The sequence below is a fragment of the Acomys russatus genome, chromosome 1 (genome assembly GCF_903995435.1).
Source record: "Acomys russatus chromosome 1, mAcoRus1.1, whole genome shotgun sequence".
NCBI classification, from domain to species: Eukaryota; Metazoa; Chordata; class Mammalia; order Rodentia; family Muridae; genus Acomys; species Acomys russatus.
The window spans coordinates 56882512-57026690 of record NC_067137.1 but is presented as its reverse complement, the minus strand read 5'-3'; the positions used below and the strand labels follow the sequence as shown (position 1 = coordinate 57026690).

Sequence of the window (144179 nt, the reverse complement as noted above, 5' to 3'; positions counted from 1 at the left end):
AGAGAGTGCTGGGAGAGGTGAATGGAATTAGGGAGGCATTTCGGGGGTGAGGTAGAAACCTAGTGCAATGTAAACTTCTAGAAATCTATGAGTATGAGATTAGTGATGACTCCTAGTACTGTGGCTATGGGGCCTGAACCCACCATCTTCCATAACCAGTCAAGGCTTCCAGTGGAAAGATTCGGGCACCAACACGGCTAAAAAACTTCAGTCTACAGTTTGTCCTGCCTATGAGATGTGCTGAGCTAATGGGAGCACAGAACTTGTGGAAGTGGGCAGCCAATGGCTTGTCCAACTTGGAGACCTATGCTATGAGAGGGAGCCCATGCCTGATACTGCCTGCAAGGGGCGGGGGGTGGTAGGAAACAGGCTGGAAAGACCAGAGATCTAGGACAGAACTAAGTACAACTTCCACTCCCCCAAAACAGTCAATGAAATGATTAATAATGATACTCTGCTGTCCTGGTAGACTGAAGACTAGCATAATCATCATCAAAAAGGCCTTTTCAAGTAGCTGATGGGAGCAGATGCAGAGACACCCAAGCATTAGACAGAACTCAGAAAATACTGCAGAGTAGGAGGAGGAAGGATTTTAGGAGTCAGAGGGATCAAGAATACTGTGAGAAAACAGCCCAGAGAATTAACTAGCCAGGGCTTTTAATAGCTCACAGTGACTGAACCAACAATCAGAGTACTTTCATGAGTCCTCTGCATATATGTTATTGTTGTGTAGCTTGGTATTCTTGTGAGACTCCTAATGGTGGGAGCAGGGGCTGTCCCTGACTCTGACCTGCCCATGGAACGCTTTTCCTCCAACTGAGTTGCCTTGCCAAATCTTAATATGAGGATATGTGCCTATCTTATTGCAAGTTGATATGCCATGTTTGGTTGTTATTTCTGGGAAGACCACTGTTTTCTGAATGGTAAAACAGGAGAAATGGATCTAAGGAAGAGGGAAGTTGGGGGAGGGACTGAGAGAGGAGGAGGGAGGAGAAACTACAGTCAGGATATAATGTATGAGAGAAGAATAAATAAATAAATAAGTTGTTGGTCACTCCTTTACGTTCATGACACTATTGTACCAACAGGCATATCTTGTCAAGCTTGTCATTATTTGTAGCTCATAGGGTTCACAACTGGATAAGTCTATTCATAATTTTTGTCCTTAGCATCTGCAAAGCAGCTTGCTGCACCATTAAATGTGTCTAACAGGGAGGAAGCCTCCAGATCAGAAACAATGCTCTTCCTCTCTTGTGATCAAAGTATATGGTGTCTTCAGCAATAGTGTCTTAGCATAAAATTCTAAGGGGTAGGAAAGAGCAATAGTAATAACATACTATTGCTTTGGAGTCTCTGCATACACACACCCATGCCCAGCAAGTTCACTTCGGCTACGTCCATCTGACACTAGGCTTTTTGTTCTTAGTTGATAACCTATGGCTTCTGGAAAAAGCATTAGTCTTCTGTGTCAAGTAACTAATTAAATGTTTTATTTTTTTCCTTGCAGCTTTTACACTTTTCACTGACTTTCAACATCACCGCCCTGTAGACTGAGTCTTTCTGGAATGCTCAGCCATATTCAAACTATACAAATCACTGTATAATATCCCTGTGTACTCCTAGTAACAATTCTGGTTGGATTTTTTAATATTATAAGAACAAGTTATGTGGTTTCTGGCTCTTCCTTTTCTGGGCACATCATTTTAAAGTTATAACTTCATACATAAATTACTTGTAAAAACACAATATATGTGACATCTTTCTCTTTTTCAGGTCTGGGACTATAGATTCAGTCAAACAATAAAAAAATTGTTCCACCTTCTGTACTTCAAAAACTGTCTTTAGAGCATTGTCTAGGTGACAGTGGATAAAGTCACTTGCCACCTACTCATGCAAGCACCATGCTGTTAGTTAGAATCCTGGAAATCACACAAATGTGAAAGGTAAAAAATTGACTTCACAAAATTGTCCTCTGACCTTCAGAGGAGAACTAAGGCATATACTTGACATAGAAACATCATACATGCATGCGCACACACACACACACACACACACATGCTCACACACATATAATAATAATAATAATAATAATAATAATAATAATAATAATAACAACAACAACAACAACAATTTTTGATTTCCCCTCTCGTTGAAACGTTACCTCAGCTTTCTCTGTTTAATGAGACCAGTGTAGTTCTTGATCGTTTATAAGGCTGTTAATTAATGATGTGTCTGTCTAAGAAAACTACTACTTCATCTTGGATAAAGTTACCAAGGTAAAAGTCACTTTGGACTCCGCTTACAAACATCCAAAGTCAGTACTGCCAGTGAAGTTTACACCAGCCAAAACCTAATTGCACATCTGTTAAGACCAGCCATGTGGCAAACTAAATCCTTAGGAGTCCTCAAAATCATATATATATATATATATATATATATATGTATGTATGTATATATGTATCATGCTTACTTTTCTATGGTTTAAAGCTGTTCATCCAATACCTTAAAGGTACTCTCAAGGTTCTTGGGTAGTCTTCTAAATTCTGGCAAATGAGTAATGCTCATTAATGCATTCAAATTTCATAACCCTCCTGTGCTGAAACCAACCAAATGTGTAATAAGGCTTACTTGTCTTGTATTCAACCCCACAACAGGTCTCCTTTTTGGGAAAAGAACGTTTATACTCCCTACCTTTCTCTAAATCAATAAATACCCTGCTCAGTTTTATAGTAGAAGAGACTGGCAGCATCTTCAGATGATGACACAGTTGGGAATTGTCCCACAGTGGACACCTCAGGTGGAGAACCTGTGGCTGTCTCTCTTTTGTCATGGAGCAGGTAGTAAGCAGGAAGTGTAGGCTCTATTGTGCCCATCTTTCTCAAAAGTAGCCACTTTTATTTGTGGGTCCCCCTCCCCCCTCCTTTCTTTTCTCTGTCTATGTCTGTCTCATCTGCTTCCTGTCATTCATTCTAAGTGACCCCTGCAGTCTGCCCTAAGAAGGAAGGTACATCCATCAGCCTCTCACATATTAGTCTTTATGGTGGCATACAATAGGTTCTGTAGTCCTCAAGGTTAGCCTGTTCAATTCTGAGGAAACTTCTTTAGGAGTCAAACATAAGGAAAAATGTAAATATTGAATATTTCTTTCTTTTCCATTTGTATTTCTGACCAACTGTTCAGACATATGGGAAGGTATGAGAACAGAGAGATTAGTATTTCAGGATGTTAGAAGACACTATATTTGAAGAGGTTAAGCAACATGTCAAGACATACTCCTTGCTAGAATTATTACCTGGGGTGATGTAATAGGAATGGTTATGAGATGGCCCAGAACAAGAATAGAGCCCAGGATGGAGGCCAATTAATGTAGGGTGATTGCTTCTGAAATGAACCTACATAAAGGAAGAGGAGAGAGGAAGAGAAGGATTAAGATGACTTTAGATTTCATTCTGTGTTGGTGATACCTTTTCCCCAAAGAAACCACTTCCTATGAGACTCTTAATGTGAAGCTCTTGGACGATTAGAGAGAACACCTTTGAAAGGACTTTTGGGACTGCTTCTCATTGAAGGCGTTTGCCAAGACCAAGAATTTTTCCCTACATTCATAAGTAGGATATACATGTATTAATAAATCCTAAATGAGACTAGCTTAAGGCAGTATATACTAAATACCAGCCACCATTATTAGACCCTTTCTGAGCCCTTGCTTAGTTTGCTGTGATAATAGAATGTTTACACTATTGTTCAAATCAGCAGGCAGGGCGCTCTGTTGAAAGGACTCTGTGGTAAATCCTTAAGTGAATGAGTCACAGATACAAAGCAGAGGGGAATCACTGGTGCCTGAAACATTTGAAACATTGGCATCGCACTTACAATTCCAGAGAAAAATCAATGCTTCCTGGTGTTTTCAATGCTGATACAGGAACAAGATTATTTGCCTTTTTGTTTTCTTTGTTTCTTATTTCTTGCTGACTTTTAAAATAAAAGCAGTTTGGTTCCTCTTCTTTCCTCCGCGTTTGTGCACCATAGGCCTAACTCTACTTCTCACAAGACTTTTAGCATCAAGTGATTCCTGCCGTCCTATTCCTCAGTGGATTCAGATGAAAACTGCCAACAAAATCAGGTGCAGTGCTGAGAGGAGACACTGGATGAGAACGAAGCTGTGACGGTACGGATTCACATAATGGCAAGACCGAAGGTTTATACTGAATCGTGGTCATCGAGTGATCCTACCAGATGGAGTTCCACATTTTTAACCTAGAGACTTGGTCACCTCTAAATTGAAGATGTGGTTTGTCTAGTAATAAAATGTAGAATCCCTCAAAAAACAGAGACATTTACCTAGTCTTGACAAGTATAACTACCATTGGCTCCTAACTTGTACCCTGAATTCGTTTTACGTACAGGATCAGCTTCAGTAACTCTGACTGTCCTAAAATGTTCTTTATCTAGCAACTGAGGTTGGGTCTACAGACTTCAAAGGAGGGCTGAGATTCTGTCACTCTCTATTTGCAGCTCAGACACATCTGAACCTCATCTTAGTCCCGGGCTTTGCATTCATGTTGTGTGGTGCTGGGGTTGAACTCAGAGCCTCACACACTCATTGCAAGTACATTAGATCCCCAGCCATATCCCCAGTCCCACACTGGTCTTCTTGGTGCTGCTCGGGCACTCCAAGGTTGTTTGTACCTTGGAGCAATCTTCATGTTTCTCTGCATAGGATCCTCTTGTCCAGATCTGTGTACAGCTGGCATTTTTCCATCATGCAGGCTGATGCTCAGAGAGAGGCCTCCCTGGCACCAAACTATATACCAGGCCCTTTCCCTCTCATCTTCATGTTTTACTGTAGTTATAACAAGTATTTTTTACTCTCCTTACCCCACTTGAATGTGTATCTTAGAGTCCTTAGTTTCACTATCCAGTTCTGTGTCCCCAGTACCCACATAATGCCTGGTATATAGGAAAGAAATCACGGTGGGTGAAGTTCCAGCACTGCCCTGCTCATCTAGCCAGAAGCACAAATGGATGAGTATCCTCTAAGTCTCTGGAAAGCATCTTGGCATTGGCACAATTAGTCTCTTTGCTAGGGCTACAGTGTTTGGGCCTCCAGTTGAAAGAAATAATTACAGGGCGGTGCTGATTGCTATGTATCATGTACCAGCTGTTTTTTAAGATAGTGAGGGAGGGCAGAAGGCTTTCTCATTTTAGATACAACAATTGTCTCCTAACTCATTTCCCTCAGGAATGACCCATTTTTAATAACTAAAATCTCCTTCCTTTTCATTGAAACATTACACATAGCCTGTGGCCTATCTTGTTTTTAAGAATGAAGAGATAGATCTGGAAAAGTTGAGCTGTCTGAGAGATTAAATCCTGGTTGGGTTTTTTTTTTTTTTTTTTTTTTTTTCATTTTTAACATCTTTCATTTCATGTATGTAGTCTCTCTCTCTCTCTCTCTCTCTCTCTCTCTCTCTCTCTCTCTCTCTCTCTTTCTCTCTCTCTCTCTGTGTGTGTGTGTGTGTGTGTGTGTGTGTGTGTGTGTGTGTGTGTACCCACACATGCATGAGGCATGCATGTGTGGAGGCCAAAGAAAAGCTTCTGTGAGTCAACTTACTCCTTCCACCATGTGGGCCCCAGGGACTGAAATTATGTCTTCAGGCTTGTCAGCAGTAGCACTGAGTTCTCTCACATCTTTTGTAATTTTTAAAGAAGGCAGTGGGGTATGGAGAGATTGCTTAGTGGTCACCTGAGTTTGGTTCCTAGGATCTGCCTTTAACTCTTGTTCCAAGGATATGCAATACCTCTGGCCTTCTCCACAGGTACATATGCACATTCTCATACATAGACACACTTATAATAAGGCATAAATTTAAAAATAATACAAGACAGATCTTAAAGATAGCAACCATACCTCAACTAGAAATTCATCTGTGCCAAATTTCAACAGTGTCTTAAGTGTTTTTAAAATATTTCATCAAACTTTGAGAAGTTGATACAATGTATTTTGATTATATTCACCCTCCCCATGTCTCCTTCTTATCTCCTCCAGACCCAGCCTCATTTCTCCATTCATCTAACTTCATTTCCCCCTTCTTTAATAACCTATGATTCTCAATTTGTGCTGCCCATATACTCATGGATGTGGGGTCACCCACTGGAGCATAGTGGTCCTACCAGGGGATATATCCATAAAAATAGCACTGGTTAGTTACAAAATGACCTAGTGGGCTTTATTAAGAGGAAAGGCAAGCACCATTTGTGTGATTCATTGACAGGAATTTTAGACTTGATCTAACCTTCCATGGTCACTTAGTTCAATATTCCTGCAAGAACACTTTCCCAATACATATACAGCTAATAAGCAATTGTCCAGCCTTGGTTCAAGTAGACTAAACTCTACCAGTTATCAGTATTTTACTCACTGGAAGGCAATGCATTTCTGAAGATATTTTGCAATAAAATTGATCATTTTGTTTTAACACCATTCTCTGTAGACAGTTGGTAAACACTGTTAAATTTTGAATTTGGACCATACAGAGTGAAATATTCATTTTGTCCCTTGTGAAAATAACCTAAGAGAAAACATAACACCATTGGCTTTCCCATTCATAAACACATTCTGCTTGGCACTTCTATGACACTTTGTGAGGTGGAAGAGGCTGGAGCTTAAATTCATTGGCATGTTATCCTACTGTGATCAGAAATTATTTCTCCTTAGTCAGCTCTTATCATGCAGATTGCTCTGAAATCAGATTACAGCTGCTTGTTCTGATTGATTGGTTCATTCTGACTTTAAAAATCATTTCTGGCTCTTCTCCGGGAGAATAAAGATAAGAAGATAATTATGACACTCATTTGCAAGTTTCTGTAAGTGTTTCAACATAAAGCTGGGCAGAAACCACTCCGGTATAAAAGTGAGGCAGCCGGGAGATAGCTTGAGTGCCCGAGAGATGCCCTCCTGCCACCTTGTTTCTCACCACCTGCAGGCAGGAGAGCTGGCTCTGCACCCTGCTGGCTGCAGCATTGGGTGAGCTAGTACAGTAGTGCTGGGAAGCCTGCCCTGGTAGTGAGTGTTGGGCTCACTAGCTCAGCTACCATGCAGGCTTAGATCCAGGGCTTTGAGTTGGCCCACCCCAACATCTACCAACTGCAGACTGTATAAAGAGGCTGGTTCTGCAGAATCAAGGCTACAGGATCTCCATAACACAGGGCAACAACAGAAGATCCAGAAGGTACACTAGTGAGAATCCAGTATTGATAGGGTAACAGAAGCCAGAGGCCTTGAGCCAGACCAATGACTCATTACAATGAACACTTGTAAGATGTGTGGACAAACAGATACACAGCAAGATACACTATGATCTGTGACACATTGCAGCTTCTACAATGAGATGTGGGTTTTCTGTTTTGTTTTTGTTCTTGTTTGTTTGATTTGTTTTTTATTTTCTTTTGCAAGGCCAATGGACAGAAATGGAAGGATGGGGAGCTGAGTGGGATGAGGGTTCATGGTGTGAATTTCTCAAATAATCAATAAAAGATTTTAAAAGAAAGTTTTTTTTTAATTGATATTGTTATAAAAAAATGAAAAGCTCTAATGTTTGATTTTACCAGTAAAGATTTCTGAGACACATGTTGGGGTGAAAAACCTGCCAGCTCAGAGAGGCAGAAAAAGCTCCCAGCTGGTCTTCCCACTTAGCTCACATCACAGAGGAAAAAGCCCAAAAAGCTCATGAGCTCAGCTGACAGACTATAAAGAAAAGCCCCCAAAAAAACCAAACAAAGAAACAAACAAAACAAAAACCCAAACAAAAGCCAAAGAGCTTGCTAGCTCAAAGCTCAAAGAGTCCCTTCTTATCCACGCTGTCTTAAATACCCTTCAACTCAAAGTCCCTCCTACTCTTCAATACTTGTCAGCTGGTTTCTTGCTCTGCCCCTTGACTTAGGGTTAACTATATCAAATCCTGTGTACAGAAAGCTCTTGGATTGAGGGTGTATGCTAGTGCTGGCTGAACCATACCATAATCATCTGTTTACAATAAACAGAAAGTTCTTGATTTAAAGGGGTGTGTTAGGGCTGAACCATACCAAACATGAATCAAGGTTTTACAGATCACAATGGGATCTATCCTGCAACAAGGTGAGGCAGAAGCAGACTTTTGTTGTTGTTTTTTTCTTGTTGTTCAGACTTTTTATTTTTACAATGAATGTTCAGAATACGTCAGATAACTCTAGGAGTCACAGAATCATTAGACAGCTTTAAGTTGATCTCTGCAATGCTAAGACCACGTCATTCTAGGAGCAGCAAGGACTAGAGAATGAGTAGAATTTCAGTTTCCATCAATGCACATAAGAAGCCTGTCCCCAGCTTCCAGCCCAAACTCCCACTCAGAAAAATTAACATGTTGACAGGCATTCTGGACAAGTGTCCTGAGCCACATGCTTCCATAAAGGATGTAGACTTGAGCTTTATGAAAATGGCATTTATATGCCAAACTTGGACTGTACTTTCTGGTGTCTCAATTTTACACTTTTAATTCCATGACCTTGAGCACAGTTTTAAGCATTATCTGTTTGTTTCCTCATTTGCAAAAATAGTAGTACTATTTTTTTTTTTTTGCAAGGTTTTGGGGAACATTAGAGATTACATAAGTAAAGTGCCTAGATAAATGTGCTGCCCATTGTAGGCCACCAAGATGCGGCAGCTTTCAGAATGGAGTTTGTTTTTCCCTTCAGTGATCCCTCTGTCCAGCAGCAAATGAGCTGGCTGGATACACAATTTCCAACGTCTCACAGGTTTATCCTGCTGGAAGGTGACCTTGGAGAATCTGTGCCATGACAAGCTGCCGTGGCCTTTTCTGGTCCTTGGTTCTTCAGCATAGAGGATGATTTAAGGCATGGGACCAAACTCATGCAGCAGACAGAAGCTCTGCAAAAGCATGTGAAAGGAGACTAGGAATGAAAATCCTGGATAATGCATTTAATTTGATCTGTTCCCTGGAGTCATTAAAATGCATCCTTCCCTGGACTCTAAAATTCTTCAGTTGAAATAATCAGTTCAACAAGATTTTCCCCCCTTAGAAAACAGTGGAAGCATACTTCATGATGCTTTCAAAATCCAAGGCCTGTTGAAATACTGCCCCCTTGTGTTACAGGATGGGAGCAACCTCTGTGGGAAACAGCTCATTTCTTTCTTTCTTTCTTTCTTTCTTTCTTTCTTTCTTTCTTTCTTCCTTCCTTCCTTCCTTCCTTCCTTCCTTCCTTCCTTCTTTCCTTCCTTTCTTTCTTTTTAAAAAGGTTTAAACTTTAATAACTTTAAAGCCTGAATCCCACCCCTCCCATTCTCCTCCCAATCCTCCCTCATGCCCCCTCCTCCCATTCTCCCCTGTCCTTCTTCTCAGAGAAGGAAAGGCCCCCAAGGGGCATCAATCCACCTGGCACCTCAAGTTGCAGCAGGACTAAGTGATTCTCTCCTACTGAGGCCTGACAAGACAGCCCAGCTAGGGGCAAGGCAACAGAGTCAGAGACAGCCCCTACTACCATCATTAGGGGACCCACATGTGGACCACACTGCACATCTGCTACATATGTGTAGAAGGTTTAGGCTCATTCCATGTGTGGTTTTTGGTTCGTAGTTCAGTCTCTGTGAGCTCCCATGGGTCCAGGTTAGTTGACTCTGAAGAAAATATGGTACATTTACACAATGGAATACTACTCAGCTATTATAAACAAAGACACCATGCAATTTGCAAATGGATAGAACTAGAAAATATTATCCTGAGTGAGATAATCCAGACCCAAAAAGACATGCATGGTATGTACTCACTTATAAGTCTTTAGCTATAAAGATCAGTATAATTATGCTACAATGCACAGACCCAAAGAAGCCAAGGAGGGTCCAAGGGAAGATGCTTGTATCTCACTCAGAACAGGAAATAAAATAGACATATGAAGTAGATGGAGGGAAGGAACTGGGTAAGAGAGGGTACAGAGTGGGTAACAGGGTAGGGATCAGGTTGTGGAGAGCTGAAGAGAGACAAGAAATCTGTGGGAGGATATCTGTGGGACAGAGGAAGCTCCCTGAAGCCAATGGGGGTGACCCTAGCTGAGACTCCTAGCTGCAAAGGGTTATGGAGGCTGAATTGCCAGGTGGACACCCAGTGGAGGACAACAACCCACCCATAAGACTTTTGACACAAAATTTGTCTTGCCTACAAGAGGTGTGGGGGTAGAGATGGAGCAGAGATTGAGGGAATGACAATGCCTGGTCCAAAGTGAGACCCACCGCATGAAAGAGAGCCTACCCCTGTTACCATTAATGACACTCTGCTGTGCTTGCAGACAGGAGCCTAGCCTAGCTGTCTTCTGAATGGCTTCATTCAGAACCTGATGGAAATAGATGCAGAGACCCACAGTCAAAGAATAGGCTGCTCTCAGGGAGTTCTGTGGAAGAGTGGGAGGAAGGACAGAGGGAGCTGGATGGGTCAACGGCACCACAAGAAACAGCTCATTTCTAAGCTGAATACACAGCGGAATCCAGATGACACAGCTAATGTGAAAGGTTAAGATATGGGTACCACTGTACAAGTTTCACATATGTGAACAACACAGATAGATAGATAGATAGATAGATAGATAGATAGATAGATACCCGTTTCCAATGGACTGCCAAGTGAATTCAGAGAGAGTGATTGGCCACTTACAAAGAAGGAAAAGCGAAAGAATATTTAAGACAAATGACTAGGTTTCCTCCTATTTCTTTATTTCTCCCTCCATTGATTGAGCAACTGCTATAGCAGAGCAGTTAGAATACAGACCCTCGAACCTGGCACTCTGGACTTACCACCTCGTTTCACAAGTGGTCATTTGTGAAAAGTTGGGTGAACTATTTAATGCCTCTGGGCCTCCACTTTTTAAGTCTGTAAGATAGTGGTAAAGCAGACCTGTTCAAGGTCCTGTTCTGAGGCTGCCTGTGATTCTTAGAGTAGAGTTTGGTACTTAGAACAAGGCCTGCTACTCTGTAAGCATTGAATAATGATTGATATTATTCACCATTACTGTGTATTTTTCTTTTCGGGATTTGTTCTAGAGTGTGGATGATGTGCAGAGTGTGAGATATCGTAGAGAACTCAGCCCTGAATGTGTTGGTTTTATCAATAACCTGGCTCCAAGGTTTGAGGCTTTATATGGGAGGAGGAAAGCAGTAAAAACCATAGTTGGTGCATAACTCCCAAGAGACAGTGTCTTCCAGGCAGAACAAGGCTGGTGGACCTACAAATCCATAAAAATAGTTGCAATAGGCACAAAACCTGCACAGGTTCAAAATAGACAAAGTCCTAACTCTATCTAACAAGCTATTTGTAATTGATACCTACTGGGGAAAAAATAACAAATTTCTCCAATAGAGTGACACTGCGTATGTCAAACACACTCTAACACAGGCCTCATGCTCAGGAAGAGTTGGACAACACAAAATTGAATCTCTCTCTATCTCTCTCTCTCTCTATCTCTCTCTCTCTCTCTCTCTCTCTCTCTCTCTCTCTCTCTCTCTCTCTCTCTCTCTCTCTCTCTCTCTCTCTGTGTGTGTGTGTGTGTGTGTGTGTGTGTGTGTCTGGTGTGTCTGTTGTTGTGGTTGTTGTTGTTTTGGTTTGGATGGTTGGTTTGGTTTGGTTATTTTTGTCTTTTTGAGTGTTTTGCTTATTTATTTTGATTTTGGAGAAATAAAAAGAATGTCAAATTTAGTGGGTTGGAGGATTTAGGAGTTTGGGAAGGAGAAAAATGTGATCAAGATATATCGTATGAAAAAATGTTTAGATTAATAAATGAAAAGGAAAGATAAAATGAAAAAAGAATAAAGGGTTGGCGGGCAGAAGATCAAAATGGTCCATGGCCCTATGAGCTTTACAGTATATCACAGATCTGGGGTCCCAAACTATTTGGGATTTTGCCCTTACAACTGAAGGGAAAAGAAAAATAAAGCTTTCAACTATTAAAAAAAAAAAAAAAAAAAAAACTCCAAGAGAAAAGAATCATTCATGATCCTTCAATATCCCACTAGGAAACTCTAATGCCAACTGCCCCAAATACAGCCATAATTACCACAGTGAGTCTGGGCAAGCTTAATGGCATCCACATTTCTCAGACTTCATCAGTGAGATGCAGTTAGGCCCCTAGGTCAAGGATTATCTGTGTTTTTAAGCTAAAAGGCAGATACTGTTCAGCAGACTGACCTGACTCATGCTTTCTTCCTCTTATTAATATTATACCCATTTATCTTGTAGGATTATTATCTTCAGGAATTTTCTGCTAAAACGTAAATGTGTCTTCACCCATTTTGCACAATTATTCATTATATATTAACACTAGGTGTGAGGTTGATATAGGAAATTCTTCCTAACTTCATTGCTAAAGCTAAGAAGGCTCTGAATAACTATATATTTTTAAATGTAATATTTCTCATCTTAAAAATAATGCTTATAAATCAAAACAACTCTGAGATTCCATCTTACACCCATCAGAATGGCTAAGATCAAAAACTCAAGCGACACCACATGCTGGCGAGGATGTGGGGAGAGAGGAACACTCCTTCATTGCTGGTGGGAATGCAAACTAGTACAGCCACTTTGGAAGTCTATCTGGTGCTATCTCAGAAAAATGGGAATAGGGCTTCCTCAAGACCCAGCTATTCCACCCCTTGGAATATACCCAGAAGATGCTCCAGCACACAACAAGAAAATTTGCTCAACCATGTTCATAGCAGCCTTATTCATAATAGCCAGAACATGGAAACAGCCTAAGTGTCCCTCAGTAGAAGAGTGGATAAAGAAACTGTGGTACATATACACTATGGAATACTACTCAGCTATTAAAAACAAGGAATTCCCGAAATTTGTGGATAAATGGATTGAGCTAGAAATGATCATAATGAGTGAGTTAACCCAGAAGCAGAAAGAATCAAATGGTATATACTCACTTATATCTGCATCCTAGCCCAAGGGGCATGTCCCCCAAAAGCCTTCACTTACCAGGAAACTGGGACAGAGGGGAAGGCATCCTATTGGGACTCTAAATGAGAGACACATGGGAGAATAGCAAAATAAAAGGATACAGAGGGTCCTAGAAACCTACAAGTAGAACAATATGATAGGCAGATTTGGGCCCAGGGGTCCCGCTCAAACTAAGGCACCAGCCAAGGACAATACAGTAGGTAAACTTTAAACCCCTACCCAGATCTAGCCAATGGTCAGAATATTCTCCACAGTTGAGTGGAGAGTGTGATATGACTTTCTCACGTACTATGGTGCCTCACATTTGACCATGTCCCCTGGAGGGGGAGACCTGGTGGCACTCAGAGGAAGGACAGCAGGTAGCCAAGAAGAGACTTGATACCCTATGAGAATATATAGGGGGACGTAATCCCCCTCAGGAACAGTCATAGGGGAGGGGAATAATGGGAAAATGGGGGCGGGGGGAGGAATGGGAGGATACAAGGGATGGGATAAACATTGAGATGTAACAAGAATAAATTAATAAATTTTAAAAAAAGAAAAAAATAATGCTTATTACAGAAGGCATGAGTAATATACAAATCACTGAATAAAAAATTATCCTCAGCACCACACAATAAATAATCTTAACTTTGGAAACTTTCTACCAGATACATAGCTGTGACCTGTGCAGTCAGGTGACATTACAGAGCTCACGAGACACAGCATATTCCTCTCCTGGTTGAGGCCCAGTGCTTTCCTCCAGTGTCTGTTGGTTGGTAAGGTTCTCATAGTGCTTTCTGTCATCTTTGCTCCTGACTGGATCTTTTCCCTCTTGAAACAAAGGCACTTGTACCCGTGTGAATGCATGTGAATATATACACATCCATACACACAAAGAGAGATAATGCACTAGCATTTGTTACTGTGGTAAACTGAGGACCAGGGAGAAGTGTTTGTTGCAACAAAATATCAAACAAAACATTGGTCAGGTTTCCTGAACATTCTTTGCTGTCCCCACTGTGAAAAGACTCCCACCACCAATTGCATGCACTGTGTCCATCCCAGGAACACTTCTGGGGTCTCCCTGTTCCTGGTTTATGTAGAGAAGTATAAGCATTGTCTACAGCCCATGTCCCCATGGTGCATTAGCATAGGTACTACCTTTTCTAACTCTAGAATTACTATCACCAATTTAAAGCAAAATCAGTTCCTTTCAATAGTTCCAATTTTCCACTTCTATTATATTTTAATAGTAGTGATATATTACTTTGTATTCTTTCAAAAACTAAATTATATTGTGAACTAAATATACTAAATATTTAATGTTGTATAGTATTTTATTATCACAATGAGTCTTTGAGGAAAATCTGGCTCAGAAAAATGAGGGACATGAGAGTAGACATGTGAAGAATTAGTTTAGTTATTAGGGGAGGCGAAGGACAGAATGTAATAAAGACAGTTGCAAAGTTGGGAAAAGCTCTTTGTGCACTCCAGAATTATCTTAGGTTTGCTTATGCTACACAATGAAGCAATTATTTCCAGCACACTAGTAAGTTAGAATGTTCTGGATGTCACTAGAGCAAGGGATCTCAAGAGGTTAGAGATACCAGATCTGTGGGACACTTGCCAAGGAAGCCTGCTAACAGGGAGAAGAGCAAGCCCAAGAGAAAGAAGTATGCTACAGTCAACAAAACTTGAAGGAGTTGGAGATCTGAAAAATGTTTTGACATAAGACTTGGAGATACAAATATTGGAGTTTGCCTAGCTGGATTTTGCCCTTGCTTTGGTGCAGCATTTCCTCACTACGCTCCATTTTGGAATATCCTATGCCATTATATATTGGGAGTATGTGATCTGTTTTTTTTATAGGGGATAACGGTTAAGAGATTGCATGCATCTCAGAAGAGAATTTTAACTTTGGACTTTTAATCACATTTAAGATTGCTATAGTCCATGGGAACTTTTGAAGTTGGACATGAATGCATTTTTTTGTATTATGTTATGGCTATAAGCCTATGGGGGCCAGGGAGGACAATGTGGTGGTTTGAAGATGTATACCCCCCCATAGACTCATGTGTTTGAATGTTTGGCCATAGCAAGTGGCATTATTAGGAGGTGGGGCCTTGTTGGAGTAGGTATAGTGTTGGTGGAAGAAGTGTATCACTGTGGGAGCTGGCTCTGAGGTCTTTTATGCTTAAGCTCTGCCTAGTGTAGCACATACTTTCCTTCTGCTGCCTGTGGATCAAGATGTAGAACTCTCAGTTCCTTCTCCAAGACTATGTCTGCCTGCATGCTGCCATTCTTCCCACCATAATGATAATGGAATCAACCTCTGAAACTGTAAGTCAGCCCCAATTAAATGTTTTTCTTTATAAGAGTTGCCTTGGTCATGCTGTCTCTTCACAGCAAAAAAGAACCCAAACTAAGACAGCAACACTGCTTATTTATTATTCTGACATTTAGGCAAGCCTCAAAGATAGTTTACCTCTTTGACTGTATTGTCTGTCACACCAGGACAGCTTGGTTGGAGTTGGAGAATCCAGTAAGAAGATCTTACTTCCGTGGTGACATGTTGATACTGGCTGGCAGCTGGCCCCCAGCTGGGGCAGTTGGTAGGCACTTAAGTTCTCCTTCCCAAGCCTATCCAATTGACAAACTTGGGCTTCTTGTGTGAAGCCTTTTCCACATAGCTAGTATTATTACCCAGAAGCTGCAGTCTACCAGAACACAAAAGTAGAAGCTGCCAGATTTTCTTTGGTCCTAGGTTTAGAAATCCCGAAATTCTTCCATCCCATTTTGTCAGTGGAAGGAGACACAACAGCAATGTAAATTTTTTTTGTTTTTAATTTTATTTATTTATTGGTATTTTATATTATTACACTTAAGTAGAAAAATTATATACAGCAAGAAGAACCAGGAAACAATCAAGGATCATATGAATGTTACATTCAAGGTGTTTTGGCTAATTGCATTTGGCAACCTTGTAGAAAACATCTTTCTTATCTTGGTGAATCTAAAATTCTGAATGAGACTCAATATATATCCTCTCTCATCTTTGTGAACTCAAAACCTCTATCTATACCTAAAAACATCTTAATCCCTAAACAGCTTAGGTTAATTGTAAGACAAAGCTATCAGGTCATCAACCCAATCAGAGACTTGAGAAGGAATGAAAGTTAATTACTTGAATGAACCAGAAGTGCAGGTTAGAAGCTTCTAGAATGAGAAGGAAAAAAAGAAAAAAGAAAAAAGTGACATAGACAGTTTACTGCCTGAACAGTCACCCAAAATTCTCTGTAATGTTGGAGCATTGAAAATCACATACACTCTCCTCAGCTGCATTCTGAAAGTTACTAGAAAGTTATAGGCCAGGTTAGAGTCAAAAGAGTTAATAAAGCAACACCTCTTTCCTAGGGCATGATAAGAATGCACGTGGTGGAAAGAGAGAACTAAATCTTGCAACTTGCCCTCTAACCTCCATATACATGCTGTGTCACATACATGCGACACATAAATAAGTGTAATTTCAAGTATTTTTCTAAAAGGCGAGTGCATGAGACATGTAACTTTGTTGTACCTGCCCTTGGAACATGCTCTCTGTCATAGGGGCTTGGATCTCAACAGGCATCAAGTTAGACACACTTGCCTCATCTCTGCTCCAATGCTACATACCTTACATTCCACCACAGTCTCCGGGACCTTCCCCAGTCCTACATCCCATCTCACATTGCCCACGTTTGTTTCCTTATGGAATGTACCTATTTTATGTCTCATTTCCTCTGGAGGCAGCACTTTGTGCTGAGAAAAGCATTGAACTGAAAAGCCATGTTCTATTGCCTCTGCTAATGAGCTGTGTTATCTTGAGCACTCAAAGTGACTGTGGTTTCCTCATTTATATAACGCTGGGAAAGTGAGTTTGGGAAACAGTTTGTAGCATCAACTCTAAGCATTTCAAAATCTAAGGTAAGTTAAGAAATAATAGACAGCAACAACAGATCACAGTTTAACCTTATTTAAAATATTTACTCGGTGTCTACCTTCAATAATTCTGGGATAGCAAAAGAGATAAGAAAAAAGTGTAACTAGTGCAAGGGGCATGTCCCATGAAAGTCTTCACTTACCAGGAAAGTGAGATAGATGGGAGGACATCCTATTGGGAATCTAGGTGAGAGAAGTATGGAAGAATGGGGAAATAGAAGGATGCAGAGGGACCTAGAAACCTACAAGAAGAACATTTTGATGGGTAGATCTGGGTCCAGGGATTCTGCTCAAACTATGGCACCAGCCAAGGACAGTACACACAGTAAACCTTGAACTCCTACCCAGATCTAGCCAATGGACTGGACATTCTCTACAGTTGAGTGGAGAGTGGGGGCTGACTTTCACACGAACTCTGGTGCCCCATATTTGACCATGTCCCCTTGATGAGGAGGCCTGGTGGCACTCAGAGAAAAGATAGCAGGCTACTAAGAAGAGACATGATACCCTATAATAATAAACAGGGGTAGGAGGTCCCCTCAGTCACAGTCATAGGAGAGGGGAATAGGGTGAAAGCAGGAGGGAGGGAGGAATGGGACTTCTAGTCTTCTTTGTTAATCTTGCTGCTACTATATCGTATTGTATCCTAACTAAGATGCCACTTCTTATTTTTTTAATTTATTTAATTTTAATGTATTCACTTTACATCCTGATTCTATCCCCCGCACTCATCTTCCCAGTCCCACCTTCCCTTAATGATGAGTGGTATTAAGTACTTTAACATTGACCTATGCATCATCTGTCCTCTGGAGAAATGTTTACTAAACTATCTTCCCTATCTTTGTATGTGTCATATATGCATGTGCGTGCCCATGTATGTGTGTGTGTTCATGCTTACGTTTGTGAGGGTGTGAAGACTAGGAGTCATTGTCAAGTGTCTTCTTCAATAACATTTCACCTTACTTTTTGATATTGGATCTTCTAGTGGTTGATCACTAATTAAAGCTCACTGCTTTAATTAGGCTACCTTCCAGGAGACCGTAGGATTTTCCTGCCATCAACGCGAGTACTGGGATTACAGGCACATACAATAGTTCAGCCTTTACATGTGTGTTAGAGATTTGAACTAATATCCTCATGTTTGCCCAGCAAGCATATTACTAATTGAGCTATTGTCTCAGACTCCTCTTTCTCCATTTTTATGATTGTTTATGGTTATATTATCTCTGTTGAGTTATAGGAATGCTTTATTTATTTTGGATATTAGCCCCTTTTCAGATATATGACTTGCAAATAATTCCTGACATCTCACAGGTTATCTTTTCATTCTGCCAACTGCTTCTGTTGCTGTGTGGAAGCTTTGTGATTCGATGCAGTCCCATTTGTCTGTTTTCACTTTTGTTGTCTGTGCTTTTGATGCCAGATCCAAAAAATCACTGCTATAGACAAGGTAGGTATAGCCAAGGTCATAAAACTTTTTCCTAGTTTATTTTTCAAAGATTTTTTTACCACTTCTAGACTTATGTTTAAGTCTTTAATCCATCTTGAACTGCTTTTTTATATATATAATATAAGACAAAAGTTCAATTCATTTTATTGAATGTAGACACCCAGTTTTCCCAGCACTATCCTCTTTCCACTGTGTATTTTTTAACACATTGACTGATAATATCAAAATATCCTGAGAGGCATCGCTATGACTGCTGTCATCTTTAATGTGAACATTCTTTATTCCTCTAAGGCACTTTTTCCATTCAACAGCATATAACCAATGACATTTGCTTGTAACAACTAAACATGTAGCTACTCTTGGTCCTAAAATCAGAATACCACTTTGGGAGGTATATTAAAAATCTCTCAGGTGTCTGTGTCTTTTGTTGATGTGATAGCAGGTTAAATAATTAACAGCTGTAATCTTTATATGCATTAATAGTAAACATTAATAGCCAACATTTTTATACAACACAATGGTGCCCACCTTTATGGCAATTAAAAACCCAAGTTTAAAGCCAAAAACAAAACAAAAAAAAACAAAAAAAACAAAAAACCTCCCAGGTCAAAGATAACCTTATTTCTGTATCAATATACATAATTCTATACCAATGAATTTTTAAAAATGAGAATGACAATAGTTTTACAGCTGAAGAGCAGATTCAATCCTTTCTCCTGCTTTTCTATGTTTTTTCTATATGACATTCCTATATTCCCCAGTTTTTAAAATTATATTGATGTTTTTATTTTTTCACTTTATATCCTGATCCCAGAACCTTTCTCCTCTCCTCTCTGTCAAGCTCTTCCACTCTCTTCTTTCTCTACCCCTCCCCTTCTCCTTAGAGAAGCCCCCGCCCCACCAGCCCACCCTGGCACATCAAGCCACAATCAGGACCAAGTGTATCCTCCTCTACTGAGGCAAGGCAAAGCAGCCTAGGCAGGGGAAAGTGATCCAAAAGCAGGCAATCCAGACTATGTCACAGACAGCCCCACTCCCCTTGTGAAGGAACCCACATGAAGGCCAAGCTGCAAGTTCCTGATATTTCCTGCTTCACACTTATGTCTACTAGACATACTGGCCCAGAGGGCTGAAGAAGATGCTCCAACGTATAGAGAGAGAATGGGTGACTAACTAGGCAGTAAACTGTTTCTGTCATCTCATAGTTTTAGAAACTAAGTGGTGGTAGTGGATGTAAATATGTTTTTGCTTTGATCCCAAATGTGGGATGGGAAACAGACTTGGGAAAGAACAGGTGATGTTTGTCCACTGGAGGAGAAACCGCCCCTTTTGGGCATAGTCTTTGCCAACTGATAAACAGAGTATGGACTCTGAGAACATGTATATATTTTCCAAAACAATAGGTGGGGCTTTTGTGGTCTTGGCATAGTTTCCTATTATTTGGCTGTTTATTGCTCCACTTTGAGATGCTCCTAGAGAGAAACGCTCCAGCGAATGCTTTGAGGTTTCAGGTTCCAGCTGCTGCTCTAGGTTCTGGCTACTGAGGTTGCAGTCACCTTAGCTGAATTCTGGTTTGCTCTTCAACAGGTCTGCTAAAATTCTAACTATGAAGAGTGGAATCGCTCCAGGAACTGAGTCTAAGAAGGTCTACTTCTGTTCCCATTAAGCTCTTATCTCTCCTATCTAGGTTAGGTAGCTTGGAAGGGAGGTGTAAGCATTAAAAATCCCCAAATAAAGTAGGGTTGAAAACATTGAAAGCCTACAGGAAGCTGGTTGCCTGCACTTCCTACTTAAGTAATAATGTTATTCCTTTTCAAGTCTCTGATAGGGTTGAAAAATAGATAGTTATAGTTTCACAGTTAAGCTTAAGTTGTTTAGGATTTTAAAAAATGTTTTAATATATAAAATGATTATTTTTTAGTTGATAAAGTCAAGATATGATAGAGAATTATTTAGATAGAAAACTTTAGACTTACTTAGATAAAATAGATAGTATTTTTTTCAAGGTTGCCAAATACAAATGAAGTTACATATTGAATGTAACTTTTATATACAGCTTTCCTGATTATTTCCTAACTGTTTTTACTATGTGTAGTTTATTATAAATAAATAAAGTTCATATGCATTTGGAAAAATATAATGCAAACAAAAACAAAATCCTCCTGGGTCACAAACAGTCTCTTAGCCATATTTTTAAATTATTTATTTATTTATTTATTCAATTTACACACTAGGCAAAGCCCCAACCCTCCTCCTCCCAGTCTAACCCTCCCTCCTTCTCTCCCACCCACCTTCCCTATTCCTCAGAAAAAGGGAACCCCACTTCCTATCCACCCCAGCTCATCAAGTCATATCAAGACTAAGCATGTCCTCTTACCCTGTGGCCTGTCTGGATAGTCCTGCCAGGGAGAAGTGATCAAAAAGCTGACAACAGAGTCCATGTTAGAGACAGTCCCTAACCGCCCCCCATCCTACCACTCTCCTTAGGAAAGGACCCACATGAAGCCTGAGCTGCCCATCAGCTATATCTTTGTAGGGGATTGGCTATAAGTTATTAATGTTTTTTTTTTTCAGAGAGATAACAGGGTATAAAAATTTAGACTCATGGATTTCTCTCTTTCCTTTTCTTTTTCTGTATCTTCATTTTTTTCTTAGGTAAGGAAAGAGAGGTTGAAAAGAAAGATGGAGGAATATAGAGATGTCTTACAGGGATATAAGACAAAAGTTAGATTATTGAATCTACATTTGAATTTAGAACCTCAATTGTTATTCTCCCATAACATTATTTTTGTTTACATTGTTATGAACTTTTGTATATTGATACAAATTTAAGGTTACTTTTGATACACATATATACTTATATGCTTCAACTCTGGTATGAGGTAGTGGGCATACATAACTCATAATGAATACAAATTTTACTTCCAGAGCTTTTAAAGCTGCAATTACAAACTGATTAGGAGAGTTAAAAAAAAAATACAAGTTAAAAGCTAGTCAATCAGATTCATGATACTATCAGATGCTAGTCTAGTTTATGACAGAAATATGCATCCTAGGTTAAACAGATAGGAAATAGCTAGAAACAAGCAATGTTTGCCTGTTCAAATTTACTGTAGATAGACAGAATGATAGATATGTAAACGTGAATAGGTAGATAGATAGTCTTTGAAAACTTCAAAGACCTACAGAATATGACATTTAAATATGTTTTTATTATTTTAAGGATTCTTTGGAACAAGACGAGGCAACTCCTTGCAGCACCCAGCCTACCTCAAAGAAGATATGAACATCAGGAATCCTCCATATGGAGCTACTTCTTAATGTGGCAAGCTACCCACTGGGCAAAAGTAATGTCCTTACTCTCTCTGTAGACAATATGCTGTCTAAAAATGGACAAGACTTGAACACAGGCAGAGTTGATGGCCAAGCTCTGCCAAGACAGGGTAAACAAGTCCTTCATAGTTCTTTCTTCACAAATATGTCTGTAATATATACTGGCCCAGAAGGCTGAAGATAATACTTCAATGTATGGAGAGATGTTTGATGACTGTCCAGGCAGCAAACTGTCTCTGTTGTTTTTGTTTATTTTGGAAGCTGCTTGTCTGCACATCCTGCTTATTCATGTAATAATTTTATTTCTTCTCAAGTCTCTGATGGGGCTGAAGACAATATAGCTATAGTTTTGCAATTAAACTTAGTTGTTTAGGAGATAAGATGTTTTAAGGACTAAATGGATGTCTGGTACTTTGCCAGATGTAATTGCTTGTGCCTCCCCCCATTCTTACTACTCTATGAGAAAACCCTCGCATATATCAAAATGATGCTGTGTACCTTTGCCTTCCAAATCATCCCTGATTGGCTAAATAAAGCTGCCTACATACCTAGGTTGGGCAGAAGTGAGGTAGGCAGCGTTAAGTTTCATGGGCATGGAAGACAGAGGAACAGGAGAGGGAGAAGAGAGAGGAAGAGCAGGAGAGGGGAAGTGGAAGGCAGAGTCACCATGGGTTAGTGTGGAGAGAGGCATGTGGCTGGGAGGAGGAGCTTGCTCTGAGGATTGGCATGGCCAGAGAAGCAACCCAGATGGAAAGCATGAGCAAGTATTCACAGGATTTTGGGTGGGAAGTAGTCCAGCTATCAATGATTAGCACAAATGACACCAATGAGAGACTGGAAGATAAAGGGTAGTTTAGGAAGCTAGTTTCTTCCCAGTTCCCACATATAGGTATATTGCAAATCTATCAGGCAGCCAGGCAGTGGTAGTGAATGCCTTTAATTCCAGCACTTGGGAGGCAGAGACAGGTGGATCACTGAGAGTTTGAAGCCAGCCTGGTCTACAAAGTGAGTCCAGGATAGCCCAGACCACACAGAAAAACCCTGTCTCAAAAAACAAAAAAACAAAACAAAACAAAACAAAAAAATCTATCAGGTGTCTGTGTCTTTTATTGATATACTAGTAGGGTAAAGAATGACTGCCATAATAATAATCTATGGATTAATAATAAACATTAATAAATATTTTTCTATAAGAGGATCCCCAGTATCCACACAAAAATCCAGACATGTCAATGCATCCTAGTAATCCTAGAGCTGGGGACACAGCGATGAAACTATCTTTGGAGTTTGATGGCCAGTTGTTCTTATTGAATTGGTGATCTCCAGGTCCAGTGACAGAGCTAGGATAAAAAAAACTAAGTAGAGAACAATATAAGACACTGACCATCAACCTCTGCCATGCACACAAATATGTACACATGTGTTCACACACCCAAATTCACATTATGCATGAACATACAAGAAGCGCACACACACACACACACACACACACACACACAGAGAGAGAGAGAGAGAGAGAGAGAGAGAGAGAGAGAGAGGAGAGAGAGAGAGAGAGGAGAGAAAAACTAGCTAACTTCTAACAACAACTGGCATAACACTTCAATAAATGTACCTGTGATTCCTATTATGATACCAATTTTTTTGTTTTACAGCAACCAATTTGACTATATAATACATATATGTCCTTGATGGTTAGACCAACAAGAACTGGTATACAGAAACATGAATACACATAAACATGCAAACAGGTAATTCCTCCACCTCCATTTTCCCTCCTAGCATCTATGCTAATAGCACTGTTGATCTTACAAATAACTGATCTTTTAATAGATTTTGTTCTATCAAAAAAGATACATATTTTATTTCCATGAATTATCTCATTCTATCTTCAAAAATTATATGGAACATGTGTTAGCTATTATTCTCATTTTACAGATGAGGAAATTAACTAAAGGAATTTCCTTATAGTTAGACAACAAAGCAGCAGGGCTGTGAGGCTCATCCAAGTACATCTAGCTCTAGAACTTGTGATGTTGGCTTCCATAATATAGTCACCTGATGCTTGGGAAAAATATCAGAATGTGGACAAAGAAAATTGCATGGAGCTAGAAATGTTGTTGTCCTTCTCAACCTTCTGTCTTGGTGGGTCCAGGCTGATTTTCTGATCTGCAGCCTGAGGCTCCCCTCTGAGGTATTCTCAACAGTGTGGCCAACACATGACCTACACAGATACCACATAGGAACTACTTTTATGTTATACAATGGTTACTTCATTTTTCCAACCAGCACATGGACTCATCCTCACACTCAACATGGCTATAAAGCTCACTGCTACTTATCACCTAGGTCTCGTTTGATCATTCTTTTTTATTATTAATTTATTCAGATTACAACTCAATTGTTACCCCATCACTTGTATCCTCTCGTTGCTCCCTCCCTCCCACTTTCACCCTATTCCCCTCCCCTAGGTCTATGACCAAGGGACACCTTCTCCCCCACTATATGGTCATAGGTTATGAAGTCTCATCTTGGTAGCCTGCTTATTCTTTCTTTGAGTGCCACCAGGCCTCCCATCAAGAGGTGATCATTCTTTATATATTGCCATGAACTGTCTTTAAATATTTTTGTATGCTTGATTTATTAAACTCAGGAAGAAACCAAAGTTTGCCTCAGGATTTATTGAAGTACCTGCCTGTGGAAGTATCCAAAGAACTAGTGTTGGCTGTAGGGTACAGCTTCCTAGCATGTGTAACATTGTTGTCCCCTCGATTTCTCAGCGACCCCTAAGGTGATTTCACTGCTAAGGAGACTTTTCTGGGCATGAGCAGGTTTACACATCCTGATAATTTGTGTAGAATATTGCTCAGCCCAGAAGACTTGAGACAGGTACTCAGGCTTTTACAGGACTTGCTGAGCCTAAATGAAGCTAAAGTTTCAATGCCCAACAGAGCCTACTCAGGATGCCAAAGCCCTGGAAAGACCAATGAGTGGAGGCTGCCTACATAGACTCCTCACACAGTGGGGATGTAGAAGATGGTCTCTGACAGCAACCATATCAGTTGGATTCACCACTGGCTTCTCCAGTGAATAACGTTCCAAATTCCTCCCTGTAACAAAGGAGGATCATGACAGCCATGCAGCCCAGGCTAGAGGCTGTCCTGTACCACCACACCTCAGAATTTGTCTCAGACTGCCCCAGTTAAAGTGACAGAAGTAGATGGACATTTAAGGGAAGGCAGGGCATTCAGGTTCACCCATTTATTTTTATAATTCTCATAATAATTTAAAAAATGAATCTCAATATTTGTAGAAAGCACTTAAATGTACTAAAATTTTATGTTGGTGATGCACGATAAAGCTGTATTGTTTCTTTATTCTTTTTTTTTTTCTCCTTTCCTTTTCCAGTATTCCCCATCTCCTCTTCTGCTTTATTTTTCTTATTCCACATCATACATTTAGCATCCTTAAGTATTTAACTGGATAAATGGCACTGTGATTGCTTCCTGTCACTAAATTGTCTGCATACAAAGGGAGGCTCAGCTCAACCTGCATTGTCTGTACCACTGGCTCTCAACCTTCCTGAAGCTCCTACTCTCTGACACAGCTCCATCATGTTGTCGTGACCCCCAACCAGAAGATTATTTTTGTTGATACTTCATAACTGTAATTTTGCTAGTATTATGATTTGTAATATAAAGTCATGTGCTTTCAGATGGTCTTAGGTGACCCCCTATGAAAGGGTCATTTGACTCCAAAACGGGCCATGACTCACAGGCTTGTCTATATGGAAGAGGCAGGGTTCATTTATTGTGAAGAGGCCCTTCTGCCCAGAAAGTCCCAATACTTATAAGGCCTTTCTAGAAGTTTGTTCAGTTGACTTCTTTGATGCCACTAGACTCTTAGCATCACCTCTGGGAACTTTCTCTAATTCTTCACACAGGTCTGCACAACACTCTTATGTATTTGCAAAGGCAGAACCAACTGATCCTTCTCTCTTTATCCCTCCATGTCTGCTTGTAAATTGTCTACATGACTGGGTCTCAGCTGCTCTGCATTCTCAGGCACTTAGTATTAGCTTAGTGAATTCTCTCCTCCTGGGTAACAGGAGTATCTACACTTCACAGCATTCTGCACCAGTATTAAATAATTAACTACCAACTGAGTAGCATAATAAAATGACAAACCACAGTATTTCTTTTAATTTCCCAGCAATAAAATGGCACAGCAAGCAATCAGTGGGGTAGAACTAGTGATCAGCCTATTGGGATTGACAGGAGGGACTGCCTGGAGAAGGTGGAATCTGTGCACAACCCTTCCTAAACTCTTAGAAAATCTAGCCATTGCCACTGATGTCTCAACTTGAGCAGGGAACAGGCAAGTCACACAGCTTCTGGAAGTTCTCCTCACATTGCTTTCCATGGATTCACTTCTCCACAGGTTCCAGGCCCTTCCAGACTGTCTTTCCATCTTCACTATTCTCAGGTTTTCTTGCTTTGTTCTTCTTCCCATAGTAAAGAATGTTGGCTTCACTGCCATGGCATCCTGTGCTGAGCACTGTTTGAGCTACATTCTGTCCAGAGCACAATTCTGTTGTTTCTGGTGACTCTGAATGTTCACTCCCAGAAGGCACTGTTAGAAAAGCCAACGGGTTGTGTTTAGTAATCAATATGAATATAGGTATAGCTAAGAGAAGGAAATTAATATGGATACAGGCACAGCTAAGAGAAGGAAATTTGGTAAAGAACAGGATTTTCAAAACTCTACTGTGTGTGTGTGTGTGTGTGTGTGTGTGTGTGTGTGTGTGTGTGTGTGTGTGTGTTTAGGCCACAGGACATTTTGTGTGTAATTCTTTCACTCTTCCACAGACACTGCTCACCGTGTTTTTTGAGATAAGGTCTTCCTCTAGCTTGGGGCTTGCTCATTAGGCAAGCTGGCTAGCCAGTGAGCCACAGAAATCCATGTCTTCACCTCTCCCTGCATTAGGATTACAGTGTGTGTTACCATGCCCAATCTTTGTATGTAGGCTGTGGTGACTAACCTCTGTTACTCAAGCTTGCATAGCAAGCACTTTTGTGACTGAGCTACCCCTAGGCCCAGCTTTAAGCATACCTGCATGATTCAAATATCCCCTTACTGCATGAACTCCTTTCTGTACATGTGGGCTCTCTTCCTTGGTCTTCAGGGTTGACTCTGGCCTCTTCCTGCTCCATGATTTGTCATTACTGGGATGATGTAGGAATTGTGTACTCAGACCAGAGAGCACATGCCACCTGATAGAACCTCTACCACCGTAGTCTTGGGTACAGATTCCAGTCGCTCAAAAGCAGCCACAGTCTCTCTGGCCTATATCACTATAGTGATATAGTGGATATGAGTACAGGAAGAGTCTGCAGCCCCCTGACTAAACTCTCATGTACCCGTGTAGTATGTATTGAGTTGTGTTCCTCATTGAAGTCCTAGGCCCCTTGAACCTCACAATGTGACCTTCTTTGGGGTGGGGCATTGTCCTGTCTAGCATTGCTTCTTGCTGTCCTCTTCCTTTTCAAGTTCCTTTTCAAGTTCTATTTCTTTTGCCAACCTCTCCTTGGACTTCTCTACTTAAGACCACAGTGGCACCTGTTGTAGGACCCATAGGCTAGGAACTACCACAGCACTTGGGCCTAGGCTTGTGATTATTGGGCATGAAGTCACCTAGTTCTCTAATTTCCCCCAGAGTGAAAATGCAGCAGGCTCAGAGACCATCGTTTTTGCTCTTGCTGCTCTTCTGATGCTGGATCAGCCATGAGTCCTAGTGGTGTAAACATCATTCCATGAAGTACCTGTTCTCTCATGGAGAAGTTGAATGCTTAGCAGCTAAGCCCAGACTCCAGGTGTGCACACTCAACTTCCTTTCATTGTCCCTATGGTGCAGAGGTAAGGCTGTGCTTAGCTGAGCAAGTAGAGACTGAAGTCTGCATCTGCCGAAGAGCATCCTTCCCCAGCAAAGCTGGTGAGGTATGGTGTCCACATTCTCATATGTCCTTCCATTGAGATGGAAAGTAGTAATCCACACACACACAACTTCTGACATCCTCTACAATAAATACTGTATTAGACAACTGGAAACCCTGCAAGAGGACAAGGAAGCTTGGATCTACCTCTGTACCATATGCTAACCTCTTGACTATCAGAACTGGAGGATCTTGAAAACTCATGTTGTTTGCTACACACAGTAATCTGAAGAGAGAGAGAGATGGGAGGCTCTGCCATCTGGGTCTTGGCACAGCTTGCTATAATACAGGGTTTCTCTGAGCCCATTTATGCAAACATAGTCCTGTCTTGTCTTGAATAGCCTTCAGACTGAGATGCTATTGGCCTTTACACATGGCAGGCTTTCATTTATAAATACTGTTCTCTCATAACTGGACAGAAATGAGGCCAACTCTCTTTCCATTTTGAACATCATGCTTTTATTTTGTGTAGCTTAGATTTCATGATGAACAACTTAAAGGGAGAAAGAACTTGTACTGAGGCATCTGACCTAGCTGAGTTCATGAGATAGAACTCTTCTACAGGTGTGTGATTTGGGGGAAGAAAAATGCTGTTATCTCAAGGCTGCTAAGAGAATGAAATAGAAATAGTATACATATTAGCTAGCATGGTGCTTGACATTGAACACGCACTGAAGGCATGTCTGCTATTTTCTTCTTCCTTTCTGTTCTACCACAGCAATTTCCTGCTAAATAAAAAGGACAGAAAGCTCAAAATGTAAAGCAGGCAAATACTGCAAGGCTGTTTGCATTTGTAAATAAATGTGAAAGATTGTAATTTGGAAGATTATTTTAAATAAGATTATTATAGATAAATGTGGAAGATTATTTCTTGTTATTCAATAATAAAACACCAGCCATCAGTCTAGATGTCTTAAACCACAAACAACTATTTTCTCAGGATGCAATTTCTTTTTTGAAGGCTCAAAGCGTCAGATCAAGGAGCTAGCCAGCTGTTGCCATTGAGGGCGCACCTCTTGGTCTGTAGAAAGCCTCATTCTCTCTGTGCCTTCACATAGCAAATGGCTAGAGACAGAGAGAAAATAAAGGAAAGAGAAGGGAGGGAGGGAGAGGGGGAGGGAGAGAGAGGGAGAGACTAGAGTGAGGCACACAAGTGAGAGACGGAGAGAGGAAACACAAGAGAGCAGAGGAGGAGAGGGGAGAGGACAGAGAGAGAAGAGGGAAGAAGAGAGAGGAAGAAAAGGAGAGGTAAGAGAGGGGAAGGGAGGGGAGAGGAAGGGAGGATAGGATGATGAGCGAGTATATTCTAAAGGAGTGATTCTTCTCCCTATCCTTCTTGATACACAATCTTTGTGTAGCCTGGAAAATGAGGAGTGAGCCACGCAAAGACACAAAAAAGAACATCCAGGAAGAAGGAAAAACAAATGTAAACTACTTTTGCAATGTCAGTCAAATTTTACTTAGACGGGAAAACTGAAAGGTAGGAGACAGGATTCTGCCAGGGTGATTTCAGGAAGTTGTAAGGATAATGATAAAAAGTCCAACTTCAGAAAAGCTCCAAAGGTGACCTGTCACAGAGCCTGAACTGAGAAGGTGCTTCTGTTCCAGGACCAGCTGCTCATACCCCCAGTGTGAAGAGTGACCTGGGAGTGACTCTGGTTAAACTTGGAGACCGAGTTGGTGGTTGACTTGGGAACACAAATGTAACAATTTCATGAATGGAAATCAAACATTACTTCATTTCTAACATGAGCTGTAGAGCTTGGATTTGATTGCCATGAATATGTGGGTTCTCAAATACCACCTCATTTGGGTCCTTGAGGCCACCCAACCAGGAAAGTCTACATATGTTCTGTAGTCTTGGCCTGGCCTACATTACACACAACTGAGCAGATATGGGAGAGACGGCCACCACAGACTTCTCAAAAGGCAGGCATGGTCCCTCACATGAAGATAAGGCAGAATCAGGAGACCACCCTACCCCATCTTGGGGTAAGAAGACCAAAGAAAGAAAGAGAAGGGGAGGAATCACTTGTGTCGAGTTTATTTTTTCCTTTCAAAACCAACTTTATTGAGATACAACATATATAACAAAGCACAGTTACTTCAAGCATATAGTTTTGTATCCTGGTGAATGAATACCCCTATAGGTATCCTCACAATTGAAATATGGACTTCTTCCATCATCTCTGTACGTACTCTCTGCCTCTCGGAGCTAAATCCCTCTGCAAACTCTATCCCCCACAGTCACATGTCTGTTTTCTGTCCTTGTAGGGTAGTTCTACCTGCTCCAATGTTTCATATGAACAAAATTTTCTCCTTTCACTCAGTGGCATGAGACACTTATACCTGGATTTTGTACTTACTGTTGATTGACTCATGGTCTGAAAGTGGTACATATTTTAAAATTTGTTTAGCCACTTACTTATTATCCGCATTTGAACTATTTGAATATTTTTGTTGTTGTTGTTCTGTCATGAAGAGTATCTGGTTTCTTCCTTTAATGCCAAAGCTAATTTGTTCCTATTCCTCCAAATGGGGCAGCCCAGGAATGAGATTCTAACCAATGATGGTGCTGTTCTGGGGGAACACTTGGGGTTGATGGCCTTACAGCATCCTTGAGGACACAGGAGGTGATGTGTCTACAGTGTGTGGCTGTACTCATCCCAAATCTCATTCATACACAGCTCTCTTCACCCTTCAGCCAAATATAAGCTTTACTCAGATGTCACCTGAGACCATAATTCATTTGTTTTAACTGTAAAACTGAGGACTTTTTAGTACCTTTGGAAGAGCCCTCACATCAATTTGAAATTAATCCTTGCCCCTGTTTCCTTCAGCCCCAGACACCAATTACCTCAGGTTTTCACAGGTTTGACTTTTTTTGGACATCTCAAGTAACTTAGAATAGTGGGCTTTGTGCCTGAGTTTTAAAATGTGATGCTTTGGGGGATGCCTCACATTAATGTATCCATCAGTCCTTTATGTAACTTGCCAACGAGTATTTCATCTGACGGTGTGGCTATACCATGCATTCCTATGATATGCTCGTTTTGTTCAGCCGTTCATCCACTCACTGCCACTGGGGTCATATTCTAGCTGTTATGATTGATGCTTTCTGAACGTGCATGTGCAAGCCTGTGGCTAGATGTAGGTTTTCATTTTTCTTGGGTCTAGACTTAGGGGTTGAATTATGGTCCTATAGTAAATTGTTATTCAATATTTAAAGAAATTGCTAAATTCTTCTCCAAAGTGGCCACAGCATTTTATATTTTCACAAGCGATGTATGAGGGGTCTACTCCCTCTAGACTCATTTTATGTGGGAAATTTAATAAGAGAATTTGAGATCTATCCTGGGACGTTCTTGTCTATTTAAAATACTGTTCCATGACTACTGACACAGTAGCACAGGATAAGCTTGTCAACAGCAATTTTCACTTTGGCTACATATTAGAGTCATCTGGGACCGTTTCTAGTGATGGTCAAGCCACAGTTCAGATAATTAAAATAGTGGCTTCGTGGGCCAGGGTGAGTAGGCATTAGACTTGTAATACTATCAGGTGACTCCAACGAGCCAGCTGATAACCTCTGATGAAAAAAAAAATTATCTTTTGCTGTTGAGTCATCTGCTGAGATCATGAGCCACACACTTAGAGCTGAAGAGAGACATGGTTTATAGGACACACTGAGCGGGTCTGGGGACATTTCCAGCCACAAAAGGAACAAAGGATGTGCTGTCTGGCCAATGGTGGCTTTTACATTTATCCTCATATACTTCTGCTGTTATTATTTCAACCATTTTAACCATAAAGTGGAGGATGGCTGATAACTGAAGGTGTGTGGGATGGAGGCTGATGCAGAAGTCTGTCGGTTTCTGAGACATTTGAGCTGTTTGAACGTCAGTAGATAGCCAGGCACACAAGGGAGGGATGACAGATGGGTGGGAGAAGGTGTGCAGACCCAAGGAGAAACATCCTACTTTCAGTCTTGCAATGGTCTTTCACTCTCTTTCACCTCAATATTGTCTCCTGCTTTGCAGTGATAACTGGCTTCTGTTAACTGGTCTCCAGAGAGGGCCATTCTCCTGTCCTGTGCATGACATTGGGGGCTTTTGCATCCTGTGTCATCCTCAGCCCTTGAGATCATGTTCTTCATCCTTGGCAATTTCCTCCTAGCCACATGGCTTAAACTGCTGCTCTCAATCTTAGGAGTTCCTTGACCTTTTGGTGACCCCTCAATTGCCACCGCTTCTTGATAACTATGGATGTTTGTCACCTGTTTCTCAGACTCCACATAGCCAGGCTTCTGCACCTAGGCAAGCATGCTGACCTTGCTGTCACCAGTTTTGCCCCCACCCCTAGCTTTTCTATGGTTTTTCCTTACCTCTCAGCTTTCAGCTCACATCTTTGTCCTCAAGGCCACTTTCCTAACCACCATGTCCAAGCTGGATGGCACTATCATTCGATGCTTTCTCTTCTGAGCTCTTACCTAAGGGAGGACATGCACCCATCCAGGTGGTCACCTGGTTATACCCGTCTTCACACACTAGGCTCCAGGCTCCACAGGAGCAGGACTCACACCTGGCTTTGTTTGTCTTTCTTCCTGGCTTTAACAAGTGCTCAGATGGTTTTATGTCACTGCTAGGGCCCACAGGATTAAAGTAAAAAGGTATATTAGGTGCTATCTGCTGCAGCATTGTCTCACTGAGGAAACAGGTGTAGAATGGTGAGAGGAGGGGTTCCTGCAGGGCCACACAGCTGGGTTATAGAAGAGTTGAAATATGGTCCTTACTTCTCTTTGGGCCACTGATCTTTCCACGCCACTGAACCACTATCCAGTACAAATACTGCAGTCATATTCTCTGCTTTCCTCTCTCCTTCTCTTAAGTGAACCATAAGAGTGGTGTTTAAACTAATTTTCTGTGGGTTCTATTGAATAACAAAATATCAAACCATTTGTGGCAGACAAAAATAGTATCTTTAAAGAAAGTAGGTGGTGCTACTTTAAGGACTCCTTTCCCTTATCAGACACACACATATCTCTGACAAACATGGCCAGTGGTCTGGGGGAAACTCTCACCCTGACTCACCTAGGCCCCATCAAGAGAAAACTATGCAAAAGGCTCACACACCACCCCCTGGAAGCTGGAAGCTCACTAGGGAGAGCTATAACCCCATTTCCCTAGTTTGGAGGAGGTGGTCATTTTCTGTACCATCAGGTCACCATTTAATTATCCAAACAGACTCTGCTGTTGTCCCTAGGCCCATGTCCTAGCATGTTTCTTCTGTGCAGAATAAAGCACAGATGCCCTCTGGTGGCCAGTTGTAGAAATGTCTCAAGTGGGAGCGATTGAGTCTGTGGGTGAGAATCCCTGAGTTAAAAGACTCCCCACACTTCAAAAGTCATGAAGCCGGGCATGAAAACCAACAGAACAAGATGGTTTACACTGGTTTATGAATCCCAAACCTTTCTGAGGTCATGCTTTTGGTTTCACAGCCCCTGTTGCCACAGCGGTTTGTGCCATGATGTAGAGTGAGGCTGAGGGTTGTTAATCTGGCCCACAGTGAGGAGGGAGAGAAGGATCAGCCAATATGTCCTCTGCGGGAGGAATCCTGAGCTCTCTGTGGCATCTCCAGTTCACTTTTATAATGTGTTATCTAAATAACTCTGACAGGGCAAAGCAGGTAGGTCTCCTGGGTGTAGTACTGGGACCAGCAACAGGTGACAGGATGTGGCTAATTGATAGCCTTGGGCTGCTTGCATGGCTACACAGCTTGGAGACAGAGGAATGAGGTAGAGAGGAAGACGTGGATTACACATTTGTAAAATGTATGAGTGTTCAAACTCTCTCATCAATGAGCCATGTTAAGAAATACAAATTGACCATGGCTGAGGAGGAAGGAGGTCCACACTGGTGGGATGGATGGTCATTACTGTCAAGGCATCAGCAATCAGTTGTTTTGGAGGATGGACACAAAACCTTGGGGTTTTTTTTTCTCCTGTTTTCAAAAGACTGCTGTTATCTCTTTATGCTTAACTAGCCCCTAACCTTTCATCAGAAAGCTCTTATTAATTCTTATGTTTAGTTTTGTGATAAGGTCCTACGCCTTTTAAAAATGAATCAAAAAGTCAAAATTTTCTGAAACCATATGAAAGCACAGGTTCAAAGAAGCTAATCTCCCAGGATCTGGAAGTGTACTAGTCACTCTTCAGATGGAAATGCTGATAATGCCTGCTATACAGATCATGACACCTGTGATGCCTGGACATTCATACTCCACTAGGAAGGTGATCAAGTACAAGAGGGAGGGGCTTTAAGACCACATTTAATTTTTAATTTTTAGTACAAAATCTGTAATAATCTACAGAAATGACTTCTTCATGCACACAGAAACTCAGCATCCACAGTTAAGGAAGAGCAGAAACTGCACATTTTTATTTATTTTCTTCTGAAAACTTTGACAAATTGAGAGTAACTTTTGCCTTTGTGCTTTCTGATGTCAAGGCAAGCCTGGCTTACTATTTTGTACTTCCAATAAATAGGCTGGTTTGTGGAGAGTAAATACGAAGACATGATAGTATTTAGGGCCACTCATTTGGGGATCACTTTAAAACAAGCTTTACCTGTACACATCAAAGATGCGCCAGGTGACAGGTCCAAATGAACTCCATTGGCAAAACACTGAGGATTTCAGCCAGAAACAGGTTGAAATAGTATGCAGAAAGTTCACTACTTCAGTTTCACAACAAAAAGTAGGGTGAAAAAAAAAAAAACACAAAAGGCATTTGGATGTTTTCTGGTCCCACACACTGCATTAACTACTGCACTTACTTCTCACACACAGAACATAAACATTGCTTGCGTGGTTATTTGCATGTAACACCTGTAAGCATATAGCTTCTACACTTCAAGTATATTTACAAATTCAACAGAATATCTACATATAAAAAGCTTTACTTAAAATTAAACTTGATGCAAGTTATGAGAAACCAATTTATTGGCAAATGAAGCTGAGCATCCCTTCAACCATAGGTTGTCATAGATTTTTATATTGGAGCTAAGCCACTTCATACACATTGCTTATGGCTCTGACAGGATATATGTATTTATTCTTTAGAGTGCAGGTGTAATCCCTTTGACTGTTGGCCTAATGAAGCGCTTGTCAGACTTATCAGATCCTGGAGTATGCCTGTTGAAATTTGAATACACATTGCTGAATGCTGCAGAGTTTGAAAGCTCATATAGGTGTAGTGAATACTACTGGCATGCTGTTGTATACTTATACTTCTGAAACCATCTGCTTTTCTATCCTTTTCCAGCCATACCATTTTTCTTTTTTCCAGCATGATTTATTTGGCTAGAAACCACAAAAACCTCACAAAACCACCATGTGCTCCAGCCAATGACAAAGCTTTGCTTTTGATATTTATGGGGAAAGCCCCTTCAAATAAACTTGGTTCTTATTTTCACTGTTTTCAGCATTTTGGTTCTCATTATCTCTGCCTTTGAAAAGTTATTCTCCAACAACAGTGTCATAGAATAGAATTGCCCACACTGCCCGTTACAGAGTGCAGGAGTCGGGGAACGCTTAGTGTCTGAAGGCACTGTGTGTGTCTTGCCCTGCATTTTTGGACTAAAATCTGAAACTTCACTTAAGAGCTTTGTCTTCAATTCTTTCAGTATGGCACACATGCCAGAAGGTGTCACAATATGCAATGTTTATGCCCCCAAAGGACTGAACACAGAGATAGTGTAAGAAGTGGAACACTGCTGCTGCAACACCTAGTTAGGCCTAGGAAGTAACGGGAGCAAAGAACGGGTACCAGAGTCTCAGTGAGCATTAGCGGAGGCAGCTGTCATCACTAACTCATGTAGCAAGTATATACTGTACACACTGTTCCTAACAGTCTCCCAAAAAGACTAACAACAGCTAGACAGAGTCACGAGTCCCACAACAATGTCCACAGAGACGCTGACGCTCTAGAGAACACTACAGTAACACTCTCCACAATGACAACGGATTTCATATTTAGGGTTCAGCTGAGGATAGTGTCAACAAAGTGCCCATCCATGTTGCAATCACATACACAGGTGTGTCCTCTGTGCAGCACGTTTCATGCATCTTATTGAACTGTATCCCACACCGGGAATAATGTGATCTATTGGTGATGTTGTTGTTGTTTTTTTTTTTAATCAGTTCCAAGAAAATTGAGAAAACCCACTCTGAACAAAAAAGTATGCACTTTGCAACCCAGTTCATATTAATTATCATTCGACTGAGTTATGGTCTTGCTCTGTCCTCATAATACTCACACACAGCATAAATCCTTCTTTCTAACCATATGTCCATAGTATGAGAGGGATGACAAGTGCTCAGGAAGAACATTTCAGAGAAATGGGACACTGGAACAGAGCTTAACGACTTAAACAAAGGAGTTCATGGCGTTGACAGGAGAAGGGGCCTCTGAGCTCTCATTTCCCTCTGCTGGCTCTTTCTCTTTCTTACCACTGTATTGTCCAATAAAGGAGCCATCCTCATTGAACTGGCCATTCACCCCCTCTCCATAGTCAACCAGGCTGTCATCACTGTCTTCTTTTTTCACAGTCCTGTCTGAAGGTGTTCGACTTCCTTTTTTCAAAGGCTTGTGATCTTCTGCGTCACTGGGGGGGGGGTGAAAAAGTGGGGGAAACATTCTGGTAAGACGGGAGTTTAGGTAAAGTGCCTTTGTCTTTACAGATCATGCATGCAAATTATGAAGAAGCATATGGAGTCCTGAGCTGCTGCAGCCAAATCTAACTGCCAGGTGGACTCCAGTGACCATGGTGGTGCTGGAATGGAAATCAGAAAAGCAGAAATGGTTGGATCATGGTCCGCATCGCAGCGGATGACTTTCCGATTGTGCATGCTAAGTTAGATGAGAGCTTCTGAAGCCTGATTGGAAGGCGATCCAGGAACAAGCATTAAAGGGGAAGGATTGAGAGCAGCTGAAAACCATCATTGATTCAATTCAAATGGGGCAGGGTGCTCAGGACAGCGGAGAGTTAGTGTGTTAAAGTGTGGACAGTCTCTGATTCCTTGGATGTGAATGCAGCATGGTCATGGTTACAAATGAAATATGGATTGGTTTTCCTGAGCCAGAAGAGAAGCCAAATCCTGCAGTTCAAATAATTTTGTTATTGAGTGCAGGCCAGATTCGTGAACATCTGCCTTACCTTTCAAAAGACCTAGAAATCCGTTAAAAGGAGGCAGAGGAAACAAATGAGAACAGCCTAAGAAGAAAAGCACAGTGCTTACAGTGATAGGTCAGAGGGTTACTTCTTTCCTGAAGAAGTTTTGGTCAATAAGTAAAGATTTACTAATCTAGAAAGAGAAACCTCGTAACTTAAAAGCACTACAGCTGAACCATTAACGGCATACCCACAAGCTCTAAAGGGTGTGAATGCTTCCAAACTCACAAAAGCAAATCTTTTCTGTCTTCTGCTTAACTTGTTTTTTGCCTCTTCTTTGTGCTATACACACACTGAGGGGTTCAAGACATGTACTTAGGCAAAGCATTATAGAAGTCTACTATTATTTTGTTTAGTTCTCTGGTGAATCCTTAAACACAACTTCTGGAAGCAACCGAGTATTCATTGTGTTTAAGAATGTGCTCTAACATTGTCACATATGTCACTGAATTTAAGATCATCCACTAACATGGGCACCGGCATCAGTTAACTGACTGACTGCTGAACAGGTAAGATTTAGGGGGAAATTGCAAAAAATAATATTTAGCAGTAATAACCCCAAGTCAAGTATGAATGACATACAATATTTGAACAAAAATCCTTGATGTACTTGTGACAAAGGTCCCAACATAAGAGCAATGTTTTAATAGCAATTGGTGCTAAGATCACTGTTAACAATACTGGGTTTTGTTTGTTTATTTGTTTTTGTTTGTTTGTTTGTTTGTTTGTTTTCAGTCAAGCTACAAAGATTTAAAGAAAAATAAGTCTGTCTCCTTCAGTGATGTTTTCTACTAGAGATCTCTTATTTTTCTCTCTAAGAAGAATCTGTCAAAACTTGCATGTGCTATCAAACCTTACCTGTTCAGATAATATAAAAGTATACACTGCAATTTGAGCTATCTAGAGAACTTGGTGAAATCAGAGATCATTAGGGTGGTCTGTAGGGGGAGCATTTCAGAGTACATAACACCCAAAAAACCCAACTTATTACAAAACCAGCTTATAAAACAGCCTTGAGATTTAGGTGTGAACTTTTACACTTTGCTTGAAGGCCTCTAATGTTTATGCCCATGAAGAGTTCAATGATAAGCAGAATTTTCCACCTGGATTCCACTTATTATATTATTGGATATATTCATTATGCTGTCTCTTTGATGCAGTCATCTACCCAGTCTTCCCTTCATGTAATGTTTAGTGAGTGCCTGCTCTAAGGCAGATGGCATTCAAGGCACAGGGAACATAGCAAGAAGCAACACAGACTAAAATGCCAATCTCATATCCACTGGGGGTAAAATCAGTTAACAACCAACATGGCACAGAAAATTAGTTCCATTGGGTGGTTGGTGTTGCAGAGAATCTAGAGTTGAAGAGAAGAAAGAAGGAGCTTTGTAGGAGGGTAGAATAAGATGTCCAGGGAAGGACGTGTTTAAAAGTAGCATCTCTCTGATCAAAGAGCTAAAAGCTAAGCAAGTATGAGGATGAGCAGAGCAAGAGCAATCATTGCAAAAGCAACAAGCAGCACAAATGCCCCGAGGCAGGGGCAGGCCTGGAATGTTCTAGAAACAGCTAGGTGCTTGCTGTGGTGGGAATTGAAGGAATGAGTAAGAAACCGAATAATCAGAGGTGGCAATGATATGCCAGGGATCCATGGCCATTGAAAAGCCTCAGCTTAAGAGATAGAAGCTCTGGCAGTATTTCCGCGGGTGAGCACTGTGGCCTAACCTACAGTACCCTAAAAACACAACTCGGCTATTAAGTACTGACAGTAGCCTGCCCTCAGGAAGAGGGATTTGTAAACTCGGGCAAAGTTGCAACACTCCCATTTGTAATATCTTTATTGCCTATGGCTCATTTTCTGTGACATCAGCAGAATTACAGAGTTCCTGCTAAGATGATGTGGGCTGCAAAGTCTAAAACATTTACAGAGTGTTCTTTACAAGTGTGAGTCTGCAAAGCTCTGCACTAGAGTCAGAAGATTACTTCCATCATCCAGGGGAGAGATGGCTATGGTTTGGACCAGAATGGAATGTTGAAGAAGTTTATACAAAATACTCAGATTATAGTCATAGTCCTGAAAATAGAGCAGGAAAGACTTCCAAGGGAGGATAAACAGGGAGGATGACAGCACCAGGATACCGGATATAAATAAAAAGCTTGGCATTACCCCTTTGCACCCAGCAGCAGAGCGTGTCGTGTGAAGACCTGAAGTCAGGTTTGGGCATATTAAAGTTTGTACATGTCAGAAGCATCACTTCTGTAATAATATTATGAGACTTTATGACAATTACATGTAAAACAAGCACAATGCCACTAAAAGGCAAAGCCATAGGCTGATACAACTCATGAACATAGACAAGGAGACCTGAGCCCAGAGCAAGTGAACATAGCCAACTACTGAAGAGATAATACATCATACCCAAGTGGGGTCAGGTCTAGGAATGCAAGTTTGTTGTAGTATGAAAATACAACTCATAATTTTATCGTTTGTACTCTTGTAGACAGAGAAAACTATGATCATCACAGTAGATTTAGAAAAAAGTATATGACAGTTAATATTGATTCATGAGGAAAACTTTAATATGCCAGAAAAAAAAAAGCATTTTTCATAATCTGGTTAAGGATGTCTTCATGAAAACTACAGTGAACAGAATCTTTGATGGCCAATGTTGATCTGTTCTGTTTAGAATCAGTAGTAATGGTAAGAATGGCTACTGTTTGTTCTGCCTCCTTCTCATCCTCTCCCTCCTCCTCTTCTGTTTTTAGAGATAGAGTCCTATAGAGTCCACATTTGGTTAATACTCTCCAATTTTCTACATAGCTGAGGATGACCTGAAACTTGTTATCTTCCTGTCTTTGTTTCCCAAGTGCTAGGAGTAGACGCGAGCTACCACACTTGGCTGCTTTCATCACTCCTAATGAAAACTCCCTGAAGTATCAAGCAATGCGATGAGAAAAAGAAATGATGCTTTTTCACACACCCACCAAGTTGTTGTTACTTCTTTATATTCCTCACTAGATTATAAACTCCCAGTGAAGGACTAAGGCCTATTTCTTTTTTCCAAAGGTCTGGCATACAGTAGGCACTCAGTAAACATCTGTTGCATAAATTCATGATAAATTGCAATAGAAGAGAGGTTAAAAAATATTCATTCTTTCTTAATTTGATAATGTCAGACAAAGCATCGGCATCTATTTTTCTTTTGTTCACATTGAGAATACATTTTAGGGAGCTCATTCATTTCTTTCCCAGCAGTACTTGGTTCACACCCATGAAATTGTTATTAAAATAAAAATCAGCAACAGCAAATAAATCTGATAATTACATCTGATTTCCCTGCAGCAACCATCCTACCAAGATCTAACCACACAACAGTATTATTAACAACCATGAACCCAGACTTTATGCTGGCACACTGTAAAAGCTCATCACTATTTATTTTGCTTATAACCAGCTCATATTTGTGAGCACAATAAGCCTGAAGTATGTAACAAAAGCAACACAGCTTTGCATCAGCCGAGCTTTGAACAAAGGATAGCAAGCTGGCAACAGGGCTGTGGCCACATGAATGACTAGGTTCCCATGGCAAAATCCTCTATTTGGGCAGTAAATCACAGTTCACATAGCACAGGCATATGATTCACAACCTAGGCTCACTCTTGTTTTAAAGAGAATGCATCTAAAGAATAAGGAAATACTTACATAGTTGGCTGCACTGTTTCTTTGATTTTTCTATATGCTAGTAAGGAGGCAGATCCTACTGTCTGTATAATTAAAGAGACAAACAAAGAAAGCTGCAGGCTTCTGGGTGAGCGTAGCTGCTTAAGGGTGGGTGTTGGCGTGAGGGTATAGGGATATAGCATATGATAAAAAATCAGATTTGGCCACTATGGAAGTTCCATCCCTCTTTGCACTGTGATATTTTGTCTGGCTTGGAGCCAACAAGGTAGAATTGTTCCACCCTCAGGCTGGAGAATGTGCAAATCACAAATGGAATTAATTTACATTTCCACAATAGTCCTAATTGTGTGTCAGTGTGAGATCAGCATGATAGTTCATTTTCCAGAATGCAGGAGACAGAATCAGTATGTAATACAGAGCTCAAAACTTCTACAAGGTGCAAAGTAGAGAAAGGACCCCAGTGATTTAGGGAAGAGACTAACACTCAAATGAACCATTAAAACAAAAAAAAAGTCTCCATAAATAGTTGGAACCATTTTCATTTGTTATGACTCTCAGATTAAAAAGTCCTAAATAGAAAGAACCAAAGGGAATAATCCTGAGGGAAGTGTCTGGAAGCCTAAGGACAAGGTCACATCGACAACAACAAAGTCCAGGAATTTGGGAGATGTGATCACATGTGAAGGACCATCCTCTCAAACTTTAGACTTCACTCAAAATACTGCATAGAACTGTGCTTTGAGTAAAAGACACCCATCAGAACTTTATTTCCTTTGGCCCTTCCAGGATCAATGTCATTACATGTGTGACAAGTATTTTTGTCTTTGTGCCAATTGGGCTTGTGTTCAATAGGGCCAAACGGAAAGTCTCTATCCTGAGAAACTTTGGCAAAAGCCAAAGACGGCCATCTGAAAAAGCTTCACAGACACAGCACACACATGAATTGATGCTGAGACAAAGAAATGTGAGCTGGTAGATGTAAACCAAATAGTGAATATGAAGCTAGGAGCCAGACGCTTGCTATGTACTGCTCTGCAAAAAGAATCAAAGTAGGAAATTGTTGGGGAACTCACACAGCACAGAACTAGGACAGAAACTTCCGATGTTTGAAAATCTGTCCTGATGATGAAAATTGAGACTTATACAAATTAAGCATCATAAAGGAATCGGAGGTAATGGCTGAGCTAAAAAAATTAATAGCCTTTTGATTCCAAGTTAGTTCATAAAACAAAACCTTGACTTGAGACAAGGTTTAGTGGCATTGTTAGCATAGTTACCCAAAGTCACATTGTCCTAGGCCTTGGCCCCAAATCAATATAATAATAAACTGAAATTGAGGGTCTTGACCTGAGCAGTACATTGCCATATTTGTTTAGGCATGATAAGAATATGAATCCATCACAATGTGGAGAATGTATGAAGTGCAACAGCTTATTTCTAATTCATGCAAATATATTTCTCCAGGCTATATTGAAGATGTAGCTTCATATCAATAAACAAGGGGGTGGTGTGCGTATCCTGCATGAGGTCATAGCCACAAGAACTTTACAAGGATGTCCTTTAATTAGTATCAGCTCACCTGTGTTTGGGAGAAACAGGTAGAAAAGTGAGTTATACCAGTGAAGATTTCGACTCCTCCAGGGTGAGATGCAGCTGCCCATGGCTGCTCTCATGTGCTATGGAAAACTGATCATAATGGCTGGGTGCTGCCTAAGGTTCTCAAGCACACTTCCAGCCCAGAACCAATGTCTGACATCAAGGTAATATAAGACATTGTTCGGGTACCGTGGCCTACAGAAATTCAGAGAGCTTTTAGAAAGCATGGCTCTTTCTGTTGAAGAGGGGAACAGCTTCTGGCGCTGAGACATTTGAGGCCAGGCATGCTCACACCTGCGTGGGCACTGCTACAAAACCCCCTACTGAAATATACAGTTTTTATAAATCCGTTTTACATTTTCTGCATTGGCATTGGTTGTCCCCTCATGGTACTGACATGGAAATACCAAAAATGAGCTGCAGAGGAAGGTAGGACCTCATGTAAACATATGTGTACAAAGGTACCTGGAAATCACAGTAGTGAGTCTTTTATCTCATCCAAAAGTATTTTCTTCTATCAAAAATAAAACCACAGCATGAAGCCATAACAAGAAGCTAAGTTATAAAAGGAAATGTATAAAGAGTTATCTTAGGGCATTAAATACATGATTTACGCTGCTTTTAATAATGTCTAAAATATTCATTTCTCTCTGTGAAAGACCTGTGGTATCCAGGTAATAATAGTTTCATTTAAAGAGACTTTAAAAATGATATAGATTATACTAAATATTTCTCTTGATGTGAAGTTAAATTAGTAATGTATTTTTAACATTCTATGTGTTAATATGTTGTTGGTGTTTTGTTTTGTTTTGTTTGGTTTGGTTTGGTTTTACTTGGTTTTTTTGAGATAGGGTTTCTCTGTGTGGCCTTGGCTGTCCTGGACTCATTTGTAGACTAGGTTCACCTCAAATTCAGAGAGATCTACCTGCCTCTGCCTCCCTGAGTGCTGGGATTAGAAGTGTGTGCCACCGTGCCTGGCTGTGATAGTTCTTAATAATTATAACCTTCTAAAACAACCTCCTAAAGGACTTTTGGCTAAAAGTCAGGGGACAGGTATTGTTTGAGAAAAAGCATTTTATAAATCTGAGATTTAAAAGTCTTGGAGCTGAGGAGGTAGTTCAGTAGTACAGTGCTTGCCTAGTTTGTTCAAAGCTCTTTTTGTATTCTCTCTCTCTCTCTCTCTCTCTCTCTCTCTCTCTCTCTCTCTCTCTCTCTCTGTGTGTGTGTGTGTGTGTGTGTGTGTGGGTGTGTGTGTCTCTGTCTATGTGTCTGTCTGTGTGTCTGTGTGTGTATGACTCTGTCTCTCTCTGTGTGTCTCTGTCTGTGTGTGTGTGTTTGTGTCTGTCTGTCTCTCTCTCTCTCTTTCTGTGTGTGTGTGTATCTGACTCTCTGTCCTCTCTGTCTCTGTTTCTGTCTCTTTGTCTCACTGCCTGTCTCCTCTATGTCTCTGTCTCTCTGTGTGTCTCTGTCTGTGTGTCTGTCTGTCTGTGTGTCTGTCTGTGTGTCTCTGTCTGTCTCTCTGTCTGTCTGCCTGTCTGTCTGTCTCTCTCTCTCTCTCTCCACCACAGCCCCCACCATGGTAGCTAATGACTATGACCTCAGCATTTGCAAGACTGAGGTAGGAGTATTACTAATTTGGAGCCAGCCTGGTCTATGTAACAAATTCCAGGCCAGCCTGTACTACATAATGAGATTCTATCTCAAAAATAAAATAAGAGAAAAACAGAGAGCAGTCTTGCTAATGCTGGTTTTCTAAATGCATGTTTCCCTCAAACTGTAGGCTCTTCAGAGTCCTTATAATTCTTACTACAACACAATGACACTGCTAGGCTGAACAACACAGCTTGTGTCTCTGGGAAAGAGCACAGAATGGAAGATATTCTGACTCTAAACCTATGACTACAGTGGAATTTTTTAATGAGGATTTTTATTTTTAAATGGAATATTTTTACTAAGAATGTGTCAATCAAGAAGGATGGGTATATTTTGACATGGATATGTTTCTAAAGTGATAACTGCCAGGCAGAGTTTGGCTTACTGGGTTCTGTCCTGAGAACCCACAGAGTATGTGAGGGTAGTGTTCAGTGGGGCAGGGAAGGCAAGGCTGGATGCAACAAGGGCTCACCTGTATTCTCCAAATGTTCCATCATCTTCCTTCATGGGCTGGATTTCAGGGTCTGCATGGGCATCTTCCTTTTCTTTAACTGAAAAGTTTGAAGTGACGTCATTATCCATCAACCTCAAACTTCCTTGTTCAAAGTTTGCAGCAGTGATCGGAGACATAGCAGAACAAAGATAACCTCTATGCAAGCAGATGCAGTGTCATTTTTTATCTAACGTCACCATGAACATGCCTTGACAGTTACCAGATCAATGCTAATTAAGACACCAGACTACTTCAGCTTTTTTCCCAGAGGAAGAAATGATTTTTAAGTTTCTTACATTTCTTCTTTATTTTCCAATCTATTTATTAGCATATTGATTATAACAAATCATTTTTGTAAATATATTCTTTGGTAGTGTTTTAAGAGACACTTTTTTATTTTTTTTCTAATCAAAGGATAGATGGTCAGGTAAGGAAGATATAAACTCATCAACCATACAGGGACCATACTGTAATGTTGCACAAGTTCTTGTTTTCCCTCTAGAATATTGTACACGATCCCCTCTTCTTGTCCTGTATACTGGCTTTAGGTACTACTTTTGCAGCCTAAAAAAGCAGATTTTCTCAGAGAATGACTGATGTATTTATCCACATATGCTATGATCCACGACAGTCTGTATGATGTAACGAGGGGTCAAATTCAATAGTATGCCTCTAAGAAGAAAGACTGTTTTGATTCCTATCTCCCTTATTTATTTTAAGTATAGCAGATAATTCTGCAGCATTAGAAAGCATAAGAATCCCTCTTACCTGGATATTTACCACCCTTGTTTCTTCTGATGAAGCAAACGATGAGCAAAATTAAGATGAGGAGGGCAACAGCACACATTAGACCTATGAACCAGCCCTGGGTCGCAATATCCACTTGCCGGCTTGCCATTGCTACAAAAGAAATCGGTGGCATCAGTGGGAATAGGTTAATATTAAGATGAGACCTGTTTTGGTCTCTTCATTTAAAAAATTGCCACAGTATATGAGACTTTGTGTACTTTTCACAGGACTCAAAATTGGAATCTGCCAATCATCAATAAGAAATTACATACTCAACTTTGAAATACCTTCATTATGTAAAAATTTCAAGTAGAGAAATCTTAATGTTAATAAGATTAAGTGCTACTGTACCCTAATAAACACCAGGTTCACATTTACTTCAAATATATATTCTCAACAGAAATGCATTTCCAAAGCAAGTAAAATCTATTATTTTGGAGGATAAAATGAATATGAAGTATGAATATAAAACTGAATTTTAAAGAGAACAGAATGTATACATCTAAAGAAATATTTTCCCTTCAAAAGAAACTACCTTGGAAGGGGAAAATGTCACTGGAATGCTGAAGCTATTCTTTCAGTGTTTTGGAAATCTGTTAAGAAAAGAAAATAGCCCAAGCAAGAAACCTAGCGACAGATGAATCCCAACATTATTATTTTATACAACACCTAGATTCTGAATGGAAATTCTGAGAATATCAAGTCTACCTTCAAAGGACCAGTGTTTGCTTTTGTTTGGGCTCTATTCAAAGAACTGTAAAATATATTTTGAGCAACAGAACCATTATTTGGAATAAATGAAGAGTTTGAAGAGAAATTACTCATTTACAGGTATACATTCTTTATGTCTCTATCTACTCCATTTGAGTAAATGATGTGAAATTCTTTATTCACCTATTCACCGTAGGCAAAGCTCCTAAGAAAAGTTTAGGTATTATGAAAAAGTGTCAACCACATGGGACAAAGTGCAGCATCAGTGGCTATTCAGATATGCCCACACCTATCTGTTTAAATAAGTTTGCACAAATTCTTTATTAAAGGCCTTTGCTTTTTCTTTTCTAACCATAAGCAACATAAACGGTTTTCTCCTTTTGCTTTCATGCACATGCCTATATTGTGTTTTTAATCTGAGTTTCCTCTGAAAGCGCGTCACCATAGGGTTAGATGTGTGTAATCTCTGGATGCAGAAATGCACATAGCTATATGTATCCCAGCTGTCCCATGTGCAGTGAAAGTAGCATTTCACTGTGTCCTTTCACCAGAGAAAATCCAAGGAAAGATTAAATAAATCAAGAGTAAAGTAGAATGTAAAAAAATGTCTGGAAATATATTTAAGAAATAAAATTGGAGGTAAAAATATATTATTTGGAACATAAAATGGAGGCCAATAGCCTTTTTACAAACAGCCGCCTGTGCCTCATTAATTAGAAGGGTTGTGAGCTGTAATGTAACCAGGAACATGTAGAACTTGAGTACAGCAGCTCTAGCCTTCATACACATGCCGTAGTGCTGGTGGTGATGGTGACAGTGATGGATGATGCCAGATAACAACTTATTCCTCTATGCTATGAATTGTCCTGAAGGCAGGATCTCACTTAACCCTCACAGCAGTCCTCTCAGGTAGGCATTATAATAATCGTAACGCCAGGGAGGGAGAAAAGAAGAGCTTTCTCATAAGCTAGAAGGGACCTGTGCCTGTCTGTCTGCCTTTATGTATGTCTTGTCTGGTTTTTGTTAGTGAATTTGCCACTAGGCTATTTAATTGTCCTTCAAACATGTCCAGACACTAAACCCACAAATGTCTGAGCATATTATAAAATTCTTTGGCGGTTTTCCATTCCAGAACAGGTAAAGGGCTTGAAAAACTCATTACATTCTCTTTAGCAATGTTGTCTTAACACTTCACAGATGGCCTTTGCATGCTTTTCTTCAAAACTGGGCCTCAAATTACATGACAAAAGTTATTTTAATCATAGTAATCCTTGATTTTGGTTTGCTTAATTAGTTAATTATGGCATTGTTATAAATAATTTCAGCATTTACGTCAGATCAAATGAGGCTGATGGGATAAAATGCAAGATGCTCAAGTGTCAGTGCTGACACTGTGTTCCACAAATGGAGACTTTCAGAACTGAATTGCATGGCAGGAGCTACCACTGGGTAGCTGTGCAAAACCAGTTGCTCCCTGGACAGCTGACCAAAGGTGTCCACATTAACTATGAATTATTGCTTCTATATCAGAGAAAAAAGTATTTGTTATTTCTTTAAACCACTATATAATAATAGCTAATCATAAGTGAGCAAGTATATACATACATACATACATACATACATACATACATACATACATACATACACACATACACACATACACACATACACACATACCTACACACAAAGACAGAGACTGACAGACACAGATGAAACTATGGGCTCTTTCCTTCTTGGATCTGAGCTTCAAAGAGTTTGACTGTGAAGTGGATCCCATAAGCTCGTGTGACTGAACACATGGTCCCCACCTGGTGGTGTTGTTTTGAGAGGCTGTCATACTTTTGGGAGGTGAAGGAATTCACCTCATTCAAGGAATTTGTTCAATGGATATTGGTCGTGTACTCTTATTTCCTGGTCTCCCCCAATACTGTGTGCCTGATTCATGCTCTGTCAAAATGTGAACAAGCAGCCTCAGGCTCCTGCTGCAGTGGCTACTTGCTACTCTTACCACCACCTTTCCCATCATGGTGAATTTTAAATCAATGGCCAAAATAAATCCTTCCTCCCTTAACTTATGTCTCAACAGGTCACAGCAAAGAAAAAAAAAGAGGCTAATATATGTGGATATTAGTTGGAAAATGAAAGTGGATTTCCTTCTCATCTGGAATTTCAGTAGTTAAATCATACGCATTTGTTGTGTGAATTATCCACTAGGTGATAAATTAACTAATACATAAAGGAGCATGTGAACTCAAAATAAGGCAGAGGAGTGAGAACTCTGAATAACAGTCACAAAACTTCACACACAAGAGACAGGCAATTTTTTTTTCAATAAAGTGCAATACAGGATTAATAGAATTTCTTTTGCACCAACTGAATAACACTATATCAACCATCTAACCAAATTGCAGGGTTCTGCTGGGTTGTAGTTCATTTTCATGTAAATAATTCTGACTCTCTTAGGTGTAATTCCAACCTAAAAAGAATTTCAGACATTAACTCATAGAAATTTTTAATACGGAACTTATTAAAAATTGAATTATCTAAATAATGTAAGTTAAAATTATATTTAGGTCTTTAAAAATGGTCTGGGGCAATAATGTAGTTGAAAGAGGATTTGTTCTATTTTGTAACTCAGATAATACATATAACACAAGCAGCCAAACATAATTAAAACGCAAACTCACAACCCAACAGAACCCACGGATAGACATCCACAACCCTGAGAGCTCCACCCATGCCAGCCTCTAACTAGAGTGTCTGGTGGCCTCTACTTAGCACGAACCAGAACTGATGTGGTGTGTGCCTCACCTGGTCCTGTCTCAAACACATCCTCTGAACTCACAAAACCAGAGTCCCCCTCAGTACCAACTCGAACTTTGTATGCTGTTCCTGGCATTAGACCCTTCAACCCAAAGAAGCTCCGAGAACCATTTACAATTTCTTTCCTCCATTCTTCTTTTCCTATGGAAATTTTGCAAAACAAAAAACAAATAACAAATTTGAATACTTCAAGGGATCAGAAGTTACTTAATACTTCAAGAAAGGAAAATTCTTTTTGAGGTAAAAATAAAAATATCTAGGGTGATTGAAGGTAACATTTTAGATTATTACAGATCTAATTATATCAAATAAGTCAGTTAAAGGAGAAACCTACTGGATACAGCATGCACATAAATGCACATATCCCATTTTGGTCATTATTCTTTTTAATACAAAGGACACAGCCTTATCTGCTCCTTGGCCCATGAAATGGCTGAGTTTCTCCCAAGATGTTTACATTAAGAACTATTATACATTAAGTAGCTCCCGTGAAATACAATAAGAATTGTTTATAAAGGCTCATAAGATGAATCTTTTGGTAAATTTAAATGTTTTTAATTGTATCCAGCTTATAAATTTAATATTTCTCAAGTATTGTTTTTTTCTTAAAAGATTGCTATTTGCAAAAATATGCATTTGCTTGACAAAGGACTAAAAAGGAAGTTGGATGGAGTTCAAGATTTTGTCAGCCATTTGTGCGAACACTCACTGGTCATTCAGCCTGTGATATGTGGGGCACACTGCATTGAGCAAGAGATGGGTTTTCATGAGTCACTGAAACCTCCAGCTGCCTGCACCTTCCAAGAGACAAGGCTGTGACGTGAGCAGAGAGCTGCCTTGGGAATATGTAAGACACCAAGACAAAAAGGATGCTCCCTCTGTTTTAATTTTCTTCAGTTGGTTGCAAAATTTTGCTGGGTTAATTTGGGCAAAGTGAATTATTTCATATCAGTTTGATTTCTACTACTAGAAATTTCAAATTGAAAAAAAGTTGTCTTATCTGTACTTAAAGGATAGTATTTTTGTTTACATGTTGTATAAACAGAACCAATTTAAAGTGCTCTGTTATGAAAACAATACACAGTGAGCTTATGCCCCTTGCTAATAGCAGAGTATTTCTATTTATATATGGAATATGTGGGCTTGTCGTTTACTGTGATTTTATTAAAATGACTCTGATTCTCTTGATGGAATCAAGTTATTTTTCAATGGGGTCCATAGTAAATTGTAAACATTATTCTTAGTCTCTTAAAATGTGTCCCCCAAACTGAAAGCAGGGTAATAAACATGTCTTACTGCCTGCTACACCATATTCAACATAAAACTTCGCATGCTCTGGTCCCTCATACTCCCAACTGATATTGGCACACGTCTCAGCAGCTGCGGCCGTGAGATTGCTGATCCTGGGCTTTACTGCTCGGACTAAATACACGACAGAAAGACAAAACAAACAGACAGTCATATTGCAGCACCATACACACTGATTGGAAGATAAAATAATTTGAAATTGTGCAAATAAAATGTTAGCACCTATTGTAAAAAAAAAGAAAAAATAGAGTACATGCATCTTCACTCTTGTGTCCCCAGCTACTAAAACATTATAATAATCAGGAGTAGCAGTATGTGATATTACAGCTATGACTGCTAGTACTTGGGTTCTGAGTAATGTAAACTGCTTTACATTATATCCACTCATGGTAAACAACACCATCCTCTTTTACTAATGGACAGTGGTGATGGATGCACTGCTACAGCCCAGCCTGGTGTTGGTTACATGGCATTTCCTGAAGAGCATATGACAGCCTAACCAGCTTCTAAAAATCCAAATTATGAAGGCCACATGATGCTCTCCATATCCTTACGGATGAGTTTGGGACTTAGTTGGTAGAGTGTCCATCTAATGTGCAGGAAGCACTAGGTTTGATCCCAGCGTTGCAAAAAAGCGGGTATGATGACACATTCCTGCAACGCCAGAACTCAGAGATAGAAGCAGGAGTGTGGTGGCAAGGATCCTTTCCAGAAGAGCCATCCAGCCCTAAAACAGCAGTGTCTTTGAATACTCTTTCCTGTTTGTTTCCTAATGTTTCATCTCTGGATTAGTTTGACAGTGAATTTTTTTATTTCCAACTTTATTGAAATTAAATTAGTGTCCTGAAGATTTGCCAGTTCCTGTGTGTTCTTGGTTCACGGGGAAGCTAAGGACGTGTCCACTAACAGATCAGGAGGCAATGACAAGTGCCATACACATGAAGGAATGCTCCTCAGCCTCACACATGAAGAAAGCCCGATTTACAACCTAGCCAACTCAGAGTTTGTTATGCTATGTGAAATAAGCCAGATGCAGAAAGAAAAGTATAATTATATGTGGAATCTAAAGCATTCAAACAGAAATTTGGGGCAGAAAGGTGACTGCTAGAAACTAGAGTCGAGTGGGAAAACTGGAAGATGCTGGTCAAAGTATACAAACTTCCAATTTTAAGATAGACATATTTTAGGTATCTAATGTATTGCTAACTGTACTTAAAACATCTTTACTAGAAACTTTTGTTTAGTTTTCTCTTCAGTGCAACCATTTAAGATCACAGTTTCTTCGGGTTATATTATTTAGCCAGTTTTACAATGGGGAATTCTAACCTTTTTCCTTCAGCTGCCTTTTGTTCCACTTTCTTGCTCCCTGAGCACCTGGTCACCCAGGGAGGGAGTCAGCAAGGGGCTCTCAGTGCTATCTCTGATTTTGGCTTCCCCTGCCTACCTCTTACTACAGTAAACCTTTCTTTGTGGACATCCTAAACTGCAAAACTTCCCTGTTAAAACTCAGACTCACCTCTGACTACAGGCTTTTGTAGCTGCTAAGAGCTATTCGCCATTGGCCTCCAACTGCTCTAGACACAACTCAATGGTGTCTCTTTTCCACATAGTACATTGCTAGCTATAACACAACATCTTGTGTGTTTTTCAGATCCTGGCCTTTGTTTGTGTTTCTGACTAAGAATTCAACCTTGATTCACCTGCCAGAGAAAACTGACATTCAAGATCCAATACTACGGTATGTTCCCAGTGAGGCTTTCCCTGCATCTTCCCTGACCCTGCTGGGCCAAATACATGACCCCCTTCTTTATGCTCATGTAATATTCCGTTCACACTGCTGGCTTCACATTGTGCTGCTACAGTTTAAGCATGTGAAAGGCAAAGTCTTATTTTATGTTCTTGATGCACATAAAAAAGATCCATATGAAAAGTTGTCATGCTGTCTGTGCCAAGGGGACACCATTAGTGCTACACTGAGTGTTCAAATGCATTGGTGTGGGGTTTTGCTCCTGTTGTTCAGGTCAAATAAAGGCATGAACTTTAAACTTGAGTTTTTCACTTTTTGGATCGTTACTCTGGTAAAAATCGTCTAATGAGAGTCATATCCCAGGGAGGACCCAGCATTGGCTGGTGGCTTCTCTGCTCAGGCCTGAGATGACCATGGTTGCTGCAAATTTATCAGAATGTAGACTTGTTCCTTACTAATTTCTCCACATTCCTGTATCAGCTAGTTACTCTACAAATTTATTCTGGTGGCTGGTGTCAAAAGCCTAAGTGTCAAAGTGTAAAGACAAGGGGACACGGATCTGCCAGCAGTGGGCTGGGGGACAAAGCCCACATTCACTTTGCTAAGGTCTCGTTTGTTTCACAGGTAAACTTTCACAAGGCTAGCTCCCAGAATCTCAGACCCTGAGATCATCTCAGGAGTCATAGAAATGGAACAAAATCTGAAAACAAGGCAATTCCTATGCAACACTGATGGTTTGAGTCAGACAAGGGAATGGCTCAGTATAAACTCCTGAAGATCTATCCTCAACTTAATTGTACTCAGGAGAATGGCAAGAAAACACTAAGCATGTGTTGCTCTGGGCTCAATGTCAAGCACCACAGAAGAAGTGATAGCTGGCCACTGTAATTCATCATTGTTAGATTGAAAAAAGAAAGAAAGAAAGAAATACCTTGGAGATTATAATCAGGATTGTGAATTATACTTGACTTTAAATATCAATATGGTAAAATGTCATTATTTTATGTAAGCAGCATTTAATTATTACTCTATTAAAATATTTAAAATAGGGTCATATTTATATTTTTTCTTATTCAAATGTTATTTCTCTTATTGTCTAAGGCCCATTAGATTTTATATTGAGGACTTAAATTAGTTTTAGGTATTCTACCTTTGTTTTTATATTCATAAGTTGTCCAGAGTTGAATTTGGTAACACCAAGTGAAAAACAAATGTGTTTTAAAACAGATTTATTTCAGTTTGCATTTACTTAAAATAGAATCTATTGTGTTGTAATATGACCAGGCAATCAGGAACTCAGACGCTCACTGGCAGTCCCAGGGAAACACAAGTTGTTGGGTGCCTGTGGCCACAGGGACATGCTTGCCACGTAGGAAAGGCAGCCAGGCTTTCAGTGGAATTCTTGAGTCAAAGCTGCATAGCATAGCTTGTTGTAAAACTGCCCGTCGTTTTAGTTGGTAATTATGCCAGAAAAGAGCGAGGCATAAAGAACAGAATGAATCTGCATAGTGTAGAACTGCTACAATGTTGTCCTTTTAAGTCTAGAACAACAAATATAATTTTTTTTTCATTTTTTTGGTTTTTCGAGACAGGGTCTCTCTGTGTAGCCTTGGCTATCCTGGACTCACTTTGTAGACCAGGCTGGCCTCGAACTCACAGCGATCCGCCTGCCTCTGCCTCCCGAGTGCTGGGATTAAAGGCGTGCGCCACCACGCCCGGCTAACAACAAATATAATTTAAGATGACAGAAAATGACTATAGTTTTGGGTCATTTACTGTAAAATTAATCTTATATATATTTTGTAATTCACCAAGGCTCTGGATATGAGCAGATTTTCTAAGAAAATACACATCAAGTCGAAGCTCATAATAGTGGACACACTTAAGACTCCAGCTCTCTTGTTCTTTTCCTTCCCTCCTATTCACACTCATGTGTTCTCTTACAGTCCAGGACAAGCCCTGCCTGTGGGAACTTCACTACTTCACTTGGAAACAGTTCAGCGAGGCAGGCACATAGCTGTTCTCTGAACGCAGACTCTGGTGGACCAACACCCATGGGTTAAAGATGGGGGATGGGGCGCTCTGGTATTGCCACAGGTGGAAGGAATATTACAAGTTATCAAACACCATTCTCTCAAAAAGTGTTTAGGGCACAGAGGGCTGTTGAAAGTGAAGGAAAATAGATGCCACCCATTAAGGACACTGACTACAGCTCAGGAAGGGAAGACTTCAGCTGGGACAGGGTGCAGCGAGGCAGCTGAGCAGAATCACGCACAGAGACTCTGTCCCAGATATACGGTATCACTAAACAAAAGCTCAAAAGGATAGTGTGCTGTAATGCTATCGAGTCTATGTACAGTGTCATCCAGGAGTGAGGCCAGGTCAAACAGCTACAGGAAGCTCAGCTGATCTATTTTTGGTAGGCTGTTTTCATCTGGGATTCAAATGCCTGATATGTGGCATGGCCATATAAAAGATCTGTACAAATCCTCAGTTTTGGTTCCATCTCATCAAACTGAAATCATACCAGGGATAAGTCTTCAGAAAAAAAAATTTGGAAGAATTAAACTACTTATAAAACTATGTAGAAATTAATTTCAAAGCCACAGTCAACCCATATCTTCTCCTTTGTTGGCTCTGAACTTATTTTATTTTCTCATTTATACCCATGCTGCACTTCCCCACATTTAACATTGCAAAGTTCACACAGGTATAAAGTCATGCAGATTAATTATTTTACCTTTGCCTGCACCTACATCAGGTGGAAGAATACCAGCTTAATGAAGGGAAACAGAAACAGGACACTATATAGTTAGATGTAACACACCCATGAGCATGTACAGCCATATTAAAAAAGCACTTTTTAAGATGCTAAGGCATGCAAGAAGAATGAAGCCTATTACATCAGGCACAGGGACAAAAAAATGTATTGCTGTCCCCAAACTTATCCAATATTCAAATATAGACATTATTTAAGGTACATTATTCTAAGAAGGCTAAAGATGTTTTGACGCATCTTTAGATAAAAATTTTAATTTCATATGCTATAGAAGCTACTAAAGATAACCAATAGCCAGATTAATAGTCCTTACACAATTTTATAATTTAGAGACATGCAAAACGAGAAAATCTTTCACAATACTTAAAATACTTTAACAATGTATTTTATTTTGTATGTGTGAAGGTTTTTCCTACGGGTGTACATGTGCACTGTATGCATGTATGGTTCCCATGGAGATCAGAAAAGGGCATCAGATATCCTGGAACTGTATTTACTGATGGTTGTGAGCCATCATGTGGGTGTTTGGAACTGAGCCTGGGTCCTCTGTAAGACAACAAGTGCTCTGAATCACTGAGCTATCTCTTCAGCCTCATTTTACACTCTTCTTGATCCTTTTCACTGAACCAAAAATTTTCTGAATAACTTTTAAAACTATTCAATTTAATGTGACATTTTTGCTTCCTCTGCAGATGACATACCAAAATACAATGCTTCTTTGTTAAGCATAAAATAAGTATACTATTTAATAATTGTTTTTAGTTTTTTGCTAGAAAGTCTAAATCAATATGTAGACCAGCAAATTATTTCCAGTGACTCAGAACTAGAGCTAGAATTATATATATGCACATATGTGCACATGTGTACCAGCAAAAACTTTGAACTCAAGTGTGATCAATATTGTTACTTCTTATTTCCGCTCCAATATTTTTCAAAAGACTTGTTTAATTATTTGCACGTGTGTCTGTTTGCATGCATTTATGTGCACCATATGCATATCAGGCGCCTGTAGAGTCCAGAAGAGAGAATCAGGTCCCCTGGAACTGGTTTTCTAAACACTTGTGAGCTACCATGTGGGTCCTGGAAACTGGACCAGGGTCTTAGCAAGAGCAGTAAGTGCTCTTAAGCACCGAACCACCTGTTTAGCCCAACATTTTAAGGTAAGTTTACAAGCCTCATATAGGCTGAAAAAGTAAATACCCAAATACCTGAACAAAATAACTGATTTTTACCATACATTGAGATGATCAATTACAAATAAGTATGTTATTAGGTAAGATGGATAAATTTTCAATGTTTTTTACTCCCTGATATTTGTAATTACTTAGATTGTATACATACCCATCTTACCTTCGTCCACAGTCGTTATTGCTTCCTCTGTAATCTGACTGCCTGATCCCACTGATGTTTGTGCATAGAAATAAAACTTGTACCGAGTGCTGAAATTTAAATTTTTTAAAGTCCAACGCGTCTTGTTGGCGGGGATTTTTAGATCTACCAGAGGGCCTAGTTCGTGGCTGCTGTTAACTGTCAATGAGAAGCGACAAACAAGCACATTCCCCATGAGTCATTTTGGACATACTACTGTAAATCATCGCTTCAACCAAAAATGTCGGTCCCAGTATACAAGGCTTTCACAATCTTTCTCCTGCATTGGCTAACATACTAAATACTGGTATGTAAACTGTAACCAATGGTGTAATATAAACGAAAGGACTCTTTCCCCTGTTGTCTTACACACTAGGGAAATTTTACAGTTGGATTACAATAGCGGTTTTCATTCTGTCTTTGCTGATGGAGTTCAGTATTGTTAATAACTTCAAACACTTCCCCTGGCATCCTATGGCCAAAGAACTTCCTCTTCATTTTTTGTCATCACATAATGGTCTCCTAATCTTAACGATAGGACCCTCTCTTCAGGCCTACACTTAACAACCTGTATTGTTATGAAGACAACTTAATTTTCAATAGCATGTACTTTATTTTTTTATAACAGGTATGCTCTGACGCGTTTTCTGGAATGGTACTTGAAGTTATATATACATATTAAAAAATAACCAGAAGCTCCTTATCACCGTGACTTACTTGGCTGATATTTTAAGACATACTCAGTCAGGATGCCATTTGGGTGGCTTGGCGGATCCCATTCCAAAGTGAGAGAATCCAGTGTAGGATTGACAATTTTCAAAGATGAGGGAGCACTAGGGACTTTTAATGAGAACAAAGAGTCAACACATTTTTAAAAACATTTCCAAACAAACACTTGTCCTATTTATAAAATTCATCAAGGTTTTGGTTTTCAGTTTGGTTTTTGCTGCAGCAGAAAATACATTAAAACAAATCTGTGGCAGAAATGTGTTTCTTTTCTTATCTTAAAAAAAAAAAACACTTTCATTTAAATTCATTAAAATCGTCTTCTCAAAATACATAATGACTGTCTTTTATAGGGACTCAAATAATCTATTTTGAAGCAGGCAGCACTGAATTTGTAAAAGCAAAGTGGTTGCTAAGGGAGACATCCTAAGCAGGCCTTTCAACAGCAGCAGCTGTGTTCTGGCCCAGTAAATACTGTTTACTCCAACAATCCAGGTGTCTCCACATAGTCCCAGCACCCTGCCTGATGGGCTCTGGGCCTAGACCAGGTTGCTCAAGTGCTGAGCTGTGCTGATCCCAAGTTCTTACAGCTTCCCAGGATCTGAAAGTAAAAAGGAAGAGCCCCATATGTTGGCCACTTCCTTCCCCAGGATGGAGAAGGCTCAAGGGCTTCAGGTCTCCTCAGCACAGGCTGGCAAATTATCCGAGGAACTAGCCTAAGCCTTCCACTCCCATCTTTCAGAGGCTCAGGCTGACTCCCACCAAGGTGCTGCCTGTCTGCCATATTCCCTAAAAACCCACTACTGACGCCACTATCCCTCCTTCACTCTAACCGGAAACAGGAGAGTCAATTTTTTTCAACAAACCTTTTCCTCAACCATATCCATTTCTTTATCCTTGGCTTCTTTTCTCCTTCTGTCCTTTGCTTACCCCTGCAATCATGCCTGCTGCAGGCTTCTAAGCTTCAACCTGATTGGTTCTTAACTTTTGGAAGTCATAGGTCTCTTCTCTCTAGAAAAATATGTTGACGTGCTGCATTGTGTTGCTGCCGGAAGTTCATGGTAGTCCCTAAATGTCTCAGCAGATCCCAAAGGAACTACACAGTTTGCAGAATGAGAGCGTCTGTCCCACACTTTCGTATTCATGGCATCCAAGATCATGCATAATATGGGTCCTTTCCTGCTGCCATATGTTTTCTCTCACCCTGGCTCTACAATTTGCATTTGGTAGAAGCTTTTTAATAGGTTTGTGACCTCAGACAACCCATTCTTTCCCCACCTCCTTTCAGTCTTTAATCCCATTTATCTTTTCTATGACCCCCTGCGCCATCAAAGGAACAACATGGGGCCTCAAAGTGACAGATGACAAGGGAAAGAGCCCTTCTGCTTGAGCATCTTGAGTGCTGGCATTGCAGGCACCTGAACCTGGTGCAAGATTTCGAGCATCTAAGTCAGCACAGCTTTATAAGATACAAGAAATCATGAAAAGAGATGAGTCAACTCCAACTCACAGAAATATCTTCCTTTTGGGTAGTTTTCTTACATCTTCCTTCCAGCACTCACACTATCCAGAAAAGGGGGGGCGTGGCTACTGAAACTTAGAGAAGTTACAGAATGGGACTCAGCCCAGAAAGCTAATGACTTAAATGCTACATTAGCGATGTTTCAGGAGAGAGATTTTTTAAGGAAAAGAATACATTTGGGGACAGCATTCTGGATTCTGAAGCTTTGTGTGTGGCCACTGGTCATATGTGAGTGACATTTTGCCAGTTTTGTGTGCTCTGATTATTTGTAGCCATGCTATGCCACATGTTCCTTGATCCCAGGGGCACACGCACTCCGTACCTCCCTCTGGAGTATGGAAGCCTCTGTCCGCGCTGGCTGGGCCCTCCCCTTTCCCATTGACCACTCGGACATTGAGCGCATAGTGACTGTATGGTTGCAGCCCTGGCAGCATGCCATGAGTCTTGCTGCCTTGGAAGGTAAGGATCTTCTTCTCGATGTGGCGTCGGTGTCTTTTCGATGAGCTCTGAGTTTTCCAGTAGTAAATCTGAAGTGGTGAGAACCAAAGTCAGCGATTCACAGGAAGTCAATATAATCGTGCTTACAAAATGGAAAGATGGGGCTGGCAAGGAGGCCCAGCTGGTAATGGTCCTCACTGTGAAAGCCCGTCAAGCCTCCTTAGATCCCTGAGATGCACGTACAGGAAGGAGGAGATAACCAACCCTACAAAGTTATGCTCTGCCCTCCAGACATTCCCTGTTCCATGTGTATCTCCCTTCTCACTCATCCTATGTACTTGTAGGAGTGTGCGCGCACGCAACACACACACACACACACACACACACACACACACACACACGTTTTACTTTTTAAAAAGGCTGATATTTCCCAGAAAAAAAAAATATCTTGGTGCATTTTACATGAGTGTTAGTAAAAGTAGTGGATACTAGAAGAACAGAAGCCCCAAGGTAATGAGGAAACGTAAGTCTACATAATGAAGCTGTGATTTACTGTTTTGTTGGAGTGATATAAATGAGTGAAAATATAAATGAAATGAATGACACAATGGGACTCACTTGGTTCTTTCCACGATGAGAAAAATGACCATCATGACGATTTAACGTGTGTACATTTTACTGTCCGCTGTTTATATACTCTAGTAGAGTTACACACCTGCGGCACATCACTTAATTTAGTCCTTGCCCTAGCCAGGCTCTTATTTTTACTGTTTGTTGTACCACTGAGGGATTCTTCCAAAGCCCAATGACCCTATACCCCAAGTTTATTAAGCCAACACTATCATCTAATTAAAAGTACTTTTAAATTGCAGGCACAAGATTTGGAAAGATAACTAAATGCTGCCTAACTTTGGTCAAAAGTCGAAAACTTTGGTATTTTACTTTTTTTTTTTTTTTTTTTTTTTTTTTTTTTTTTTTTTTTTTTTTTTTAGGCTTCTTAGGAATTTAAAGGCATTTTTCAAGATAAATTAACATATGCAGAATCTGGTCACCATGGTGGGGGGGGGGCCCGAAGAATACAGTGCAGTACAAAAAGTATCCTCTAGGGGTCAGTATCAAATCAAAATAGTGATGTAAGTATGTGGGGGTTCTTTGCCTGTATATGAATAAAAACATCTCTAGAAATCAATGTTTTTGTTTTTTGAAAGATAATGTTCATAAGAATTACTCAGTTATGAACTACTGAGTCTTAAAGTATAACCTGGTTTATCAGTGCTTTCCATAAAAGTGTAAAGCTAGGTACAATTTGTTACATTCTGATACTTTAAAAAAAAACAGTTTGCCTTATTTCACATGTACTGTTCAGTTGGCAGAATTGTGTCAAAAAGGTGGGAAACCTGAGAATTATTGAGAAAGTATCATTTTATCACCCTAGATAAGTGAGATTTCCAGTCAGCTGGAACTGGGTTCTGTACGTGTGGCTGGAGACAGTGAGCAAAGGAGCTGTGAATTCACAGGTCCATGAACACATGAAGCAGCCAACGTCAAGCGGTGTGCATGACAGGAGACCTGCTGCTGGGCAAAAAACACAAATAGCTTCCCTTCACCTACCCGGTAGCCCTGTAAGTGGCCTCGGATGCTCTTCAGGGGTACAGGGTCCCAGTGGACCTCTGCCAAGGTGCTGTTCACCACACCGACACGCACATTTCCAGGAGCCGCCATTGGAACTAGGAACAGGACAAGAAAGAGTGATGGCAGTGCAAAGAGCTGTTATGTTGTATTTCGTGCAAAAATGTCACTCATTCAAAAACTTTGGCTTGAAACACACTCCACAGTATACTATAGAATCCTGTTGTATGGATTGTTGACAGTTAAAAGTAAGCATCTTGAATAGCTGAGTTTATGCCTAGATTTACAGAACTTCAGTGACAGATTGTAACTGGATTTAAGCCCCAAACCTTTTACCTCGTAAGTTGATTTTCCTCAGGGTATTGTCACAATAACAGAAATGAAACTAGATTGAGTTACAGTTGTCTTGTTTTGGCAATGATCATCAGACACTCTTGAACTCTAGGGATTCATAATATATTGGACATTGTTCACCTAAGGAATCGTCTATAAACAAGTATCTAATGCCCAGAATAGTTGTCTTGGAGACTTTTCTCTTTCTGTGTGTGTATAAAGCTTTATATTTGTTTTTTATTAAAATTCTGCAGAAGTAAAAAAGAAAGTAAGCATCTTGTTATTCATTCACTGACTCTGTGAAAGCAACTTTAACACTGTGAAAGTTCATTCCCCCACCCACAAGCTCTGGGTTTGGAATCCAGAGCTCTCCTCATGTCAGGAAATCATTCTATCCCTGGCACTGAATAGATCCCATAGTAGGCCATACAACTATGGAGAGATACACAAAATGATTGCCACTCTTCCCTTGCTAACCTAGGTACCTCTGGAAATAGACTCAGTTTGCATCAGGTCTGCCCATCTGGGCAGGAGCAGGACAGAATGAGCAGGGGACACTTACGGTCTTCTCCAGAATGCCCCATGACCGCAGCTGGCTCTGGAGCAAACCCCACATCATTCAGGGCTTGAACTTTTATCAGGTATGGGACAAAGGTTGGTGTGCCAGAGACAATGTATTTAGATACATTGGCCACAACCACAGACGTCCATTCATCATCACCATCTTTCTGGCGCCAGCTCACTTTGTACTGGAGGCCGGGCCCATTCGATTCAAAACCATTCAAGGGCTATGGAAAAAGCCAAACACAGTGACTGTGCAGCCATTTATAGGAATAGCAAACACAATTCCTATAAAAAAGGTGAATGCTGAAACACTAAAATGTAAGCTATTAAATACCCACTCTCCAGGGACTCTTCTCCTTTTTCACTTGTGATTAGATGAAAAGTTTGTTTGGAACAAAATTCTAAAGGTTGTAAGTTGTAATTTCAAAACAGTAAATAATACATGAATTCCAAAGACTGGCTCCATAGGTATGTACCACTGAGTCTTAAGCATTTATTTATCTAGATTTATTTTATATATTCATATTTGCTCATCTTTGTCCAGCTGGAAATGGAAACTTATGAACTGTTTCTCTATTAAAAATTTAGGCCTGTCTATTCTATCATACGTGCATATAAATACGCACATGAGTATATTGTGTGTACATGCATAAATCTAAGATTTGACATTATATAAATAAATATTTTTATTTTAATTATTAATTTCTCAGATCCAGAACACACAGATAAGGTAAATAAGAATGATTAAGATTTGAATACTGGGAAGAGCTTGATGCAGGTCTTCCAAATGGTCTTTCTGATGATAGTACCAGCTAGCATATTTTGGAGCACATGTGTGTGCGAGGCATTGTGCTCAGTGTTTCACATGCATTAGCTCCTTCAGTCTTGTGTAGCTGTGTCATTTATTCCCATCATACAGATGGCTGACAGATACTTGGTAACTGGCTACAAGTCCCAAAGCTGGGACTCTCACCTGCCCATTTTGGCCCCAGTGACAGAACTTGTTTTCCTTTCCCAGGGGGCAGAGGCAGGGCAATGGTCACCATTGTTGGAGGACCACTTGGGGGCAGGTTGAAGTAGTTGGCAGATGCCTCCTCTTCTGCTGCATGTGGGGGCTGGGAATTGAACCAGGGTCCTCTGGAAGAGTAACCAGTGCTCTTCACCTCTGACTAACTTCTGATTCATTTCTCCAGCCCCAAGGCTTTGTTGTTGTTGTTGTTTTGGTTTTGGTTTTTCATGACAGGAGTTCTCTTTGTAACAGCCCTGGCTGTCCTGGAAGTCACTATGTAGACCAGGCTGTCCTTAAACTCATAGATCCACCTGCTTTTGCCTCCTGAGTGCTGGGACTAAAGGTATGCGCCACCACCCCCGACTTTGAGATAGAATGTTTTAATTTACTATCCAATATTTCCTCCTAAATGAATATAAGTGGGTTTTGTCCACAATGGGTAAAAATCTTATGTAAACACAGATATTATTCTAGAATGACCTTTCTGTTCAGTCTAAAGATGGTAGAAGCAAACAGAAGGCTTCGTGGCTCACCTTCCACGTAATCACCAAGTTGTCAGGCTCTGTCCCTAGTCCTTCCACAGCTGTGGGGTTCAGATCTGGTTCTAGAAACGAAGCAGTCCGCAGGAGTTAGCTTCAGCTCTCTGGGAGGCATGGAAAGCCCTTCCGTTTTATGTCAGGTCCCTGTGTTCTAGCCTTACCTGCGGCTTTCGTAAGGTACTGCTCTGATGCCTCGCTGGGCACACTCCTCCCGATTCTGTTCTCCGCCATGACTCGGAAGGAGTAGTTCACATACGGAGACAGCTTCAGTTGGGCTGTGGTCTGCGTTCCGGAAACTTCAGCCTGGTGGTGCCATAGCCCTGCCTCGTGCATGGCGTCTTCATATTCAATGATGAATTCTGGCCACAACACCACACATACCACACACCCAAGACAATGAGTTCAGTCAGCTTAAGGACAGGTTCCCAGAGATAATTTGTGGCAAGCCACAGTAGCCAGACACAAGTGATTTTTCAGGAAAAAAAAAATCCTGTTAGGATATTTTGAGTTCAATACTTATGTACATGCAATATTTGGCACTTTCCCCCCATCATGCCAAGCCTAGCTGAGTTAAAACTGTTTTGATCTGACACATATGTTCTAATGGGAAGTTTAAGTATATGAAAAAGTGCCCAATAATTGTCATAAAAAGGAGTAACTACAGTAAACACAGTTAAAGAACAGTTTTTTCACTAACAGGATTGACAGTAATAAAATGTTAAACGTATTTTGTTGAGTGTGACACATTTTCAGACCTCCTGGGAAGTGTAAGTTGACACACTTCAATACAGGACAATCGAGAATATCTAACAATTTTTAACATACATAGTCTTTGAGGAATTATACTTCTAGCAATTGATTTTGAGTAAATGTGCTTACCCATCTGGTGTAAAGATACATGTAAAAGAATCCATATTGCTGCATGATTTGCAGTTGAAGCAACCTAGTTACAAACAAGCCAAATGCCTGCCAGTAAGGCATATGTAGCCAAATATGGTCCACACACACTGTGCAATGCTCTGCATCTGTTATACACGAGGATGCTCTGTGTGTGTGGAAATGGCATGTGTCTACGTGTAGCGTTACATGAAACTGAGCAGGGTACAGGAGAGTACAAGGTTGGTGCTACATCTGTTTCACAGTACAAAGACCTGCTAGATCATACACGCTTGGACGTACATGGATTTCCTGTCAGAAGGTTCACACTGATTAATAGTAGTGTGGCCAGAGGAGCTTGCAGACATGAGTGGGAGGAAGACATACCTTCCAGCTACTTTCTGTACTGCTAGAATGTTGTGGTCTGCCATGCTTTATTTTTGTAAAAAATTAGGAATCCCACCTGGCATGAAAAGGGCTTGAGGTACTTGACATATTCTACATTATGTCACTGTGTCATGGTATGATAATGTCAAGCCTCTGCAAAGTATTTCTGTGTGTGTGTGTGTGTGTGTGTGTGTGTGTGTGTGTGTGTGTGTGTGTGTGTAGTGCTGTGGTTCTGTCCACAACTCAAAATGCACTTTGGAAAAAAAACCCTGCCCTGCTCAAACATTAGCCATCAGAGGGCTGCAAGAAGTCTTGGGTGGGTGGAAGAACCTGTCCAGTCCATAGACTGCAGGACTAAGTTTGGCAGGAAAGGCTTCTGGTATGCCATGAAAAGCAGCTATTATAATTAAGACTGCTGGGCCTGCCATTAGATGCTTATGTACCGAGGCTCAGCGCTAGCATAAACCATAGGAATGACAAGTGTCCATAGGCTCACACTCCCTCCCCTGTGTGTACTCTCATGCTCACATTCCCTCCCCTGTATGTACTCTCATGCTCACATTCCCTCCCCTGTATGTACTCTCATGCTCACACTCCCTCCCCTGTGTGTACTCTCATGTTCACATTCCCTCCCCTGTGTGTACTCTCATGTTCACATTCCCTCCCCTGTGTGTACTCTCATGCTCACATTCCCTCCCCTGTGTGTACTCTCATGCTCACATTCCCTCCCCTGTGTGTACTCTCATGTTCACACTCCCTCCCCTGTGTGTACTCTCATGTTCACACTCCCTCCCCTGTGTGTACTCTCATGCTCACATTCCCTCCCCTGTGTGTACTCTCATGCTCACATTCCCTCCCCTGTGTGTACTCTCATGTTCACACTCTCTCCCCTGTGTGTACTCTCATGCTCACACTCCCGCCTCTGTGTGTACTCTCATGTTCACACTCCCTCCTTTGTGTGTACTCTCATGCTCACACTCCCTCCCCTGTGTGTACTCTCATGCTCACGCTCCCTCCCCTGTGTGTACTCTCATGCTCACTTTTCCCCCACTAGCCACCAGAGACAAGCATGACTCCAGCATCAGGTGACCAGCAGAAAGCTGCGACCATGCTGCATATTTTCTAGTTTTCTTTTTCATCCTTTGTTCATTTCTTTTTTCTTTCTTACTTTTTTATTTCATTATATTAAATTTTATTTATTCCACTTTGTGTTCTCTGATTTTATTTTCAAATTTTCTTTTTATTGAAAAATATTTTTTTCTTTCCAATTTCTCATTGTTCCCTTTATAGTGTACTTTTCCATTTTCCTTTCTTTTACTCTATTTTTCTCCTACCATTCTTTTCTTCTTAATCTCGTTCATTTGCCACTCTCACTTTTACCCTAAATAACTCCTAAGTTCACAAAGCACTGTGCATTTGTTTGACCAGTTTTCTCTTTTTACTGAGTTTTAATCATCTTAAGTGTGTTTCCTGTAAATTTTGATGCTGGTACTATAGCAGTCTATTGTCTCCTCTCTGAACGGTAGTGGCTGTTCATATGAAATCAAAACAGATGTTCTCCATCAACAGATGTACCAGTTGCAGCAGAGAGTACTCCACTCTGCTGGAGGGGCAACAAATCAACAGAGCTGTCATTATGGAATAATCTAGAAGGCAGTTGGTCTTCCTGAGGCCCGCACTTGAAGGTAATGATGTATATCAGGCTCATGACCGTGTCTACACTCTTGGGTATCTCTTTAGCTTTGCAATTAAGCCTTGAGGCCTGTCATATTCTGATTTAATACATGTTTTTGTATCCAAACGTCTTGGACTCTCATCTGATTTTATTCCCTTTGTTGATGTCATCAAAGTGAGAAGCTAACACTATTGAATGTATCACCTTGTAGCAAAGGGCAGTGGGAAGAAAAACACTTATGTTGGAAGTTAAGGACCTCTTGTTCAGATCTAGCCAATGGAGAGTTCATTCTACACATTTGGGGAGGGAGCAGGGACTGCATCTGACAGGAACTCTGGTGCTACAATTTGATCATTTCTCCCTGGTAGGGAGGCCCTGTGGGAATGCAGAGGAAGGGGATGCAGACTATCCAGATGAGACGTGATAGGCTGTGGTCAGATGGTGGGGGAGGAAGAACACCCCCCCGCCCCTGTCAGAGGTCTAGGGGAGGGGAATAGGGTGGAAGACCGGAGGGTAGGTGGGAAAGGGAAGATATAAGTGAGGGAATAACAATCGGGATGTAATGTGAATACAGTATTACAAACTGTGGGTCTGTAATAGAGCACCAAGGCCAGTTTCTCAATGTTTAGACTGCCCTTTCAGCACCTGCCAGAAACAGTGGAGTAAATGAATGACTTACAAGATACATCTTTCTATTGTGTCTATACTGAGTAGTTTTATGTCAACTTGATAGCAGCTAGGGTTGTGGAAGAGAAGGGACCCTTAGTTGAGCAAAGGCCTCCATAAGATCAGACAGTAGGCATGGCTTCAGGGAATTTTCTTAACTAGTGACTAATATGGGATGGCCCAGCCCATTGTGGGTGGTGCCATCCTGGGATGGTGGTCCTGGGTTCTACAAGAAAGCCAGTTGAGCAAGCCGCGAGGAGCAAGCCAGCAAACAGCATCCCTCCATGGCCTCTGTATCAACATGTGTCTTTGGGTTCATGCCCTGCTTGAGTTTCTGTCCTGCCTTGCTCCAGTAATAAACAGTGATGTAAAAATGTAAGCCAAGAAACCCTTTCTTCTCCAAGTTGCTTTTGGTTATGGTGTTTCATCACAGCAATAGTAATCTGAACTAGGACAGTGGCAGATATGTAAGGTGATTCTTATAGATCTTAAACACAAATGATAGTGTACTTGCTTAGTTAACATTTTCAGGAATTAATTAGTTGTGCCAGAAGCTATAACCAGGAATGGCTCCATCTCTGAAGAGCATCATACTTTGGTTCTAACAGGAGTGATGAAGAGAATACCAGTAAACGCATTTGCAAGGAATTGTAGAAATGCATCATAAAATTGTTATAAGTACTGCCTTAGGAATGGCCACTAGGTTTACCAGTCATACAGCAAAAACACCACATACTTGTAATAGGGCTATTGTTGTCATCCCCTGGGGTCCATGTCAGCTGAACACTTTTGTCAAGTTGATTGGTTAATTCTAAATCAAAGGGAGGATTCGGGACATCTGTGGAGCAAGCACACACAAATGGTTAACTGTCTTTTTGAAAGACAGTTGTATTGTATTTGTAACACCTTAGAGGCACAACACTCTTAGTGGTCAGTGATCATGCAATGGAAATGTAACAGACACAACTGAGGTTGCTGAGAACACTCCACACCCAAGCCAACCCATCACAGTTGCTTTTAAGAGACACAAAACCAGAGCTTGTTCAATCCGCTGAGGCAGAGCGTGAGGGTCCTCAGCATGCTCAGTACATGTCCTCTCATGAGCAGAAATGAACACAGACAGAAAGAACATCAAAGCTTCCAACAATACAAGGAAAACAGAACAGTCAAGGCTGGGAGACAAACACAGGCAAATGACATGCGCTGTTTAGACGATTTTCAGGGTTCTGAAACATGGTGACCAATGCATCGGGAGGCTGATGAGGACTGTGCTTAAGGGCAGAGGGCTCTCCACACACATAGCCATGCTTATTCTCAGACAGCTGCTGAAAAACGAAAGTCACTGAGAAGCAGGACTGCCTCCTGGAATGGTGCTTTTGAAGTTAACTCTCATCTCTGAGACTTTTTTTTTTAACTTTGCTTCTGAAGGTATCTCTAATTCCTGGGGAACCAAAGGACTCTGGTCCCTTTTTCTCATCAGTAAAGCAGTGTTTAATGTCCACAGAGGACAGGTTTTATAAAGAATGATTAGCAATTCTATGCAAAATCTCACTGTGATTATGCCACAAAATCATGTTTTATATTTGCATGCCGAATAAAGATGAGTTTTCTAAACAAAAATGTTTTTGGAGTTAATTTCTGATTATTTTCCAGACTCAGAAAAATAACAGGACATTGTCAGGTCCCTCTTGCATTCATTCTCTGGTGACTTTTTCTTTTAACACAAAATGAGTAGGTTACTCACACATAAAAGTCAAATGTTCTGAACATCAATGTTTTTCCCTAGATGTACAGTGCTTGGAAATGGAATCTCAAAATAAAGTAATATTTCTTTGTTTTTATTACTATCAGCAGTGTGTTATATTCATATGTGTGTGTGTGTGTGTGTGTGCGCACGCACATGTGGGGGAATGCACACACTCATGTGTGAGAACATAGATGGTAGAGGTTGACTTCTGCTAGGTGGCAGGCTAGTGGGGACCCAGGTGCTGTTTGTATCTGACCCAAACACTGAGTTACAGGCATTTACTGCCATGTTCTCCTTATGCACAGGTACTAGAGATTTGAACTCATGTCCTCTTGCTTTCATAGCAAGCACTCTTATCGACTGAGTCATCTATCCAGTTCCTAAACAAATCTTAGCAGACAAGTAACAACCCAACTTGCAGAATGATTCTAAGAAACATTTTTTCATTCTGTAAAATATGGATGATAAATTGTGATAAATAATTTATGCTACCATACAATGAAACTATCAAAGAGGGATTTTTATATTATGAAATAATTTTATAATAGCAAATAAAATATTTAGAAACAACTGGAAATACAATGAGCAAAACAATCTAACATTACAGTGTACTGTAAGGTTATAAGAAATATTTGACTATGGTAAATGAAGCCCATGATAACTGGCAGCCATTTTCTTTAAAGGAATGCAATGATGTGACAGAGATGAGAAAGCAATGTCTGCAAATGTGAAATTATTTGACAGAAGATGGAAAAAGCTCATTAGTTTACCGTAAATGGGGGCTGGAGTTGGAGTAGGAGCTAGAAAGGACATTAATATAAAGGATTTTAATCAGAATTAGTCATGAAAACATAGAAGACAAAAGCAACACAATATTACTATTTTTTAAATTACGCCCTCTATTTAGCTGTGCAGTGTGGCATTGGCAAGCAGGTAGTGACAATTTAGGAATGCAAAGTAACCTCTGATTCTAGATCAGAGGTAACTTTTCTTCTTCTTCTTCTTCTTCTTCTTCTTCTTCTTCTTCTTCTTCTTCTTCTTCTTCTTCTTCTTCTCCTTCTTCTTCTTCTTCTTTTTAATAAATGTCATCTATATGTGCATCCACCATTTTGTCACAGCCTGTATATCTACACAGAGCATATTTATATGGAAATTGTCCCCAAAGATGCATTTCTAGAAGAACAAATCCACTCGCCCTTGTAGCTAGAAAACTTGAATAAATATCCAATATCTACACTTTTCTTTCCCACCTAATACAGAGAACTTACCGACAACCCTGAGCACAGCGCTGGCAGAAACGCTGTCCAGTGTGGTGTTGGCTGCACATGTGTAGGTGCCACCGTCATCATCACTTACGTCGGTTACCACCAGGTGATCCTTGTCAATGGAGAACCTGTAAAGAGAACAGAGGCAGAGAGGCTGAATGACAACCAGGCACGGCTGCTGACTGCCTTCCCAGCATGCAAGAGTCTCTGTGAATTTGATAAAAGAGAAAGATAAACACATGAACAATCAGAGTGAACCCTTATATATCACTTTAGTAATTATGGAATCTGAAAATTTGGGGGGTTAGGAAGGATATTAACTCTAATAGTTTTCAGTCAGGCATATGGAGTCTTAGGAGATTCTGCAGCAGCCCTCCTGGGACAGGGTGAAAACCACATGGTATATCATAAATATGTACAATTCCTGCATCCCAATTTAACTATTTTCATTGAGGAAAGTGACTACTGTCATCCTGAGGCAAGAGAGATGGCTCCATACTTATCCCCAGTAGACTGCTTGACTGGGGCTTCTGTGCTCATTTTGTTCAGCTCAATTTCCATCAGAGTATAAATTGTAAAAAGAAGTTACTATTTGCTGCAGAAATTTTATGCTGTTTCCCCCCCTACATGTATAAAGCCTCACAGAAGAAACTATGTAAAAAGTATTCCTAGTGATGAGAAATATCCCAATACTTATTTCTCATCACTAGGTCATCAATCTCCACTCAGGGGTTTCTAGAAGTTCCTTGCACAATGCATGCAGGACCATGTATGGTTCCAATGAGGCTGTGTGCATTGTAAGCTGTCTTCTAAGTCACTTCAAGTCAAACCTCAGCTCATCTAACCTGATGGTTAGGTATTTCTTCCTGTTCTCTTTACCACCTCAGATTTCACATGTAAAATTGACCAGTTGAAGCCTTACCTGGAACGGAGCTTTGGACACATAAAGAGAACTGATATAAAGCTGTTGTGGGTCATTAGCAAGCAATAGGGTATCATTTAGTCATCCCAGGCTTAGGTCAGCAGTAAGCACACTACAGAAACCATCTTTATCAGAACACAACAGTCCTAGCATTGATATCCCTTGCTGCTGCTGGAATGGCTAACGTCACACATACAGGTGTCTTTACCAGGCAAGCCTGAGGGTCTCGGGTAGAACATGCCACAATTTTCCTTCTATTCCGAGCTATGGGACCGAATATGCCCCTTTAAATGCTTCACATGAATTAGGTTTTCTTTTCCTTCTGCAGGTATTAAGTTAAAAATTAAAAAGACATTCAATTACCAAGTTCAAAACTAGGACTCCTTAAAATACTGGCATAGAGTCGGGGGAATTCCTGATTACGGATATTGGATCTCTGCTTATTTGTTGAGCAAAGAAGAAAACATCTGTTGAGACTTCACCATTCAAATTATGCAGTGATAGGTGTTGTCCAACTCTGGAGGGCTTTTTGCATACCAAATTTTGTAGGAGATCAATACACAAAGACCAACATTCTCATGTTCCTATTTCAAGCCCCTTTGGTTCTAAGGATTTTCCAGTAAGTAGAAAATGCTTATCTTGTAATTTTGCAGACAGCTGACTTCTTCAGACACTGAAAACGTGGTGACAGTAACCCTTTAACACAACAGCAGTACACAGTGTGCAGAGAGAAGGAAGAGGGAGAAAAGCATCTCGAAATACCTTTCATCATTGGGCAGCTCTCCATTGTCCTTCAGCCACATGATGGTGGGGATTAAGGTTTGATCATGTTTCACTTTGCATTCAAAGGACACTTTGCTCCCCCTCTGCACGACCGCGTATTCGGGCTGTTTAATGATCCTGGTAGGATCTAAAATTCAAAGCTATTGTTACCCATTTGGGCAAAGCTGAAAAATTTGCTCTGTGTCATATAATACTTGAAAAGGGCTCATCAACTCTGTCTTACCTTTGATTTCCAAGTGAACTTCATTCTTCGCCATCCCTAGTTTATTCCTTGCAACACATGTATAGGTCCCTGTACTATCCTTCTGGGCCACAGGAATTTCTAGAGTTCCATTGTCATGTAAAACATAAATGTCTTCATGAAGAGCGCTTCCTTTCGTCCCTTTAAACCTTCATTACAAAAGTTACCAGAGTGAGAATAAAACACGACACAATGTGGGCTGCAGCAAGGGCCAAGGTTGAAGACATTTTGAATGACTACAGAGATTAGATTTCTGCTTATTTTTAAACTGGGGATGAAAATATCTGTTGCAATTTCACTTTTCAAGTTATAAAAGCACAAACACTATCCAAAATTTGAAGGGTTTCCATGAGTACTCTGACACATCAGAGGAAGATGCAAAGAAAGCACATGAGAAGGGAAAATGCAAAATTACATGGAGTTTACAGAATTAGAGCAACAAAACAGAATGGGTTGTAGTTTTTGTGAGTCACATAGTTGAATAAAGATACTACCTATTTTATTCTTAAGTAGATGACAAAATCGGTAAAAAAAAAAAAAAGTGTCTTTTTGTTAAAATTTTCTCCCATTTGTAAGATGAAGTCTTAAGATATTTTGATTTCTGGGCTCAGGATAATACTCTCAGAGTAAAGCTAGCAAATGTTCAGGAGTGGGAAGAAAACACATATGTGAAGTGGGAGCGGTGGACGCAGGTGAGAAGGGAGAGCCAGAGCCAACCTGAGCCAAGCGCTGATTGTACCACCTTCACTGGAATGCTCGTGCTCTCTGCAGTTAAGGTTGGGCCTGGAGAGACTGACCCCCCTTTAATCCTATGCCAGCTGTCTCTCTCATCGAAGTAGCTGATCATTAGCACATATCTGTTCCAGCTGTTTCTAACATATTCTCAGCAGCTGCTCATCCTCCCCTTGCTCTGGCTAGCTCTTCTCCAGCAAGCAAACTAGCAGCAACTGCTGGATTCTGATATGGAATGGTATGTGAAAATGGAGAGTCCAAGAGAAGTAAGAGGACACACACCTCTACTCCAGCTCTGTGCCATTGCATTGTAGATTTATTTTGTTATTTTATGTTAATGGCCATTTTGCCTGCTTATATGTATGTATGTGTATGTTACGCATGCCTGGTACTGGAGGAGGTCAGAAATGGGCATAGAATCCCCTGGGATTGGAGTTAACAAGAGTTGAGAGACGATGTCAGTGTTGGAAGTCAAACCTAGGTCCTCTGCAAGAGCAACTAGTGTTTTTAACCACTGAGCCACCTCTTCATCCTCGACCCCATGCTTTTTTATTATCAAGAACATGTTTCCTAACCAGTCCTTTAGACACTATTCAGAAAGTTCCATGCGATTGTCTGTGGCATTGTAAAATATGGCAGCCCTAAATCTTAAAAGTAATTTATACACAATTTTGTACTTCATGGAGCATTCTAGCAGTATACATGTTACCTACGTGAAAGTATTTATTAAAGCCACAGAGTTAGTAGTTAATAAATATTTGAGAAAGAGTAAATAAGTTCAGTAGTTAGTAATATAATAGATTGTGTATTGTGTACTGTTTGTATGAAAAAGCAAATAGAGCCATTACTTACCACTCAATGGTGGGCAGAGGAGACCCAAAGAAGGCACAATCTAACAACGCAGCCCTGTTTGCAATGACCTGGTACAGTGTGTTTGCAGATGTGAGAATCCGAGGTGGTTCAGCTAAAACATTTTTAAAAAGTACAGTAAATACTAGACATGTTTCAGGTTTACAGTGTACTTACAACACTTTGGTTTTTTGTTTGTTTGTTTGTTTGTTTACAACACTTTGCTTTAAGGTCATTAAAGTTTGTGATAAAGTATACGCAACATGACTTTTCCCCTATGTTCTGTGTCTGTGGCATCAGTATAGTCACTCAACATAGAAGAAGCAACCTCCTACTTCACGCTCAACATGGTACTTGTTATAATAATTGAACAGTTATTCAATTACTGATTTACTCATCTGATTTTCTATGCTGTTTAATTATTGGTTTGGTTATTTTTATCTCTCATGACACTGAGTATCCTGTAGTGACAAAACGCAACTGTTTAGTCATTTTAGAAACAGCACAGTGTCCGACAGGAACACATGCCACTGCTAAATGACCGACCCATGACCACTCTAGTGGGTGTGAATGTTGGAGACGCATAAAGAAGGCAGACAAAAAGCAGAGTGGGGAGTATGGTTTCTGAAAAGTGGAAGAGACTAAAAATCCCTTTACAACCAAGGAAGCAACAGCATGAAAAGACAAAGCATAGACCTGGAGAAGATATTTGCTTATGAAATGCCTGATATAATACTAATACACAGGATATATAAGAAGCTCAAAGAGCTCAATAGTCCCAGAAAACAAACTGATTTTTAAAATGGACAAAGGATCCAGATACACATTTCTCAAAATAAGACACACAAATGGCCAACAGAGATGTGGAGGGAACATGATCACTATCACTAATTATAAAGAGAGACACGAACTTTAACCACAGTGATGTGTCACTTGATGCCTGTTAGAATGTCTGTTTTCAAACAGACAAATAATGATCTTTTTCTGCCTCAAAAGGGAAGAGGAAGAGGGGCTTAAGAGATAGCTCAGCAGTTAGGAGCACTTGCTTTTCTTCTGGAGGATACAAATTCAGTTCCCAGCACCCATGTCAGGGGGCTCAGAGTTCCAGATGCAGGTGAGCAGCTGCCTTCTTCTGGACTCTGCAGACTCTCCCGTACATATGCCAGGCACCCACATAAATACATAGACAAAACTATAAGTAAAAATTCTAAAGAACAGAAGAAGGATCCTGTATTTCTTACACTGATGAATCTGAAAGACAAGTGTGAAATGAAACAAGCCAGACTCAGAGTAACACATTGGATTGATTTTTGAAGTCCAGATCAGAAATCAAAGCTGCTTCTTCAACAGCTACCAAATACCTCAACTGTTTCTAGAGGATGAATGGCCTTTGCTTCATATGTGAAGGGCAAAGCCAAGTCTTGGTTGGCTTCCTTACGTTAGGTTATTGTTTTGTTTGCTTTTTGAAAAGAAACACACTATTTGAAATAATTCAAGTATAATTTCTGCTTACCACAAGAAAAGTTCTTACATAAAATTTTAAAATGTAGCTGGTGGTAATTTTACCTGATAAAAGAGATACAGTGTTCACATAGCCCACCATTTCATAGTATGTTTGAGTACTTCATAGCTTTCTACAGTTCTTTATACATTCTCTTACAGATGAAATAATGTGGACAGGAGCCAAGCATTGTACTTAATCATTTAGGGTTTTTTTTTCTTTTTTTATGTTGCAATCATGAAGTTGTTTTTGAACCTGTCAGTTTCTGCAGTGCTAAATGAGAATGGCTCCATAGGCTTCTATCTTTGAATGCTTGGTCTGCAGTTGGTAAAATTGTTTGGGAAGGATTAGGAGGTACGGCCTTGTTGGAGACAGTGTATCACTAGGGGTAGTCTTTGGGGTTTCAACATACCACACCATGCCTGTGTGTTCTCTCTCTCTCTCTCTCTCTCTCTCTCTCTCTCTCTCTCTCTCTCTCTCTCTCTCTCTCTCTCTCTCTCTCTCCCTCTCCCCCCCCCCTCTCTCTCAGCTACTGTTCCAGCACCACGCCTACCTACCTGCTGCCATGCTCCCTACCATTATAGTCATGGACTTCACTACTCTCTGGAACTGTGAATCCCAAACTGAAATCTTCCTGAGTTTCCTTGGCCATCATGTTTTGTCGCAACAATAGAATAGTAACTAAGACGTGTCTAAGGATAGAAGAGCAGGCAGACTCTTTGCTAATAAGAGCAAACACTGTTTTCCTTTAGAAGGGTTTAACAGTCTAACCACCAGTGAACAGAACAGCCTATTGGATTATTTCTGCAGCAAAGAATCTGCCATATAAAAAATGTATGAAGAAACTGCAAGAACAGACAAAAATGCCCCTTAAGGCAAGATTTGTATCATATCTACAATTGTATATTCTTTGTAGCTTGAAACACTATGCATTGCAGGCAACCAAGGCATAATACATTTTTGCTGAACAAGTAGAAAGCAACAGCAGCCATTGATTTAGCTTTCCATGTTTTTAATAAAGGGAGAGCTTACCGAGCACATTTACAAATGCATTTGCTAGTAAATATCCATATTCGTTAGAAGCATTGCACTGATAAACCGCACTTGATCTTTCTTGAACATTTGAAAAAATAATGGTATCGCCATCTATTTTTCTGCTGGGGTCATCGGGAGCAACTGTTTGGATGTAAAAATAGAAAATATATGTTTCTTGCTGGTTAAAAGATATATATTCAATGTGCAAATTTGAGATCTATATTATAAATGAGAGGAAATACAGACTGATGTAGGTGTAGCCATCAGTAGAAGGAGAAGAATCCAGGCAGGGTTTAGTTATCACACACAATCAAGCAAAGACACATAATGTTCATTTAGCCTTGACTTGATAGGTTGCTCTTTAACAGTGGGGACTGCTTAGAGAGATGCAGAAAAGGAAGCTCAAGGTGGGCAAGAATAGCAAATTTTGGGAAATTAAAAAAAAAAAAAGTCCAGCTTTTTAAAAGGAGGTTTATTAAAAAAAAAAAAAAAAAAAAAAAAAAAGTCCACCTATTTAAAAGGAGGTAAGTTAATTATCCCAAGGAGGGAGGAACAACTCATCAACAAATGTGGAAATTTGCTGGCTTGCTTGATCCTGCCCCCTCTGAGGACCTAGTTGTAAAACAGATGAATAAATAAAGGTATGCAAAGGGAACATTCTAGCCAGAAACATGAGGATATCTGCTTTCCTGTTGTGCACACATCTGGGGCTGATGGAGAAATCAGTTGTATAAAATTTCTCTTAAAGACCTTAAAGGCCTTTTCCAGCTAAATCCTTCAAGTACTTAAAACGTGTTAAGACCAGGATTGAGCCATGCTGAAGTTGGATGAAACTGGCTTGGTAATACAGTAAGTATGTGAGGGTTTAGTCCAACGCTAGGCAAACACTGTGGACGTGCTGTGCCGTGGCGCACACATTTCTTTTTCTCAACACTGAACCCTAAACCATGACGCTACATTATTTTTTTAAGAGTACTTTGCCTTAGCATGCTCATCAAAATCAAAGTAAATAACAGTACCCCTCTCTCCACAACGACTCGTGGCAACCTTAAAATTACTTGACTTCCATTCTAGATGCATTTCTTTTTTTATGGTAACCAGAAAAGGTTTATCAAAGGCATATCCATCACTGTATTGAGACTCTATTATCACTTTGAAGTAAAAGTATCTGGCTCACCTCTGATTTATTAACTCACATAATAAAAATGCATACAGCTACAGTTACTCACCTCTGTTCTACATATCCAAGTGACACGCTCGTCCATCTGTAATACTTTCTTACTGCTACAATTTATGACAAATCTAGTATCTTCAAACAACATGAAATTCACTACCTCTTGTTTCTTCAGATTCTTGACAAGAATCTCACTGAGTTAAAGTCAAAGTCCCAGAACAGCCATGCTACAGAGGAACCCACTTCTTCATCCCTCTGCTTTCTAGAGGGTTCTTAATTCCTTAGCACATACTTCCTTTCTTTTTTCCTCTGTCACCATCAGAGCTATCAGCGAAATTTGTGCGTGCATGTTCATTCTTTCGGTTACATTTCTCCCTGACCACAGCCAGGATAGGCTTCACACTTTTGAGGGTTCATGTGATGAAACTGGGTCCCAAGCAGATACTTCAGAATTGGAAAGCTCCAAACTTCATGTACAAAGTCCTCCTTTGCTACCTCAGGTGCTATGTTTACAAGGTCCTGGGATTAGGACGCAGACATCTTCACAAGCCATTATTTTAACTATTGCACATTCTGACCATTACACTTATAGCCCAACAATCCTTTAGATGTTTCGGGAGGGAATATTCTAACAATGCATCATAAGTTGAACTAGAGCACAAATTCTTATCCTCCAAGGATTATTAAAACTTCAACTTGTGAGCCAGCTCCTAGGGAATCATCAATGTCCTTGTTCCCGAGGAAGCATAATAGCTAGTTTTAGAAAACTAGTGGCCAAAAGTCTGGTCACAATCAGTGGCTAATGTGTAGATCATATTAGGTATATTTTTGTTCTTCTAGTGATAGGGTATATCCAGATGCTTTGAATTGACCCCTTAGCTCCCATCTGTAATTTCTCATTAAAATTTATTCAAAGTACTTTAATGAAAGAATTCTTTTAAACATAATACAAAAAGAAGTCATAATTCCTTCAATAGGGTATGGATTGCATCAGTAAATAACAGCAGAGGACAAATGTTACATCATCCCCGGAAATGACCAACAGCTATAGCTATAGCATAGATCTGAGAGTGTGTTACACTTAAGGAAGACAGAGTTCCTTGTCCTGGGTCCCAAGCCTTGCATCTCTAGAGCTTCCTAATGGACACACTTGCAGGGGGGTTTGTTTACTGGCTTGACAAGCCATGCTGGAACACACAGCAGGACCCCTGGCCTCTCTTGCTCTGTGGGGTATTCTCAGTACATGGGCCTAGTACTTGGACACTCAGTGTTAGGGCTGCCCAGGAGGCTTGTGTTGCCCACTGTGCACTGACTGCATCTCTGACGGCATGTGAGACAGTAATGAGTAGGACATACAGGCAGAGCACAGTGCCTGAACTCTTAGCATAGCTAACAGACCACAGGGCAAGAGTGCCTCATATTTTTTAACATACGAACTCTTAAAATCACACAGCCTTATTCTGGGTAATAGTTTACAGTTCAATTCTTATGAGATGAAAAGCTTCTGGAGATTTGTTGCACAACAATGTGAATGAATTCAATATAATTCTATTGGGTATTCAAAGGTTAAGTTAGCAATGGTGATCCCAGGGCCTTTAATATACTAGGCAAGCACTCAACCACTGGGCTACATTCCTATCCCTAAGATAGTAAATTTTATGCTGTGTGTGGATTGTACCTTTATGGCCTGGCCTACTGTTTTGTATTTAATTAATTGTTTGGCCCCTGAGCCCCAAGCTTCTTACTGTTCTACAAGCAAACCCTCACATATACCAAGTGATGCTGTGTAACCTTGCCTCTAAATTATCTCTGATTGGCCAATAAATGCCTACATCTGGGCAAGGCAGAAGTGAGATAGGCAGAGCTAAGGTTTGCAGGCTTGGAGGACAGAGAATCACAGGAAGGAGAAGAGAGGAAGGCAGAGAGAGAAGAAGAGAGAAGAAGCGGAGAACACCATGGCTTAGCATTAAAAATAACCACATGGCTGGGAGGAGCTTGCTCTGACGGTCGGTGATGGAGGAAAGAAGCATAGATGAAAAGAACGTGCAAGTCTTTATGTGAATTGCAGATGGAAAGTATCCCAGATAGGAATAACTAAAGCAAGGGGCATGGGATATGGGGCTAGGAGGTAAAAGATAGGTAGCGGGGTTATATCTGCCCTTCCCCAGTGGTTTAAGGCCATTAAAATATTAACAGGTGTATTTGTCTTTTATTTATATGATAGCAGGTTAAATAATAACCACCATAAATTGTATGGATTAATAGCAAACATTAATGCCAAATTTTCTACAACACTGTACCATAATAATAACAATAAAAGTTATACTACCATAACACTTGAGCTCAGTTGGCAAAGTAGAAGGACAATTTTGCCAAGTAGAGATGCATTATCCACAAATGTTGTTATTATCTGGCTAAACTATTTCATGAAGCTCTTTTTATGTAAATTTATGTAAGTTGATATAAAAATATTTTAGAGAGTGGCAGTACTAAATATTTATCAGACAATATTTTTTATTTATTGTCATTATTTGCAGCTGCAGGTTCCACTTTTCTTTAGTACCAAAAGAATCTGACCATAGCTATCTCATTTGTGCTAAATGGAGCAGTTTTCAGTTACTTCTTTCTGGCATAGCATTTAGGAATAAAACAAACTTGGACTTAGGTATTGCAAGCAACTCTCTCTATATAAATGTCTGCATTGTTTTCCTTGTGCAGTTATTCAAGAGAAGCGAATATGCCTAGGAATCGCAGTGACATATGGCGGCTCAGTTGGTGGCTGGGCACAGAATGCAGTCACTGCCACATAGCCATTGGAAACCTGTGGATGCTCTGTGCTGGCTACTGGGGTGGCTACAATTCACCAACTTGCAGACTCAAATCATCTGAAAGAATAATTAATTATAGGAACAACGAAGTGCTGTAAATGAACATTGAAGAAAGAAATGTAAGAGTATAGCATCCCTGTCTATAACTTTAAGCTCCAAGGGTGAGGACCAAAAGTGGGTGACAGCCTTTGTAAAACCTAAAAAGATATTAACTCTCCTGACAGGGATGGTTAAAACTATAAATGTTGTTAATATTTTGAATATGAAACTAATGATAATAAGTAAAACTGCTGTCTTATAAGTACTTAGCACTGTTCATCTCTAAAATATTTTATATCAATTACATAATTTTACTTAAAAAGAACTTCATAAAATAGTTTAACCAGATAATAATAAATACATTTTATATATGAAGATTATAGGCAGGAGTGCTTAATATATTATTTAAATGAAATTAATGTTCCAGATCTCTGTTTTAGTCAGTTTATATATATATTTCCTGGACTATGAACAATTGGACATGACAGGAAACCAAGCTTTGGGGAAGACCTGATTTTCCCATCTCCTGTCTGCTCTCTCCTAACAAGGCCTTTGGGGACAGAGATGTTTACCTCTGAGAAAAGAGGGAAAAGTGGAGGCTTTGATGGGACCTTGAAAATATTCTGAATGAAGTCTCCATTCCCCTGGCTGGTTTCATGTGCTACTCAAACAAAATGTGTAATTGTGTCAGATCTACTTTTCCTTACCAAATTGGGTCTTTTCTTTTTAGAGATCTGTGGGCCTTTTAATGAAGAGTGAGATGGTATGTGTTCCATAGCAGAAGCAAGGAATAGGCTCACACAGCCTCCCGGGACAGAAACGGGATTGTAGTATTCACGACCTTGGCTTTGGAAACCACGAACTAGGGTCGCACAGGCTCTGATAGAGAAGGCAAAGAACCGCAAAGGACACTCACTTCCTAGGACAATGGGAAATGCTCTTGGCCTTTCTCTTTATGTTCTCAGGATCAGCTCACTCTCTTCAGAGCATATCTGAGGCCTCTTGCAGAACTCTTGGAACTACATAATGTTTGACCACTGTAGACTTGTTTCAATTACCTCTGGTGTTTCAGGGGGAAATGTTGTACTTAACATATTTGTTTGTGTTGGGGAAGTGTTAAGTACCTGGCTAGATGAGACATAGCTTTAGCAGTCAGTGAGATAAGCACGTGGTGCTTTGGAGTTAATCCTAAAAATTCTGTAAAACAGTAGGTTCCATGTCTGAAGACAAGCTCAGAATCAACACCACACTTTGCAAGCAGAACCTGGTCTTACCACCACCTCACTCTGATAGTCCTAATTTTGTAGTTTGATGCTGAAGAAGCAGTCAGAGTCCTTGGATGACTGCCCACAAATCAGGAGAGGGAGGCTGGGTCGTGTGGGTCGCTGGCTGTGTCTCTGTTGATTGACACAGGAGACAGATCTGAGGCCCCTGGCAGGGATGACGGCTGATTTCCTGAATGGCACTACTGCAGAAGCACATCTGTTCTCCAACCCTTCACCTCAGCAGTTGGTCCATCTACAGTTTCTGAAGTCTTTTGGGTGGAAGGTGGTGCCAACTAGCCAGCTTGGGTCACAGGCCAACTTCTAGAGCCCATGTTGGGCTCTGCTGAAAGTAATCCTTAGAGCTCACTCAATACCATTATACTGCACAGTTTGCTTTTCCTACCTTTGCATCTCTGTTAGCTGCCATGGCCTGGTACTGCTGGATGCAGGACTCAAAAAACTACAGATTAGAGGCAAGCATCCAGCCTGCCTCTAGAACAGACCTCAAGTCCCAAAGGCAGTCATGTTCAAGTTCACGGTCAACTACCACGTGGAAAGGAGAAAGCTACATACTTCTTCAAGCCTCTAGTGAAGTTTATGCTTTGTTTTCATGCGTTGTTTCCTTACCTAACTCTTTATTGGGAATTAGTGGAAGCCAGTATACATTGGAACATATCTCTTTGTACATAGCTGTTTATGACTTGGTTTCCATTCAAAGAAAACACTCATCAGAAGCTTCCTAGATACCAGCTGCTGAGGGCCAGAGGTGGAGCACAGCTAAGGAGCCATGCAGGGTTCCTGACAGCCCATCGTCCTCAGTTATGAGATATCCATATAACAGACTTTGCACTTCCAGCTTGGACACTCAAAGCAGCATCACATCTCTGTGAGAGAGACAGCAGATGCCTGCAGCTCCCTAGAGCAGCGACTCACCACGCTGTCCCGCTTGTTCCCCTTATTGAATGCCCACCAGAAAGGCTGCTCTGAGCTGCACACATCTGAGGTGGGGCACCCTGGATCTAAAAAAGCTGTGCAAGTCCTATCATATCTGCTTGGCTTCCTTGCTTCTTTTCCAAGGGCACATACTTTGGGGGATGGAAAAAAAATGAGCTGATTTAGAATCTTCGCTGAGGGATTCTGTCCTAACTCTTTGTGTTTGGGACCTAAGTGGACGGTTTGGGGTTACAGTGGAAGAGTTTACCCTTTCTCCCTGAGCCATTTGCCCTCTCCAAACATCCCATCCTCTAACTTTCACCATAAAGAGGAGTATGTGTGAAAGCATATTCAAAGCTCTCAGTATGACTACTAATAGAGATCCAGGTTCCCCAGATACAGCTATGCTGTTGCTGTCCTCCAAAGGTCTGTAGACCCCACAAGTTCATATGTTGAAGCCCAAGCCCCAAGATGGTCTTAAGCCAAAGGCCAAGGCTTTTGGCAGGTGATGACGTCATGAGGGCTCTCCTCTCATAAATACTGTCAGTGCCCTTTTTACAAAGACTCTAAGGACAGTGTCCCTGCGTCCCTGCATCCCTGTACATACACAGAGCCCCAGAAGCCAATATGTAGGTGCCTTTGACTTGAATTTTCCAGCCTCCAGTACAGGGAGCAATAATTTTCTGTTGCTTATAAACTACCCAGCCCCTGGCACTTTGTTATGGCAGCAGAAGCAGAGTGAGTCAGCCAATTTGGAAGGAGCCTAAACAGATTAGGAGGAACGATCAATCTCATTCCTTAATTTCTCACACAGGGCTCAATTTTCCCTGCTTAGCACGGTATGCTGACTGCCAAGCCCAAGAGTTTATCTCTTCCACAGCCCCTGGCTCTCCCAGTTTCCATGCTGAGTGCTTAGATGGATGTTCCCTCCCCCTTGTCTGTTTTTGCTGAGTCTAAATCTCAGGAGCGCACTTAACCTTCCATAAATCACAAAGAATCTCCAGGCTGGAAAAACACAAGCTCTTTGGTGGAAAGTGCTGAGTATTCAATATGGATATATATATATATATATGCATTATATATTGTTCATATGCATTATATATTATATATAAATGCATTATATATTATATATATGCATTCCTAATAAAATCATACCAATGTTTTTTAGTTCTGGATTTTCTTTCACTCTTTCTCTAAGTTGTCACAGACAATCCCCTGAGAGTGACAGTAGCTCCTTGATATATGACCATGGGGTAAGATTTGTGGCATTTTCCTGCTCTGATAATAATTAAATTGGAGCATAAATATCAGTACCAATTACTGGCCTTATTAGACTCAGTTTTCTTCCAAGAGCATATTTCCTTTTGCAGTAAACACAAGCTGTTTCTGTCCAGGTATTTGATAACTACTGTGCGTTGTGACACAAGCAAACTCTCAGTAAATACTCCAGAAGACACTCTCGGCGCAGGGTGCAATTACTTAGACTAATGTGGCTGTTGTGCCTGGTGATTAGGAACAGGTCTTCTTTCAACAGTCAATCTCTTGGCCATCCTCAGCTCTGGCATGGACTTAGAGGAGGACTCAGGTAAAAGACCTCTTCTTCTGTGGAAAGGGAAGCGATATATGGTTTCCAGTTGGTGACTATCACCAGCCAGATTGTTCTCTAAGTATAAAAGTGTCTTTATTAAGCAAAGAGTACCTTTACATCTGATCAGGATAATGACTGTGAGGTGAGCCCAAATCAATATTGTCTGTTTACATCCACCCCACTTCTTTATCTATGAGGAATTCTGAATTCCAAAAAGTGAGAAGTGTTAAAGGTCTTCCACTATGTCAAGGTGAGGAGGTAAGGGAAGAAGGCAGCTGGCTGCTCCTTTCTGCATTGCCCTGGCTTAGGAGTTCAGAAGTAGTGAAGTGTGATTTGAATTCCTTTTTTTTTTTTTCCTTTGCTGTAATTCCCTTCTAATACACCCAACTCCTGTAACAAGGTTTTATAAAATGAGACTTTCCTATAATTTGGAGGATTCACAAAAAGCCCCTGGCCACTGAGCCACTGTGGCCAGCATAGTGGTAGTCTGGGAAGACAGCTAATGAAAATGACCCAGGAGTGGACTCACAGAACAGGGGTAGATGGTTACAAAGATAACCAATGTCTTAATGCCTTCATTAAGGATCTCTGAAGGAAGACCTCACACTATTCAGTGAGTGAATAAATAAAGACCATGTCCTTCAGGAGGTATCCAATGGAACATTGACCTCTGAAGACAGGAAAACCTGGGGAACACTGGGCTTTCCCAGGACTGAAAACTCAAGTCAGACAGATGTTTCTGACTCTTGTCATCCACTGACTTAGCCCTAGTCATCCTGTCAGGCTCTATGAACTCTGATGTTTCCAAAGAAAGCTAATTTGAACTGTTAGTGATTTCTGACCTTGTCATTCTCAGAGAGAGAGAGAGAGAGAGAGAGAGAGAGAGAGAGAGAGAGAGAGAGAATATCTTAAGTTCCATTTAATACAAGAATTACTTTTTAAATCACAAGTTCTTCTTAAACTTTATTTCAATGAACTCTTTAAAGCCTAAATACATAACCAAAGGTGATACAAAACTTGAAAGGTGATTTGGTACCCTTGTCAAATTTCAATTCAGCTTCTATCCTAAACAGAAATTATTTCATTACCATGCATTATTGCTGAGAGACAGGTGTATTTTGAAAATAGCCTTCAGTTAGAGACAATGAAAGACACTTACTTTCTATTGGGACCCCATTTGTTAGCCAGCCAATTCTGGGTTTGGGGTTACCATTAGCTCTGCAGATGAGGGTTCCATTCTCTCCTGGGGATAGCACAAGGTTTTTGGGTGCCACAATCCAGTATGGAGCAGCTTTGTTGAGAGAAGAAAAACAGATTTTAAAAATGTGACACAAAAAAAGTATTGTAGCAAAAGAATACAATGGATAGTTACAATTGATTATAAAGTTTTTGTAAAAAGACTTGCTAGTATTGCTTTTTAGAATGAAAACATCATAAGAATTACTTTAAATAATGTTTTAGACTTCACATGCATTTGAACTCTGAGATATGTAATTTTTTTTCTTTTTTTATTTATTTAATTTATTCAGATTACATCTCAATTGTTATCCCATCCCTTGTATCCTCCCATTCCTCCCTCCCTCCCACTTTCACCCTATTCCCCGTCCTATGTCTGTGACCAAGGGGGACTTCCTCCCCCACTAAATGATCATAGATTATCAAGTCTCATTTTGCTAGCCTGCTTATTCTTCCTGAGCTATGTAATTATAAAACAGAGTACCAATTTTAAAACTTTTCACTTTTGAAAAGTTGCACACACAGAATATAGTATCCTATACCTCCACTCAGATCCCTCTCTATCCAAATTTTATACAGCTGGAGTGTGGCTATATCCAAGACAGAAAATGACCATTGTCGGGTTCTGCATACCACTCCATATCACTCGTTGAATCTACTAGCCAAGGAGTTTCTTCGTCTCTCCTTTTCTTTCATGATTTTGACACATTTGAAAAACATCACTCAGCTTTGATAGAATGCCCTCAGTGGTGAGCCTTCCTGATGTTTTCTCACAATTAACTCAAGGTTTGGGGTTGCATATGACTACCACAGTGATGGTACCACAGTGATCTTTTATTATCACCCCACTCCAAGGAAGACACAAGACTACAATGACTTATTATTTGTGATGTTCAGCTTCATCACTTGATTAAAGCGGTATCTGCCAGTTATTCCTACTGCAAAATTACTATATTACTGTGCTCTGTGGCCTGTTCATTGGCAGCTGGTCACTAGTATAGCCCACTCTCAATGAGGACATGACCTCCATCTTTTCCAGGAAGGAGTATTATTAGTGGACATACACTAAAATTTGTCCCAGCCACTAGTTTTGTTTTGTTTTTGTTTTTTGTTTGTTTTTTTAGTGGAGAGAACACTTTGAAGCTATGCAAATCTTCTTCTCCCTAAAGTGTTTCCACCCACCAAGTTTAGAATTCCTCCCTGGATCTTCCCTGTAGCAGTTATCACTGTCAGACTATCATGATGACTTTTGTATTTATACCATTCCTTCTGCATTTATTAATTGTAGTTCTGTGAGGGAGATTTGAATGAGTGGCTTTTTAATCTGACCTGAATGCAATTACAATAGAAATGAGAAAAGATTCATGACACTATGAACGTAGATATAAATTTAAACTTCTCATTACTGAAGAACATGATCAAAGGTATATGAAACTAACAGTTCAGAGCCTCCACAAGATCAAGGGGAGTGCATTTGAGATGGAGGTATACCTTTAACTGTGACAGAAATGGTATGATGGATGGCTCCTAAGGTGTTTTTTGCTATGCACTGATAATTTCCAGAGTCTGCTTCTGAAACATGAGTGATCTGCAAGGTTTTCTTAAAGTTCCGATAAAACGTCCGGTTAATGGGAAGCGTTCCATCTTCTTTGATCCAGTAAATGACTGGAGTAGGTCTGGAAGGATAAATAAGTAATGATGTCACAAAGGAAGAGGAGCTCGTCTGTGACTGTTTGGCAAAATGAATTTTCATGGATATTTGTAATCAATTCTTTACAGAATGATAATGACAAACATACAGACCTTTTAGTTAACATCACGTTTGTATAAATAATGCTCAAAACCTGTACTTAAACAATTTCCATTTTCAAATAATTAGAACTATACTAATTTTTGGCATACTCTAAAGTTTGGCTTCAGTGATGCCGTACTGCAAGCATGGATTGCTTTAATGAAGGGATCTAACAGTTTCTTCAAAGTTCTGTTCAGTGAGGATCCTCTAGAGATGTAGAGATTTGCTACATCAATAAAGGGAATTATTATTAAATTAATCATATTGGAATATAATTCCCCATCAGCTGGACTTAAAGATATATAGTGAATGAACTCACATGTTCATCAGTGCCTCTGGACTTTTATAAACTTATGCAAATCAAAATGATAAAGCTTACTGTTTTATGACACACTGATGATATGAACTAAACAATGATTAGACTTATTTTCTTCACCTTACTATTGGTAAAAATTTAAAATACCATTCTGCTAATTGATAAGAATAGATCAGATTGATGTTATTCCAGTTCTCACTCAATTTTATTTATTTAAATCAGGAAAATCCAAACAAATTGCTTAATAATGAAAGCCAGAATAATGCATGGAGTTAGACTTTTTTACAGAGGCTCAGATCTTCCCTTACATTCTTCTCTGACCTTGGTTCCCTGACCTCTTTGTGCTATGGCATCGCCAGTTGTCTTAACGAGAATGGTTGGCTTGTATAACATCTTTAGAAGCTTTACGTGGGTATAATTTAAAAATTGTTCAACCTAAACATATATAGTATACGTATGTATATGTATGCACATGCATGTATATGCATATATTTTATGTGTGTATATTATATGCGCATAAGCATATCATACACATACATATATGTATATATTACATATGCACTTAGTCATAAATATATTATATATACACATATGTATATGTGTACACATGTATTTTATGTATGTGTACATGTATATTACACATAAACACTTATACATGTATATATATATATATATGCTATGGCAGGGGTGGGAAGATAGCAAAGAAGAAAGGCTGATCCAGATCCTCAGGACATCACTATATTTGTTATCAGAGCTGCAGGAGGGATTTAATGACAGGCTTTTTGGTTTGGATGAGCAAAAGTATAGCATATAAGCTTGATGAAGTGGTTTCTAAAATTAAAACATGCCATGAACATGCAAAGCCGCAGAAGATGTGAGATCAGTTTTGAAGTACTTGTCATGTATGGAGTCTGACAACATATGATGTTTCCTTATATTTAAACTGACTCATGTTTCAGATGAGTAGAGAGAGGGGTGGGGACAGACACACAGTGTTATGCTTTAACTGAGCAAATCCATCAGTTGTAATGAAAGACTCCGACTCTTAGAGATTTATGAATGTTTTAATGCTGAGCCTAAAGGTCCCTGCTTTGCAAAAGTAGAGTCCCACTCATGGTTTCATGAGATTTCAACATTTTAAAAGTTCTTTTTCATTTCCAAACTACAACCACATTTTTTTAATTCGATGTTCCTATTCTGAAAACATGAAATGTGTTAAGATATGAAACTTATTAAATCTCATGTTGGTGTTTGACTATAAAAGTGATAAAAATTGGAAGTTGAAAAAATTCTGTTAGGAAAGATTGATTGGGGGGAGTGTTGGGGGGATGTCGTATCTTTTAGAGTTTGGTTTTTAAGCTGAAGCACAGTCATGTTGAGTGTGATTTCTGGAGTTGGCCAGCAGAGGCCTCCATGCTCATCCTGAAGTAATTATTCCTGATTAAGGAAAGAGTATATATGATCATGGATGTCCAGGTCAGAGACAACACAAATCTGAAAACATGAAGGAAGTGTGCTCTTGGGATCCCGCTCACGGCTGCAGTATCATGTAAGATCACGTAAAGGCACTCATGGCAGGCCTGACGGAAGGACGATCTAGAAACCTGCCTGTCATGTGGACCTAACTTCACAGTCACTCTTGTATCTGTCCAAGGACTCCCTGAAATGCCTGCCAAAGGCACACGGGCTCTGAGATATGCACAGATGAGCACCATGGCTTTACAGTCTGCCCACAGGAAGGAACAGACGGGACAATGACACGGTTCTGGTGCTCTGAGATGCACTGGGAGCTTTTGATGACAGACCATAAGAGAGAGTGACATTGCCAACATGTCAGGTGCTCCGTGTGGCAGGCCTTGAGAGTCATGAACCCCCAGTTATTCCACCTTCAGATCCCTGCCCCTCCCCCCAGCCCAGGAGCTCTAGACATATGATTAAGGGTAAGTAACTGGGTTTTTTAAAGCCACCAAATTCTGGGGTTGTTATTAGAAAGCAGAAATCATAAGATGATTACAGATAATGTACCATAATATAAACACTGTTACATCAAAATATTTTAGCAATAACATGGAATTCAAAGTTTACTCAGAAAGTATTTTTTCACTTTTTAATTTTGGTCAAATTAGAAACATAAAACAATGGCTCTTTCTGGGATAGAAATGCCTATCAATCTTGTATATATTGATAAAAAGTAAGCATTGGGACAGAATGTGTTTACTCACAGGCCTTCTGCAATGCACTCCAGTGAAAGTGTGTTTCCTCTTAATTCCTCCTTGAGGCTTTCACTGCCCTCTGGAGTTAGAAATGTTGGTGGCCTCTCTTTACTAGATTTAGCTGCAAACAAGAAAATCAATATACATTAAAGTTATAAACATGTGTTTCTAGGAACACAGTCGCTGTCAAAAGCTGCCTAAAATTCTACTCCCAAATCCAGTCAATGCTTATTTTGAAATTTGTTAAGTTATGCATACACACTTGCCCCTTACACTTACTCAGTGTGCCAGGAAAAGAAACAATTTTGATTGCATGAGCAAAACAGTGACAAGGACTCCTTTTGTATATGTCTTTAATTGGGTTAGGTTTTTAATCAAGTTTCTGTGGGCTGGTAAATTTTCACAATGTCAACACAGAAAAGTCAGCTCATCAACCTGCACATTCCTTAAGACTAGTGCTCAGGTCAAAGCAAAAAGTGTGACTTTTGAAAGTTGTTAGATTTTTTTTTCCAGCAGCAAATCATTATGGATAAAATGTTTTTATTTATTCTGGAAATAATTTTATAGCCAATTCCACTGACTTATATCTCAAAATTCTTACACTGCAAGATTTGTAAAAATAAATAAATAAATAAAACAAAGCTAGAGAATTACTAACAAAGGCCTGTCAAATTATATGATATGAATGAAGATTAAAAGTAGAACAGCTGAAGGCGTGGTTCCTAGGCAGAGTGTTTGCTTCACATGGGTAAGATCCTGGGTTTCTCCCCTAGCTTTGGGGGGAAAAGAAAAGGAAGACTTGCAAAGCTAAACACATGGAAATCATTTTGTTCTATGATAAAATAAAGAAGGTCTAAATCAAAGACCTTAGAAATATTTACACAAAACACCTTCTTTGATAGCCTGTTAAAAACTGTGGCCTTGTCTATTGAAAGCCTTGGGAAATTTTCAAGTGGAAATGTCATAAGACACTGTAGCTTTTCACTGTTTTCTTAATGAATTTAGAGCTTGATGGGGATCTTCATCCTCTAAAATCACCCTGAGAAGGGTCTTGAGGCCCACATTTGGGGAGACTATATTAAATAAAAGGGAGAGTTATATCCTGCCATGTTCTGCAGTGTTATATCTGCAATGTTCATTTCTCAAAGGTAAAATTTAATGTAGCAGAAACTCTATCTATGGGAAATTAGGAAGCCCTTATGTCCAAAGCCTTTTTTTTTTTCATTTTATTATTTTTAGTGATAGATTTTATGCTTCACAGCCACATTTTCCTTAAGGAAGTCAAATTCGTTTCTTTTTAAAATGATGAAGCTGAATGTTGTACTTTTAAAAGTTTACTCCCACAGAAGACAGTGACTGGGTTTCTACCAAATAATGTCATGTAAAGTATATGGAATATACTTCATGTTAGTTACTAAGGGTTCTCATGAGTCAACATTCTAGGGGGGTAATCTGACCAGTCAGTTCATATGTAGGTCATGCAAAAAGCTTACAGACAGCACAAAATACGGAAAATACAATTCTGAACACATATGACAGATTTTTTTTTCTAAAGCATACGAAATGGTTTACACGAAATTTTATAACAAGTTTAATTATACATACATAATGGAAATGGTTTAGTGACATGCTTGAAAGTTTATAGCTAAATTTCTTAAGAAGCACACATTGATACAGTGATATTAAACATGTAACTAGAAATTTCATAAAGAAACAAGGTTAAATAGCCATGGAGGTGAAGTTAGTGTACTAAAGTCTACAATGAAGGAGAGAATATCAGTTACAACCACTGTAACTCACCACCATAAAACTCAGTGTCACTCAAATTAGCAGCTATAGTGTCATTCAATTCATCCACTGAAATAAACAGAATATCGTGAAGAGGGCACAAAAGTAGGGGAGAAGGGTTCAAAAGCCATTGGGCAACAAAAGCAAATGTATACAGCCACGCTAAGCGCTACTCCTTCCAGGTAAATCTAGTGCTTGGCATCATACTGGCTAACTCATTAATTCACTCCACCACCCCCAACTACAACTTGAACTACAGGGTGAATGCCAATAAAAGGCATCGTGGGGCATAATGCATATACCAATGCTCAGAACACCACAGAGTCAAGAGGTTGCCAGAAAAACAGGAATGGCAATCAGTGAAAAAGGTAAAATACAATATTTAGGGTTTGCATGCTTTTTTCTAATACTAGTGCCTTAGTGATCCCTTGCAGGAATTTTCCTGATCGTTGGATTGGTTTACCTCTGAGTCAGAACTGTGTTTAATTGTTACTAATTTGATTCACATAATATAAACACCATTAAAGGAGACCCAGGAGGCTGAGCTCTTACCTGAAATCACCTTCAAAGAAATAGGTTGTTTCTGTTGTATGGTTTGAGTGTGATTAAATCTGGCATAGCAGATATAGTCTTCACGGGTGTCCTCTGGGAGGACATTGGAGAAATAAAGGTCTCCATTCAGGCCTTGGGAAACCCGCTCACTCTGTGGAAGTCTTTGAAAGGCTGGAGGAAGACAGACAGATACTCAGATCATTCCATCATAGTTATCATTCTCCACATTAGCAGGACAACAAGCTACTACCTCTGTGAACTTCGCCTGAAAGAAACACATATAATATTTTGTTGCTGTGGTTGTTGTTGGTGGTGGTGGTGGTTTGTTTTGTTTTAAGATGTGAGATACACTGATACACCACGGGACCCATTCAATCCTAATTTCTGGAAGCTTGAAGCATAAATGGGACTAGAGCCATGAAGTGAAATGTTTTATTACGAAAATAGAAACAAATAAAAGTGCTTGCATATGCACACAGGTTTGCATATTTCCTAGTATCTAAATTGGTCTAAGAGTGCATACACCTTAGAAAGTGTACCAGTTACATGTTATCACAAATTGGGCTATCAGCAGGAACACAAGGACAAGAGCCCCACCCAAAGATTGAGCACTGGTCCATAGTTTCAATAGTAAACAAAGAGTGTGTCCTTTCTCCAGGAGCTCTCATTGTAGTACAATGAGATGGCCACTATGTATACACACAATGAGTAAAAGATGGGCTGTGTCACAAGATGAGGTGTTCATGAGGTGCAGGAAACCAGTTTCCAACATAACTGTGTCCCTTCAGGACCAGGTAAGGAGCTAGCCTTAGGCACAGAGAGGGCATTTCTCATATGGCTGAGGGATGCAGAGGGGGGAGCCACTGATCTGTGTATGGTGTTACACTTGACCATCAGAAAACTCCCTGAAGCTCCTGACTCTGTTCCCAGAAGCTGAAGTGTAATTTCTTCAACTCCCAAGTGAGAGGGACTTGTAAAAGTAGCACACCCTTGCAACATCAACCTGGGTTTTCTTTAGTCTGAGTCAAGGATATGTGTTCTTCCTGCAGAGGGTACCTGACCTAATGTTTCACAAAACGCAAAATTGTAGTTAAAACCCATGGAGTCAGAGTTGAAAGCACACCACTGGTTAATTGTGCTACTCAAGTTCCCATCAAGGAGGTTTATAACTTTATGATGTTAGGACGTTAATCCTCTTGGACAGGAATGTTGAAGAAAAGAACATACATTGAGAACCAGGCAAGGTGATGCATGCCTGAAATCCAAGCTATCTGGAAGGCTGAGGGGGCAGGACTACAAGTCAAGGCAAGTCTGTGCTATATATCAAGTTCAGCTATATATCAGCTTGGGCTACACAGTGAGACCCTGTTTCAGAAAAACACACATTTATTAAATGAACCCGAGGCGCCAAAGACGTGTATTTACTGTCTTTTGTTTCTCCTCTTGGATTGAATGACTAATGAATGCAGGTATCTCAAGTGTAAGACGACAAAACGTTAATAGTGGGGTGTGAGTTTTCCCTTAGGCTTTCTTTGTATTACGACTGAAGAAAAGATATATAGAGAGAATATTTTTTATGAGGAATAAAGCAAGAGTGCTACAAGGATTCAGCTTTTGTTGTTTGTTTGCTTTTTGAGACAGGGTTTCTCTGTGTTGTCTTGGCTGTCCTGAACTTGCTTTGTAGACCGAGATGTGCTCAAACTCAGAGGTCTGCCTTACCTCTACCTCCCAGAGTGCTAGAATTACAGGCATGTGCCACCAGGCCCAGCTTAAGGATTCAGTTTTTCCTCATATTTCAGATGCAAGCCCATTTGAAAGGTGATGGTTTACTGCCATTAAAAAAAATGTATGAAATCATACGTATTGCCAGCTGGATCATGCAGAAATGATTGGTTATGTACTCCGATTATTTGGAGAGTTTATATGTGACATATTTCTTTATTAAGCAGACAAGAAATCATTTCTGAATAAGAACAATTAGTGCATCTAATTTTGAAGGTGATATTTGAAGAATGTTTTTCTCAAAGCTATAAATCACTCCTTCATATTGGATTTGTTGCTTATCCCTCAAAATTCATAACAGCTGCCACATTAATAAAGGAAGCGTATATTTGCACATTTATTTGTTTTTCACTTCTTGCGACACTTTCTGGAGAGGTTTTATAAGTCAATAATGAACATTAAATATTTAGAGTCCAATTTTCTCTCCAGGGAGTTCTGCAGCCTGTGATTGAGGAAGAAGTCAGGTCTCTGAGAGTAGGGTATCTTGTGCAAATCTTTTACTTGCAGTCCTACCATTCTCTTTCAAGGTCACAGTGGTATCCTTGTTGCCAGGCCTAATGGTATCTCTTAGCTGCACTCCACAGCCATCACCATTTCTATAACCTGTGTTCCCCAAGTGGTCCACAGAACACAATCAATCAATCTCTCTCTCTCTCTCTCTCTCTCTCTCTCTCTCTCTCTCTCTCTCTCTCTCTCTCTCTCTCTCTCTCTCCCTTCTATTCTCTTCTTCATAACTTTTCTTCCTTGCTTTTGAGGTTTCAGGAGAGAATACTCCTATTTTTAAATCAGTTTTCAGTCTCTAAACTTTGTATTCATTCCCCTCATCCCTCCCTCTCCTCATTTTCCTTCCTCTTTCACCCCACCCTACCCACCCCCATGGAGGCTGTACCCTTAGAATACATCCAGAGTCTGAATACCCTACTGCAGCCTCCCACGTTCAAGTCACCGTTAACCATGGCCAGGATCACAACAATGGATACCTAATTGGTTTCTGCCCCCTTCTCTTTTTCAGGTGCTGACGATTGAACCTACAGCCTCACAGATTCTAGACAAGTGACCTACCAGTGAGCTACATGCTATGCTACATCCTGGCCCCTCTCTACTTTTCTTTTGCCCTCCCTACTCTCTACACATGAGTGGAAATTTTACTAATTATTTTTTATTTTTCACTAATTACTTTACTTCAGATAAATATACTCCCCCAAGATTTTAGTATTTCATTCAAAGGGAATAAAAGTCTTTCTATTAAGTCCCTGATACTGCTCACATCCTCCTTCCTCTTGGTTCTTTCAATATGGCTGCTTTTTCTGTTGTTTTTAACCCTGTGGATACACGTCCCTAGGGCTTACACCGGTGCTCCCTTTCCACACAGATATGCAGGCCACTGCTTTTCCCTCTTACTCCAACCCATTAGCACTTGGCCTACATCTCTGGTTTCTTTTCTTCCATAAAATTTACTGTTGACTGATACAGATTTTCAAAATACATCTATTTTCTGCCTCCTTTTCCTTCTCAGCTCTCCTCTGCTGTCTAGAAGGCAAGCCCAGTGATGCAAGTGTTTCCTGGTGCTGTTGATATATAGCAGTGCATGACACGGTTAATGAAGTGACATGGCACTTGTTCCAGAAGCCGCTACTTCTCTGAGCATCTGTGGACCATCTACAAGCACTTTATGATTCATAAGAGGAGGTAAATTGTTATGACAAGTAACTACAAGATAAATGAAGAAAACTCTTAGTGTTAAGACTTACAATTATCCATCCAAAATATTATGGCTGGTGGTAATCCAATTGGAGGTCTACAGGGAAGTACCAGTGACTGACCATTTCGAAGTATTATTGGTTCAAGTCTTTCTTTGGTCCACAAGGGCGACCCTGTTAAGCAAAAAAACCAAAAACCTTCTGAGTTATTTCTTTACATAAAAATACAAAGAAGACAACAAAACAAAGAAAGGCATCCAAAGATTTTGAAAACTGGTAATTTAGAATTTATATATGTTAATGAGAGAATTACTTTTAAATTAACTATTAGAGGTTTTTAAAAATACACTATAGTGGGAGAAGGAGAGGAAATTTTCCTTTATTATCACTGGGAGTGTGACTCAAGCCACTACTCCATTGTTTAATAATTTACACTGATACATCAATAAGATATCATCTCTAATACAACCGAGCCCCCCCAAAAAGAATGGGAAAAATTAAGTGTCATCAGATTTGTTAAGTAAGTAACTATATATATATACATTTGAATTTCATACAGTACTATATATGCATGCTTACCTAAAAGACTGATAAATGAAAATATATAATATATTGATGTCAAAAGGTTATAAAATAGCATTTCAGAATAAGATGGTTTTATATAATATAACAAAAGAAAAATACTGACTCAAAGTTATTTCTATGAGTGAAAAGATTCATTATCTATTTTAATTTATTTATGTATAATTTTAAATATGTAATTTTAAATGTCTTCAAAATAACCACAACTACAAATGGCCACTGTTTTTTAAATACAATTTGTCTATTGAGAGGATTTTAGTACCGACAACCTCAAAAAAGGCCATCGGATTCCAGTGAAAATTTGAAACAAATGTTAAAAGAAGTCACATAGTAGTTTGTGACCCATAGCATAAGAACATATTTTCATTTTATAATACGCTACACTAGAAATAAATAGCTAATTCAATTTAGGGAATAAACACCTTTTTTAGCTTTAGTCTTTCATTCAGGACTTGGCTAAAGAACACAATGGATTGGCAAACACTGGGCTGAGGAGCTTGCTAGATAGTAAGTGGAAAATAGAGGAGAGACAAGACTTTCATGCTAGCCAAAGTGAGAATATTGGAAGAGATGCTCTTGCTTTCTTGTGGTCATATTTGGATAATGTGACAGATGATAAGTTTGGGAGCAGTCCTTTAAAGTGTCATGATTGGCTGACAGGTCGCACTTACTAGATGGGCGGACAACAATGTTATTAGAGATAGCAGCCCCACGTTCGTTCCTTGCTGTGCACTGATAAACTCCCTCGTAGGTCTCTGCTTTCCCTTCAGCCATGATGTTGATGATGAGCGTTCCTGAGCCATGCTTCATGGTGACCAGAGGGTCTTTGTCGATGTCAAAATGAGTTCCATTACGAGTCCAGGAAAAGCTGTCCAACACATCAAAGATTAAGCTCATTAAAGGTGTAGAAGAATGGATTTTAAAAAAAGAATAGGATTATGCACCCCTTTAAAATGCTAGGTTTTATGGAGTTCCAGGAATAATTGTTAGATTTCAATATTTAGCGAAAGGTCCCCAGGCTTAAAAGATTATGCCAAATCACAACTCAGAATAAAGCGCTTTTTCTACATTTTGAGGCATATACTTTTTTAAAATCAGTGCAAATCTAACACAAATTGCCTGCCAGCTTTTCTCTAAGGGAAAAATGTTTTCAAGGCCCAATCTCTTACCCTTGTTAACATTTTTATTGTAAACCCCATTGTCCACACAGTTAAGCTGTCTATACTGAACTGTGACAAGAAAGGCCCCCGTAAGTATTGTATTATCTTTGAGTGGGAAGCTGATCATGTCTGTTTCAAGTTACAAAAATACAAACCGGAGGCTGGGAGGAGAGTTAAAACTTTGAGGGGTTTCAAATCTTGGTTTTTACAAGTAGTAAATTCTACATAAGGTATACCTCACAATTTTTAAGTTCTAGAAATAATTATATAACTTTTAGAAGACATACCAAATTGTCAAACCAAGATTCATTTTTCTCAGTTTAGTTATATAAAAGATGCCCTACTATGACGCCACCATTGCTCATGTGATTAAATACTTCCTGATCAGTCACACCTGGTGCCAGTGAGGTGCTGCAGAGGCATACATGTCAAACTTCCCTGTGGCTTCCCACTTGGCTTTCGTTCTTTACTGCTTATGCTTACAGTAGTGCTTGCAAAAGATAGGGCAGGAAGTGGTAGCGGCAGGCTACGCACATCTTGTGGACAGAAGACAAGGACACTGGAAAACATCCCATAGTGCACAGGACAGCTTCATTCTCACAGCAAAAATTCATCACCACTAATTACTGAGAAGTCCTGCCATACAAGTATGGCAGGCATTATTTAAGAATGGAGCTCAAGGGCACATTGAGGCCTGTTTGAAGATGGTTTTCAGCAATTTGGTGAGGTTACTGTTCTAGAGTAAAGCTTTGATAGAAATGTTGGAATATATAGGTATCTAGAACCAGGCAGGTTTTTCTTGGGTGCCAGTTCAATAAAAAGCTTATAATATATAAACTTGCAAATGAAATATCTAAAACATTCATCCTTTGATTATTTATAAATTATTATGCCTACATACAATTTGACAGACATGAAATTTAATTGTTATAATGTAATAGTTATTATGTTTTAACATATCACTTGAGAAACTGAGGGCCATCCAGCCGCACTATATATCCAGGTCCCTACTTAGAATAGGCAGCCCCAGCCAGCCTGCCTCTGGGTTGCTTAGCAACCTCTGAGATCATCACCTCCCACTGTCAGGTGTGTGCCAGCCATGCTTCAGCTGTGCACCAGATAAAAAGGACCAGACATGTCACTGCACGCTCTCTCTCTCTGCCGCCCAGTGTCTGGGGCACCCACTCGCTTCTTCCCCATCTCTCTCTCTCACTGTCTCTCTGTCTCTGTCTCTCTCTACCTTCATGGTCCACTCAGGCCCTAACTCCTCCCCCTTTTCCTTCCCCTCAAGTAAATCTCTTCATATCAGATCGTTTGCATGGCATCTCTCTGTATTTTTAAATATAACAGACCCGTTAAGCACCTTTGAGTTCCTGAAATGAGCCAGGGAGTTGGTTAGATAAGCAAAAAACAAAACAGGAGCTGGCGTGGTGCACGCCTTTAATCCCAGCACTCGGAAGGCAAAGGCAGGTGGATCTCTGAGAGTTCGAGGCCAGCCTGGTCTATAAAGCAAGTCCAGGACAGCCAGGGCACACAGAGAAACCCTGTCTCGGGGAAAAACAAACTCTCAACAACAGGATGCAAGCTTACCTTGGAGGAGGTTTCCCTTTGGCCTCACACTGGATTACAATGTTCTCCCGAGGATCAATAATGTAGTCCTTTGGTGACTGTTGAGTGATGGTTGGAGGTTGTACCACTTAATTGCAAAAAAGAAAAGAATAATGTAAAGAAATAAATGACTTATTACCATGAAAGCAACCACTTTTTCTATATTAATATCACTTGTCTTAGATTAAATGTGTCACAGTTATTCGTAGTTATCGGTTGTAGCAGCAAATTCTCTTTAAGTTTTCAACTAAAACTCAGGTAAAGTTGGGAAGTCAGGATACATCTTCCCTTTGGCAACATCACACACACTTACAAAGTCCATTTTTCCAGGAAGCCTGGGAAAATAGTTACTAACACAAATCTACTATCCAAACATTGTTTTTCTGATGTAACAATGAGAAATTCATGGTTCTTTCATTTCAAATGATGTCTGTTAATATGTAATGAGGTAGATTTGAATTTTTTTAGGATAGAGTCACCGACATAGTGCTCTTTACGATGTTAGTGGTGTAAATTAGTCTATCTTGGGGAAACATACTTTTGACAAACTCATATTTAAAAGATTGTTAAATTGGTGCCTTGACAGGCCAATCAGACCCTGGAGGTAGCTGGATTAGGGATGAAGAGAAAACACCACTTTTTGGGTGAGTAATAAGATTGAAATTCTCTTTTCTAGAGGACAATGTTTCTGTGTGCTCTTCAAAATGCTACCTGGTCCTTCAGTGTGAAATTGTAAAGATAACTGTTTTGACTGAGAACAATTTAATCTGAGGAAAATCAGTCTAGAGACCTTAAGCATGCTCCAAGTTGCTCAAAAACAGCCATAGGGCCTTTCCTGTGAGATCAGGATTCTTTCCTCTTAGATTAGGATTCTTATTTGAATGGGAGGGCACTTTAGAGACTATAGATTTTAACCTGTTTGTTATTCAGAGAGGCAAATGTTTGACCAGGAAGGCACCAAGCGGAGACTAATTGTTGCCCAGCTTCTGCTTGGCCTGTGCTAAGCACAGCTTCAAGGGGAGCTACTGATGGTTTGTAACAAGGAACAATTTGCCCTTGCACTTCCAGATACCTTCCCATGGCCACACTTTGGGTTGGGGTGGAACTGTTACCTGTAGTATGTAGAGGCCAAACGTGTCTCTATATATCTTACAATGTATAGGGCAGTTTCCCAGACAGAGGCTTACCTGATCCCCAGTGCAAACATGCTAGGGCACCTTTGGGACTGTGTAATGAAGTGACTCTGCTCTCAATTGTTTTCCCCTACACTCTGGACCCTCCTGTCTTTACCTTTAGTAATTTCCAATGCTAGCCAGCAGCTTTGTCTAAAGGTTAATGACTCTATTTGTTGGGAGACTTGAGCCTCAACTCCTGTAAGCCCTCAGAGGGAAAGGAGGGTCAGAAGTTGACATGTCCTCCAAGTGTGGCTAGAAGCATTAGTAACACACTTTGCCAACACTGGTGGTGCTTCAAGCCTTCTAATTAGGGCCAGCTTCATTTTGGAGTGCTCAAACTTCACATACAGCATTTGGGATGATAAAAGGAATTCTTGAGGTTTTACATTGTCAAAATGGTGAACAGAGACATTGATAGAAAGGATCCTTAGGAGTGATTTAGTCCAGTGTTTTGGGGGTGGTAGGGGGTGGGTGATGTGGACTAATACAGTGCCAGACATGCAAATTTGGGGGTTTCAAATCCAAGTCTTCCTCCCTGTGCCTGCAGCTGTACCAGGAGTTTGCCATCTGGAGGTACCTTTTTGAATAATGCTTAGGTCCTATGGCAATTAACAAAAAGCCTTGTAGCAGTAAGTGACTTACCAAGATTTCTGTTTTAGTCAACATCAAAGGAAAATGTCTGAAAATGGACCATCTTTTCACTGGATGATAAATGCTACCCAGCAGTCAGAAAAGGCAGAAATGTTTGCTAAAGGAAGCCTCCCAGGAACGAAGGGACTGAAGAGGTCTGTCTTCTGTGTATTTCAAGACAATCTTCTAACTTGCAGGGCTTTTCTACTTGAAACACCTAGGAACACTGTCCCACCCAGTTCTGAAGGCTAAAGCCATAGAAGAGGGAGTTGAATGAGGCTTCTGTATACACCCAAAAGAACTGTGCCTGTTCTAGTTGATGGCGTTTAAAACAAAATAATTGTTCTCCCCCAAATATGTTTGAATTTTCTCATTGAGTTACATCAGATAGGAATACAGCTTGGATGTTAGTAGAATAGCAGGTTGGCAAAAGTAATATCAGAGTCTCTGTAATTCATGCAGGTTATACATTACATTTGTGCCTTAGCATTCAAATGAGGTGTTTGGCTATAGTAAGTCACATGCTTAAAAAGCACTAATCACAAACGATGATGGTGTTTGTTTGATTCACACTATTAACTCAAGAAACAAAGCCATGGTCACACTGTCACACCGCCTAGTAGTTTGTAGAGAGACACTTACAGTCATCAAGAAGCTTTGCTTTTTCCCCATCAGTATCAGCAGGTGAGTGGGCAAGAAGATTAAAGAAAATCAGATGTTAGTAGTGAAAGTGTTATCGTCCTAAGGATTAAAAAAAAAGGGGGGATGGGGGAAGACGGAGCATTTTGTCTACTCATTTTGACCTAGGGGAAAAAACCCATATTGTGAAAATTAAAATTATGACAATACAAGTGAAGTGAAGTGGTACTCATGGTTTAGTCTGCCCCTGCAGAAGCTTCTCACATCAGCATACGGAAAAACAAAGGCTATGCTGCAGGGACAGGGCGGGAGAGGGGGGGTATGGGGGGGGAGGGGGGGAGAGAAAGACTCTTCCAGGGTAGAAATGGCTAATTCCATCCTATACACATGGTGCTGCATTGATAACTTGCTCAGTTTGAAAAGTAGATAAAATCCACAATTATTCTGAGTTGTCACATTCTGTGTAGTGTCCGATCTTATTATCCTAGACATGGAGATGCACATGATAATCTTACCTCACAATGGGATATTGTTACAATGCTCCACGTCAAATCCAACACGGATGTAAGATTTGCACATTTCTATGGTTACTCTGCAAGATGGCTTTATGCTATTAGCATATTTCTGCTTCGGATTTCTCAGTCACCCAGATTGCTGGGTCCTATACATAGACAGGATCATTGTGTGCGCTGAAGAAAGGGTGTGTGGCACAAAGATGTGTTTGCACGCAATTTCAATCATTCTGCCGGGCTGCCTGTCATTACTATTTGCAAAGGTTAATGCAGGAGAGCCTAAGCTACCCGTGACTTTATTTTCATCATGGCTGTGCCTCTTCTCCATTAGCTGCCATAATTAAGTTAGCCCTAGGTGCCTGTTTCCCCTGATAGTTAGATTGAGGAGTCAGATTAAGGAGGAATACATTTAACACAAGAGAGAACAAAGCATCTCTCTCGTTGATTTTCCCTCTTTCCAGTGCATCTATCAGAGCAAAAGCTTACTTAAATATTCCTGCTCCAAGCAAGCAACTGCATATTTCAATTAAATATATAGCTACATATTTTAAATTAAAATCGTTGGGTGAAAAACTTTTAAAATGCAAATGCTGTGTTTTGTGGCCCTTTACTGGAGAGAAGCATGGCCCAGGAAGCGTGCTGAGTGTGCAAGAAACCCGTCTCTTCTTCCCACTGACAGTGGCAACCTCCACAGCAGCAATTGGCTGATCCCAGGAAACAGCTATCTTCCTCGCACCTTGGAAAGCATGCCAAACTGATGTTCTACTTGTGAAGCTAATGGCTCTAAAGAGGTCATGTAGATTGGGAATAAAGTGTAAATCAATTGTGAAGTAGAGTCATTGTTCAGATTTGAAATTCTGTTTTCCGCTACAGGAACGTATGTAGCTGGAAACCAGTATTGTCTTTATCTCTATAAACAAAGCACTCAGGCTAGGGAGAATGTAACGTCAATTTTACTTTGGGGGAAATAAGGGAGGGAAATGCAGTAGTCCCTGTTTGCCATTTCATTTCAGTGACTTTGCAGGTCTTGTCTCAGCATCAAAATGTTGCACCTTTGGTGTTGATCAAATAGTTTAAGCCAAAAAGCACTATTTGCTAGGCTTGTAGATGACACGCTTGCTCCTCCATCCTGATCACGTTTAGGATGCAAAATTAGAGAGTAAAATGAGTGTGTCTGTCTGAAGCAGGATAAACAAAGTATGGAGTATGGGTGGTTTGCAGATTCAAAGGATCTGGAGTTGACTAGACTTTCCTCTAGTTTTTTGTTGTTGTTGTTTGTTTTGTTTTGTTTTTCAGAGATGCCTTAGCAATGAGGGAAGAGGTGACACAATGAGGACAATAAGTGGGGGTTTGCACCATCCGTGTAAAGTGGTTCACATGGTCCTTCCACCAAGCTTTGCCCACTGGGAAGATTAGGGCAGCCTGTACCAGTTCCTTCTCAGACCACTCCCACCCCTGTGAACAAAAGACACCTGAGGCAAAAAAGATAATAAAAGAGAGAACAGCCCGGCCAGACAGTCCCATGGCCTTTCTCCAGTGCCTTTGTAAACACCAGGTGCTGAAGGTAAAAGCCAAATTAATTTTGATTAGCTTTTCGGTGTCACGCAGACACTTTCTTCATCAACACAGCTCAGGGTGATGGTAAATGCTGGGCGGTTTGGCCTCCTGGCCTAAGAGCTTTAAAGTGCTAATACTCACGATCAAGAGGTACCTCCAGAGCGCTAATCATCCTGCACAGGAAGAGGAGCAGGGGCACCCTCCCTGCAGATAACTGCTTCTTTTTCAGCATTATTTTAAGTGGCATCAGCTCTATTCCTGCTGAGAACCACACACGGAATTTCCTTTTCTTCTTTCACAGGAGATTTGTGTGCGACGTTTAAATAATTTCACATGCAGGGAACTGAAAAAAGATGGGATAAGAAGAATAATTATAATGTATTAAAAGATGGAAATGAAGAGCGAAATGTGCAGCTCAGAAAAATCAGCCTTCTATTATACATGAATTCTAAAAAGGAGCTGAGTTTTAAATATTTAACCCAGAGACTGGGATTAATCATTTATTCATAAATCTAAAATCAGTTCAGAAATATTTGTGGTGATGTCAAGCAAAATCTGCCCTGTTTCCTCTTATTATGACTTTTCCATTTTAAATATTTGGGTTCAGGACCTCTGAAGGCAACCATGTTTTTGGAAAGCTTGGTTTTGAAGTCAGTTGGGAAGTGAGCACCCTGGGTCTTCAGAGGGTAGTGGCCTCTTCATTCTGAAGATGCTCACTGGGAGAGTTCCGAGCATCGCCACAAGTTTCCTCAAACCCTAAACATTGATGGAGCAGATGAACACTGACAAGTGAGGTCATCTTACCTACACTACAGATTCAGAGCCAGCTGAGCTCTGGGTTCCAGGCTCCCCTCTGCAGCCACTCTCCTCAACAGTGCTAATTATTTTTTCTGGTGAAATACTGGGAGTCACTTTATAACTTCAAAACATCCCGTAATAGGTGTTGAACATCCTTAATGATCTGGACTGACTTATTCCACCAGCTTCCTTCCACTTCCTCATAACTATTTTCTGGATGATTGCTTTCTGTTTTTCCTGGGTCAATCCTTCAATATGCCTTGAAATCGCCCACTTTCTTGTCTTACTTATGCCACCTGGAAACCCTTATCCACCCTATTTGCTTCCCAAAATCTCACTTGTTTTTCATAAATCACTTAAGAGGTCCTTTCCAAGAAATGTCACCTGATCATTCCAGCATCACCTCTGAATTCCTAAAATTTCTCATTTTACACATAATGTTCCTATATTATGGGTGTATGTTTGTATGAAACATGATCTCAGCACCTGGGAGTCTGACACAGGAGGATGGTTGGGAGTTCAAGGCCGTCTTGGGCTACAAGTGAAACTTTGTCTCAAAATAAACAAGTAAAACCATAAGAAGTAAGTAAGTAAATAAGGAAGGAAGGAAGGAAGTAAATAGGCTATGTGAGCTGTGTTTCCCTCATCTCCCTGTCCTGTCACACTGTGTAGAGGAGCACCACACTGAAAGCCTGAGCCTAGCCATAGAGACAGATGTCTGTGCCACCTGGAAAGAGAAGTTCAATGTGTCTTCTCAGGAAGAAAAAGCATCCATAAGCAATGGCTCCCTTATGTGGGCAATAGGGAATAACACTATTAGAACCTAAGGTAGCTTCAGCAGCCTTAATTATATGTGTAACTTTTCTTATTTAAGTGGTCATGTGTTTCCATAATAGCTATCTTTTCTACCAAACTACATTTCTGCAGACTAGAAGCGGAACCTCTCCTACTCCCCACTGTATTTCCGTAGCCTGCTTGGAACATGGAAGGAAGGAAATAAATATTTCTAGTAACATAACGAATGAATGAATTAATTAATTAATGAAAAAAAGAACAAAAAAGAGCTTTAAGACCCTTGAAATGACTGTATTTAGGTAGCTTGGCCATAGTATAACCCAGGCTATATTTATACCATAACATGCAGTTTTCAGATGGAATCTAGTCATCATAACCAAACCAATTGTAATAACAGCTCAGTACATAGGATAAAGCACAAACACGTAAAAAAAAATGTGGATAACATGTGTTTCACTAGCAACAGAATTTTGATTTAAGTTTAGTTTTGATGGACTTATTACAAAACAAATAAAAGAAAAAAACAGCTAAACTTAGGTATTCTGCTCATACAAATACTATTTTGTGACTCAAACAGGCACACTGCATGGTTTGAGATGCAGAATACCTGTCTTTTGGTCTGTTATAAACATTTACCTCTAGGAAGCATGGAGAGGCAGGTCGAGAAGCTTGCTAAAGTATTTCTGACCAAGATTTAAAGCTACCCACCTTTCTGTGTGCACAGCCCATATCTCCACCACACAACCACATTTTCTTAGGTCACCTCACATCCGTCTGATTTATTGCTAATTCTAATTCAACAAAAGCATCAGGAAAAATACAAATAAAAGGCACAAAGGGCACGAAAGCAAGTAGATCTTACATACAACATATACTGAGGTAAAACAGCAAAGTTAAAGTCAGGAACACATACTAGATGCCTGCCTGTTCATGAATCATGTTAATTAAGTTTATTAGATTTATGTGCTTAGCCCTCTAAACAGGTTCTAGAAAACTCAAATACTTTCCCAAATCTGTACTACACAGCACAATCCCTGTGGGATCTTAAATATCTACACACAGTTTCTAAGTTCTTCACCTATACATATTTTGACTAATGTCTTAAGTGCTCATTCTCCCCAAACAGAGACAATGAGACAAGCGCCATATAAGATGAGGCATCATTCAACTATCTTTAGCCTTCCAAAGTATACATGGAATTAATAAACTGCACATAAAATCAGTGTACACTATAAAGAAAAAACTCAAGTTTTAGAAAAAATAAAGTACTTACTTAAGAGGCATGAGCAACTAAATCTTCACACTACTGGGAGATTCGGAACTATAATACTGGAAAACACGCTCTCTTGTCAAGGCTGAAGGGAAATTGCACCATTACCCACAAGATATCTCCAGTGCATATTCTCTTAGGGCAGGGCCAAGCAATTGTCCAACCCATCCTTGACTCCTACTGGAAAAAAAAATCACCCACTCCTTCTACATAAGCCCTCAAAGGGGACATGCCAAGCACTCAAGGTCAGCATTACGTCTCCAGCACTCAATCAAACCGAAAATCAAACAGAGCTCCAGAAAACAGAGCTTTCCTCCAGGGAAAGGAATACATTCTGAATTTTTCTCAAAGAAAAACTCCTGCATTGCTCTCCTAACCAGGAGCCACCTGCCTTCTACTTCACACTGGGAGATGACAGTTGTTCAACGGTAAGTAAGATTTGCAGAACAAAACTAAATCCTCTGTGTGATTAGATAAAAAGGAATAAAATCCCAATGTGAAAAAAAAATAACACACCAGTTACACACATGTCAGTTTGAAATTTTCAAAAAGTATTTACTATTAGACATTGTAAAACATGTAAAGATCATTTTATGCTCTGATGAGTCACCTTGGTATTTAAAATCACCTATGCTGTTAAAATTATCAACTGTACATTTTTATAGTTGGTAAAAAATGTATTAATACAGTTTTGACAAAAGATGCATGCAAAACCTGTCCGGTGGCTTACTTAAAAAGTCTTTGTTTTTAGAAGGAAAATAAAACCTTGTTTTTCTCTCAAATGAGAACTGAAGTAATTTTAGTTGTTAAAAATCATCTCTCAGCAGGGCAGGAAGGCACTTTTCTTCTGTGCTTTTTGCGGTTTTCTGTGTCCAGCATGGGGAGAGGGGAGGTCAAAGCTGAGTGCACACAGCGATTTACATTCTCCAAGCCAGTGAGCAACACAGTGATATACCCGGACCCCATGACACACCAGTTACTGCCAGTGACAGCACATTGGCATTGGCCTTTCTGGCTGCACAACCCCTGGATGTGGCATTATTCTGACCTCTGGATTTCCGGTGTCCAACTCAGGCATGGTCACTCGTTATGTTGTAAATATTTTTACTGTAAGGAATTAGCATGTGACTGTCCCCCCTAGCTGTTCCTGTGCTTTTCACAGATTTGTATCTGAGGCCACAGAGAGAAGATTAGAGACAAATCCTCCACAAAGTCACAGTCACATCAGTACGACTGCAGATCACACAAAGAGAGCTAAGAAAAGCCCGTCTGAGGTATGGACCGCAGAGACTTTCAGGATCTCTACAAACAGCGAGGCTAGCTGTATGAGGCTTTAAGGGGATGTTTCTACCTTCCTTCATGTCAAGAGAATCTCACAGTATGGCTTCTACAAAGAACCAATAACTATGATGAAACAATATCTAAAGAAAGATAAATAATAACAGGTGTCTTAGTTAGGGTTTCTATTGCTGTAAAGAAACTCAATGTCCAGAACCCAGGGGATCATTTGGGTTACCCTTCCAAATTGCTCTTTATCATCGACAAAAGGCAGAACATGAGGTAAAACCAGGACAGGAACTTGGAAGCAGGAGGTTATACAGAGAGCATGGATGGGGTGGTGCTTACTGACTTGTTTCCCATGCCTTCCTTACCCTGCATTCTCATAGACTCCAGGACTTCCAGCCCAGGGAGGGCACCACCCACAAGGAGCCCTCCCCCATCAATAACCAATTAAGAAAATGTTGATAGCTAGATCTCATGGAGGCATTTTCTCAATCAAGGTTCTGTCTATTCAGATAACTATTTGTGTGTCAAGTTGACATAAGGCCAGCCAGCACAATCAGTGACAGTGTATCCTAGTTAAAGCTCAAAATCTACACTCTTCAAAGTACTGTAACTGACCATCTTATCTGATATTTTTTTTTTTTTAACTAGAGAAAATAGAAAAGCATTTAACAGAGGAGGGGAGAAAATTGCTAATCACAATGGCTACTGTTCTAGTTAGCTGCCTGTTTCTGTTTCTGATTTCTGGCCAAATCACCCCAGGGAAGTAAAGGATTTGTTTGGCTTATACTTCCAAATAACGATCAACCATCAAGAGAAGTCAGGGCAGCAACTCCACAGAGGCAGAAGTTGTGGATGGAAGCTGCTTGCTGACCTGCTCACTCCCTGGCTCATGCTCAGTTAGCTTTCTTGTACAGCCCAAGGTCACCTGCCTAGGGATGGTACCACCCACTGTGGGTTAGACTAGTATGGGAGTCATACTAATCAGCAATCAAGGTAATAATCCCTTACATACATGGCAATAGGCCTATCAGACCTGGACGACTTCAAAAACTGAGACTGCCTGAGATGACTCTAGACGGTCAAGTGGACAGCTGAAGTTGTCTAGGACAGCTATATTATTACGTGCTTCTTTGCGTAGGAATCCCACTTCGGCTCCTCCCTACAGGAAGTTATCCGGTCTCCCCAACAATCCCCCGAAGTAAGTTCTATGGCTGATGACAAGATGGCTCAGTGGTAAAAAGTAGGTGTTGCTGAGCCCGACAACCAGGGTTTAGTTCCCAGAACCCAATGGTAGAAGGAAGGAAACAATGGACTTCCACAAGCTGTCCTCATAACTTTTACACATATGCCACCTAATAAACAACATCTCTCCCCAACATAATAACTGTACTTAAAATTTAAAACAAATCTTAGCATCCTACTCACTGATAAGGACTCCACAATGCAGGCTTGTAGTCATCTGCTGACGACACACACACACACACACACACACACACACACACACACACACACTGATAGATAAAGCACCAGACCTAGGTAGCTGGTTCTTATATAAAGTTTTGCTGCTTCTGTTCATTTTACTCTGTCATATCCTGCAAGAACCCAGCATCTCTCCTCCTTCAACATCTATCCCCTCTGTAGCTAACTCATATACAAGCACAACTATCAAACTTTGTCCTTGATAACTTTTCTTTTAAAGAGCTGATGGAGTCTGACTATACATAAAAGATTTTTTTTCACATGGTTCCTTATAGCACTGTGTCGGAGGTCTCTTCACACTGTTTTCCACGTGAAAAGGGATTCCTCAAATTATACCACATGACATCTCTGGCCTAATAAAAGAATAACAAGTTAAGACAATAGAGAGGAGACAATCTTTAAAAGGCTGATTTTACACATGGGTAGGTAAAGGCAGAGGGATTGAGAGTTCAAAGCCAGCATGGACTACAAAAAAAGACCCTGAGTATAAAACAGTAATGATACCAATAATAGACTTCATTCTGTACAGCAGTCATAAGTTAAAAAAATCAACTAAGGCAAAATATTTGCCATCAGGAAATAGTTACTACTATCAAGTATCACAAATAATTTAAAAGATATTTCATACCTCAATAGAAAAATCCCATTACTTTACAATGTTTTGGATTTAGAAAATTAGATACAGCTTTTAAGGCATGAAATTAGATCATCAAAAAATACCAAAGTCTTTGGTAAAATCTAGTTATTTCTAATACATGATATCATATGGACATCAACTATTTTTCTGAGAATAGCAATGACAGAAAGAGAAATAATATAATATGATATCATGATATGAATGAGAGATTTGGGACAAAGCATAAAACAGCATTAGTAGAAAACCCACATGCATGAGGCCAGTGGCAGTGGGAGCAAGGAGCACACCTGTTCCATCCTTGTCTAACCAGACATCCAACAGGCGCTATTCAGACTTTTTCTGGGTGAGAGAGCTGACTTCGAATGTAAAGGTGATTGGGTAGAAGAGAAAAGAAGCTGTTCTTAGAAAACGGAAACACACGCCCTTCTCATCCCACCTCTAATCCAGTCACAGCCAGCTAAATGGAAGGAAGGAGACCTACTGCATTCTCAACATTTGCCACCTTGTCTACCCTTCCCCCACATGTCCAAGCCTGACCACAGCTAAAAGAATCAGAGTGGGTGTCTGCACTGTGGTAGGGCACATGTATAAAGGCTGTGAGATGACTTGGTGGCTTGAAAGGAAATGAAGAGTGACTAATGGAATGCTAACAAATTCTTTTCTGGGGGAAGGGTGACTATGAGACAGGAAGAGAGCATGAGGCAGCAGTCTGGAGCAAGAACAAAGCTCAAACATAGACAGCGATATGAGCAGGCATGAGTAAACAGAGGTTAGACGGGATATTAAAAGTGGAATGAAAGTGGGGTCAGCCAAGCTCTGTAGGAGCAGAAACAAATTGTTGTGACTATGGCACTGACAAGACAGTTGACAGATGATAAGCACCTGTCACCCTTTGCACTGCCGTGATAACCAGGCTGAATGGCCTTGTAGCTCAAACAGTGCTCTAGTTCTCTATGAGGCTTGGCAGAAATGGACTGTGGTCAAGATGTCTTCTCCTCTCTTTCTCGCCCCTCTATTTCACAAAAGACATGGAAAGAAGGAAGACTGTTACATGGTAGCCCCCAGGGAAGCACTCGTGATTGCCATCCCTGTCCTTATGTAGTTGCCTCTCACAGTAGCTCTGGGTTTGGCCATAGGGTATGCTTTGGCATCGAGAGTCTGGCAGGTATCCTACAAGCCCAGGTGAGGACCATATTCCCTCTGGGAAGGATGAATTAAATGAATGATGACTAAAGGCCCATTGGAAAGAGACCTTGGAAGGATAAATCAATCATTTGAGGCTTTCTAGCCCCAGCTGAAAGCAGTAGAGTCAGACAGTGATCTGTTAAGCCACACACAACAGCCAACCCTGTGGGGTGTGGTAAACTGTTTAAGTCCTAGGATTGTGATGTGGTTTGTTACAGAGCCACAGAGATCTTCAGCAGTGGATGGAGACAGGTAGGGATTTTTTTTTTCAACCAGAAAGGCACTAGCATAAACACAGTAGGAGGACTGACCAGCCAAGTGCACTGGCTTAAGACAAGGATGTGTCACATAGGGCAGCATCTTAACACATGCATCCTTCCTAACAGTGCAGAGCAGGGAGGAGAGTGGTCAGGAGAGGAAAGTACTCCATCATACAACAAGAAGTTTACCTGGCATCTTAGTATTTAACACAATGTCATTTATGTCTATTTTGTACTAATGTCCAATAACTGTGGGGGGGTCCTTTTCTCCAACCTCACTGAGGCTCCCACTTTGCGGTGCTGCCATCTCAACAAATGGCCTCCAGAGTCCCCATCTCTTGTCTTCACATATACTTTTTGGTTGCCATTGATTGACCAGATAGTCAGTGACTCCAATCTTAGAGAGTCGGGAAAACATTAGGGTACTACGTGAGGAGTATTTAGTGGGCACGAATGTTCCTGTCACAGAGAGCAGGCTCTATTTCCTGTCATCCAGAACTGCTTTAAGAAAGCATTTTAGAAGAAATATTCAGAAAGACTGACATCTTGTTGCTCTTTCTCCGTGATGAGTCAGGGAACAGAAAGCTTGAGTGAGCCAGGCTGACTGATTGTGTGGGTGCTGGTTGGCTAGAGACACCTCCTCTGTCTTCTTTCAAGCTACATTTCTGAATTATTTTCTCCTCTAATTTGGCCTTTCTTTAAGCATGGAACTGGGCATGGAGGCAAAGCCCCAGATTTACCAAAACCACACCACAGGCTTTTGTAATTCTCACAGAACTGCAAAATAAATCTTACTAAGGTATCCAAGCCACACATAATCACAACAGAACCATGAAAGGGAGGAATGGAGACTGACAAGACATGAAGAATTGTGTTTTCCACTTGTTATCAGTGTCAGGAAAGTTGTATTAACATAAACCCCAGAGCTGAGATTGTTCATTGCAGCCAGAGGCTATTTCATATTAAGCTCAAATCTTAGTTTCTACTGGATACGCACGGAGTATCACACAGGATTTATCAGTACAACAGGAAAGCAATACATGATGTATTTAACTCCCGATATATTTCCTTTGCATCAAACAGGCCATATGAAAATCAGAATAATCAGCCATTTGCTTGAAAGGAAATTTATCAAATCTATCTCAAAAAAGAATCTATACCCTGAACATTTTAATGGGATTCAGTTTCCAGGAAGTTCAACATTGGGAGGTCATGCTCTCTGTAGAATATAAGCATATGAAAGTATACACATTTTCTGTAATATGAGAGTTAACCAGTCTTACATTTTGACTAAGCTTTGGAACATTCTGCCATCTGTGCTGAAAGGCTGATGTTTCAAAAACCTCTTTTCCTAAAACCATCTATACAGACTCCATAGAAAGTGTGTTCCACTGCAAAAGTGTGAGACAGCATTCAGAGAGCAGTGCAGGGACAGCATCAGGAAGAAGGTGTTCCTCGTCCCACTGTTCAGTGGAAAAATCGGACTGAAGCACCTTTGGTTGCACTGAAGTTGATGGATAGCATTAAGCATAGAATTACTGTCTCCTTGAATGTCCCAAGTTTGAATTTTTATATAATATTATTGTGGGTAAAATGAATACTTCTATCCTAAGAACAAAAATATTTATCCTGGAAGTGGGAAGAAAGTAGAAAGAGAAGAAAGGAGTGAAAAGGAAGGCAAAACTAACAGTTTAGATGTAATACATTTCAAGTTATTTTTATTCTTTTTACTTAGAAATTATGGTGATGTACACACACAAAACTGAGCTGAAAACCCAAAATTACAAAAATATTTTCTTTAAGCATCTTCAAGATGGTGTCACAAAGATTTCAGTGGAAAGATTCACTTAGAAGACCTTAGCAAAGGCCTACAGTCTGGGGTAGTGCTAAAACTTCCTCCTTGCTCTCAAGCTCCCCTAGTAAGCACAGTCAAGAAAACCGCCTACAAGAGTGACAGCTGTTGAGATGCTATAGCAGATGGAGAAATCAAGACAAACAATCCCATAACAATGACAAAACCACAAGGTCAGAAACTGAGAGAAAAAGAGCAAAGTATCATATTTTGTCAGGCTGCTGCTTTAAAAAATATGGGCATTGAAGAGATGGAGAAATGTGTATCAGGCTTGTATTAGTATCTCCACAAAAGGAGAAATGCTGAGACTAGGATACATCAGCTGGGGCAAAGTTCTGAAGGAGAAGTGGGTCTGGGACTCACAACAAAAGCACAAGTTTCTGGGTCTGCACATTGCTCATTGCATTTGTGTTCAGTGGAAGCCAGCTAGAGAGGCCACATTCTGGGAGTGAAAGCAACTCCAACACCTCGGAAAGCATTCAACTGAATTTGAAAATATGAAGGCTGGATAAAGAACAAAATTTGGATAGGAGGCAACAAGACCAAGAATTGGGTTTGAAACCAGAAACACAGAAGACAGAAGACAGAGATATCCCTAAAATTGAAGGGAATACATGCAGTTTTCATAGGACAGCTGGGGTAGTGGCTTCTCAGGAATGGCAGAGGAAGTGACCTACAATCCTGTTCTTGTCTGTCAGCAGGCTCAAGAAGAAGAGGAAATACTCCTGGCCATACCTCTCTAGGATGAAACCGATTCTTAAGTCATCTAGTTAGTGGGCTGAGGAAGGCTTTAAAAGTTAGGTTTCTGTCCCCGTTGAGAACTTTAAAAAAAGAGCATTCTCAGTCAACGCTAGACTTACTTAGGCATTCATTACTGGTCTCTAGCTCTCCTTACAAGCCTTAAGAGAAGCAATTTTTGTTCTATTAGAAAGTCTAACACCCTCTAAGAAGAGCCCCCACAGATTCAGTAATACTCTACAGTCTACTTTACAGAAATGTCAGTCGTGATTTCTGATTTTCATGAGAGCTGGTTGTAAGAACAGGATACATAAATTCCCCATTTATCTACATATTAAACCAGTTCAAGATACCATAGTTATTATATGGAAAATGTCCAAATTGGATTTAAGATCTTAATCAGGTAGACAAGCAAGAAGCAAAACAAAATGTCATGTTTGAAAGATGAAGCTTTGGGGCTGGAGAGATGGCTCAGTGGTTAAGAGCACTGACTGCTATTCCAGAGGTCCTGAGTTCAATTCCCAGCAACCACATGGTGGCTCACAACCATCTATAGTGAGATCTGGTGCCCTCTTCTGGCATGCAGGTGTACATGCAGGCAGAGTATTGTATTCATAAGAAAGAAAGAAAGGAAGGAAGAAAGAAAGAAGTTTTGTACTAAAATAAGAGCCTAGTTTTGGATGGAAACAAGCTATTTTCTACACATGTTTGTGACTTGTGTTCAATAGGGCATCATAAAATGGTATTAACCTCTACTGTGGCTGCTGAAAACTTTGTAACTGGAGGACAAGTTTCTAATCCTGGTGGGAAAGTGCATGATTCATACAGAGGTAGAGGAGCAGAGAAGATGGCAAGGCTGGAACACTTCTAAGATGACTGCATGGAGTAGAGTTCTTGGTAATACACAGGAGCTTTAACACTGCAGCATTAGAACAACACCCAAGTGTAGTCAGAGTCCTTTGTGAGACATTCTGTTCAAAACATGCATTACATACCCACAAGGTTTCAGATGGCAGAATTCCAGTGTTGATTTGCCATTACCCATACCACCAAAATATTCTGCTCTAGGTTTGGCGGGGGGAGTTGAGCTGTTTGAGAAGGTGGCATAGTGTGAAATGGCTTGCTGAGTGTCCCCTGCCCTACTGCAGGAGAAGCTTATCATTACAGGAACATGAGGCATGTGTCCAGTTCTGCTTAAGAAAAAGATACTTGGGGAGCCTGGGACAATAACAAGAATAAGCAGGCAGGGAAGTGGGTCACTATGAATAGCCAACGATTGCACAGAAGGTCTATCTCTGACAAGTATCCAGACACAAATGACACAAGAAGGCAGAGAAAGACAGCAGGCAGAAATGCTGAATGGTGCCTTGCTGTGAGGGAACTGAAATGCTGTATTAATGAGCTTTGCTTTAATTATGGTATTAGATGACTTTCAAAGTAGGAAGCTGGGCACGGTAAGGTGAAGACTATGCTTTCAAAAGGAACACACAGGGTGAGATAAGCAGAGATTTTTAGAAGGCTCAATAAAATTCAGCTCAGTCATATAGAATTCAGTTCTGCCCAGAACAGTGGCTTCCCTAGGCTAGGGGTGGATGAGAGGGGACTAAGGGCAAATGGGGAGGAGGAAATAGCTTTTATGTACTCAGCAGTAGTACTGACATAAGACTTCTGTGACCCAGTAACAGTAATTTAAAATGACTAGACTATACCCAGCCTCATGCCTCCTACCTTTACTACACCCATGCACCCATAAGCTAACAGAGATGCCAACTCCCCTGTTGTGGCATTACTTTAAAGAATAAAGCATAGCTGATGATATTCAGGGTTGGTGAAAATATTGACATAGTGGAATTCTCACACATTCTTACCAGTATCTAAAAAGATAGCTTCTTTGGAAAAAGCCTGGAAATTTCTGAAAAGTTAAAGATTTATTTTCCACATCTCCTAGCAATTCCATCCTCAGGAAGATATTGAAGAGTTGTGAAAAGAGGAGCTGGAGAGATGGCTCAGCAGTTAAGTGCCCTGGTTGCTTCTGCCTAAACCTATGTTCAGTCCCCTGCACCTACATGGTGGCTCACAACCCTTTGTAATTTTAGTTCCAGGGAATCTGACACCTTCTGGCTTCCACAGACACCTGGTGAGTTTGTGGTACACATACATACATTTAGGCAAAACATCATACATAAAATACAAATAATTAAATATTTTCTCAGTTATGAAAACATATATGCACAAAAAGGAACTTGTAGGTACACTTACATCAAATTATTTGTAATGATCAAAACTTAGAAAAGAATTCCAGTATCAAAGGATAAATAAAATTTAGCATATTTCTATATTGGCATGGCACTCATCTTAAGGGAGAATGAGCAACTGACACATGCATGGCACATGCTATGGTCAAAGACCACAAAGCTATCCTAAAAGAAATCCAATAGAAAGGACGATGATTCTCTCACATGAGATTTTGAGAATAATGAATACATAATATGTAACAGTTTAATGGCTGCCTGGACCAGGAATCTAGCCTGACCATGATCAGGCTAGAGGGAACTTCTCACCCAAGAGCTGCATTCTGTATCTAAATGGGACTGATGCCTGTATGACCATATGAAACCTACCTAACTATAGTTCACATGAGCAAAATCTCTGATATGTAAGCCATGCCTCAGTGAAGCTGTGACAGTTAAAAAGCACAACATAAACACCCCAAATGTTTCAATCAAGACACTCTTCAGAGGACAGTTGTGTATGTCTATGTCTATGTCCCTTAGCAAATGTTTTCATGCCAAACACTCAGCTTTGCACCAGTCTAAGAGAAGGCATGTCTAGACAAAGACAACTAGGCCCCACTGAAGGAAACGACAGGTAATATGTTAGTATGTGAGCCTACGTGGTTCAGTGACAGAGATTTTAAGAGGAGGAATGAAGATAGGAGCTTATTTTGATGAAAATAAATAACCACCCCAAATTTGTCATAGTTATTAATAAGTTTCTGCTGCCATTTGCAAACAGACTCCTTAATAAAATTCATGACCATTTTCAGCTTTTAAAATTGTATATTGCGCTTCACCTCCACATAATGTCATTTGGTTTGGTTTCACAATCTCTTGTGGCTCATCCGAAGCCCCTGCATATAAGGCAGGCGTCAAGCAAAGAGGACCTACTTCATCAGTGTCTCAAATAAGAGCATGCATCCCTTTCTCCTTCACATGTCATGCCTTCTCCTTGTTTTCAGAGCTCCCAGACTGAGGGTTTTAAGTACTTTCAAAAGCGAACCCTACTTACTTCTGTTTTATAAAGGAAGAGGAAGACATCAGAAGTGGAGATTAGAAAAACAAGGCATAAAATTGGCATATGCAGTTTCTAAGAAATCTATTTTCTACTGAGAGCAGGAGGAAGGAGATACATCATCTCTATTCTGAGATGGGACGTTTGCCAGGTTACTTTCTCAGTGAGCATCATTAGCTCTAGACTGCAAAATGCTCAGAGCATCGCAAAATGAGGCAGCAACAGACAACAGCCTTGCCTTCTGTATTCTCTCTCAGTTATCCCCTCTCCTCTCCACTCTGCAACCCTGCCCTGCTCTGCACCCTCCTGGTACTTTCTCATCTCCCCATCCTTCTCTTTCTGGCTTACGTCCTACGAAATACCCTTTATTTATTTTTATTTGTCCTTTCAACTAATTCCCTTTTTTTTTTTTTTTTTAACATTACATTATCCTTTCAGAAGATCCTCATTAAAAGTAGTCTTGCAAAAAAAAAAAAAAAAAAGAAAGTGGTCTTGCCTACACTGACATGAAGTCCAAATTCTATCCATGGCTCCTCCTGGCTACATGTTCACTCGATGGCCACTCTGAGTTGTGCATTTCATGTCACCAGTTGATTCTTTCCAAGCAGCAATACAAAGACTCTCCTGAGCAGGAGATGCAAGTTGTACTTGTATAAAGTTTGGTGGAGCCCACACAGCACTGACCAAGATTCAGCAAGGCCAAGAGAGTGAAGTGGTCCATAAAAGAAGCTTGGCTCAAGACTGTCAGAACACAGTCCAGGGACGGAGCCAGGTGACCAAGAATTCTGAGTATTTGTGAGAACCCTCCAAGAAAACAAGACAAGAGTCTCATGACCTCAGTTTCTTTAAAACCAGAGAATTGTTCTTGGGATATGGTTCTTTATGCTCCTGCAAGGTTTAAAGGACATGACTAAGTTTACTTCAAATTACTCATTGTTTTCTGATATTATTTAATTAAATGTTTGAGCTATCCTTTATATGCCTCTGTAGAAAAAAAAAAAAACATGTTTTCCACTGTGGCTTATCCTTGTGATTGTATAAAAGTTGAACTGAAAAGAACTTTACTCATGTAATTTTTATTAACCCTCAGAATAAATTGTCTGGTGCTCTGAATAAAGATGGCTGCTGCATAAGACTTCAGTTTACCTCCTCATTGCCTCCACTCTCCGAGCTCCCACTGCCTCTAGAGCGGTGACACAAGATATATAAAATAACTCTGTAAATTGTCTAGGCAGGACACGGGTACCTAAGAACAGTATGTTTTAAGTTCTGGTATAATTAAATTGTAGCAAACTTCTAGGTACACAGTAAATTAATAAGAACAAACTGGTTGATAGCACAGGAACATATGACCTTCTCAATAAGGTGCTAGGTTCCCAGAGTGTGGCTGTGATAAAGAAGTGGGTGTGAAGATATTTAAGGAGAATGAATGTCTGTGTAAAGAAGACCTGTAAATAATTTGATCAACTATATGATTTTGTCTGGAGCCAAGCTAACTCTCAATGGTTCCCCACATGCTTTCTTTTGAGTCTTAATAACTTTCAATGCACAACTTCTAAACTCTTATTACTCCTCTTATTTTAGCCTCAGAACTAAGGTATCATCTCAGAAGTTTGAATATTTTTGCATAGATATGCTTGGACAACAGGCTCACCTTGTCCCTCATAATGGACTCCTTGCATTAAGCATCACAATACTAGAATCCATTCTGGCTGGTATTTTTTGACTTTGGTGCTGGGGATTGAGCATAAAGCCATGCATATGGCAGATCTATCAACTGGACTTGGAATACAGTCAGCACCTAAACACGGATAACCCAATAATGCTGATGAGTTAGTACTATGAAATGTCACTGGAGCTAGTGGATAGCTACATGCCTATTTCATCCCATAGCAGACAGTTCTGAGAGCATTATGACCCTCTCACAGGTCCCTGTGGACTCAGAGCCAAAGTCACGCTACATCCTTCTGTTGGCTCTCTCTTTCTTCCTCTGTTTCACTTCCTTGCTCCCCATTTCTGCCCCTGAAGTCATATTTCCAAACTACAGGTGAATGAAGCTTTGTCTCTGGCTCATCCCTTGGGGGACTCTATGCTGAGACAACTGGTTGGTAGTATTGGGTTATATTAGCAAACTTCATGCTGTAACTATGTTCTCAGGGGACAGCACTCAGGACTGAACTTGTCACCCCTACTCAAAGACTCCTCAGCTACAGCAATGTTTCTTTCTTTCCCAGACTAAAAGAAGGAATAGAGAAGGATTGAGAGGTCCCTGAGCACATCATGTATCCTTAGGCTTATTTTAATCTTTTAAAACAAGATATAAAGGAGGAGAAGTAGGAGGGAGGAATGGGAGGATAGAAGGGATGGGATAACAATTCAGATGTAATATAAATAAATTAATAAAATATATTTAAAGAAAAAAAAAGGAGAAGTAGTTTCAGAGAGGCCAGAGAGGTCCAGAAAGGACAAATACTGGGCTAAGTTTGAGGATGTTAATTCAAAGAGGTCAGATCACAAGGCAAGAATTAAACTAGATATCAAACAAGTGTTGTGGGTTCAAAGCCATTGATCATTTGTGAAGAATGTAACTTTGCATGTCCTTTCTTCCCCCCAGCACAAGGACAAGAATACCACTAATTCCAAATGTTAGAACGAAATAAATCCTTTGCGTACCAATGGCACAAATTGGCCTCTTCACTAACAGATGCAAAGTGACAGAAGAGCCCATTGTAGTGGACTGCTGCACTCTGAGCTTCTTCATCAGGCAGTGCTGACATGGGGCCCATCTACTTCCTGCCAACACCATCTGGCAGGTGCTGACTCTTCCCAGCCATGAACTATGCTATGTAATTGCATCAAATCATGGGGCGCTTCTCTACAGCTCTTACTCCTGTCATGAACACAACTGTCACACAGAAACCACTTAGGAAATGAGAAGTCATCCATCTGATCCACTCCATAGAGCTTGGCTCACGGGCTTACCTAATGACTAAATCAGCAAAGCTCATTTTCATGTTGGGTGGATGCCACTAGTAAAGAACATCTGTCAAACAGCTGAAGGTGACCTGGGCCAAGGCCCACCCTACCCCAGCAATCTGAAGAGATCCTGAACTTTATTTACCATTTGGACATATCAGATCTTATAAAGCATACCATCATATCGCCACTACATTAATTGTAGTGCACATGCAAATATATGACATACAATCTTCTTTTCTCCCTCTTATACAGTGTTATATTATTTTATTGTTAATTGTAGTTAGTTCTTTCCAATCTAAGTTATTCATTTCTAGGTTTAGTAAAAAGTGCATTTGGGACTCATACGAAACCCATGAAGACCTTAATGATAGTAGGTCTAATCAACAATCAGGGTCATTCTACATTTAGTTGAGACTACTGTGCTAATAAAAGCACAACCATTGTAAATATATGCATTTAAGCACATTAGTGACTAACCTAGGGTACCAATATGCAGAGGAAGAAGATGCAGGCAGTGCTGATGAGACTTGGTAGGCTGGGTCAGTTGATAGTGGAGAAGGGCTCCCCTCTCTGGAGAACAGAAGAGGAGCATAGGGGGGAAGATGGAGAGGTATGGGGGCAAAAGGGAGGGAAGGTGGGGCCAGGAGGAGACGAGGGAGGGGGCTATGATTGGGATGTAAAGTGAATATATTTTAAACAAATTTCAATTTAAAGAGAAAACATTGAGTTTTGATGGACCCAGAAATCATCCAACTGGCTTCCATCATTAGGAGGTGAGTCAACTGTCACTAGATTTCCAGGTTTCTAATCCTGTCAGGTTTGACAGCACCATTTCTTCCTTCAGTAGTAGGTGAACAATGAAAGTCTCCTACCTGACAGGTTATTGAACAGGTTAGAGCCTCTGAAAGTGAACTGAGACATCTTGGTCTGAAGCTCCCAGTGACAAAGGTGATACCCGTGTACCTTCTAGTAGCTTGTGGTTCATCTCCAACCCACCTTGGGTTCAGATCAGAGTGTGTAGCTGGCACAGATCATACCAGAGTGAAGATTGAACCTTTAGAAAGTAAATATCTGTGGTCATAGTCATACCAGGGCATGTTTCCAACGGTCGCTTCTTTTATCATTTGCAGAATCTGGGTGCTTTGCACAATTCTCCAGATCCTTTAAAAAAATCACTAGAGCTTTAGAGACAAGCTAATGGATTTCTTTCCCTTAGCAGGAGTTCTTGCCCTTGATTGCATAGTGATTAATGGTAGACCCTTTGTCCAAGGACCCAGATGTCCTTCTGTGAGACAAGTGAGTCACAGCACAGCTTATTGAAGCTCATCTGAATCAGATCCCATTGATCAAGTAGGTGGAGCCTTCTGTCTCTTTCCCAACATTTCTTTGCAACCAGTTTCATACTTACCTTCATGTTATGTGTCCAAGGTCACACAGAGGAATTTGGCATCCTTCTGAAAACCCCAGTGTCCAAAACACAAAGATTGTGAAAACTGCTTCATTCCTGTAGAAGCAGAGCTCACTGACCCCTTAAATACAAGTCAGGTTTCATGTATGCTAAGAAATTTATAAATAATACCTGTTTTTTCTTTTCAGCACTTCTCTGAGTTATATTAATTGGCTTATTAATGAGAGACTTATTAAAGTCTTTCAGATACTTAGAGTCTGACAACAAATGACCTTGCAGAGCATACTCAAGTGTTAACTGCTATATTTATACTTTGATGAGAATTTTCTTTGAGCCATGCCACTCTCATCTGAAGCATTTCCTGTGGTAAAGTACAGCACTGATGGTTAGCCAGAGATGCAGTAAGAGAGGGAAACTGGGGGTGGAGGTTACAAAACAAAACAAAACAAAACAAAACAAAACAAAACAAAAACAGAATACCAGGGGTTATTAAAAATACTAAAGATATTCAGCACTTTGGCCAACCGTCCACTCTTTAAATCATTTGCAATATTCCACCCCTATCTTCCTAATCTTCTTTTCATAGTTTTTCACATAACCTTCCACTTTTCCAGTCTTGATACATGGCATACATATTTTCAAACACAGGAAAATGCCATCTCACTGTGATCTTTGTAAAATTTCCTACATTGTTTTTGGTGAAATCTCATAAATTTTACTCTGGTGGGATAGCAGGCCACAGAAGTCATGTGCTGCTCTCCTAATCCAGGTTGGTACGACTTCCACTCAAAAGTTTCCACATGGAACTGTTGGCTAGAGATGGATGATTGTGGAAGGCAGAGATGCTGAAGTGTAACCCCAAATGATGTGAACTCTCAGATTCTGACATAAAGAAGACATCCTGGGCAGGGGCATGGCACAGTGAGTACTCAGCATGGTCACAGCATGGCGAGGGCTGGTCATGGTGACAGAATGGTGAGGGCTGGACATAGTCACAGCATGGTGAGGGCTGGTCCCAGTCACAGAATGGTGAGAGCTGGACATGGTCACAGCACAGTGAGGGCTGGGCATGGTCACAGCATGGTGAGGGCTGGGCATGGTCAAGGCATGGTGAGGGCTGGGCATGGACACAGCATGGTATTCTTATTACCTGAACAAGGCTGATGAACATCTGCCATTTCCAGGATGAAGGAGTTATTTCCCGTGTATTTACATCAGGTCATATATGGTCTAAATTTAGATAGCATTTTTGGAGGGACTTTATTTAACAAAATTCAAGTGACATCCAATGTACTCTTCACCTTGATGCACAAAATCTTCATGAAGAATAAATTATTATGAAATATTTATTGTTCACTGTTACTCATACCACCTAGTATACCAATAATTAGGTTTCCTGCCATTTGAAACAGTATTGTATCCCTGCACTGTAGTTCAAGTCATGTAATCTCAAAGCCCACCACTGTCCTCTTGGTATCAAGTACAGTCAACAAGGAAGAGCTCTCATCTTTCCGCTATTTTTACAGGGCATTACTATCTATAGATTTTAAGGTTTTAAGGTCTATGGTTTTACCCCTTTTATCAGCTAGAAAGTTAGCCTGGTGTCAAAGAACACAGGAGTCTTGTGTCAAAGACTTTACTATATACAGCAACAGCAGTGTTCCGGTGTCATCTTTCCTTCCACTGGATTCGAATGTTCTAGTTCCTTTATGTCCCGGTTAGTTTTGTTGTCAACTTAACACAACTAAGAATAAAGAGCCTCACTTACATAATTTCCTGGACCACACAGGCTCATGAGCATTTTTCTTGATTAATGATACATGAAGTGGAAAAGCCAAGTCCACTGTGGGTGGAGCCATCTGTAGGCTGGTGGGGCTAGAGCTAAGCACGATCAAAGGAACAGTCCAGCAATCAGCCTTCCTCTAGAGTCTCTGCTTCAGTTCCAGCTTCTCCCAGTGATGCACAATTATGTGAATGCTAAATAAACCTTACATCCCCAAGTTTCTTTGTTTGTGGTGTTTATTACAGATATAGAGCTATAAGTCAATTCATGTTGATGTAAAGACAGCCTGGGGATTCTTTTTTTTTTTTTTCCTACTTATTTTTTTTTATTAATTTATTCTTGTTACATCTCAATGGTTATACCATCCCTTGTATCCTCCCATTCTTCTCTCCCTCCCATTTTCCCCTTATTCCCCTCCCTTATGACTGTTCCTGAGGGGGATTTCCTCCCTCTGTATATGCTCATAGGGTATCAAGTCTTTTCTTGGCTACCTGCTGTCCTTCCTCTAAGTGCCACCAGGTCTCCCCCTCCAGGGGACATGGTCAAATGTGAGGCACCAGAGTACGTGAGAAAGTCATACCCCACTCTCCACTCAACTGTGGAGAATATTCTGACCATTGGCTAGACCTGGGAAGGGGTTTAAAGTTTACTGCCTGTGTTGTCCTTGGCTGGTGCCTTAGTTTGAGCGGGACCCCTGGGCCCAAATCTGCCTATCCTAATGTTCTACTTGTAGGTTTCTAGGATCTTCTGGATCCTTCTACTTTGCTATTCTCCCATGCTTCTCTCATCTAGAGTCCCAATAGGATGTCCTCCCCTCTGTCAGCCTGGGGATTCTTGCACACACATTACAGGAGAAAATTTGAAGCCTGGGAAACCATAATCTTTCAAAATTATTTTTGTTGTTTGAGAATTTCAGACAAAGTATTCTGAAACTCTTCACCTTTTGCTTCTCTTAACACCTCGCAAGTATACCCCTGCCTCCCTACTCCTGCAATTCCATGCCCTTCATTTATTTTTTTAAATAACCCATCGACTCCAATTTGTGCTACCCATACATATACTTCTAGGTATGGAGATCATCCAGTGTTGAAAGGTCTGGTCAACCTACCAAGGGGCCACTCTTAGAGAAAACTGACTTTCCCTTTCCGAGAAGCCATCAACTGTCAATGGTTCCTCAACTAGGTGTGGATGCTCATAAAACTTGATTTTCTATGTCCTGTGACTAATGTATGTTGTCTTCAGCAATAGGAGCCAGAATCTTTTAGAGTGGGTAGTAAGAGTGCCTGTGCTTTGCTACTGCGGCAAACACTTTCCTCCAGCTCCCAAAGATATTTTTTAGAGAAACATAAAAGAGACCAATAAATCCTCAAAAGCAAAATTATCTAGAACAGCAGGTCATTAATGGCTCTGCCTGCAAGATGTGCAAGAAAACCATGGAGAACTTTCTCTCACAGATTCTTAGTTTTGCTGCTACTGATAGATGTGGAAAGACACACTGTGGCTATGCAATCTGATAATACTCCTTCAACTATTAACCCCACACCCTCATTGGTGGCTCTTGACTTAGGGCCCCAAAAAGAATGTCAATGTAAAAATGATCAACTACATTTGTCCCCATATAAGAGTTCTACTTTTTAAACTGGCCTACAGCCTCACAACATATGCTCCAAATTTAAACAAATTTTACTAAGATGCTTAAGAAAATTCATTTTAATGAAAAAATGTTTTCATTTATTATGCTTTCTTTAAATGTGAATACTACATTTACTCTGGCATATTTGAGCTTTGTACAAGAGACAAAATATAGCTATATTTACATAGAATTTCAGGTGGAATATTAAAAAAAAACACATCAAAAGAAAATGCTAATTCCAGTCAAGTGGCCTTCTTTCCACAAATTGTTAATTCAAAGCTGGAGGGAAAAGTAGAAAAAAATAGTTATTCATTCTGAGATAAGGTTCATTTCCTTCATGGCATAGCCTTGTGTTCCCTGGGGCAGTTATTATAGTCATACACAGAATGTATTTCATTGGAAATATTAGCTGATTATCCAGAAATCGGCACAGATAATTAAATTCCTGCTAGCTCACACAGCTGCCACTAGTCTTACAGAATAAATTAGTGTACATAAGGGCATTTAAAACTTGAAACTTCACATCCTCTCCAGCAAGTGCTGCCACTTGAGTTTTTGATCTTAGCCATTCTGATAGGTGTAAAATCGAATCTCAGAGTTGTTTTTATTTGCATTTCACTGATGACTAGGTATATTGAGCATTTCTTTAAGTGTTTCTCAACCATTCGATATTCTTCTGATGAGAATTCTCTCTTTAGTTCTGTACCCCATTTTTTAATTGTGTTATTTGGTTTGGTGGTGTTTAACATTCAGAATTTAGGTGACACAAAATAGGAAAGATGTTTACTTCAAGGTTTCCAAATACAAATAGCAAAAACACTATGAATGTAACATTTATATAATTCCTGATTGTTTTGTGGTTATTCTTGTTGTGGATAGTGTATATATGTATATATGTAATAATATAAATGTATATGTAAAAAATTTAAATTAGAAAAACACAAAAACTTGAAACTTGCTTTTAGCTATTTTCAGATTAATATCTTGAGTAAGTAAAATTCATTTACACTATATTTTTTCAATGTACTTTAGTAGTAGTAGTAGTAGTGTGAATTTGTGTGTGTGTGTGTGTATGTGAATTTTGTGTGTGTGTGATGCTCAAGGTCCTATGCTTACTGCTCAGCATGTGCACATGTGTGTGTGTGTGTGTGTGTGTGTATATACACACACACACACACACATGCACACAAATACATCAGATTTTGTAGAATCACCATGAAGAAAAGTTGCTATCACATGACAACTAATTGCTAACAAGAAATGGAGGCTTCTCCTTAAACAAGATAGGAACTATTGCTTTTAGAAATGAGGATCCTGACTAGGGATGGAGCTGCGTAATTCTCCACTGAGGGCTGTTCTAGAAATTCATTAATAAGTGAAGGTAAGAACCTGAAGGTTGTGTATGCCTCAGCACCATTTAAATGTGCAGAGATGTCTCACACAGGTACCACCTAAGAGAAACACAAAGTTTCTGAACATGTACAAAAGATGCAGTTGTCTGGGTGACCATGGACCACAATCCCTGCTACATAAAAAAAAAAAAAAAAAAAAAAAAAAAAATGGACAGAGGGGACGATGAGAATAATGAGGCCAAACAATTACATCTTTCATACATCACTGTATAAATAGACCAACTATAGAACTGTCCTGAAGTGTAAGACAGTAAAAGTCATATGATGGAAGACACATTGATGATAACATTGAATTCATTTATATGGGACCCAGAACTGGAATTGTCTGCAGAGATCCTCCTTCACCATTCTTCTCAAATACAAACATGACACTTGATGCTGGGAACTGGCATAGTACTTTATAAATGTTGGCTTATTTAGATTAACAACCTTATAAAGCACTGTCATTTTCCCATCTTACAGAAGAGAAAGCCGAAGCCCAGTCTGGAGCTGCTCACTGAAGCCTCACAGCCACTCAGAACTTGAACTCAGGAAGTTGGGCTCTAAGCCAGGCCCAGGACTAGTGCCAGGCAAGTGAAATATATATGGCAGGTCCAAAAGTTAAGGAGCAGCACCTAAAAGTTAGAAAGCAAGATATCCGATACCTCAATGCAGCACTCAAAAAAAAATCGATACAAATCATCTATTTGAACATAATAATCAAAATTTAATAAAAAGACTATTATTAATTTTGTTTTCTTCCCTTAGAGTCAATACAGCAAGGATTTAGACCCCCATGGTTTTAACTCACATGGCATACAATCTCCTTTTCAAAAATTCTCTTCTTCACACCTCTGATTCTAGTTTGCAAATGAAACAATGTAGTAATTTTGTGAGTATTTCCTTTCTGTCTAAAATATTGTAATCTTTAAGAGAAAAGGAGTCTGTCTGTTTTGAGTTGTACCTAATTTGAGATAGACGGAATGAAGGACACAGATTGTAAGAAGAGATGTGTAATGGGGAGGGAGGATCCCATATCATAAAAGGAAAAGGACAAAGTTCTGTAAAAGCCCCACTCAAATGTGACAAAATGACATGTCCATCAGAAGGAAAGTGTGGAAGGTGACGAGTACAAATGTAAACAAAATCATAGTTGTGTGTTTGAATGGCACATCCACATGGGCTAAAAGAAAATCATAAGTATGAATTGTGACCTCAATACTGCTCGTGCCATAGCTATGAGATGTAGCCTTCATTGCCACAGGAATAGGGGCGAAGAGCTAAGAAAAAATGCCTTAAATAGAAAAGATTTCCGTAAATGGTAGCAATACCCTCCTAAGGATCTAGTTTTGTTTCTCAGAGGGTCACAAGTTTATGAAAGCAGTCACAGCATTCTTGAGTTCCCACATCTCTTATTCCAATCATCTAAGAAACGGTCTTGTTGCGCAAATGGGAAGAGGCAGAAAGGAAAGCAACAGTTTGAAATTTTAAAATAACTCAATAGGAAAACCCCAATCACTTCTCTTTCAAGTATGTCATAGATTCTGAGTTTGAGCTGACCTTCAGGACCTACCGTAAGAACTCTTTCATGGTTGTCCCTGGTAGTCCTTTAACCAGAGAAGAGACCCAGTACTCCCTCCCCATTTCCAGGCCCCAGGCAACTGGAAGCTAGCAACCTAATTCAAAGACAGGTAACAGGTCAAGTGCCAAGGTTCCATAGTTAGATTCTAAGTTGTTATCTGTAATGAATTTCTGCTAAATATTTTGTAAGCATCACAGGCAAAAACTAATCCCATAAAAAGCTGTGAACCCAATGCTTATAGCAGTATCATTTGCCACAACCCAAACGCAGAAATAGCCGATGTGCATTGAAAGCCAAGTGCATCAACAGCATGGCCTCTACCAGGGGTATGTACACACAATGGGAAATTACAGACCTTAAAAAGAAGGGAATGCTAACACATGCTATATATGGATGAATTGTAAACATACGCAGTGAAACAAGCCATAGCAGAATAAATATTCTGTGAGTCCACTTGCATGGCATACTCACCAAATGGTAGTTGCCAGGGCTCGAGGGAATGAAGAAGGAATGAAACATTTAATGGGGATGGGGTTTCAGGTGAGGAAAAGGTTCTGTGACATCCACCCAACAACAAGAATGGTTTTACCTCTCAGATCTGTGTTCTTATAAGGATTGCAAATTTGTGTTTTATAATTTTACAGTTATTTAAAGTCAAGAGATTGTCCAGAGTTAAGTTCTTAAGAATATCTCTTTCTAAATGTAATGTAAAATACATTTCTTAAAGGAAAAGACTTAAATCTATAAACTTTAATTAAATAGGAAACATAATGCAGGGAAACAGGGTCTTAAAAGAAAAGAGTTTCCTTCCAGGCTGCAAGGAAGGCATTTATCTAAAGTGCACCCCTGGACTGTGCTGCCTCCTTCTCTGTCACTTAAGAAAGTAGATTACAACCCACCAAACTGAGAGACACTGCATAGAATAACTGCATTTTTTCCCAACTTACTTTCCAGTTAAATAACTTACAAACTGTGCTACATTTTTACTGGTAAGACTTGTGTGCCACCTGCTGCTCATCCTGGTACCCTGGCATCCTGATAGAACTGGGGCAACAGGCACACACTTGGAAGCAAACTTTAGCCGAGACATAAATCTCTGAGGACCGTTCTGACACTAGCTGAACTCATGAAGTGATTGATTTTTATCCCCCTCAGGGAAGAATTATGGTGAAAAAGAGAAAAGCCTAAAAATATCTTGGTACTAATTTTAACTACATGTAATGGAAATCTCATTTCCAGTTCTAAATCTATAATTCTGATCTTATCAATCATCTCTGAGGAGAGCAACATCTCTATTCTAAAATTACACAAAAAGACATTTATATCTTCCTAGGAACATTTTCCTGAAAAGTGAACTTCACTGTCTTTTTTTTTTTTTTCCAGAGATCCTTTTATAAGATTCAATGGGAATCAGAGGTATCTACTGATCATTTCTTTACTCTCAATCCAAGTTGTGTAGATAAAATCTACAGGGCCTCCCACTTATATAAGTGAAAATTACAACTATTGTTGGTAGAATAATGATTTGCCGAACACATCCTCTCCATGTAGGGCTCTGAAGGGTTACATGAATTCTTCTAAAAAACACAGCTTTTGCCAACAAACCTGACCTGGATAGTCTGCAGTGAGCCCTTGTACTAAACAAAAATAAATATGTATTTTACTGAAAACTGCTAAACTTCATGATGATGTTGCTCTAGACCCTGCAGGGGCTGTTGTGTACATTTGTATACATATGTCCTGTAACCTTTAAAACATCAAAAGTCTAAGACCCATCCAGAAACTATGTCAAGATCCCAGGCAAGGAGTTATAACCTTTCACCATCTTGCAGAGTCTCAGAGAAGCAGGATGTCTTGTTAAGTCATGCAGCAGGTGAGCTGCCAGGCATTGAGCACTATCTGCTCAGAACCCCTGCACTCTTCCCACTATACCAAGCAATGGAGAGATGCACATCTGCATAAGTGCTGTACTACAGGGCAAGAATGCTACCTGGTGCTAATCTGAATGGACTTCCTGATTTAAGTGTAGAGTAACTGAAACCATTAGGAAGGCTAAGCTTATTTTGATGTAATAATGGCAAGTTTTTCCTTGCAGTTTCATCAATTTTATTTTGTTTTTATTTCTTGGCCTGAAAAAATGGAAACTATTGCACATAAGTAAAATAATGTTATAGGTTATGTCTTACAACTTCTATAGATTGTTTCTTAGGCTTTTGAACATTTTTATTTTTAAAATATAAAATGTGTACATATATAAGCATAGATATATGAAAACAACACATATTTTATGTCTAGGATTTAGAGGAGGAGATTTTCACTCATGGGGAGAATTACCATTGTGCCTTCATTTTCTAAAGGACACAAGTGCTATTTGCAACTGACTAGTGGCATAACTGCGGTCAGAGAGGGTTTCCACAGTGAAGCAAAGCTTGGTCTTGGCACACATCGCTGGTTTCTTGAATTTTCAGCTGTATATTTAACTATAGCTGCAACAATGACAACATTTACTACCAAGGACAATTGTCCTATGTCACTTAGGGTAATATTTGAGCCAAATGCACAGTGATGAGAGTAATGGAAGGAAGGACAGTGTAGTTAGTCCTCTGGGCTATGACCTGGTCTACTCTCAAAGTAGCACATAATAAAGTTATTTTACTCATCGAGCTAAAGACTATCAAGATTCCAAAACTTTTGGCTTTTTTCACTGTAATGGAAGGCAACCTGGAGACAAGAGAGATGGCTCAGTGATTAAGAGCGCATCTTCCAGAGGACCCAGTTTCAATATGTAGCACCTACATGGTGGCTCACAGCCACCTGTATTTCCAATTTTAGATGATCTGATGGCCTTTTCTGGCCTTTACCAGCACCAGGTATGCACATGGTACCCAAACAAACAATGGAGTTGGTGTGTGGGTGTGCGCACGCACACACACATGCACACATGTTGTGTGATAGCTCAGTCTGTATTGTCTTGCCTTGAAAGCAAGAAGAACTGAGCCTGAGTTCAATTTCCAGTGGTGGTAAGAGCCAAGAGTTGAAGGGGTAGAACAAGAGGATCTAGAAAGCTACTTTGGGCCACTCAGCAAGTTCCAAGCCAGTGAAAGATCATATCTAAGAAAAGAGAGGTATGGTACCTGAAGATCAATGCTGAGGATGTACTCAGCTCTCAACAGGCATGTATGCACCTACGCACAAAAAACACGTATACATGTACTGCAGTGCTTTGAATGAAACTGGCCACGATAGACTCGTTTATTTGAATGCTTGGTTTGCAGTTGGTAAGACTGTTTGAGAAGGGGTATGAGGTATGGCTTTGTGAAAGTATGGCCTTGCTACATAATGTGTGTCACTCAGGGTGGGCTTTGCGGTTTCCAAAGTCCACACTATTCCCAGTCAGTGCTTTCTCTGCCTCATGGCTGCTGTCTTAACATGAAAACTGTCAGCTACTGCTCCAGCACTGTGCCTGCCTGCCTGTTGCCATGCTCCCCTCCCCCATGATGGTCATAGACTCACCTCCAAAACTGAAAGTGAGCCCCCAGGTAAATGTTTTTTAATTATGTTGCCTTCGCTGTGTTTTGTCATGACAAAAGAAAAGTAACTAAGATGTGTGTACATGTGCACACACACACACACACACAGACAGAGACAGAGAGGCAGACAGAGACAGAGAGACAGACAGAGACAGACAGACAGAGAAATCACAAGCTATAGTGCTATAACAGTGACCCTCTGTAATAGGGAGAATGATAAGAAGTTCAAGAGTTTAGCTGCATAGCCAGCTTAAGACAAGCGTGAGCTACATGAGACACACTCCACCCTCTTCTATCTGTCTCCCACACACAGACACACACACACACACACACACACACACACACACACACACACACACAACTGCCAATCAAAAAGAACTACTGAAATCACAGAATGTTATAAATTGAAACTGAATTCTCCTAGGAACAATAGTAAATAAACACAACCCTGATTCTATCTCAGTTTCATTAATTTTCACTTCATTATGTTGCCAAAGTCATGATGAGGTTAACCTGGAACTCCTGTGTCCAGCTTCTTTGGTGTTGTTGAAAACTGCTTGAGCCTTTGTCCATATTAACTGGACTGAGGGCAATAACAATGTAATTGTATTTTACATAATGAGGTAAAGGATCTGTTGATATAGCGAGCAGCTATAATAAAAAAGATGCAACTGCCTTCTTAATTTGATTCCTTAAATATTTAATAAGCTGGATTTTAGCCTGGATGTATATATTCATGAATATTAGGTTAAAAAGATAAAAACACATTAATTATCTTCTGCAGGCAGACAGGAAGTGCAGGCAGAAGAAATAAGCCCATTGTTCTAGAAGCTCTTAAAACAAAGGCATTAAATATATTTAAATACTAAAAAGTCTGTCCAATCAAAGTGTCCAAAGTGTCCTTAGGTACTGGTCCCTGGGTAAAGAAAATAAATAATTTGTCGCCTTCTCTTTGGTACTATATATTATATATGACAAATATTACACAGAGCAGTTCTGATTATTCTGATGAATTGCTTTAAATCATTGTATTTATTTCCTTTTATAATACACTCTAAATTATGAAAGCATAGACCTATTATTTTCCCATAATCTGATGAAATGAACGAATTTAAAGACTTGAACAATTAGTTTGTGTCTTTATATGTTTGCTTAAATTATATGATAATAATCTAAAGACACATTACACAAGTACCTTCTTGAAAAATTTTTATTGACATGTGAGCCCATATGTGCATGAATGCATGCCACCTGCGTGCAGATATCTGTTGAGGTCATCAGATGCCCTGGAACTAGAATTTCACATAGTTGTGAGTTGGTAACATGGGATGGGAACCAAATTCAGGTCCTCTGGAAGGACAGCACTCTAACTGATGAGCCAGCTCTCCAGATCAAAGATCTTTGTTTTTACTATAATATTTTGCAATTCTTCTCAGTTGTAGGCAATAACAGAACTAAGTGATGAAAGCTTGAAAAGACCTGTGAATCTAGCAGAGGGGGTAAGACAGGTAGCTGAACTATAAATGACTGTACAACCAAGAGTAAAGGGATACGGGAAGGACATGATGGGCTATGAGAATGTGTGTATGGAAATGGCATGATGGGCTATGAAAGTGTGTATATGGAAATGGCATGATGGGCTATGAGAATGTGTGTATGGAAATGGCATGATGGGCTATGAGAATGTGTATATGGAAATGGCATGATGGGCTATAAGAATTCAGAAAACAATAAGTTATTGGGTATTATAAATCAGACTTCATAGGTAGATGTATTGGAGTTGGACTTGACAATGATTTGAAAGGATGCTAAGAGTGTTTAGCTGGCTGCCCAGGGGCTGAGGGCAGTGTTATACTCTTCTATCCAGGTTAAGGAGCCTCAGTGACAGTTGATGGCTATAGTACAAAGTCTCCAGGGGATGTGGGAGATGTCAGTACATATGACTGTGTGCCAGGCTGTTCTAAGCACTTATCCTTCATCTGAGAGAAGCAGTGCCTGCCTTTGAAAAGAGCTAGCTGTCTTGATGAGTACAGTAAACTATGTGTAACAAGTGTACAGAGTTTTAGAGGAATTCAAGTGTCTGAAAAACCTTTAATTAATCAAGTGGGACAAGTATCTGGATGTCTGGGGATCTGAATGAATCCCACAGAGCAGGAGGGCAAGGCTACCGTGGGAAAATGACAGTTCCTGTTTCGTTATGCTCTATGAGTCCTGCTTCTCTGACATAAAAGTAATATAACTAGAAAAAAAAAAAACATCCTCAATAGCATGGACCATGCTGATGATGGGTTATTTAGGATTCTAAAATATACCCAGCTTTTAATGCCTATATTTACATCCTTACTAGTATAATAAATTATAGTACAAGAACAAAAGATTGTTACTATGTCACATCACATGATTTAACGAACAAAAACTGTACACTTTTGTTAGAGAAGATAAAGAGAAATACATCACTATGGTTTATCCTGGATGCTAGCCAGAGAACTCTTATAAACCTGGACCGAACTAAAGGCTGTCTCAACACTATTTCTCCCCTTTCATTTCTTCTCAAGGAAAGAAACTTTTATATACTTTTGAGGACATGATTACCACGAATGCATAACACTTGGGCAGAGACATTCCTTTGCCTCTGAAAGGAAGCTTCACTCAGCTGGAACTTACCAAGAATAAAGTTCACATAGAGCGTTAGGATGCAGAACAATGAGAAGGCGCCTCAAATTTTCAGCATAAAATCAAATTCATTTTCTATCAAGTTAGACATGGAAATTTGTATGTATTAAGGGTCTTGTCATTTGCTGGAAGCTATCCAACCCAATGCATTTATAAAGAAAATTGGAATAGGAATGGTCCTCCTAGCTGAAATGAGAGCTCTGTCAGTCATCCTTTCAGACCCTTTCTCTCATAGATTTGGAGCATAGCGAGGAGATAGAGAATACATTCAGTTTAGGAGGAGCCTTCTGCTTTATAGCTACATCTACATTTCCATACAGACACAGTAAGTCATCACTAGATGAGATGTCATAGTCAATTGCAATTGAGTTTGTAAAACAGTTTCTCAATCTCTTCTCCACATTAGAGCCACCTGAGAAAGGGACCAACTCTTAGAGTTCAGACCCTACCCCATTAATGAAACCTAAAGCTCTGGGACTGGGACTAGTGTACCAGCAATGCCACACATCCCCAGAGGGTTTCAGTGTGCCAATACCTTTGAACACCTGTGCTTTCCATGAAGAAATTTTCCAATTTTCTTTATAAATGCGTTGCTTTGGCTAGCTTTCAGCAAATGACAAAACCTTTCATATATACAAATTCTCATGTCTAACTTGATAGAAAATGAGTCGGATGTTGTGCTGAAAATTTGAGGCACATACCCGTTGTTCAGAGTCCTATGTGACTTTTTTCTATGAGCCTACATTCAAGGGCTCTATGTGAAGCTCTCAATGCTTTTCTATGAATAGTGGCATTTTAAAAATAGAAATTTAAAATCATGCATAAAAATGTACACTGTAAGAAAGTTGTGAGAACACTGAGTTTACTGCTTTCACATTCAGTAAGGTTTTGTGGTGGGGTTGGTCCTGGGATCTTCAGTCATCAGTGAAAGACAATTATGTCTTCAGTATAATTACAAATACTTTGCAAATATTACCCACGTGCTTTACAATAGAGCAGATACAGTACAACTGTGTACGTTACCATTAGTGAAAACCCACTAGAGATGTTGATGTATGAAAAAAGTAGTATGAATCCATCAAGAGAAAACGATTACTGCCAGATTAATCTAAATGGAAGGAGATGCAACTGAAATATCCATACCAGTAAAGGAAAAGGGGCAGGAGAGACATATTCAGAGATGCACACACAAAGAGAATACTGTAACCTAGCAACAGCCAAGAAAGAGGACATGAGGCTTAGGTTAGGGAAAGGCAAATGGGACCACTTCCAGAAATCTGCACACATTAGCTTGGGGTTTTCAGAATGGGGTGATTTCCCCCCAGGTCTGCAACTGACCCTTCTGCAGTATGCAGTACCACTGATCCTGGCCACTTCTGCCTATGTTTCACATCCTCTTCCCTCGGTTCTCACATCCTTCTCACTCTCAAGCTCTCTGATAACCTTTTCCAGGACACTTTCCCTCCATCCAACCCACATATTTCACCTTTTCAATATTTTTGTACATTTCTTAAGTCCAGCTTCAGAGTTCTACCATATTTTTTTTTTTCAGTACAAACATCTGTGTCTTAAACTAACCTCAGCCTGGGACCTCAAGCGGGAGCTCAAGCCATCTGTAAACCTCCTTTCCTTCATCCCTACCTCAAGTCCAGCTAGCCAGATTCCCACTTGCTCAGCCTCCAAGGGTTAATGAGACCCCCATCTCTAGTGGCAATACCCTGTGGTCTGTTCACTCCACAGCTTCGTGAGCATCCTGGACTTCCTTTGTCAGTTCATACCTTCTACTTAGCACCTTATGATTTGACCATTGCTGACTTTTACTATGGCTTCCTCCCACCTATACCTAAGATTCTAACCTCTTTTTCTCTGGCTCTTTATGATTTCCTGAATATTACTTCTGTCTGACTCACTTTCCTCTCATTTTTACTCATCAAACCTCAATGGCTCTTTTGGCAGTCTTTCAAGATAATGTGGTCTCAGTAAACTGTTCCTTCTCTGTCCCAGTGCATGGCTTACACAGAATGGTGCTGTTGGTTTACATGTCTGACTCCAGGATGCAATTTTCATTCATAAAGACAGGCATATTCCAGAAGCCCACCATGCCTCAGTGTAATTATTTACAAGTCTGTCTCCACTGAGAGCCTGTATGTACCTCCCTGGGGAGGGCAAGACAAACTTCTTGTTCTGCGTTGTGCCTCACAGACTTATCATGGCCCCTGGCACATAATTAGCACTCAGCAGAAGGAAGGAATGACTAATCAGAGTTGTGAGGGATAGAGGTTCATTCATCTACTTGCTGAATAATGGAAGTGCCAATGGCTATAGTGGACTGGGCGAAGCTTTAAGAAAGGAAAGGAATTAGATACCAGCATGAAAAGTCAGGAGTGCCAGTGCAACTGGCAGACTGTTCTTTCTTTAATATTAAATTCACTGGCTTGTCTAGCTGGGCCATCTGAGCATTAAGTCTTCATAATGGCTTGCTCTCAGTATCAGTCACTGGATACCAGTCTGCATCTGCTTTGTATCTTCCACATGACTGCAGGAAAATAAAAACAAAACCCTCGACCTTCTACCCTTCCTCATTTTAGATGACAATCCATGCCATTAATTCTCATAGGAAAAACTGTGTCATTTAACTAAAGGACAGCATGTACTTACTCATACAATCTGGTTGGCATTAGGAGGTACTATCAAGGAATATTGATGAGTTTCAATGTTTCTTTTAAAAGCTTTACAATGGGTTTTTAAATGGGTATTTGATCTGGTTAGTTCTCACATTCAAAAGGGACAATACAATTCCCAGCTTGCTCAAAGGAAACAATGGGTTATCCAAGGCTAACAAACTAACAAGGAGGGGAAGAGGGTGAAAGCATTGGATACCTTCTGTAATGTAGTGCAAACCTCTCATAGTGATGGTTTCACTGGAGTCTCACGCTGTCAATCTTCCCAGACCAGTGTCTTGATTGCTGCAGAGATAGAACTGTCCAGAGCACTGGGAAGCTACTTAACAAAGCTCCTTTGGACACAGTTATCACTCACTAAACCCTGTCCAGAGTTAATGGCATGATGGGAAAAGGAGATGGAGTTTCATCTCTCTGTGTGGAATAAATGTATCAGACTCTCCATCGGTTCTCCTTGAAAGCTCCCTTCCACATACTCAGTTTTGGAAGCTTAGTGCTTATTCTCACAGAGCTCCTAAGCCTCTCCTTTATAGCTTCATTTAGAATCAAAATGTAATGTGCTTCTTGTTCAATGCAGACAGGGTCAGCACATGCTGTCTGTAAGAGATTATTGAATGGCAAACAGTTTAGGCCTTGGCAGCCATAGAAGCTCTATTGGAATTCTTTAACTGTCTCAACTGTGTGGGATCAACAGCAGACAACATTAACATGGCTACATTTCCAAAAAACTTTATTTATCCACAGAACTATGAATTTCACATTATTAAATATTCTTTTGATCTTTTCAATAATTTAAACTATAAAAACCATGTCAGAGCACAGTTATTAGAAAAGAGGGCAGAAGACTAAGCCAGCCATGGTCTTCAGCTTTATTCACTAACTTAGTGTTGGCTCTATATGACCGTTTAAGAAATCAAATTCATCCATGCATTTCAACATCATAGAGATTTAATGGAATGAATTTTTAAAATGTATTTTTCAGATTAACAGATAAAGTCTCATATTTATTATATATAACATGATTATGTGTGCGTAATGTGTATGTGTGTGTGTGTGTGTGTGTGTGTGTGTTTTGTATGCTCACGTATGCACACGTGCTATGGTGCATCTATGTGTAAAGTCAGAAGACAGCCTTGGGTGTGGGCTCTTATCTTCTGCTTTGTTTGAGACATGGCCTTATTGTTTTTAAAATTACAAGTATTATCTGTAGGCCCGGCTAGTAATGAATCAAGATACAGACACTTGTTATATTTTAAGATAGCCTTAGTTAACCTGGGGCAAGGGAGATATCAATCCTCTAAATTCCCTCCCATAGTGGGGCAGGCATGGGATCCCTGTCTCAATCCCACGCCATCTACTTTTAATAACTTCTATCAAGCTACCTCCCATCCATAATCCCAAATACTTGCTCATGTTCTTTATCTAGGCTGGATTCTCCGTCCATGTCGTGGGCCATGTGCTTCTCCTCCAGCTAACCCATGGCGGCCTTCCTCTCTTCCCTTCAGGTCTCCTTCTCCTGGTGGTGGTCTCCTTCTTCTTCCCAGAATTCCTCTCTCTCCTAGCCCCACCTATCTCCTTTGCCCTGCCCAGGTGCGATGGCTTTTTATTAAGCAAAAGTTTGGTCAGAAATAGTAAGCATTAATTAGCATCCAAATATATCAGACCATCCCTCAAACATGGCCTCTTATTGTCCATCCCTGTATGTGCAAGGATAGCTAGTCTGCACGCTTTCTGGGGCCCCACTGTCTCCACCTCCCATCTCACCACAGAAGTACTGAGATTACAGGTACATGATACCAGGTGCCATGTCTAGTTCTGAAATTTAATGACCATCTTTGAAATTTCTTAAGACTGGTTATAACCAGAATATCCAAATACAAGCCATTTGAGGGGAAAATATTTTACCTTCTCTTACCTTCTACCTACATATTTGAAAAAAAAAATACAAAAAGAAATGAAGGATCTGGGAGGGCAGGGTGAAGAAATTCTGGCAATGATAGCAGTTATCTTATGACAAACAGAAAGCAAACTTCCTGCTAGCACTGGCTCAAATTTCTTCTGTACCAAGTTGAGAATCTGCATATATTGCAGAAACCACTGCTGCCTCCAGCATGCTGAGCCTGCCCTGTATTACTTCATACACAGTGCTGGCTTTCCAAACTATGCCCTGCTCTGAAGAGTCTCCATTTTATAGGCAGTTTTCAGTCAATTTCAAGGATGGAGGTTGACTCTCCTCCCAGGTGGACACAGCACCATCTGCCCAGCACCACCCCTTAGCACAGACTGATAAATTAGTTATGTCTGTAAATAGAAAGATATTCTAGAAATGTATCAAGGCAAACTGGGATTGCAGGGGCCCATGGATGAATAAAACCATATTTAAAAATCAGACCTGAAAGCGTACGGGGCAAATCAAACCAAGGAAAGCATGTAATTCCCTCACCGGGACCCATATATCAACCATTTATGCACTGTGCATCCGGGAGCAACAGGTATGGCATTCTTAACTATCTCTGAGCTTCAGAGAAGCTTGGTGCCTGCTGTTGATGTGACGTAGTGAACTGCCATCTGCCTACCTACCTACCTATCTGGACCTGCTGTCCATCCAGGCACCTGTTAATTCATCTGACCTGGTCCTGTCCTGATGGTTCTACTGGACTCAACCAGGCAGATCCACTTCAACCACCACCAACAATGACGCCCGTCCAGAGAGAGACCTCCATCCAGTCTTCTCACTGCTTCTCAACCAGTGGCAACCCTTTTAGACCATACCAGATATATGCATTATGATTCATGACAATAGCAAAATGATAGTTATGACATAGCAACAAAAATAATTTTATGGTTGGGAGGTCACCACAACATGAGGAACTGTATTAAATGGTCATAGAAATGTTTGCAGTTCTCCATACTTTGGTCTCTCAGGCTTGTTTGCCTTTTTATCCCTTTGGAGTCACCCTATAATCTACATATAAAACATATAGATAGATGATAGATATAGATAGATAGATACATAGATAGATAAGATAGATATTTGTTGTGTGGTATGTAATGTGTGATCTAAGAGTTAACATGAATAATTAAAATTGTAAACTTACTGAATAATAAATTTGACATGTTTGTCTAGGCTTCTGACATTTTGCCCTCAAGATAATGTCTTATCATCACAGACATACTGGACATCCATTTATGCCTTCAGACACAGTGCGTTTGGGAAACGAAAATTAATTTTTAGTGACTATCATCATCATCATCATCATCATCATCATCATCATCATCATCATCTTATATGTATGATGGATTCCAGAAAAGGACATCAGGATTCCCTGGAATTGGAGTTACATATGGTTATGGTACTCTATGTGGGTGCTAGGAATTGAACCCCGGGCCCTTTGGAAGAGTAGCTAGTGCTCTTAACACTTGAGCCATCTTTCCAGCCCTGCAAAGGGAAACTGCTCTTCGAAAAATCAATCAAAGATCACACATACATTTGATACTACATTGAACAAAAGAAAAAGAAGTATTTATTTACTCAAATCAAGTACTTCTTTGAGAGACGATGTGTATGTGGTGGAAGGGAGTTGGTACTGAAACATAAACATATGAATGGAACAACTCAATAAGGCTTTCATAAAGGCTTGTCAGGTAAAGACAGACATAAGACAGTTATAAGAACAACCAAAGTATCTCTAGCAGTCTCAATGACTTCCATCTCAAATTGGTCCTAAATAATCATAGGCAAGAGGACATGTTAAGCTCACCAGTCAGGTGGTACACAGCACAGAGGATGACACAGACAAGGATGGACATACTGGGCAGAGGTGCAGCCCCAGATGCTACAGGCTTATCTTCCCTTAGATGTGTGCCTAAGTGTGTGCATTTATTTGTGCATCTTTCTGAATCCTCTGTGTTGGCATAAGAACCAAGAGTCAGGCTCTTTTATTATCAGCTTACTATTATGCTTCTTATAAGTGATTGTATCAGATGCCCTGTAGCCCATTTGATGTTGAGAAACTATCGAGCACCTCAAACTCTGATTAGCCAAGAACCCACATGGAGGGCAATAACTAGAGCAGAACTCCCAACTCCACTCCAGCTGAAAGAAAAAGAGGACATTGAAAATGTTGCTTACAGAAATATGGAGATCTCCAAACTCATTTTCGAAGTGAGTAAACCATAAACTTTTCACAGAACATCCAGTATCAAAAAGTTAACAGTGCATCTAAGTTAGCTTTTGAGTTTTGTGTAGTATGATAGAGATACACTTAGAAGAAAATAATGAAAATAGAGTTGAGGCCCTTCCTCCCAGACATGCCAATGTCCTTAAAGAGACAGAACTAAAAGCAAAGCTAGGATTGTGCCTTACTACCTAGAAAGCAATAGGGAACTCATAGGCAGGAAGGATGTCAAGCAGAATTTCCTATATGAAGAACCTAGGAGGCTGAACAAAAGCTTGTGCTTACTTCAGAACGCATTGTTTTTTAGTTGATGAGCACACAACAATGAGAGCTCTATTATAAATTCAGCTAAAATGACATAAAACAATTTTCACAGCGTACTGGCTGGTTTTGTGTGTCAACCTGACACAAACTAGAATTGTCAGAGAGGAAGGAGCTTCAATTGCGGAAATGCAATTTTTCTCAATTAGGGATCGATGTGAGAGGGCCCAGTCCATGGTGGGTGCTGCCATCCCTCGGCTGGTAGTCCTGGGGTCTATAAGAAGGCAAGCTGAACAAGCCAGTAAGCAGAACTGTTCTGTGTCCTCTGCACTAGCTCCTGCCTCTAGGTTCCAGCCCTGCTTGAATTCCTGTCCTCCAGTGATGGACTATGATCTGAAAGTGTAGGCCAAATAAATCTTTTCCTCCTCAACTTGCTTTTTCGGTCATGGTGTTTTCATCACAGCAATAGAAACTTTAACTAGGATACACAGATACTGCCACATAAAAGTAAACAGGAATATATTCTGGGTACTTTTGACTATAATCAACAGTGAGTAAAAATGACTGCAGTAGCTCACGCTCTAAGTGTGGTACATTAAGGTCAGGTACTTCCCACTTTCCAAGGAAGATCTGAAGGGAAAGAACTGTCACTCAAACGCTGTTCATGATTTTTGAACTGATAGCAATAAATATTTCAAGAGAACATCTAATAACAGAAGCAAAAGTTCCATCTTATAGTCCTACAAAGGAATCAAATGAATGTGACATCAAAGGTATGATAATATGTTATTCGGTAAAAATCCATCTGAAAGTGAGGATATTATTAGGATGAAACAAAAAAGAAATCCTGTTCAAACAGAACTCGGCATAGGTAGGAAATGCTTTTCCAAGAACAGGTAGATTACTAATACAGATTGCAGTACAAGACATGGGATCCCTTCCTATGAGTTCTTCGTTGAGGAGTCTGCAGAGATCTCTAAAACAACATTATACAGCCAGTGCTCTTGTTTGCTTACCATGATTACACAGTAAGACCCTTTTGTGGAAGACACTTGGCTATGGAACATAGAGAAATAGAACTCATACTGACTGGAAACTTCCTCTTGCACCCAAAGGTACAGTTACGGTTGCTGGAGTAAAAGACAACACTAATGTTGTCACTCAGCATTGGACCCTGCATGCTACACTAATGACCTACCCACTGGTGTAATAGTAACACGGCTGATATGGGATAATTGGAAGTCTGTATCAATCTCCCTGACACCCACCTCCATCTTTGCCCATATTAAAAAAAAAGATGGAAAGAGGTAGAAAGAATGTGAGAGCCAGAGCTATGGGGAGCTGTGCTGTCTTCTGTACATAACATAGCTGGAATACTCATGAACTCTCAGCACCTATGATTCCTTGTACAAGACCTGTACAAAATTAATCTGGCCTGAATTCCAGCATAGATGGAAGAGAAGCTTAAGAGGCTCAACCCTAACCAAGGGGCTGCTGGTAGATTGTCCATGCTCAGGTGTTAGCGGACCTCATGGGTTATTTACAAAAAGAGATGAGGACATGAGCTGGCAGGTAGACATGGCATGGAGGTGGGGAGAGGGTGAGAGCTGGCGAAAGTTGGAAGGGAAAATGTGAAATAGATATGATCATATTTCCTTTATCTCAACAAATAAAAGAAAAAAACTCTGGGAGATGGAGGGAAATCTCAGTGGGTAAAGGTACTTGGTGTACAAGCATGAAGTCCTGAGTTACAATAGCCAGTACCCACATAGAGGACCAGGTATCAGGAGAGACCATTTGCAATCTCGGCACTGGTGCCGGGGGACCAAGGGAGCTTGTGGGGAGGGGTAAAGGGCCTGATGAGCAGCCAGCTAGGAAACTGTGATGTCAAGTTCAGGGAATGACTCTCCTTTGAGAAATAAGGTGGGGACTGATTAAGAAAGACATGATGTTGACCTCTGCCTCCGCAGGTGCATGTACAGGTATACATACGTGCACACACAATCTGGAACCAAATGCTGAATTAAGTAAAGAAATAAATGAAGTTTTTAAAGTACAAGCAGATAATATATGCAGTGTAGACATATGAGCCCTCTGGATTTATTTCAGACCAGGGAAGAGAAATTAGAAATTTGGGGTTTTACAAATTACACTAAAAACAATAGTACATAAAATGTAATTAATATCTAAGAAGAAAATTCAAATAATCATTTGCCAACATTTTTCTCTTTTCTTAAAAATTCTATATTTGCTATCATTTAGTCTTTATAATAACATACTTTAAAAATGATGAAGATTATACTTTTGACATTTTTATAAATATGATTCTTAGGATTTTTGCCTACTTTGCTTATAAACAATATGCAAGTACCAAAAAATTGTGATGCTTATAAATTTTTATAGGACTGAATATCTGTATTAGAAAAATTTTAAACTAAAATTATGACTCAACTAATAAAGAAAAATAAAGCTTCATTTTGAGCAATGGTTCTCTACCTTCCTAATGTTGTGACCCTTTAATACAGTTCCTCATATTGTTGTGGCCCCTAACCACGTCACAACTTCACAACTGTAATTTTGCTACTGTTACTAACTGCAATATAAAATCTGTGTTTCGCAATGGGTTTGGGAGAACCCTGTGAAAAGGCCAGTCAATCCCCAAAGGGGCCATGACCCACAGGTTGAGAGTTAGTAATTTAGCACCTTATCTAACAACCGCTAACAAGCAAGATTCCTGGCCCTTAACAGACAAAATTCTTCCAATCCCTTGAGCTTCAGAATGCAGGCTCCAGACCACTGCAACAACACTGGCCTAGAGTTTAATAGAAAGATAAAGTCTTTGATCCTACCACTATCTACCCAAACTTTTGCCATAACTACCAATAACTGTACTACATCAAGCCTTCCAGGTGATTTTGATGAGAAAGGAAAAATTGTACTGTTGATCTCCTCACCTTTTCCTAGAAAAAAAGCCCTCAAGGAGGAAGAGATTTTTTTTCTTTACATGGGATAAACCAGTGGTGTTACTAAAGAAAACCATGGTGGATTAGATGACAGAAGTCATATTTTAATCTCATCAGATTTCAAAGGCTACCTTTACTCTGAAAGTGTCAAGTATCAACATAGTAACTGAAGCCAGTATGCTTAACCGGTTGGGAAAATAATATTGGTTTGAGGTGGTCCCCATCTTTTTACCCTCCCTATTTTACTGTACATAACAAGTGAAAAGCCATGCCTTAGACTAGAGAAGGACTAGAGACAAAAACTAAGGGAGGGGAGGAAGGGAGAAGGACTGGTGTCCTGCATGGGAGCTGCACAGCCTCACACGCTTCCCAGTGGCTGGTCGCCGGACTTATTTGTCCTAAGCAAAAATTCCCATGTAATGAATTCTTTCCTTCTTCATGTTTCTGTCAGCTGAACACTATCTCTAAATCCACAAATTTTCAAACCCAGTTTCATTAAACTCTTAAGCAGAAATTGCTTACGTTTTTCCCATGTAGGGCAGAGCAGGGTCAATAGTACGGAACAAGTAAACGTTTCTACTCATTGTGAGTACAACTGTTCAAATGTTTGTGACAGATTTCATGTAATTTTTTTCTGAATGTCATCTACCAGAACTTAAACAATAAAGAACTAAAGTCAAAACTTGAAAAAGCTAATCAAAGAAAATGAAGTGTAATCATTTTATTGGGAGCTAAATTGCATCAACATTTGAATATCTGGTATTTCTTTCCACGTTTCAGCATTGTGTGCCATCATTATCTATTCTTTGGGGATTTTGAAAAGGCTTTAGAATCTGCTGATTGTCATCAACTAGCTACTAAAGCCACAAAGCTCTGCAGGCTGCTAGACCACAGCAAATGTAAAAAGGGTGGTTAACTACTGCAAATGGGCTTTCTCTTGCCAGATAAATGGCACAACAAAGCTGGAGTTACAGGGCTCACATCTGGACACTTTTGGAGCAGAAGCTGTATGTGAACATGAATGAAACCGCCAGGGACTGGTCACATTTCCAATGATAGCACAGTGAAACCTGGCAAACCCAGAGTACAGTTGCTTTGCTGTTA

General features: G+C 40.1%; 1 protein-coding gene across 30 annotated transcripts; it reads right to left on the bottom strand.

Moving 5' to 3' along the window:
- Positions 1 to 35910: 35910 nt before the first annotated feature.
- Positions 35911 to 102775, bottom strand: Nrcam (neuronal cell adhesion molecule). Of its 30 annotated transcripts, none has more exons than XM_051145340.1 (31): positions 102563 to 102775; positions 100356 to 100373; positions 97891 to 97996; positions 95812 to 96008; positions 94610 to 94732; positions 91077 to 91247; positions 90537 to 90593; positions 88746 to 88857; positions 85907 to 86091; positions 84339 to 84470; positions 75350 to 75493; positions 72820 to 72931; positions 71218 to 71384; positions 70974 to 71121; positions 69293 to 69417; positions 68795 to 68824; positions 67014 to 67115; positions 62835 to 63032; positions 62668 to 62738; positions 61124 to 61349; positions 60211 to 60326; positions 58484 to 58688; positions 56631 to 56753; positions 55887 to 56072; positions 54507 to 54542; positions 50008 to 50133; positions 48700 to 48852; positions 45157 to 45288; positions 44368 to 44446; positions 36953 to 37009; positions 36265 to 36400 (listed from the first exon to the last, which is right to left on the bottom strand). In XM_051145340.1, the coding sequence occupies exons 1-30, from the start codon at positions 102666 to 102668 to the stop codon at positions 36976 to 36978; spliced, it is 3720 nt and encodes a 1239-aa protein (XP_051001297.1). In that variant the 5' UTR covers positions 102669 to 102775; the 3' UTR covers positions 36265 to 36400; positions 36953 to 36975. The 30 variants fall into 30 exon arrangements, with proteins under 30 accessions (XP_051001198.1, XP_051001208.1, XP_051001260.1 ...); XM_051145348.1 differs by having other exon boundaries at positions 55896 to 56072; XM_051145241.1 differs by lacking the exon at positions 36953 to 37009 and having other exon boundaries at positions 35911 to 36400.
- Positions 102776 to 144179: the final 41404 nt, after the last annotated feature.

Excerpts from the sequence above, each read along its gene's own strand:
- Nrcam (XM_051145241.1), bottom strand. The coding sequence starts at position 102,668 with ATGCCACTTAAAATAATGCTGAAAAAGAAGCAGTTATCTGCAGGGAGG. Across the intron at positions 94,733-95,811 it reads CATTGTTGTCCGCCCATCTA|GGTCGCCCTTGTGGACCAAA; the intron begins GTAAGTGCGACC and ends TTTGCTTAACAG. Across the intron at positions 68,825-69,292 it reads CGCTGTGCTCAGGGTTGTCG|CTCCTACTCCAACTCCAGCC; the intron begins GTAAGTTCTCTG and ends TGTCCTTTCTAG.